Source organism: Zea mays, chromosome 1, assembly GCF_902167145.1.
Source record: "Zea mays cultivar B73 chromosome 1, Zm-B73-REFERENCE-NAM-5.0, whole genome shotgun sequence".
In the NCBI taxonomy this organism is placed as follows: Eukaryota; Viridiplantae; Streptophyta; class Magnoliopsida; order Poales; family Poaceae; genus Zea; species Zea mays.
The window spans coordinates 198,745,546-198,874,246 of NC_050096.1; the positions used below are offsets into that span (position 1 = coordinate 198,745,546).

A 128,701-nucleotide genomic window follows, 5' to 3' on the forward strand; every position below is an offset into this window, starting at 1 on the left:
AATGTGATACAATTACTAGTCTCAGGAGACTAGTAAACACATTTATACATCAGATGATTCCAGATCTGCTTAAACGAGACAAACCTATAAAGGTGGCGATCAACTTTAAGAGTTGGTCCACAACTCGAGACATATCATCAGAGTGGGGCTGAAGCAGCCTGATATACGTAGTGAAGCAAATCAGCGGTCCAACAGCCACAAGCAAGGTTGGGAACAGTCGTAACTCTTACCCGATCTCCTTTTTCTGAAAAACAACAAATAAGCAAGGGTGAGTACAAACGTACTCAGCAGCCCACCTTCACCCGCGGAATGGGAAAATCAGATATAATGCATGGAATATGTGGAGCTCAGGATATTTTGCAGAAACAGCAATATTTTATGCAAGGTTGTTTTGTAAAACATTTTGTATTTTGCAAAGCGCATCCTCTCCCAAAGGAGCAGGAAGTTTTTCAATATTAGAACAAAATCCCCTGGACTAAACCATCCAGGTATCTCAGCAGTTTCTCACTGGTTTTCATTTTCAAAAATAGTTACTGGACTTCCCGTCCACCATAGCTCACGGCTCAACCGCCGAACCTTTTAAAAACCACTTTTCTCAAAATCATCTCTTTTTTTGGAAAACAAAACACTAATTGTCATACCACACCAGACTCGTCCATACCAGTGGACACGGACTATTCGAATAGGTTTGAACTATACACAGAGGGGTACACTTTACCCACTAGTCCAGTTTCTGCGATCTCACCGTCGTGAGACCCGAATGCCGAATCTCTTTCTTTCCTCGCACGTCCTTACCTTAACGGTTATATTGGAAGGAGTCAGGCCACCACCATGTCCAAACTGGACAAAACATTCCCCCTCCTTATCCTCCTGGTGCTCCCCAGCCTTCATAACCCTGGGGTTTGAACCATACGAGTTCAGATTGAGTGACTGCCCATACAGTCTCGAGTGGCTGTACTAGTCATGAGTACATGTAGTGAAGGATGATAAATTGGTCCTTATATGAGGGGACAATCCTTCTGCTCACGCCTAAACCAGCTGAGCCATCACCTTAGGCCCTCCCCTAAACCAGGGAGTCCCTGATCATCCCTACTCAAAGGTGATAAGGGTGAAAACCCTTCATCATACACATTTTGAAAAGCATTTTCTTTTGAAAACTCACACCTTTTCTCAAATCATTTGTAACAAATATATCAAGGATTGATTGCGGCAAGCGGCTGGGTGGCCATAATAACTTGTCTCAAAATCATATCATGCATAAAATAACAGGCTGAGGGTTGTGGTTGAAAAATCATAGGTAATTTATGCATCAAAGGGGTCCAGTGAGCTTGTCGTGCTTATCCGACGAAGGGGGAATGGGAGCTCGCGGAACTGGCTTCTAGCTCCACTGTCTGGCGTAGACTTGCAGATCTGGCCTCCACGAGATGGCACGAACGCTCCGATAACTATGCAACATGAACAAGCAAACATACAAACCAGCAAGTATACCAACAAATATTTAGTATAGTGGTCAGAATAGCAATATATGCACTACCGGAATTCGGCTCTTTGCCGAGTGCCGGCGGCTTTGCCGAGTGCTTTTTATCGGGCACTCGGCAAAGAAGGCTTTGCCGAGTGCCGCGCTCGGTAAATTTAGGCTCTCGGCAAAGATACCCTTTACTGAGTGCTGAACACTCGGCACAGGACGCACTCGGCAACGACACGTTTGCCGAGGGTCAAACACTCGGCAAAGGTGGCTCTCGGCAAAGCGCCGTCAGCGGCCGTCCCCCAGCTGACGGCCGTCAGTCTTTGCCGAGAGCCAACTGCTGGCACTCGGCAAAGAGGATTCTTTGCCGAGTGCCACATAGTAGGCACTCGGCAAAGCGTGCTTTGCCGAGTGTCTGCTCTAGACACTCGGCAAAGTATATTTTTATTTTTTTTATTTTGTCTCTCAAAATTTTTGTGGTATGTTCCTACACTATGTAGACCTACATGTATCATTTGTGGATAATTTTAACAGAGTTTTCAATCGTTAGTAGATTTAGTTCGTTTATTTGAATTTCTTCAGAAAATTTAGATTTGAACTGCAGGTCACTCGAAACTTGAAAAACCGTGCATGCAAAAATGATATTCATGTTACTTAGCATAAGTTACGACCGATTCCAGGAGCGGACCGGAAACTTCGAGCAACATGCTCACTAAACATGGCTGTGAACTTGCCATCCACATGTTTAAAAATTGTATAAAACACAAACAAAGTCAGAAAATCCTGAAACTTGTCCACGTGTCATGATATCATATGTACAGGCTGCGATAAAAATTTTAGAATGTTTGGAGAAAGTTGTGGGACACTATGTGTAGAAACCTAAGAGAACTACATTGAAACTCTATGATTTCATGTGTAGTTCTCTTAGGTTTCTACACATAGTGTCCCACAACTTTCTCCAAACATTCTAAAATTTTTATCGCAGCCTGTACATATGATATCATGACACGTGGACAAGTTTCAGGATTTTCTGACTTTGTTTGTGTTTTATACAATTTTTAAACATGTGGATGGCAAGTGCACGGCCATGTTTAGTGAGCATGTTGCTCGAAGTTTCCGGTCCGCTCCTAGAATCGGTCGTAACTTATGCTAAGTAACATGAATATCATTTTTGCATGCACGGTTTTCCAAGTTTCGAGTGACCTGCAGTTCAAATCTAAATTTTCCGAAGAAATTCAAATAAACGAACTAAACCTAATAGTTATAAAAAACACTTTTATAATTATACCAAAATGGTACTTGTAGGTCTACATAGTGTAGGAACACACCACAAAAAGTTTGGTTGCCAAAAATAAAAAAAATCTGTGTCATGTGGTGTTGAGATACTACGAGTGGTGGAGCGGAGGTGCTTACTAGGAGGGTGGACTGGAGGCGAAGCGACACTATGTGTGTAGCCGGCAGAGCGGAGTAACTGAGTGGGTGGGGTGTTTGCCTTGGCTGAGGGTGTTGAGTGTGTGTGGAGAGGGAGAGGGTAGCTGGGTGTATTTATAGCTGGGTGTATGTGGTGTAGCATAGTGAAGTTCACTGTTGGTGAGAATAGTGACGAATGAATCGTCTGACTTAGTATGAACAGGAGAGTTATAGGCAGAATATGGGACAAGAGTATTTTGGGAGTTTTCTGGAATATGAACCATGCTTAAGGGATGACATGGTCGGATAGGGAATAGTTTGATAAGAATTTAGAAACAAGAATTATTAGAATCAGAGTTTGGGAGCCTGGTTCGAAGGAATCTCAAAGTTAAGCGTGCTCAACTTGGAGAAACCTGGGATGGGTGACCAGATGGGAAGTTCCCTACTGGAAGGAAAATCACAGTCACCGGAGTTCGTATGACTAGAATATGGGTCTGGCTGGTCTTAGGTGGACTGGACAGCATGATGGATGAGTAGTTGAAATTTGGGGTGATCGGATGATCGATGAATAGTGACGTCGAAAAAGCTACCATAGATATCATCGATGAATAGCAACGGTGATGAATAGTGTTGGTGAACAGTAACGATGGTGAATAGTACCAATGAATGGTAATGATGATGAATAGTAACGATGAATAGTGATGGTGAATAGTTCGTATGAACGAACGATGAACGATGAATAGGAACTATGAACGAACGGACGAATGATCGGACGAACGAACGATCGGAATTTCGGCAGCATAACGGCAGGACAAAGATTATCTGGAAGAACGATGAATAGGGACTATGAACAAACGATGAACGATGAATAGGAACTATGAACGAACGATGAATGATGAATAGGAACTATGAACGAACGATGAACGATCGAATGATCGAACGAATGATCGGAATTTCGGCAGCATAACGGCAGGACAAAGATTATCGAGAAGAACGATGAATAGGCACTATGAACGAACGATGAACGATGAATAGGAACTATGAACGAACGGATGAACGATCGAATGATCGAACGAATGAACAATCGGAATTTTGGCAGCATAACGGCAGGACAAAGATTATTTGGACGAACCAACAGACGAGCGGACGAACAAACCATGAACGATCGGACGAACGATCGAACGATCGGACGAACGAACAAACAAACTAAGAACAGGGGGACGAACGATCGAAGAACGACCGAACGATCCTTGTGCTAGTGTGTGCTTGTGTGGGAAGTGGAGTGGGCGTGTGTGTGGGGGGAAGAGTTGCCATGAAATGGCTTGGGGTGGGATGAGAGGAGGCCCTTGCCCCTCTATTTATAGCCATGGTGGGGGGATTAGGGGGAGGGATGAGAGGATTAGTGGGAGGATGAGAGGATTAGTGGGAGATTAGCATGGATTTGTCTTATATGAGTGTAATTAGCTTGTAGAGATCACCGTATGACACAAGAGGCATACGTATACGTATGAGCATGAGGAAAGTTATGAAGAAAATATTTGTAGGGACTTGAAAAATGATTCTGAAGGTATTTCTCAGGAGGAAAATACTTGGATATATATCGATGGAATATTTGGGCAATATTTCTGGAAAGAATTTGAGGGCGATCACTGGGGAAATATCTAGGCAGTATTTCTGGAAAGAACTTGAAGGGGATCACTGGTGAGATATTTGTAGGATATTTTGAGGAGGATTTTGGAGATAATATAGACCACTATATTTTATTTGTTGATATCAACTTGCAAACAAACATTTTGAAATGAAATTTGAAATTCATTTTGAATTTGGAGCGAGTTTGAGAAAATTTCAAGATTTGAATTTTTGGGATGCTACAGCCAGCAATGGCCCAATGGTTATCGCATTGTGATAGTTGTACTATACTCTATTATGACTGTTAGGGTAGCAAGGATAACTTTCAAACGTCTAGTACATGTGGTAAGCTTTGGAGTTATTGGACTAACATGTTGGTACGACGACCCCATTTTCTGCAAAGTAAAAGACCAATCGTTAGTTACCTATTAGGACCTTATAATAGGTCTTGTTTGTCCTTGGGGTAGTAAGCTTGGCATCTTAACCTGATAAATACCCAAGTGAGTCTAGGAAACCATCTCTAACTCATCTCTAGTGATATTGATTCATCTAAAGTGACATTAGGAGTGATCTCTGTTGATTTGCATTGAGTTGTTGCATCTAGTTTTACTAGTGATCATATTGAGATGCGAGACTATTGTTATTCTTGGTGGTTGCCGCCACCTATACTACTTGGAGGTAGTGAAAGATCATTGAGTGTGACTATTAAAGATTGTCGCTAACTTCATTATTGTGAGGGGTGCTTGCATTCATTCCCCATGGACATTCATGAAAAGAAACTATATTGAAATTATAGCTTGTTGGAGTGCTTCTTTATTGTGGTTCTTAAAGTGGCCTCATTGTGGGCTTGACATGTGATGCCAATTACTACATGAACCACCTAGTTTGGACTCGCCACAATGACAACATTGGTTATTGGCAAACAACTGAACCTTAGGGATATATCTTATGTCATTTATTGCCATGTGTGGTTTGCACTCCTAACTATTACGATGAATACTTATATACAGTTGTTGTACATTTATTGCTCAACTATCTTTGAGTAGATTATGCTTGATAATTGTTATTTGATATCTCTTGCTAATAGCTCACTTCATTCAATATATATTAAAGACTAAGCTATTAGAATTATTAGGTGGTTTGCATATAGTAAACTAGAGATGAAGCAAGTATACAAAAACGCGCCATATTTTATGCTAATCAACTTGGCTCTTGTAATATTTGTCAATTTGTAGAATCCTTTTTATAGGTTATTAACTCCCTCTAGCCATCTAGATCCTAACACTAGTTGTAGGACATTTGGAAATGCTCCTATGCGGCGGAGTTCAGACCCAAATCAAGGCAGATCTATAGGGCAACACCTTCAAATCAATGAGCAAGAGGCCTTCTGGTGGGACGATGATGAGGACTCATTGTCCTCTTATGATGTGTTCTCGAAGAGGTGGAGATCTCCACTTTGATTGATGATGTAGTCAAAACTCCCAAGCATGAGACCCTGGCTAGGGACAAAGGCACTATCAACAAAGGTGGTCTTGGTGGAGATGTGTATGTCACCTTCGAGGGTGATGCTTTGGCTCTAGTGGCAAGGTTGGTGGCTCCATTCATTGATGAGTAGCAATCACACAACACGCTCCCCTACCTGGCGTGTAAGCTATCATGGGTTTGTAACCATGATAGACATTATGTTATTCCTTGAGAGGTCAATGTATGGATGTCTGGTGGCTTAAGAAATCAAAACAAACTTAAGGAAATGAGAGATTTATCCTGGTTTAGGCCTCTAAGCTCTATGTCTGGTAGTTTGGTGTTCTTCATGTTAGGAATGTTCGAATGAGAGTTCTTATAATCGAGAAATAGAGTAAGAGGTGAGGGGAGTAGCGCTATGTTGATTTAGGGTTCTTTGTGAGATAATCTAATCTACAAGTCTTTGTATGATCATCACAAGCTTAGGCGATTCGATTGATCGATCCCTTCTATATGAGTCTATGTCTCCCCTTATACTCTGAGGAGGGCATACAATACAAATTGGGTGGTTATCTACCTAGGGTTTCTCACCTTGGGCTCCAATCTTTGTCATCTTGATGCCATCCCACTCCTTTATCTTGTAGCTGGGGCTAGCAAAAAGTCAACCACTTCTTGATGCCTCTGCTGTAACCTGATGCTACCCACCAGGTGTTGTATGCCACAGTGGCACTTTTCTGGGTGAGCTTTATTATGGATTCCTTACCATGTTAGGCTTCCTTAAGATGGGTCTGTTAGGCTCACGAGTCCCAAGCCTAACTACTTTGCCTTGTTAACAAATAGCGGGAATCCTTGTGTCTTGGTTGATCCCTCGAGTCCCGAGCGATAACGACTTTGCCTTGCTAGGCTCACGCTTCTTCCATTTAAGATCCCCTTACGTGAGATCCATCTACAAGCCACCAAGACATCCATTTTCTGCCAGAGGGTGCCACAAACATACCCAATGGGTATAGCCTGAGCTTCCAACTATCTCAAATGGGGGTGTAGCTGGACTATTGCGTCATTAACCCGAGAACTTAGTATATCCTTATGTTAGGCTCTCGTCAACGCATGCATTTAACTCTTTTACATTTAATTGTTATCTTTAGCCCTAATAAAAGATAGCTATAACATCTAATAAGTCTAAGTTTATGAAAATATTTCTAAAGAATCTAGACATATTTTTTTATGATGAAAAGAGTATTAGAGCATCTCCAAGAGTTTCCTATTCATCCCCTAACCTTAAACTTAAGGTTTATTTATGGTCGACATCTTATATTTATTGGTATCCTAAACTATTTTCTTTCCCTCTCAATTTTGAGATGCCATACCGTCCATCTTATATATTATTTGTGATAGAGTAACTGTTAGAGAGAAGAAAAATATTTAGAGAGGAATTTTTGGTTGAACGTTTCCTTGTTCGCTTCAAATTAAAATCAGCTATTTAGACTGTTACAACTGTAATTTATAGAGACAAAATATTGTATAAGCAGTAGAAGATGGTATGAATTAAATGCAATCGAACAAGATGATTTGAAGGAATTATATAAGAATTATTTGAGATGCGCTTTTGTTGTAGGCAGCTGCCCAGTAGGGTAACATAATTATTATCGCGCGTGAGAAAACGATATCATCGGTCGAAGCTTTAGGCTTGGCCGCTTGGGTTATCCGTTAGAATAAGCTTTTTTTGGGGGGCTGGGAGGATGAGAATAAGCTGTTGGTCATATCTCCATTAACTGTAGTCTCCACTTTCCATCTGTGCCTACAGTAGCCGGCCACCATGGACCAATGGGGTAGCGAAACGCGTCCTGACGTAAGCAATCGTCATCTCGACGGGGGAGTGGTCACTGACAGCCGGCCCGGGAGGGATATTATAGCCTTTACCTGTTGGTCGAGCAGTGAGGCGGGGAGCCAAGCCATGGTATACCCACCCTCTCAAGCGCACCAGTAGGTGCTGTGCCATCAGATCCTCCAGGGGCCACAACTTCCATCGCCTCTCTCTATCTCTCTCTATCTCTCTTCTCACCGAGAATTTGTTCCGATCCTCTTATGGTTACGACCCGCCTGCCGTCCGCTGCCACACAGCAGCGGAGTTAGTGACTACGCAATCGGTCGAGCTCGTCGTGAGGCTCTTCCGCTCTTGGTCGGTGGTGCTGTTTCGCGTCCTGGGAAAAATGGATGCGGAGGCGGCGAGAAGGAAGCAGGTGGCGCCTCCGCAGGAGAAGAGGAAGCGCGGCCGGCTGGAGCTGCGGCGGATCCAGGACCGGACGAGCCGGCAGGTGCGCTTCTCCAAGCGCCGGAGCGGGCTGTTCAAGAAGGCCCACGAGCTCTCCGTGCTGTGCGACGCCGAGGTCGCGATGGTCGTCTTCTCCCCCGCCGGCCGCCTCTATCACTACGCCTCCCTAGGCACCAGGTGAAGCTACTCTCCATCGTATGCATGGTTGAGCTGGTGCTTTCTGCTGCTTTTGCTTCTTCTTCTTCCTCGCATTAAATTTTAGATTTATTGCGTTGACGACCGCCCTACTCCTACTGGAGTAGCTTTTGACTCGATCGATATGGATAAACTGGATTTTCGTCGAGAGCCGTGCGGGAGCAGTAGTTTACTACTTGCTGTGGCTGCCACTGCAAGAACACACCGCAGCCGCAGCAGCTGCACCGAGGCGAGCAGTTTTAGACCGTCAACAAGCACGTGCTCATTTGGTGGATCCATATATAGACTAGTATATATGAACAAGTACGAGATTAAGGTTTTATACATCTATTTAGAGGCATATATATAGATATAAATATTAACTAGCAAAAGTGTCCCATGCATTGTAACAGACTCTAAATAGTATAGAAACAGGACTTCATATCGATGTAAATAAATTATTCTAACTCGTATGAATACGGATCATGAGTCCGGTATATGAGACATGAAAGGCGTGACCCAATTGAAATCGGACTTTGCATTTATCAATGCTTAGCGTGGGTTATCCTAACTTTGGGTATATTCACCATAATCCATGTGTATCGAAGTAGATTATGGTGTAAATTATTTTAATTTACTAATTTACACTACAGGGCTTAGTCCTCTGTTCATTTCTCTACTACTGCAATTAGAGTTTGATAGAAAATGTGTTTTACACCCTGTGTACGTGGCTGGCTTAGGGCGTAAGGTTCGGCATGCAGTGACTGTGTCTCGTTCTGTTAAGGACGTGGTCACGGTGACCGAGTATTCAGGCGTCACTAGTGCACGCTCCCCGCGATCTTATCACGATCTGTTGTACTCTGATGTAAACTTGATTGAGCTATAAATAGAACACGATCCCATCGAGGATCTGTGCACCTTTTCATCAAACTTTTCATGGTACCAGAGCCACGATCTAGACACCGAGAAAATCGCCATGTCCACCACGTCCACCGTCGATGGCGTCGCCGCCGCGTTCAGCTCGATGCCGACGCCGGCGTTCAGCCAGATGGTGAGTATGAAGCTCAACCATGAGAACTACCTTCTCTGGGTGGCACAAGTCCTCCCATATCTGCGGAGCCAAGGCTTGAGCGGCCACATCGATGGATCGCTCCCGGCGCCAAGGCAGACTGTCGCCGTCGACCCTGCAGAAGGCTCCGGCGGACGGACGATCGCCATCAACCCCGAGTTCACGAGCTGGTACCACCAGGATCAGCTCGTCCTGAGCGTCATCAACTCATCCCTTTCCGAGGAGGTCCTGGCCACAGTGGTTGATGCCACTACTGCCCGCGGCGCATGGAGCACTCTGGAGAGGATGTACGCGTCAAGTTCTCGCGCCCGGATCATGCAGATCCGAATGCAGCTCGCCACCATACAGAAGGGCGATCTCACTGCCGCAGAATACTTCAGAAAGGTAAAAAGGCTTGCTGACACTCTGGCCGCTGTTGGCAAGCGGCTTGAAGATGAAGAGTTCATCTCATACCTCCTTCGTGGGCTTCCCGCCGACTACGACTCCCTCGTCACCAGCATCACTACAAGGCCGGACACCTACACCATCAGCGACGTCTACGCTCACCTTCTCAGCTTTGAGACCAGGCAAGAATACCATACTGTTGTTGGTCAGATATCCTCTGTTAACAATGCCAACAGGGTACCAAGCCGTGGTGGAGGAGCATTTGGCCGGAATGGCCGTGGAGGGCGTGGGCGCGTTGGACGCAGCCAGCCTGCGCGAGGCAACAACAGACCACCAGCAAGGCCACCGAGCAACAACAGCAGTTCCAGTGGCACTTGCCAGATCTGTGGAAAAGGGAACCACAATGCACTTCAGTGCTGGCATCGATTTGATCAAGCCTATCAGGCAGAAAGCACTGTCAAGCAGGCTGCAGCAGCAACACATGAGTATGCAGTTGATCCTAACTGGTACATGGACAGTGGGGCAACTGACCACATTACAAGTGATTTAGAGAGGCTTACCACCAGGGAGCGCTACACTGGAGGAGACAAGATTCAAGTGGCAAATGGAGCAGGTTTGTCTATATCTCACATTGGTCATTCTTCAGTTCCTGGTTTAAGTAGGCCTCTGTATCTGGATCATGTCTTATATGCTCCCAAAATAAATAAACATCTAATCTCTGTCAGGAAATTAGCTATTGATAACAATGCTTATGTTGAACTTCACCCTAATTTTTTCCTTGTCAAGGATCAAGCCACGAAGCATCTTCTTCTCAGAGGCAAATGTAGGAATGGCTTATACACTCTACCAAATAATTGTCAAGCCTTGCTAGCAGCCAAGACTTCTCCTGATCTATGGCATCAAAGACTTGGACATCCTGCCCTTCCAGTTACTCTTAGAATTTTGCAGAACAATAATATTGCTGTAAACACAGAGGTTTTACCTTCCTTGATATGTAATGCATGTCAACTAGGAAAATCCCATCAGCTTCCTTTTAGCAGTTCTTCACATGTCTCCACTGTACCTCTTGAGCTTGTTCATACTGATGTTTGGGGCCCTGCACTTTCATCAGTAAATAATTCAAAGTACTATGTTTCTTTCATTGATGACTTTAGCAGATATGTGTGGATTTATTTTCTGAAAAATAAAGCTGATGTTGAGAAAGTGTTTATGCAATTTCAACAACATGCTGAGAGAATGCTAAACACTAAAATAAGGGCTGTCCAATCTGATTGGGGGGGAGAGTATCAAAGGTTGCACAGATATTTCCAAGCCACTGGCATAAGCCACAGAATTTCTTGCCCTCATACACATCAACAAAATGGTCTAGCTGAAAGAAAACATAGACACTTGGTAGAAACAGGTTTAGCTCTCCTTGCTCAGGCTCATCTTCCTCTCAGATTCTGGGATGAAGCCTTCAATACTGCCTGCTACCTAATAAATAGAATGCCTAGCAAAACCATTAACCATGACACTCCCATTCATAAACTGTTTGGCACAAATCCTGATTACACTCAGCTCAGAGTTTTTGGTTGTGCTTGTTGGCCCAACCTACGTCCCTATAACACCAAAAAACTCAACTTCAGAACAAAACAATGCACTTTCATTGGTTATAGCTCTGCTCACAAGGGTTATAAGTGTTTTGATCAGTCTACAGGGAGAGTCTACATCTCTAGAGATGTGGTGTTTGATGAGCAGATCTTCCCCTTTGCTAGAAAATCATCAGAATCCACAAAATATCCCCAAACATCACACCATCCTATCATGCTACCTGTTCTGTCCAAAAACATTCAGTACACTGAAAACTCTCTTATGCAGGGCCTGTTTGGACCAGTAGCTGATAATGCTAATGTTGGGGTTAGGCACTCTGTTCCTAATGCTACTAATGATGTTTCCCATGATAGCAATCCTTTGGCAGGTGGCATTCTTAATCAATCTGAAGAAGAGGGGCAAGAATCAGAGTCTGAAGCACATTCAGGCTCACTGCAGCAAGAAACTCCAGAACCTGAGCAGATTCAGGGTGAAGTTGAGAGAAATCAACAAGAGCAAGAGGTTCAGCATCACATGAGAACAAGATTAAAAGACAACATTGTCAAAACCAAGAAACTCACTGATGGTACAGTCAGGTATGCTCAGCAAGGCAGAGGATTTGTGGTCACTGAAGAAAATCCGACAACAACTGCATTGATTGCCTCAGTCCAGAATTCAGTCAGTGAACCATATGATCTGCAGCAAGCACTAAAGGATCCAGGCTGGAAGCAAGCTATGGATGAAGAATATTCAGCATTGCAAAGAAATCAGACATGGGAACTGGTTCCTCCAAGAGCAGGAGTCAATCTGATTGACAGCAAATGGGTGTTTAAGGTTAAAAGAAAAGCTGATAGTTCAGTGGAAAGATTGAAGGCCAGATTAGTGGCAAAAGGCTTCAAACAGAGGTATGGCATTGACTACTTTGACACTTTTTGTCCAGTTGTTAAGCCGACCACCATCAGAATTATTCTATCATTAGCTGTCAGCCAGGGATGGAGTATGAGACAGATTGACATCCAAAATGCTTTTCTCCATGGACTCCTTGAAGAAGAAGTCTATATGAGGCAACCCCCAGGGTATATTGATCCAAACAAGCCAAATTATATCTGCAAGTTGAAGAAGGCACTTTATGGGTTGAAACAGGCCCCAAGAGCCTGGCACTCAAGGCTAACCAGGAAGCTACAAGAATTGGGTTTTCAGGCTTCAGTAGCAGATGCTTCACTATTTGTGTTCAAGCAGAATGGATTGTCAATTTATATGCTTATATATGTGGATGACATAATCATAGTCAGCTCAAATGATTCAGCCACAGATAAGCTCATCAAGAATCTAGCAGATGATTTTGCTGTGAAGGATCTAGGAAATCTTGAGTACTTCCTAGGAATTGAAGTGAAGAAAACAAGAGAAGGAATTCTGTTGTCTCAAAAAGGTTATGCACTTGATCTCCTGAAGAAGGCAAATATGGAGAAATGCAAAGCAATTTCAACCCCAATGTCTGCAACTGACAAGCTGTCCAAGAATCAAGGAACAACACTGAATGAGAAAGAGCATTTCAGATATAGGAGTACAGTTGGTGGACTCCAATACCTGACACTCACTCGACCTGACTTATCATTTGCAGTCAACAAGGTGAGTCAATACCTACAAAGTCCAACTGATGTGCATTGGACAGCTGTCAAAAGAATACTTCGATTTGTGAAAGGAACAATAGACTATGGACTACAAATTCAGAAGACACCTTCAGTCATGTTGTCAAGCTTCTCTGATGCAGACTGGGCTGGCTGCCCAGATGACAGGAAATCAACTAGTGGTTTTGCCATCTTCTTGGGTGATAATCTAGTGGCATGGAGCTCAAGGAAGCAAGCCACTGTGTCCAGGTCGAGCACCGAGGCTGAGTACAAGGCAATAGCCAATGCAACAGCCGAGCTGATTTGGATCCAAGCACTACTGAAGGAGTTGGGAATTTATTTGCATAGGCCACCAAGGATGTGGTGTGATAACGTTGGAGCAACCTACCTGACTGCAAATCCCACCTTCAATGGCAGAACAAAACATGTCGAAGTTGATTTTCACTTTGTCAGAGAACAAGTTGCTAGGAAGGCAATGGAGGTCAGGATCATTTCCTCTAAAGATCAGTTAGCAGATGTCATGACTAAACCTCTGTCAAAGGCACCATTTGTCAAGAATTGCAGCAATCTCAACATAGGTACTCTGTTGTGATTGAGGGGGACTGATAGAAAATGTGTTTTACACCCTGTGTACGTGGCTGGCTTAGGGCGTAAGGTTCGGCATGCAGTGACTGTGTCTCGTTCTGTTAAGGACGTGGTCACGGTGACCGAGTATTCAGGCGTCACTAGTGCACGCTCCCCGCGATCTTATCACGATCTGTTGTACTCTGATGTAAACTTGATTGAGCTATAAATAGAACACGATCCCATCGAGGATCTGTGCACCTTTTCATCAAACTTTTCAGAGTTTAGATTTTTACTTGCTCAATTTATCTTGGATATCCTCACTCTAACACTTCAGTGCTCGTCTTTAAAAATGTGTCCCTATACTTTCATTTTATTCTGGTCCGTCCCTAATCTAGATGGATAAGTGGTGGTGGATGAGAAAAAATTAAAGTAATGCAATTTTTCGTTTTTGCAAGTACAAGATAGGAATATTTATGTATGATACTAAATAAATAACATTAACTTTTTAGTAATTAAATATTAATAATATTTTTCATAAAGTTACACTACTACACCTGATCTTTTTAGAGATGGCTGTAGATGGTTTATAGAGGCGTTTGCTTCAGCTATCTTTACTTACACGTCCCTAGAAATTAACTAATTTTAGAGTTGGACCATCTCCAAAAATTAGTTTTTAAATGCAACCTAGCAAAAAAATACTTTTTTTTACCTGGGACAGCCTACCGGCAACTGATCTCAATATCCAATGTACATGCATACCTGTTTTTCCTATTTGAGTTAATAAAACTAATTAACATCCTGTTTTCCTTACACTCTTTCTTGCAGCATTGAGAAAACATTTTGTCGTTACTGGGACCTTGCCAACACAGACATTGATCTCAATATCGAGGCGCGAGACTCGAGGGACAACTATAATACACAGGTTAAGCATATAAATAGTTGATACTATATCAATTTACTCTCGTATACATAAAGCCCATAGTTGTATAAGTTCTCTTTTTTTCACTCACGTGAGCAATTCTCTGGAACGGTTAATTTAATTGACTATATATAGTTCCTTCTACGGCACCGTCGTATGCATGGAAGGATAAGAAATCGCAACCAAGTGGTATATAATGGATTAGAATATTTATGATGATAAGGTACTAGATAAAATTACAGTGGTATTCAGAAAATTATTCTACATATATAACATAAAATCTCTTGGTGTCATGGCGGAGATAGGACCCATGAGGCATAATTTGTTCCAAAAAGATATTAGTATATTATTTTCTAGACCTAGGGGTTATCTTCCAAGCTAATATACAGTTGCAAGTTAAAAGTATCTTCTTTTTTCGCAAATATACATGTGTAATTTTAAGGCTTAACTACTACATACTCATGATTTTACAAACACCTAATACTTTTTAGGGCTGATTCATATAGTCCATCACTACAGAAACCAGGTGTCGATGCACCCTATCCACATGTTGAAGCAACCGCCTTAACTATCGACGAACAAGGTTCATAGCACCCTTTGTTTCCCCTTTATTAATCCATTGAGTCCAAGTAATAGAAAAACCCTTACTATGCAACACCTTTTCTAGAAATGTCTAGCTAACCTTATCATAAGCCTTCTCAAATCTAGTTTAAGTATAATTGGATCTTAACTCATGAAGGACATCCTGCACTATGACAATCGCCTCTAGAACGTTCCTCTTAGAAATACAAGCTATTTGGAAAGGGCTTATCACTTTTCCAACTACAACAATTAGTCTCATTGTCAATGTCTTGTAATGATTTTATAGATGACATTGAGGAGATATATTGGTTTGAATTGTTTGATAGTTTTTTATGGTATAACCTTGGGAATCGGGATGATTACCCCATAGTTTAGTCTCCGTAATTCCAATTGCCCTTCATGAAGTTTATCTAACATCTCTTTAATATCCTATGTGATTAAAGGCCAAAAAGTCTTAAGGTCTATTTGTATGTAGATATTGAAGATGTTATAATTGAATTAGATCTAATATCAAATATGCCTAGTATCGGAAATGGGTTGAAATATAAATATGTTGTTTGGATGTGAACTGGATTTGTAAATCTAGCCAAAACAGAGGGTCTAGGCTCTGAATTGTGAGAGGCAACTTCTAGTTATAGTCCAGTACTTAGGATTTGAGCTTTAATTCCAACTCTGGATTCATTAGACAACCAAACAACAAAATTCAAGAATCTTGGTTCCAATTCTCAATTCTAGACTTCAATATCTACAACCAAATGGGATGTTAAAGAATTCTATAATGAAACCATTAGATTTAGGAGAAGTGTTATTTTTCATTTATTTCATAGTAATACCTCATTCCTCTAGAGTAAAAGGTATGTTAAGGAATTCATTCTCGCTGAAGCCAATTTAATGGCTAATTGGCCAAAGGTCAGGGTTAAGATGAATATTTGTGACATTTGCTTTTCCAAACAGTTGCTTGTAATAGTTTGCGTTGTATTCCTTTAAGCCTTGGAGCTCTACCACAAGTTAATCTTCAACTTCTTACATTACAATATGCATCTTCATATTCCTCCCATTGGCACATTTATGGAAATAACTAGTGTTTGAATCCCCTTCAAGCGGCCACTTTTCCCTACCTCTTCTTTGCCACTGTATTTTCTCGTATGTCAAAATCTATTGTCAATCCTTCTTTAAATTATATATCTCCTCTCATTCGTTTTAAAAAATATCTCTAATGTTACTCCATTCATCTAGGATAACAATCATTTTCAGAGTTTTCTAATTGAACTGCCACCTAAGATGTACCTTGAGAATCTCCATCGCTAGGGCATCTGGGTGGGTCCATAGTATCGTAGCACAAGGTGTGAAGTCTGGTGGTGGACCCACTGAACCCAAGAGGCTCTTGCACTGCACTCGCGTGGAGCCTGTGAGGCCTGCCTCTGAAGGTGAACTAAAAGTACTCATGGTTAGGTTCTATTCATAGTGAAACATAAAACTCTCTGACCAAGCCTCAACATAGAGACCAGACCATCTCAAAAGGTCTACTAGCTTGAAAGGGTAAATGAGGTGGGGACAGATCTACTCTTCTCTAGTAGCCACTATGTCCTCTAGCGGATAGACCATGTGTGGACTGAGGGTGCTCTTGTTGCATGTAATTATTGTATGAAAGTCCTCATGCAACACTTTATATAATCCATATGAAGCGTAGGGAACCACTCTACAAGGAACCACAACTCTAGCAGCACAAACCTCAACTCATGTACCCTTGGGGCGCTAGCAGTCCTCAAAATCCAAATCAACAACTAGAAGGTGGTTTGGACTACTGTCCTTGGGTGATGTGGTGGTATACATCTTCCTCATCTTGGTGCCTTAGTTCATGGTGTAAGAGGTACTTTAGCTCGAGAGGACCGATGGATAGTGGTCGACTATGCCTACTCAGCATGCACCGTCTAAGACTACTCCTATGTGACATCGATCAAACAAATGGATCCACTCCTACCTTCTATCTTAGATACCTCATTTGCCTATGCTACCTCAAGGGCCCTATAGGCCTCTCTATCACTGAGCTTTCTCTTATGGGATCTCTCCATCTAAATTGCCTTGCAATTCTCTTAGGTAGAGGACGAGGTGACTGTTAGTCATGGTTGTTGTCTCCTGGGCCACCACCAACATTCTTGGTGAGAGCCATACTGAATATCTCAAGAAAACTAACTCAACTTTTCTGATAGCTGACTCAAAATCCCAATGTCACTTACAATTGCCTCTCAACATTGTGAGGCTGGGCCTTAACTTTTACTAAAGGTTTGGCCTTGAGTTCAGTGACTTGCTGCTCTCAAACACTATCACTGACTAGCACACTACACAATAGAGTTGAACGAGAGTAAATAAGCATTATATTCTAGAGATAAGAGGTCCTAAAATAAGCAAGCACTTTAGATGGGAAATGGAATGAGAGTTAAGCTACCTATAGGAACCCAAAAGGACAACTATCGTAGCCTAAAATTTTCTAAAAGCAATTTGGAGTCAAGCCAAGAGAGAATAGTGAAGAATTAGAAGAGAACTCCATTGAGACATTCTATCCAACATGTGGTGTGCATAGACAGTACTAGAGAAGGTGGTTATTGGAGGCCCTCGTAAGGATGCCACACCAAAGCCAAGCTCCTAATCAGGTAACTCCGTGGATAGCCTTTAAGTCTCCCTCACGATCAACTAGGGCTCCAAGATGACCCCTCTCGAACTGCTCCTTGTCATCTTCACTATCGAGCTTCTAGTCAAACCATCACAGCCTTGTTCCCTCTGATACATGGTGGCGGACACACTACAAACACGGTTGGTGTGGTCTTGTAAGACTACAATCCCTCCGAGTACAATAATGGTGAGCACAAGCACCAAGTGGTAAGAGGTATATAAACATTAGTAAACACTAGGCCTAAACCTAGAGCAAGCGCATGAACAGTGGTCTAACTATCCTGAGCACTTCACAATGCACCTACATTAATCGCCATGTGTATCATTAAGCTCTTTGCAAGGGGACAGTATTAGAATGGAGCACCAACTCCTTTTATATGTTTCTAAGCTCACACCCTCCTCAAATAGCAGATTGGGGTGGTATTTAATTGCCCCAAGCCCAAAAACAATCGCTACCAAAAGTTGTTGCAATCTACATATGCATCAGACATATCAGTGATAGCACTAGACACCAGACCATACCTCTAACAATTCGACCGTTGAAAAATGACCATTAGATGCTTTTCTAGGGTGGCACTAGATATGTGTGGTGTTTGAATGGGGGTCACTATAATGTCTTACATGTATTCAACATGGCTTCTAATGGCTTGATAGAGTTGTTGATCATTCAAACCATCACTTTATCTAAGTTATAGTCCACATTGCATCCATTTGTACTATACTTGTATACTAGTAAACTACATTAGTCCAAATGGTTGTGTTGTTCATCACACACCAAAGTCCAAACGTAATAGCCCATAGGGTCCATTTTTCTTACAATCTCCTCCTTTTTTTGTGCTTGATGACAACATGACCAAATTAATTAAATATTATATAAAAAATAAAAATGCATTATCTATTTGCTAGGATGCAATATAAGAGAAAGATCATATGATACTAAAGAATATCATTTGGAAGGAACTTTGAATACTTTACTTGCCCTTGACCTTGTATAGATGTCACCCTATACGATATTATGGATTTTAGCCTCTCCCTAACTCCACAATCCACTTCCTCTCTTTCTTGTACCATATCCCAAAATAAAACCCCCCATTCAATACCACTTGAAAAGTTGAAATTTTTTATTTTGTGATTTTGGTATTTATTATGGATTGAATTAATTTTTCAAATTCTCTCCGTTTGGAAACAAACACCGAAAAGAAAGACATTGGTAGCATAGGGGAGGGTCAATTTTTGTGGTCCTTTATATGTTTCATGAAATTGATCATGAATCATGACTCTCATATTACATAGATAAGCTCACTCTAAGTGTATGCATGCATATGGTGAATGGAATAGTATATGCATAACTGGAATTTTAAGAACAAAGGGAGTTTAATCTATATAATGCATAGAGAAAGTATGTAGAATATGTCAATTGAAAGACAACATAATGACATTAGTTTAAGGATACAACATGTAAAAATACAATTGGACTTGATACCAATTTGTATGATATGTCATACCACAAAGGATATGAAATACCACATGAAAGTGATCATCCATGCTTCACTTTGGGGACTCCATTTTCTTTTAAATGAGACTATCATACATGATAAACTAGAAAAGATGTTAGTCTCAAAGATTTCTTATAGATTACCCTCCTCCCTAAAAATGTGCATACAAATATGGAATACTTATAGGAAACACACACTTAGATTTTTAAGGTCAAAACACCACTTGAAAGGTAATGTCACATGAATGTGAACATCAGTTGTGGTGATATTATGATAATGCATCTACAATTGGGACTTTGGCACATATCAGATAAATCTATTATAAATAAGCATGTAGGTTTGCTCCAAGAGTTAGAGTGAAACAAAGCAATCTTACCACATATGATTTCATCTAGTGTATGCATAACAAGGTATTAAACATGCAAATGCAAATCTAGACATAAAAGAAACTAGATGTTGATTAAAATTGCAAGAATTTAATTATTATTACCCATAACATGGGAAGGGGAATTTGGGCTCATGGTATTTAGTAGTCCACTTGGCAAGGACATGATTCAATATGATTCATCCCATGATATGGATCCTTCCTTTACCAACTCTTCAAATTCCTCGAATTCCATTGTACTTCTCATTTCCCTTTTGAGATACAGACCTTCTTGGTGCTTTTCATGATTGAAATAATTTACTTTGGTATTTGAACCCATTGGTCCCCCCCTGTGTTGGCTTCCTTGTTCATCTTGATGTCAGCACCTTGTCATTTTTCTTCTTTTAACAAATATGGTGTAGTGACTTTCTTATGAACCTTGTTGGTGTAGGTGTTTAAGAGCTTGCTTGCTTGCTTGTTTTTCTTTTCTCTCCTATTATTCACCTCGCACTATAGGACTTTGTGGCCTTCCTTGTGGTACATTAAATAAGCCACGGTTTCTCTCTCATTAAGCTTCATCACTCCATTGATGGTGTTATCTTGATGAGGTTGGGTTAGCTTTGTCTTGCAGTTTACCTTGGTCAAGTCCTTAGTGAGGCAAGCCACTTCTTGCTTGAGTAGCTCATTTTCCCTTGCAATCTTCTTTAATCATGTTTCTACAAACGCATTCTTATCACAAACTTGTTTGTAAGGGGGTGAGTTTGTATCAATCAAATCAATGCAAAAAGTAGAGGTGTCCTTTTATAAATTTAGTTGTTTCAATTTTAGGTACTTCAGGGGTGCTACATGATAGCTTCTAGCTTGTTAGTTAGCTCATCATTATGTTTGCTAGGTATTTCCATTTTATTAAGCAAACTTCCATAAGCTTCTTAAGAGCTAGCTAACTTTGCTTTTAGGTTATCATTTTTCTTAATTAGTTGTTCATTGGTATGTGGGCTTGCACTAGCTTCTAGTTGATCAATTTTATTAGTTAGCTCAACTTTAAGATTTGCAAATGTTTTATATTGTTCAAGCAAATTTTGATAAACCTTTTATGAGCTAACTAACTTTGATTATATCACTTTAAATTGATGTTTTTGCTTTGTGCAAACTTCTCTAAATAATTTGATGGCATATGTAAGTTCTTGATTAGAGGTGAGTTTTCATCAACACTATTCTTACTCTCATTATAGGATGAGTCATTAGTGTAACATCGTGCCATAAGGCACTTATGAAAAGAACATGACGATGAATGCTTGTGGTTGTGTCTCTTGTATTGGGAATCATCTTCACTAGATGATTCATCCCAAGTCTTAACTGTTGTATGAGCCTTAGCCTTGCACCTCTTTTCTTGTCCTTGGATGTGGGCTTGTTTTGACAATCCTCTTCAAAGTGCCCCTTCTTGTCACATTTATAGCGTCCTTTTGTTCTTTGTTCTTTTCTATCAATGTTGAATAGAATGTCTTCAACTTGGATGGGCACACCCATGAGGTTCAACTTATGGATCAACCTCATAGCCTTCCTAACTATTTTGGTTGTACCTTCATCAACTTCTGATGATAAGGTGTATGCTTGATCTTCATCATCACAAGCATCATCTTTATCTTCACTTGAGGAGCTTGAGGTTTCAACTTGCATGTTGCCCTTCATTTTCTTGCGCTCTTCGCATATGAGAGTTATGCCTTTGCTTTATGAAGTGGATTCTTCTTGACCCATCTTTCGTGGCATTTCAAATACCACAATCTTGTCAATGACAAGTCCTAGAGTCATTTCACTCAAGTTCTCCATGTTGCGAAGGATAGTGGTGATGCTTGCATAATTGTTATAAGATAGCACAAAGATTATCTTCCTCATAGTGTTCGCATAACCTAACTTCATTAAGATAATAGAGTTAAGCTCATTTTTTATTAGATTTAAATGAGAATATATGGCTTTAGCAAGCTTATTTTCTTTCATTTGAAATGAATCATAACTCTATTTAGATAGATAATATTTTTGCTCACGGACATATCTTGTGTTATCATGGAGCTCATGTAACTTTAACCAAATTTCATTAGCTTTTGTAATATAAAGACTTGGTTAAATATTTCCATGCTAGAAGATCAAACAAGCAATTCTTAGCCTAGCATTAAGATGATGTTTTTCATCACTCACTGTTGGTTTATAGGATTCTTTAAGGGTTTCATCCCATCACAATTGACTTGCCAAACACCTAGATCAACTGTTTATATGTAGCAATAAATTCTAGCACTATAATATTGGAAGTTACTGATGTCAAAGTGTGGAGGCATAGAGGAATATGTTCCAACCACTATAAATAGTGTCGACTCAACACGGTGAAACCAAATGTTCAAATTGAGCAAATCAGCTCTCATACTAATTGAAGGGACTATGACACCTAAGAGGGGAGGGTGAATTAGGCAATTAAAAATTCTACTTCTTAACCTAAGGCCTCTATTTTTCACCTAATCAAAACCTATGAAATAGAGTAACCTATCTAGATGTGAAACTGAAAGTTCCCTTTGCTCAAGAACACAGATCTGGATGTCGCCTAGAGGGGGTGAATGGCGAATAAAAATTAACACTAAAAACTTAGAACTTCTTACACTACTCAAAGTCTGGATCTCAGCTGAATGAAGTTGACTCGAGTAGATCACGACTGAATGAAGTTGACTCGAATAGATCACATCAGAATATCAGTCTTTGTCTAAAAAATGATCATGTACTTCAAGAACAACTTATACCAAAGATAAATAAAGATGTGCAAATCAACTCAAGCAATACAAAGAACAAAACAGAGAAAGCAGAGACAAGAGGCACATGGATTTATCTCGTGGTTCGGTCAAGCCTGAAATTCTTGCCTACATCCACGTTGGAGTTAGCCACCTGGCTTGGAGTCTATTTCAACTCCTTCCTCTGTTTGCTCAGATCTATCACCAAGTGACAAACAGAGTCTTCCACTATATCTGGTCAATGTTGTAGTACAGCAGAGTCGCGACTATCACAACTTGATAGTTCGACGGTGGATGAACGCAATGCCGATGTCTTTCTCAAGAGCACAACCGCTTGCTCTATCTCGCAGCAGCACCTTCCCTCTCTCTTTTAGCTCATAAATGTGCCAACACCTGATCTAGAGAGAAATACACAAAGAGAGGGAGATAGAAATGTTCCACAATGAGTCTATACTTGCTTGTTGCAGAATGCTTCTCCTTAGGGTCGTGGGGGTCCTTTTATAGCCCCCATGGCCCTTGTAGTCGTTGCTTATCAAATGGAGAAGGGGATTTGCGTTGGGGGCACTGGACTAGATCCATGCGCCCCTAGTCTGGGATCTGATTGATTGCCTTCCCCTTCTGGTGGTCGCCAGACTGATCTAGTGCACCACCGGACCGGGCCACGTCACCTAGTCGTTGGGCTGAGCCAGCACGCCCACGAACTAACTGTTGGCCGAGGTCCGGTGCATAATTGGATCGACATTGTTCACGGTCTGGTGTTTTTAGCCAAAAATCCTGAGGTCGTACAGTTCCTGATGGAGGTCTGATGCACCCAGACAACAGCTCTCTAAGTCCTTTTTCTTCGAATCTTTCTTTGATTGACTTGAACATTCTTGGGCACCTTCCTAGTACTTAGACAAACATAATTAGAGAGTAATCCAATTGACTAGGTCTCGAGAACTTATCTCTTTCTCATCTCTTTCCTAGATTTTCTATTTCACCTCAAACAGGGCCCGGATGGCACCTTCTTTACAAATTGAGTTAGAGAGCAAACCAAAGTGCCACATGCATATTAAAAGGTGTGTGCAACATAGTTAAGCACTCAAACCTTGCATACTTAACCTTTTTCATTGGTTTGCCCTTTTTGACTTGTTTGAGGTCCGTGTTGGACTCCAAAGCATCAAGTTGCCAAAACTTGATCTCTAAAGCTATCCATGAGCTTCAACATCCTATAATGGTCACATAGAATATTTCCAAACACAAGAATGACCGAAACTAAAGGTTAGAGTGAACTTAGCTCTTTGGGTCACTACTAACTTTAATACTCCTCTTTCTAGTGATCATGTCCATCTCCTTGAGCTATGATCTTGAGCCTTATGACTTGAACCATAAACATTAGGAATTACATCAATGGTTACAAGTCACGTCCTTATGTAGTGATCCTCAATGCACCATGACCTTCTTTAGCTGATCAACCTTGACTTCTACAGAGCCTCTTCTTCACCTTGGCTTTAGGTACCTCAGTCACCTTTACCTTCTCTGTTGCTCTAGTACCTCGAAGACCTAATGCCTCCATCCTTGGTTCAATCCAGTTGACTCCAAGTCATGTACATTGATTTTCACATAATCAATGTCTATCTTTCACTTAGCTTGTGATGTCCATTATCCATAGTCATCTCAGCCTTTGGACCATCACACTTGATCTCCTATGTTGAACCCTATGAGCTTTGCACTAATCACCTGATCAACACTAAGCAACGCATGTCAGTCCTTTAATTGGGTTGTCATCCAAACCACCAAAACCCACAAGGGAGCTACAATTTTGCTTGGTGTGTTGCTATCTCTACTACAAAATAGGTATTTAACCTAAGTTCCAACACTATCACTAGCTTATCAAGGTAAACTAGGGAAGTAAGCACACAACCTAGTTGACCAATAAATAATGTATGGAAGCTTAATCGAGATAGAGATGTAAATTCTCGTCGATGACTCTAGTATTTTACCGTGGTACCAAGAAGCTCATGCTTCTCCTAGTCCTCGTTGGATCCCCTTGCAAGGATGCCCACGCAAGGGCCAATCTCTTGGTCAGGTAACTCTGTGTATAGCCCCGAGGCTTTCCCCACATGAAATTGGGTCTCTAAGATGGCCTCTCCTATAGTGTTCCCCGGTGTCTTCACTATCGATCTTCTAGCCGAACTGTCATGGGCCTTGTTCTTTCGTTACACGGTCGCGGCCACACCACAAATGTGGTTCATGTGGTCTCACGAAACTACAAGCCCCTCTGAGTACAACAATGGTGAGCACAAGCGTCAAGTGATAAGAGGTATGTAAAGCTTAGTAAACACTAGGCCTAAATCTAGAGCAAGCGCATGACAAGTGGTCTAACTAGCCTAGCACTTTGCAAAGCACCTACACTAATCACCATGTATATCACTAAGCATTATGCAAGTGTAGGGCACTAGAATGGAGCGCCAACTCCTTTGGTATGTTTCTCAGCTTGTACACCCTTTAGATAGCAGGTTGGGTGGTGTTTGCCCAAGTACAAAAATAGTTGTTATTAAAAGTTATTGCAATCTGCATATGCACTAGACATATCGGTGATACCATCGAACATCACACCAAACTTCTGATAGTTTGACAGTTGAAAATGATCATTACGATGTTTTTTGGTGAGCATAGGATACTTGCACCAAATAGGAGCACCGAACATGTCTGGTGCTTTAGTGGGGGTTCATTGTAATGTTTTGTGCAGATTAGATTGGGCACCAGATAGGAGCACCAAACATATCAATGTTGTTTTTTCAGCATGACCCATTTTTGTATTTTGGGCATAACGTTTATCTCCGAACTCCGAGTTTGATGATCATAGACTTTTTGGAAAGCTAATGAAAATATATGCAACTTAGAGTCGAAGTCATGTCAATTTGAGCAGATACAAAATTGTGACACACTTTCAATTTAGCCATCTCCTTGTCTCAACTTTGGTGAGTTCACTTTTGTTTGTGTCTTTGCATCTTAACCTCTACTTCTTGGTATCTTAGACAATTGACATGTCTTGTAGGTATTCATCATGGCTTATAATGCCTTAATTTAGGTGTTGATCATTCAAACCATCACTTTGTCTAAGTCCAGGTCTACCTTGCATCCATTTGAACTATACCTTGTATACTAGCAAACAACATTAATCAAAATGATCATGTTGTTCATCAAAAACCAAAATCAAAACATAATGGCCCATAGGGTCGTCCAATTTCTTTACAATTGGGCCTAGATGCAATTAAATACAATAAACTACCAATCATAGAAAGATAAAGAATTTGATCAAATGGTTTACCTTTCTCATCTAGTTTGGGATGTCCATTTGATGGCATTAAAATCTTGATTGGCTTACAATCATCCATCTTGAATCTCATGAGAAAATCTTTAGTGCAATTCCCTTATGAGATGAAGTTACCCTCTTTCATTTGTTTGACTTGAAATCTAAGGAAGAAGGTAAGGTCACCAATTATCAACATCTCAAACTCCTTTGATATCAATTCACCAAATTCTTTTAATGTCCTTCATGTGTCGAGCCAAAGATTATATTATCAATATAAACTTGACAAATAAAGATATCATTGTGTTTTTCTTAGTGAATCTGTCAATCACCTCGATCTTGAAGCCCTTCTCAATGGGGAAGTCCCAAAGACATTTATTCCAAGCCCTTAGAGCTTATTTTAGCTCATATAACGCCTTATGCAACCTATATACATGATTAGGAAAACTAAGGTCTTAAAACCTAAGAGGTTGATCAATATATAAGAGTTCATTTATGAAGCCATTTTAAAATACACTTTTTATGTATATTTTAAATAATTTAATGTCATTGTTGGGTGCATATGCAAATAGGATATGTATGACTTTAAGTCGTACAATTGATGCAAGGGTCTCTCCAAAATCCAAAACTTCTACATGAGAGACTGATCTTTCCTTGTTCTTCTTGCTTGTTATAGAACACCCACTTTGTTCCAATTACTCTTTCATCTTGTGATCGCTCTTCAATTGTCCATACTTTGTTTTAGGTGAAGTTATTTAATTCTGAATTCAATTGCATTCACTCAATTTGGATCCTTTTTTATGAAACTAGAGGGGATAGGGTCCCCTACTAGATAAATGTATTACTTTAAAAATCTAAAAATGGAGTAGAGACAAATGAGGAATAAAACTAGAGGAGGAGGAAAAGAAAATAAAGTTACAAGAAATTATGACACCACTGCTCAATATCTGGGAAATATTTTTTCTGTCCTATGGATCAACACGTCAAATTCTTGCTTGAAAAAAGAATTGCAGATAGAAAAAGATGGTACAATTCTCTTGAATAGCTAGTTATGTCTCTGTATCCAATGTTCCATGACATTAATATGATGATTTCCATAGTGAAGGGAACCATCCAATCTGTATCCTTGAGAGCTTCATTTATACAAGTAGGAACAATGCAAGAGACAAAGGAGTGATGTTCAACAAAATATGCATTTTTGGGTTAAGTAATAACACCACTTGATGGACTCCCTATGATAAGATCTTGTGGATGAGCTTGTAGTAGAAGTGAATTCCTTCTATCAACCACTTAGGGAGGAGGTCATGGAGCATTAACATATTGCGCTTGTGCCACCATTTGTTCTTGAAGGACATATGTATCTTCATTTGGGTATCTCTTATTCTTCTCTTCTTCTCATTGTCATATGGCTACTTGATTAAGATGGCATGTCAATCACTTGCACTTCATCTTTATCCTCTTAAGCTTGATTGCTCCAACCGACATGTTTTCATAGTATCCCTCAATGGTTCATCATCTATATCATCAAGATTTTCATGTGCTCCTTTAGAGTTGTTAGTCTTATGAATTTTTACATCATATGTTTCTTCTAACAAGCCAATGACAAGGTTGAATACTTGATATGATTTCGATTTTAGTGAGTATCCAAGTAAGAAACCAATATTGCATCTCCTTTGGAACTTCCCTAGATGTTGATATTTCTTGTAGATGTAGTGCTTGCATCCGAACAATTAAAAGGAGATATCTGGCTTCTTTATGTTGAGTAACTATCATAGGGGGTTCTTCAAGTAATCGGTATGGAAATAAATAACTTGAAGCAGAAAACCTCTCAGGTGTGTGTTATACTTATCAAATGTAGTTCTAGTAAGAGTGATAAATGTCCTACCTTTTCCTATCAACAACACTATCGGTACCCTGAAACTAGGGTACCCTCTCCTATTGTATCAAAACGCAGTACCCACACGGTTATCTCTAATCGTGCGCAAGGAACTGAGTAGCTCAACCCCAATCACGACTCGCCCGAGGCCAACCTGAGGCGGAAGACACAGTCATGACTCGCCTGAGGGCAACCTTGGGCGGGAGACGCAGTCGTGACTCGCCTGAGGCCAACCTTGGGCAGGAAACGCAGTCACGACTCACCTGAGGCCAGCCTCGGGTGAGAGACGCATTTTTGATTCGCTCGAGGGTGTCTCGTGCGACGCTCTAGGAGCTACCTGCCTCGGCCAACCACTCTGATTACAGAAAGGTGTATGTCCCCGCCTTATGGGTAGGTCTGGTGCTACCACGTATCCAGGGAGGCGGTAAGCTCAGGGACTTCACCAACGAATCTGGACCCCCATGGGTGGGTCCTGGACCCCCATGTACGCAATCTAGACCCCTTGGAAGGTCCAGGACCTCCGTGTATACAAACCGGACTCCCGATGAGGGACCCCTCCCCCCGTATGGAGTCTAGGTCGCCAACAAGGGCTCCTGATGCTCTGGGGCAGAACATGGCACATGCCCTACTCTAGACCCAGGTAGGGGTCCGGTGACGCCTCGTGGTCGCTAGGCGCTTAGTGCAAACCTTCCCATGGAAGCAAGGTCTCAACCCGCATTAAATGCAAGGCGGCAAAGGCGTGCTCTGACCAAGCGCACGACATTGGTAGGCTTGTGATAGGTCTCTGTAATCGTCTGCGCGTTACCGATGCGCACTGTAGCATGGCCGCGCAGCGCACATGAAATGCTCGCTCAGAGCTCCGCGTGTTACCGAGGCCGTTGTGACATGTGCGTGGAAGACACCATCATGAAGCGTCGTTCGGTCGGGTAATGTGTCTGTTATAGTGATCGGCCGGATGTGACTAGGACTAGGCATAAAACCCGGGCCCGAAGCCCGTTACCCAAAATACCCGAACTCGTACCCGTTTAGCCCGAGACCGTTACCCGAACAGCTCCAACGGGTAACAAAACTGGATACCCGAAGTAAGTTTGGGCCTAATCGGGTATTCATCCACGGTACCCGAAGTACCCATTCTACCCGAAATTAGGCAGCACGCTAGCCCAAGCCCAACAGCGGCACAACACAGCCCACGAGCCACGCCCAGTTGATATCACTGATGGCCTGATGTGGCAACTCACAACCCTAGCTCCCAGCCTCCCACGCGCTTCAAGTCTTCCCAGTTCCCGCTTCAGTTCCCAGGCGGCCGGCGGCGTCCTCCCAGAGTCCTAGACGGCCAGACCCAGTCCATGCCCCCACCTCCTAGGCCAATCCTCCCAACCCCAGGCACCGCGCAGCTACTTTAGGAAGCGGAGCTCAAGGTCCGAGGCGGCAGGAAGCGGAGCTACTTTAGTTACCGCGGCACCGCGCAGCGTGCAATCGCACACTCGCGCCCCAGTAGCCGTGAGCCGGCCTGTCCGGTAGTCTTCCACACCTCGTTCAACAGTGCACATGTGGTAGAGATGTAGCATCTTTATTTCAAAAGAAATGCATTTGATTACGAGTCAATTAATCTCAAATTTAACTAAATATATGCCAAATCATGTGTCTGTTGTTATGCGTGTGAAGGAATGACTACTTGTCTCTGTCTTCTTGTGTGCGTGTGTGAAGGAATGACTACTTTGTCTCTATCTTCTTGTGCGCGTTGTGGTAGTTATACTACCATGTGAATGTGGAAAAACCCGAAGTCGCAGCCCTCTGATACTATCGAACTATGAATACATGGCATTTTGTCTTGATTTTGTAATAATAGCTGATAAGTCTTGGTTTATGACTTTGTTTGCTGTCCACCTGTCATATACTCTTGTGTATAATTTATAATAACGGGTACTCGAATTTTACCCAAACCCAAACCCGAATTTGCGGGTACCCAAAATTACGGGTACCCGAAATTTTGGGTACGAGTACGGGTTCTACTGTTGGAAACCCGAAATATAAAAAACCCAAAAAGCCTGACCCAAAATTTTGGGGGAACCCGAACGCCCAGTCCTAGATGTGACAACACAGGCGACTTTGTACGCTCCTACGCACATCGGCGTACCAGTCTATGCTGCAACCCTTACCAAAGCCTTCGCCCATACATTGACAAGATAGGGAGAAGGGGAGGCTGGTCAAGGAATCCGCACGATGACCAAGAGAAGATCTTTGTCCGCTGACAACACCGCACAACGACCAAGAGAAGATCTCTATTCGCCGACGACATCAGTTGTTCCATGCAGTATGTTTTTATTACTATATTCCTAGGCCCACCTGTCAGGGCTTAGCTTCCTTGTATGTGCCCCGCTTGGGCTATAAAAGGGAGGGTACATAACTTTACAAGGGACTAGGAGGTAGAGGCACACAGACTCCCTCAAAGACCCTCGGACACACGCAGACTCCCATTCCTGAGGCAATACAACTCACAATGGATGTAGGGTATTACACTTTGGTGGCTCGAACCACTCTAACCCTTGTGTTTCCGAGCTCTTCCAGCTAATCAGGCAAATCCCTAGGCTCCCCATAGTTCACAAGATTAGGCGGGTGCATTCCGCCACCTAGCTATAGTTTTCTCTCCGATAAACGCTATTTTGTTGAGGGGTGTATGTTGTGAAATCCTCATGCTTGATCCCAATCTCATCACAATATTATAGAATGTTTGTGTTGTAAAACTTGTTACCATTGCCACTTCTTATCTTCTTGCAATCAAGTTTATTTTGTGCTTTCATGGCAAATCTCTTGAATATTGATGCAACTTCGAACTTCTCTTGAATGAAGAACACCCAAGTATATCTTGAATAATCATCTACAATCACAACACAATAGATGTTGTTGCCCGAACTAGCATATGATGTTGGACCAAACAAGTCCATGTGTAAAAGCTCTAGTGGACTTGATGTTGAGATGAATGCTTTTGTAGGATGTGTATTTGCAACTTGCTTGCTAGCTTGATATGCACTACAAATCTTGTCATTATCATAAACTCATAAACAACATATCTAAAACATCTAACTATTTATTTCTTCAATAGTCTCTTTAGTGTCTCCATTCCAACATGAGCTAGCCTTCTATACCATGACCACTCAAGTGAAGTTTTGGTAAATAAGCACGTATTTAAGTTTGCATCTTCTGAAGTGAAGTCAACTAATATAGGTTGTTGTATCTAAATTCGTTAAATATGACTTAATTATCATCCTTTTTAGATACAACAACCTCAATCTCCATGAATAGGCATTGATAGCCAAGATCGCACAACTGACCAAAGGATAATAAGTTGAAATTAAGTGATGCAACCAAGAGTACATTAGATACCGAGTGATCATTTGAGATTACCACTTTGGCCAACCCTTTTACTTTGCTCTTTGAATTATGTCCAAAGGTTATCTTCTATTGATCATCCATTTCATCATTTAGTGAGGTGAACATCTGAGGGTCATCAATCGCTATCGATACCCTGTAACTGGGGTACCACCTTCTACTGTGTCAAGTCCCAATACCTGCATGGTTACCCAAAACCACATGCTAAGGAACTGAGCAACTGGGCCCAAGAGACTGGACCCATCTGACAGAGCCATTGGCCTTGGGACCTGCTCCCCGCTCGAGGACGGGTCCACTGCCGCCACGTGTCTCAGGGGTGAAAATGCTCATAAGCTACTACCAGCTACCATGAGTCCGAACCCCTCAGGTGGGACCCGAACCACAACGTATGCCATCTAGACCCCCATAGGTGGGTCTCAGATCTCCACGTGTAACATTCGGACCCCCGCAGGTGGGTCCTAGACCTCCACATATGCCATCTAGACCCCCTACAAGGGAGTCCCAAGACTTCAAGCCTGCATGCGCTCTTGGTCCCCGCTCCCGGCTCATGTAGAGGTCCGGTGTCACCACATTGTCTATTGGTGTGTGGCACAAGACTTTGGTTGGAAGCCTGCTCGCCTAACCACATTTAATGCAGGTGGTTGAGGAATGTGCCACTAGCGCAGGGCACGGTCCAACTTTTGATAGGTTGTGTAGGCTCGAAAGACTGCATATTAATTGCGTGTTACCGAGGTGGGCGGTTGTGCCTCAGCGCCGCGCGCATGGGCGGCGCCCATCGTGAACAACCGCTGGCTTGGGCAAAGCGCCCTCTGTAGATTGATCAGAGGCGACAGCCCGGTACTATCATCATAACTCCTACGCACATCAGCATAGCCGACTCTACTCCATAGCTAACTCGCACCGGCAAAGGCACGCCCGATCAAAAGATCCACACGAAGACCGTGGGACAAGATCTCCAACTGCCACAACATTTAATGCTCCATGTTGTACATTATTTAATACTAGATCGATGGGGCCACCTATCGGGAACTTGGGACCCAACACCCCTATATGTGGCCCCTTGGACTATAAAGGGAGGGCACATGCGATATGAAGGGGACAATGACTTATTCACCCTCAGCAATACAACTCACAAGTGGACATAGGGTACTTCGCTCTAGCGGCCTGAACCACTCTAAACTCGTGTGTGTTCTTGTGTTTATGCACCATCTCTGTCCAACCCTAGGCAACCCCTTTGTTCTTAGGATTAAGTGAGTGCTCTCTGCCATCCAGCTGGAGTTTACCTCCGGCACTTGGAGCGTCAGTTAGGGGTGGTTGAAGGTGTATGTGTTTGAGGGCATCTTCGAAAGACGTGGGACGACATCTTCAAGACCAAATACCCATAGTGGGTAATTGCCATGAACTCTCTACAAGGGCATCAACTTGGGCATCTGTGCCTGAGGGCGTCTTCGAAAGACAGTTGCTGAGACTTACCGCCCAGCTTGTCGAACTACATGAAGGGGGTCAGACTAGCACCTCGAAACTAGCGGTCTCGACGGCGATCCATCTGTGGAGCCCACCAAGGATTGTGTGTGCAACTGAGGATCCCAGAGACCTCTTAGCACCTCATCCAATTGCTCAGGGGAGTCCCAATGCATGGATCTCTGAGATCCGGGACTACCTAAAAGACAAAATCCTTCATGAAGATCATGTATCCGTTGAGCGCATAGTGTGATTAGCTAAGCGATACATGGTGGTGGAGGGAGATCTCTACCGATGTAGCGCCAATGGCATCCTCATGTGGTGCATTACCCAGGAAGAGGGTCGTGAGTTGCTCACGGAGATCCATGGAGGTGAGTGCAGAAGTCATTCCTCATCTTGCACGCTAGTCGATAGGGCCTTTCAGCATGGCTTCTACTAGACAACCACCCTCCAAGATGCAGCTGAGCAGGTAAAGTATTGCAGAGCATGCTAGTTCCGTGCAAAGCAAATACACACATCAGTTGAGCTCTGAAAATGATTCCACCCTCTTGGTTGTTCAATGTATGGGGGTGGATATCATGGGACCGTTCCCAAGGCCCATTAGAGGGTATCGATTCCTCTACATCGCCATGGACAAATTTGCAAAGTGACCGAAAGTTACCCCTGTGGTAAACATCACCTAAGGGTCAGTTGTTGCCTTCCTCAAGTCAATTGTCTGTAGATTTGGTGTCCTAAGTTGTATCATCGTGGATAATGGGACCCAGTTCAAAAGCCAGCTCTTTCAAGGATATTGTGAAGACATTGGCACCCATTTTTTCTTTGCATCTATGGCACATCCCAGAAGCAATGATCAAGTTGAGAGGGCAAATATGGAGATGAAGCATGGTCCAAAGTGGGTTAACGAGATTCTGTGCGTGTTGTGGGGTAAAGAACCACACCCAGTCGTGCAACTGAGGAGACCCCATTCTTCTTGGTCTATAGGGCGAAAGCATGCTGTCCCCCAGAAATCCTCATGGGCTCACCATAGGTCCAAGCTAACGCTCAGGCACTACCACCAGCGGTTTGTGCATAGAAGGGAGCTCTGGGTTGGGGACCTAGTCTTGAGGTGAAACATGAACCGTGAAGTGCTCGCAAACTCTCCCCTAGCTAGGAGGGACCCTTCAAGGTGACAGAGGTGTGCCGACCCGGATGCGTCTGCCTCGTCATGGAGAAAGGAGTGTTACTGCCCAATCCATGGAACATAGAGCACCTCCTTAATTTTATCCGTAAGGGCAAGACGGGGAATGGGTTTCTTCCTTCGTAATTAGGTAGCACCTATGTGTGGTCCAGCCTAGTGCGGTCCGGCCTCATAAACCCGATCTCTGGCACTCATCACACATCTCATATGTATCAAGTTATAAAGGAAAGATTTACCCCCAGTGCTGCCTTTGCGATAATTTTCTTTCCCATTTCGACTTGCAAGCATTATTTCTTATAACCCCCATGTGATTCCCTATTGTTTTTGCTATGTTGAGATATGGATTGAGTTAGCGGGCTTATAACTTAGTTTGGTGCCCCTTTACTTCTGAAAGGGGTCCGGGTCGCTAGGGACCAGGTCCGGAGGAAATGCACTTGTTCTCTGGGGTGGTCCGAAGCCATGTAGCCGCTTAGCCTGGTCATGTACCCTAAGTTGGTACACTTCACCATTCCAGAACAGGTGCCCTAGTACCTACAACTGGGTCCCTATGGAGGAGACCTCATTCTAACTTAAAGTTTGGCTTCCTAAGCTCTGCTCGTCAAGTCCAGTTGCATGTCTCGAATGATCGAGTGCAGCAGAGTGTGCGTCCCATGGGTGCGCTACTAAACGTCAACCTTGAGCCGTATGCAAGACTAAACCCTGATTTGGTGGTAGCTAGCCTCAAACACTCGAGGCTACCTCCCTAAGGGCCAAAGTACTAGGGGCGGTGGAAGGAAATGAGAAAGTCCTCCCAGATGTCAAGTGGCAAAACTTATGATGTTGCATACACTTGAACCAGAGCAAACAAATAATAAGCAACTAAGTCTCAATAGCATTTTTGACTTGTTCTTAAGTACATTACATTCATAAAAATAAAAACTACTGATGCTGCTATGATGGCCCGATAGGTCCCTTGCCTCCTTGCAAGTCCAGCTCTTTGGCATCCACAGGGTCGCGCCGGAAGCGAGCAGCAACGATCTCGATGACCGCTTGGACGCTCTCCTAGGTTGTGTCCTCTGCTTCTACTACCAAATCCTCGACAACTGGTGCCAAGGAGATAGAGTGGTCGTGGATCTAGAAGCAGGTAAGAGTGTGGTCCACCACCGCCATGTAGAGCTCACAGCCCATAGTTTCAAGGCGAGCACCGAGGGCTTGGTCCAGATGACAGAGTTGCTCAGCGACAGAATCCAGCACAGGGAGGGCGTCGGTAATCGAGGCAGGCAGTCTCGCCACTTGGATGGGACTCATCCCAAGTGGCGCCAGAGTTGTGCTCGCTTTGCCAACCAAGTCAGCGATCCGCTGGATCTGAGAGCACCTAGAGGGGGGGTGAATAGGTGATCCTGTGAAACTTGAAAACTTAAGCCACAAAAACTTGGTTAATCGTTAGCACAATGATTGCCAAGTGGCTAGAGAGGAGTCAAAACACAATAACCACAAGAAATCAATCACAGAGATGGCACGGTAGTTATCCCGTGGTTCGGCCAAGTACAAAACTTGCCTACTCCACGTTGTGGCGTCCCAACGGACGAGAGTTGCACTCAACTCCTCTGAAGTGATCCTAGGATCAACTTGAATACCACGGTGTTTTGCTTTTTCTTTTTTCTCAATCCCGTTTGCGAGGAATCTCCACAACTTGGAGTCTCTCGCCCTTACACTTGAAGTTCACAAAGAAGTACGGAGTAAGGGAGGGAAGCAACACACACAAATCCACAGCAAAATACGCACACACACGGCCAAGAATCGAGCTCAAATGACTATCTCAAAGTTCTCACTAGAACGGAGCTCGAATCACTGAGAATGACAAACGAATGCGCAAAGACTGAGTGTGGATGATCAAGAATGCTCTTAGGTTGCTTGATGTTCTCCTCCATGCGCCTAGGGGTCCCTTTTATAGCCCCAAGGCAGCTAGGAGCCGTTGAGAGCAAATCTGGAAGGCCATTCTTGCCTTCTGTCATCGGGCGCACCGGACAGTCCGGTGCACACCGGACACTGTCCGGTGCCCGATTTCCTTCCTAAAATGGTGCATCCGACCGTTGCAGATCTGGGAACCGTTGGCGCACCGGACATGTCCGGTGCACACCGGACAGTCCGGTGCCCCCTTCCGACCGTTGGCCCGGCCACGTGTCGCGCGCAGATTCCGCGGCCGACCGTTGGCCCGGCCGACCGTTGGCTCACCGGACAGTCCGGTGAATTTTAGCCGTACGCCGTCGGCGAATTCCCGAGAGCGGCCACTTCACGCCGAGTCAGCCTGGCGCACCGGACACTGTCCGGTGCACCACCGGACAGTCCGGTGTGCCAGACTGAGCTGAGTCTTGGCTGTACACAGCCAAGCCTTTTTCACCTCTTTTTTTTCTTCTTCTTTCTGTTTCTAACACTTAGACAAGTATATTAGTACACAAAACCAATGTACTAAGGCTTAGAAACATACCTTTACTCTTGATTTGCACTTTGTCCATCCATGAGCATAAATTCACATTTAAGCACTTGTGTTGGCACTCAATCACCAAAATACTTAGAAATGGCCCAAGGGCACATTTCCCTTTCAATCTCCCCCTTTTTGGTGATTTATGCCAACACAACATAAAGCAACTAGAACAAGTGCAATATCACTTCAAATAAAACTCAAATTTTTTTTGATTCAATTTTGGCATATATGGATCATCCTTTGCCACCACTTGGTTTGTTTTTGCAAATCAACCTCAAATTTCTATCTCTAAGTCAAACACATATGTTAAGGCATAAAGAGAGTCATTCCAAGAGTATTTGATTCAAGATTTCAAAAACTCCCCCTTTTTTCATAATCAACATTTCTCCCCACAAGAAGCCAACTTTTGACAAGAGAGACAATAAAAGAGTTTTGACAAAACAAAAAACTCTATTCTACTATTTTCAAAATCTCTCAAGTGGTAGCTGATCCATTTATCGCTTTGGCCTTTATTTTCTCCCCCTTTGGCATCAAGCACCAAAACGAGATCAATCTTGGCCCTTTAACCCCATTGCCTCACCAAAATCTTCAATAAGAATACAAAGGCAATAAGAGTACATGAGATGAACTTGGAATAAGTTACCCTCTCATCGGAGTGCAGTGGAAGTCTTTCATGGTCCAAGTCCACCTGTTCCCTTTCAATCCTTCTTTGAGACTAAAGCATCAAACTCAAGCACATGGTTAGTCTCAAAGGGTCAAGTTGTAACACATCTCCCCCTAAACATGTGCATCACTTTGCAACGGACTTGTGAGGTCCAGGGAGTGTTTGTACAACTTGAGCACAATAACTGAGCAACAAAATGCATAAGGAACATGATCAAAGGCATAAACACATGTATGCTATAAATCAATCCAAGTTCCGCGAATCTAAGATATTGAGCTCACTACGCAACCTGCAAAAGGTCTTCTCATCTAGAGGCTTTGTAAAGATATCGGCTAGCTGGTTCTCGGTGCTAACATGAAACACTTTGATATCTCCCTTTTGCTGGTGGTCTCTCAAAAAGTGATGCCGGATGTCAATGTGTTTTGTGCGGCTGTGTTCAACAGGATTTTCCGCCATGCGGATGGCACTCTCATTATCACATAGGAGTGGGACTTTGCTCAGATTGTAGCCAAAGTCCCGGAGGGTTTGCCTCATCCAAAGTAGTTGCGCGCAACACTGTCCTGCGGCAACATACTCAGCCTCAGCGGTGGACAGGGCAACGGAAGTTTGTTTCTTAGAGTTCCACGACACCAGGGACCTTCCTAAGAATTGGCACGTCCCCGATGTACTCTTCCTATCGACCTTACATCCAGCATAGTCAGAATCTGAGTATCCAATTAAGTCAAAGTTAGACCCCTTAGGATACCAGATCCCGAAGCAAGGCGTAGCGACTAAATATCTAAGAATTCGCTTCACCGCCACTAAGTGACACTCCTTAGGATCGGATTGAAATCTAGCACACATGCATACGCTAAGCATAATATCCGGTCTACTAGCACATAAATAAAGCAAAGAACCTATCATGGACCGGTATGCTTTTTGATCAACGGACTTACCTCCTTTGTTGAGGTCGGTGTGTCCGTCGGTTCCCATCGGAGTCTTTGCGGGCTTGGCGTCCTTCATCCCAAACCGCTTTAGCAAGTCTTGCGTGTACTTCGTTTGGGAGATGAAGGTGCCGTCCTTGAGTTGCTTCACTTGGAACCCAAGGAAGTAGTTCAACTCGCCCATCATTGACATCTCGAATTTCTGCGTCATTACCCTGCTAAACTCTTCACAAGACTTTTGATTAGTAGAACCAAATATTATGTCATCGACATAAATTTGGCACACAAAAAGATCACCATCGCAAGTCTTAGTGAAAAGAGTTGGATCGGCTTTCCCAACCTTGAAAGCATTAGCAATTAAAAAGTCTCTAAGGCATTCATACCATGCTCTTGGGGCTTGCTTAAGTCCATAGAGCGCCTTAGAGAGCTTACACACGTGGTCGGGGTACCGTTCATCCTCGAAGCCAGGGGGTTGCTCCACGTACACCTCCTCCTTGATCGGCCCATTGAGGAAAGCGCTCTTCACATCCATTTGGTACAACCTGAAAGAATGGTGAGCGGCATATGCTAGCAAGATACGAATTGATTCTAGCCTAGCCACAGGAGCAAACGTCTCCTCAAAGTCCAAACCTGCGACTTGGGCATAACCTTTTGCCACAAGTCGAGCCTTGTTCCTCGTCACCACCCCATGCTCGTCCTGTTTGTTGCGGAACACCCACTTGGTTCCCACAACATTTTGCTTGGGACGAGGCACCAGTGTCCAAACTTCATTACGCTTGAAGTTGTTGAGCTCCTCCTGCATGGCCAACACCCAGTCCGGATCTAGCAAGGCCTCTTCTACCCTGAAAGGCTCAATAGAAGAGACAAAGGAGTAATGCTCACAAAAATTAACTAATCGAGATCGAGTAGTTACTCCCTTGCTAATATCACCCAGAATTTGGTCGACGGGATGATCCCTTTGAATCATGGCTCGAACTTGGGTTGGAGGTGCCGGTTGCGCTTCTTCCTCCATTACTTGATCATCTTGTGCTCCCCCTTGATCAAGCGACTCCACTTGAGGTACCTGTTCGTCATCTTGGGTTGGGGGATGCACCATAGTTAAGGAAGAAGGTTGATCTTGCTCCAATTGTTCCTGTGGTCGCACATCGCCAATCGCCATGGTGCGTATTGCGGCCGTTGGAATGTCTTCTTCATCTACATCATCAAGATCAACAACTTGCTCTCTTGGAGAGCCATTAGTCTCATCAAATACAACGTCGCTAGAGACTTCAACCAAACCCGATGATTTGTTGAAGACTCTATACGCCTTTGTATTTGAGTCATATCCTAACAAAAACCCTTCTACAGCTTTGGGAGCAAACTTAGAATTTCTACCTTTCTTCACTAGAATGTAGCATTTGCTCCCAAATACACGAAAGTAAGATACATTGGGTTTGTTACCGGTTAGAAGCTCATATGAAGTCTTCTTGAGGAGGCGATGAAGGTAGACCCTGTTGATGGCGTGGCAAGCCGTGTTCACGGCTTCCGACCAAAAGCACTCGGGGGTCTTGAATTCTCCTAGCATTGTCCTCGCCATATCAATGAGCGTCCTGTTCTTCCTCTCTACCACACCATTTTGTTGTGGTGTGTAGGGAGCGGAGAACTCGTGCTTGATCCCTTCCTCATCAAGGAACTCCTCTACTTGAAGATTCTTGAACTCGGACCCGTTGTCGCTCCTTATCTTCTTCACCTTGAACTCAAACTCATTTTGAGCTCTCCTGAGGAAGCGCTTGAGGGTCCCTTGGGTTTCAGACTTATCCTGTAAAAAGAACACCCAAGTGAAGCGGGAAAAGTCATCAACAATAACTAGACCATACTTACTTCCTCCTATGCTCAGATAGGCGACGGGTCTGAAGAGGTCCATATGCAGCAGCTCCAGAGGTCTTGAAGTGGTCATCACATTCTTGCTGTGATGTGCTCCTCCTACTTGTTTACCTGCTTGACAAGCTGCACAAGGTCTATCTTTTTCGAATTGCACGTTAGTCAAACCTATCACGTGTTCTCCCTTTAGAAGCTTGTGAAGGTTCTTCATCCCCACATGTGCTAAGCGGCGATGCCACAGCCAGCCCATGCTAGTCTTAGCGATTAAGCATGCATCTAGACTGGCCTCCTCTTTTGCAAAATCAACTAAATAAAGTTTACCGTCTAGTACACCCTTAAATGCTAGTGAACCATCACTTCTTCTAAAGACAGACACATCTACATTTGTAAATAGACAATTATATCCCATATTACATAATTGACTGACAGATAGTAAATTATATCCAAGAGACTCAACTAAAAACACATTAGAGATAGAGTGCTCATTGGATATCGCAATCTTGCCTAAACCTTTCACCTTGCCTTGGTTCCCATCACCGAATATGATTGAATCTTGGGAATCCTTATTCTTGACGTAGGAGGTGAACATCTTCTTTTCCCCCGTCATATGGTTTGTGCATCCGCTGTCGATAATCCAGCTTGAGCCCCCGGATGCATAAACCTGCAAGACAAATTTAGGCTTGGGTCTTAGGTACCCAACTCTTGTTGGGTCCTACAAGGTTAGTCACAATTTCCTTAGGGACCCAAATGCAAGCTTTATCACCCTTGCATTTTGCCCCTAATTTCCTAGCAACTATCTTCCTATCCTTTCTACAAATAGCAAAGGAAGCACTTAAAGCATGATAAATTGTAGAGGGACCATTCATAACTTTTCTAGGAACATGAACAATATTCTTCCTAGGCACATGATGAATATTTTTCCTAGGCATATCTCTATCATGCATAACATGAGAACTAGAAGCAGTCATAGCATAAGAGTCATAAGCATGTGAATCAAACACATCATAACCTCTAAAAGCATTTCTAGAATATCTCCTATCATGGTACATGAAAGCATGGTTCTTTTTAACATTACTAGCCATAGGAGCCTTCCCTTTCTCCTTGGTGGAGATGGGAGTCTTATGGCTTGTTAAGTTCTTGGCTTCCCTCTTGAAGCCAAGTCCATCCTTAATTGAGGGGTGTCTACCAATAGTGTAGGCATCCCTTGCAAATTTTAGTTTTTCAAACACTCTTGCTAGTCTTAAGTTGGGCATTAAGACTAGCTAATTCATCATTCAATTTTGAAATAGAAACTAAGTGTTCACTACAAGCATTAAAATCAACATCCTTACACCTAGTGCAAATTTCAACATGTTCAACACAAGAGTTGGATTTATTTGCTTCTACTAGTTTAGCATTTAAATCATTGTTAACACCTTTTAAAGTAGAGATAGTTTCATGACAAGTAGATAGTTCACAAGAAATCATTTCATTTCTTTTAACTTCTAGAGCAAGAGAGTTTTGTGCACTAACAAATTTATCATGCTCTTCATACAAAAGATCTTCTTGTTTCTCTAAGAGTCTATCCTTTTCATTCAAGGCATCAATCAATTCATTAATCTTATCTATTTTAGTTCTATCCAAACCCTTGAACAAGCTAGAGTAATCTATTTCTTCATCACTAGACTCCTCATCACTAGAAGAATCATAAGTACTAGAGTTACGAGTGATTACCTTATTTTCCCTTGCCATAAGGCAAGTGTGATGCTCGTTGGGGAAGAGAGCCGATTTGTTGAAGGCGGTGGCGGCGAGTCCTTCGTCGTCGGAGTCGGACGAAGAGCAATCCGAATCCCACTCCTTTCCAAGGTGTGCTTCGCCTTTGGCCTTCTTGTAAACTTTCTTGTTTTCTTTCTTCCCATTCTTTCCTTGCTCCTGGTCGCTCTCATTATCAGGACAGTTAGCAATAAAATGACCAACCTTACCACATTTGAAGCATGATCGTTTCCCTTTTGTCTTGGTCTTGTTTGGCTGCCCCTTGCGACCCTTTAGCGCTGTCTTGAAGCGCTTGATGATGAGGGCCATCTCTTCATCATTGAGCCCGGCCGCCTCAACTTGCGCCACCTTGCTAGGTAGTGTCTCCTTGCTCCTTGTTGCCTTGAGAGCAATGGGTTGAGGCTCGTGGATTGGACCGTTCAACGCGTCGTCAACGTATCTCGCCTCCTTGATCATCATCCGCCCGCTTACGAATTTTCCGAGTACCTCCTCGGGCGTCATCGTCGTGTACCTGGGATTCTCACGAATATTGTTTACTAGATGAGGATCAAGAACGGTAAAGGACCTTAGCATTAGGCGGACGACGTCGTGGTTCGTCCATCGCGTGCTTCCGTAGCTCCTTATTTTGTTGATAAGGGTCTTGAGCCGGTTGTAAGTTTGGGTTGGCTCCTCTCCCCTTATCATTGCGAATCGTCCAAGCTCGCCCTCCACCAACTCCATTTTAGTGAGCATGGTGATGTCGTTCCCCTCGTGAGAGATCTTGAGGGTGTCCCATATCTGCTTGGCATTGTCCAAGCCGCTCACCTTATTGTACTCTTCCCTGCACAAAGATGCTAAGAGAACAGTAGTAGCTTGTGCATTTCTATGGATTTGTTCATTTATAAGCATAGGGCTATCCGAGCTATCAAATTTCATTCCATTCTCTACAATCTCCCATATGCTTGGATGGAGAGAGAATAAGTGACTACGCATTTTGTGACTCCAAAATCCGTAGTCCTCCCCATCAAAGTGTGGAGGTTTGCCAAGAGGAATAGAAAGCAAATGCGAATTCGAACTATGTGGAATACGAGAATAATCAAATGAAAAGTTCGAATTGACCGTCTTCCTGTAGTCGTTGTCGTCGTCCTTTTGGGAAGAAGCAGACTCATCGCTATCGTCGTAGTAGACGATCTCCTTGATGCGCCTTGTCTTCTTCTTCTTCCCATCTTTGCGTCTGTGGCCCGAGCCCGAGTCGTTGGACTTGTCATCCTTTGGCTCGTTGACGAAGGTCTCCTTCTCCTTGTCGTTGATCACGATTCCCTTCCCCTTAGGATCCATCTCTTCGGGCGGTTAGTCCCTTTCTTGAAGAGAACGGCTCTGATACCAATTGAGAGCACCTAGAGGGGGGGTGAATAGGTGATCCTGTGAAACTTGAAAACTTAAGCCACAAAAACTTGGTTAATCGTTAGCACAATGATTGCCAAGTGGCTAGAGAGGAGTCAAAACACAATAACCACAAGAAATCAATCACAGAGATGGCACGGTAGTTATCCCGTGGTTCGGCCAAGTACAAAACTTGCCTACTCCACGTTGTGGCGTCCCAACGGACGAGAGTTGCACTCAACTCCTCTCAAGTGATCCTAGGATCAACTTGAATACCACGGTGTTTTGCTTTTTCTTTTTTCTCAATCTCGTTTGCGAGGAATCTCCACAACTTGGAGTCTCTCGCCCTTACACTTGAAGTTCACAAAGAAGTACGGAGTAAGGGAGGGAAGCAACACACACAAATCCACAGCAAAATACGCACACACACGGCCAAGAATCGAGCTCAAATGACTATCTCAAAGTTCTCACTAGAACGGAGCTCGAATCACTGAGAATGACAAACGAATGCGCAAAGACTGAGTGTGGATGATCAAGAATGCTCTTAGGTTGCTTGATGTTCTCCTCCATGCGCCTAGGGGTCCCTTTTATAGCCCCAAGGCAGCTAGGAGCCGTTGAGAGCAAATCTGGAAGGCCATTCTTGCCTTCTGTCATCGGGCGCACCGGACAGTCCGGTGCACACCGGACACTGTCCGGTGCCCGATTTCCTTCCTAAAATGGCGCAGCCGACCGTTGCAGATCTGGGAACCGTTGGCGCACCGGACATGTCCGGTGCACACCGCACAGTCCGGTGCCCCCTTCCGACCGTTGGCCCGGCCACGTGTCGCGCGCAGATTCCGCGGCCGACCGTTGGCCCGGCCGACCGTTGGCTCACCGGACAGTCCGGTGCACACCGGACAGTCCGGTGAATTTTAGCCGTACGCCGTCGGCGAATTCCCGAGAGCGGCCACTTCACGCCGAGTCAGCCTGGCGCACCGGACACTGTCCGGTGCACCACCGGACAGTCCGGTGTACCACCGGACAGTCCGGTGTGCCAGACTGAGTTGAGTCTTGGCTGTACACAGCCAAGCCTTTTTCACCTCTTTTCTTTTCTTCTTCTTTCTGTTTCTAACACTTAGACAAGTATATTAGTACACAAAACCAATGTACTAAGGCTTAGAAACATACCTTTACTCTTGATTTGCACTTTGTCCATCCATGAGCATAAATTCACATTTAAGCACTTGTGTTGGCACTCAATCACCAAAATACTTAGAAATGGCCCAAGGGCACATTTCCCTTTCAGGATCCCGTGCGCTGCTCCACGTAGAGATCTTCAAGAGCATTTTGCGTAGCCTCCAGCTCCTGGGTGTCCAGCGCCGCCTGTGCCGCTTCTAGCTGGCAGACCCTCTCCATGAGGTCAACCTCCTTCTTCACTAGCCACTCCTCGCGCTGAGCGAATGAATCATTGTGCTGATTGAGGGCATTTTCTAGGAGGGTGACGTTGTTATCTCGCATGGTGAGGGATAGCTTCTCCTCCTTGATCTCTTTCTCAAAGATGGCAACCATGTTGGCGTTGTCCTTTACATCCTGGTGCCATTTGCGCAAAGTCTCAATGGTCTCCTCCTGCTGGACGCACTGGTCTTCAAGCTCCTTGCCTCTAGTTTCAAGCACGGACTGCAGCCCTGCCAGGTTGGCCTCCTTTTGGGAGACGGCCTCCTCACACTGATTCAACCCCTCCTCGCACTGGTCGAGGGTGGCGCGCTGGTCAACATGGGCATCGGTGGCCTAACGACACTCTGCCTCCTTTTAGGCCACTGCCTTCTCCTTCTGGGCCACCGCCACCTCATGGTCAAATACCTTCCAACGGTCCTTCTTGTAGGCCTCACGGTCGTTTTGAAGCTAGGACCGTTCATAGTAGCTCGGGAGGATTCGACCTCAGTGTGTTCCATCAGCCAGATGTGCCAATCACCAAGGCGTTAGTGCTCTACTTCAAGTGCCTCCCACTCCCGCTGGAACGTTGCCTCTGTCTTGTCAAGTGCCCAGCGAGCGTGGGCCAGCACGCGGGGGAGGGGATCGCTTCTTGCTTGGAGGTTGGCAGGAGCCACGGAGGTTGGCAGGAGCCACCTCCCAAAGACAACCTCTAGCTCCTCTGGTGCGAGCTGGAGGCCAAAGCTGGACGCGCCTGCATGTTGCACTGTATCCTTTGCAATGGGGCCCTTGGGGGACTCACCTTGAAGGCCTTAGTTGTGTCTACAACGCTCGCCATTGTCGTGGCCTCCACCGCCAAATCCCCCGCTGGTACCTCAGTGGTCGGGGGCATCGTGCCGATCTTGATAGGGGTCGATACCCTGGCAACATCCTCGGTGGTGGCCTACTGCTAGGGGATGGGTACTTCAGCAGGCCTCTACTGCTGGACGCCAGACCCATTGACTGGGTTGGCATTCGTCGAGGCAGGGGCGACAGAAGAGGTGGCGGGGTGAGGAGCCCTGACAGACAACAATGGAGTTAGAACTCATCAACAAGATATTTTGTCATGAGAAAGCCAATTAAAAAGAAAGAAGGTGTGCTTACTCGGATTCTTGGACCTTTTAGCGCGCCCAGGTGGCAGTGACGGAGGCGGTGAGCCGGCAGGCACCCGCACGCTATGGGCCTGAGAGCTACCCTATGCCTCCACCATCGTTGTCCTTTCGCCCTTCGATGTAGGCTTTGTTACAAAGGACCCATCGTCGTGGCACAACTTGTGTCGCCTTTCTTCCTCAGTTCTCTTGGAGTCGCTGGGGGTGGAGCTGCTACTCTCAGACTGCTTGCCCATGCCCAAGGGACTAGAGGCCACGTCGTTAGGCTGGGACACCCTTCTGATACGCCTGGGATCCGGATCCCATGATTGGGGTTGCCTCCTATCTGTCGGATCGCTAGAACACATTCGTTGAGGGCCAGAAGGGTCGCCGTGATTGCCGTCCTTAGGTTCTGGTTGTCGCAGAGTGCAGCGATGTTCAGGGGTAGGATCAGGTGTTTGGTAATGACGGCCTCACGAGTCATCCCGTGCACCATGAACTCCAGGGCCTCCAAGGTTAGATCTGCGTCGGCCCCGCACTGGATCCTACAACAGTCGTTTAGGCTAGTGAACCAGTAGGTCATACACAACCTCTGCTGCAGAGGAACAATCTGTCTCTTCAAGAAGTTGCCAAGCACGTGCATCGATGTAAGGCCTCATGCGGTTAGAATCTTGATACTATCCAGCATGAGGGCCGAACCCTAGTAGCAGTGATGGTTTGGCCCTCCAGTGCTTGTGGTTGAGGGTGGGTCCACCGGTGGGGAGGCTGAGGCGCTCATTAGCCTCGGTGCTGGCGATCACCTAGTCATTGCGCCAATCTTCCCACTTCCCATCGGCGAGGGCAGGGATGTAGAATGTCGACGGGTCTAACCTCATCTGGAAGTAGTAGGCGTCGATTGCATCCTTGCTCTTACCAGATCCGGTCGTCATGAAGAAGTGGCAGAAAGGGAGGTGCAGGGGCGCACGCCCACAAACATCTCGCACGGGTGAACAAAAATCGCCACCTAGAGGATGGAATGGGGCGTGAGGTGTTGAAGCTGAACCCCAAACTCCTCCCACAGCAGCAAGAAGAAATCAGAAATTAGCAATGCGAGCCCCGTGAAGACATAGAAGGTGAACAATACAAACTCGTCGAGACGCATGTTGCCAATGGGAAGAGAGCCCGCTCAAATCCCCCAGGCAAGCCTCGATGTGGTCCGTCCAAGCAAATGGCGCCACATCTAGATCTCCCTAGGTCTGTAAGTGGCGAAGACGGTCAAGCTAACCTTTGCGGTGGTTGCAGCGTGTGCGAGGAGCAATATTGCACGAAGACGAAGGGGCGCAGGAGCATGGGAGAGGGGGCGAATGCGAAAAGGTACCTACTATCTGCGATGGAAGGCCTAATTAACGTTGGCTCACCCACACGCCACCGAAGCGTCGGGCAGAACACCAAGAGGCGCAGACACTAAGTGCTAACGACCCAGACCATGACATGGGGGGCCAGGCACACCAATCATATGTAGTGGGTGGCAGGTAAAGATGTGAAAAGCGAGATCTGAACCGTCAAACGCGTGAAACGGGGGCAAAACGCACCTCTTTGGGAACCACCACTATGGTAAAAGCCCTTTTTTACCCCTACCACAGTGGTGTCGAACGTTATGCGCATAGCCGGGCATACCACCTGCGTGGGGGCCATAGGCCAGTAAGCCACAGAGACGTGTGTGACAGCAGGTGAATTGATAGATGGGACGACATAGGACAAGGTTCCCGAAAAACACACCACTGTGCGCCAGTCGCAACCAGGTTGCTTAGGACGACGTCGCAGTTGTGGCCCCACCTACGGGTTTGTAACCTCTCCCGAGGTGGGCCCAGGGGCCATTGTCGGTGCCCCATAACTAGGGTACCCCCTTCTACTGTGTCAAGGCCCAATACTCGTGTGGTTACCTATAACCAGGTGCTAAGGAACTGAGCAGTTGGGCTCAAGGGATCGGGCCAGTCTAACGGGGCCATTGACCTCGGGACCCGCTCTCCGCTCGACGATGGGTCCGATGCCACCACGTGTCCCAGGGGTGAAAATGCTCATGGATTACTACCATGAGTCCAGACCCCACGAGTGGGACCCGGAGCACCACGTATGCCATCCGGACCCCCATAGGTGTGTCCCGGACCTCCACGTGTACCATCCGGAGCCCCGCATGTGGGTCTCGAACCTCCATGTATGCCATCTAGACCCCTAGCAAGGGAAGCCCAAGACTTCAAGCCAGCATGCGCTCTTGGTGCCCACTCCTCGCTCGGTTAGTGGTCCAGTGCCACCACGTGGCCTATGGGTGCGTGGCACAAGCCTTCGACTGGAAGCTTGCTCGTTTGTCTACATTTAATGTGGGTGGTTGAGACATGTGCCGTTAGCGTAGGCCATGGACCAACTTTTGATAGGTCGTGTAGGCTCGAATAACTGCACAGTAAACCACATGTTACCGAGGTGGGCGGTTGTGTCTCAGCACTACGCCATGGGCAACGCCCATCATGAACAACCGGTGGCTTGGGCAGAGCGCCCTTTGCAGCAATGATCAGAGGCAACAGCCCGGTACTATCATCATAACTCCTACACATGTCAGCATAGTCGACTCTACTCTGTAGCTAACTCACGCTGTCAAAGGCACGCCCGATTAGAAGATCCGCGCGAAGGCCAAGGGAGAAGATCTCCATCTGCCACAACATTTAATGCTCCATGTTGTACATTATTTAATACTAGATCGCTGGGGCCACCTGTCAGGACCTAGCACCCTTGTACGTGCCCCCCTTGGACTATAAAAGGGAGGGCACATGCGATATGAAGGGGACAAGGACTCATTCACCCTCAGCAATACAACTCATAAGTGGATGTAGGGTATTACCCTTCGGCGTCCTGAACCACTCTAAACTCGTGTGTGTTCTTGCACCATCTCAGGCTAACCCTAGGCAACCCCTTTGTTCTTAGGATTAGGCGGGTGCTCTCTACCACCTGGCTAGAATTTACCTCTGTCTCCCATAGGTCTTGTAGTTCACTTACATTCAAGAAGGATCAAACTTGGTGTTTAGACACCCAAACTTTATTGGGGTTTACTACTTTCTCAACCAATGATTTTTGAAACCCAAATATTCTTAGGTCTATTCTTGTTTAGTGGACCTAAGAATGTGAATGTATATGAGTGTAGTCTCATAAGCAATAACAGATTGTCATGATTAACCTTGAGATACGTGTAGTCTTCTTTTAAGGAGCTAAGTCTAGAATTGAGCTCCCTATTAATTTCATCAAGCTTATCATAGTTTTCTTTTTTATTTCTAAGGAAAACCTTAAGCTCTTTAGAATTGGATGAGATAGCTTTGTTTTCATCTTTTAATTCATCGCTACCTTTTTCTGCTATGTCATATTTAGCAATTAAAGAGTTCTTATCATTTTCTTAAAAAATAGATCTTGTCTTTCTAATGACTTAAGTATATTATTCGAGCAAGTAAACTAGTTCACCATATGAAAGCGAAGAAAACTCATCATCACTATCTCTATCACTATTGTCATCATCATTTTGTATCTTGTGTTCACCTTCGGCCATGAGGCATATGTGTAGAGGATGGTGACGATAATGATGATGCGGAAGAGAACCCTAAGCAATGTGCAACCACCTTCTTGTATTCATAATCATTATTAAATGATTATGAGTCTTTTGTGAAGTCTATGTCGATGAGCTAATCACCAACAATGTAAGTTATTCCACTTTTTTTATTGTAGAATTGACATATGTTACCATCTCTCTTGTTGAAAGCAATTTTGTTCTTCTTGTCATCTTCACTTGCATCATCTTTCTTGCTCTTGAACTTGTTATTATTAGCCTTGGTGCATTATTGAGCATGATATCCTAGCTCACCGCATTTGTAGCAATCCATCTCGTAGATGGGCCTTTTCTTGCTACATGTGAAGAACTTCTTTCTTAGTCAAACTTTATGCCTTCATGTTTGAGATTCTTGAGCATCTTGGTGGTCTTCTTCATCTTTAGTGCTAGCTTCACATCATCAATGTCATTGTTGCTTGAGCTTTTTCTTCTTCTTGCACTTTAGCTTTGCCCTTATTCTCATGATTTGTTTTGAGAGCCAAATCCTTATTCCTGTTTGAAGAAGAGCCATCTTGATCATCGATGTGCATGTACATCTCATGAGAATTGATCTTCCCCAATATTTGTGTCGATATAGTGGTGGAAAGATCATTTGATAAAGCACGATGACGATGTGGTTGTGCCTATTGATTGGGAACACACTTAGAATTTTCCTCATGACATCCGGTTGTGTGAGTTATGTGAGTCATGATCCATTCACTTCATCTAAAATAACATTAACTATGATTACATATCATTGACATTTTTCATGGTTGAGCATTTCAAAAGAGTTTAATTTATTCATCACTAAGTGGTAATGCTCCTTATGCTTGCTCTTGGTCCCTTCATGTAGTGCACAAATGTCGAACCAAAGATCATGAGTGTCCTTGTGATTACATACTATATTAAATATGTCCTTGCAAAGACCTATAAAAAGTGTTCTCTTGGCCCTTGCATGCCATTTTTCATAATGGATTTCATCTCCTATTAGGTTGGTGGGATCCTTTTGTTTGAATCCCTTGAGTAGCAACTCTAAAAACCCCTATATCAATATCCTCAAGGTAAGTGCCTCTTATGTGACCAGGAAGAAGAAACCATGGACCATCTCTTTGTCCCTTGTGTGTTTACAAGAGAGTTTTGGTTTCATCTTCTAAGACCTTTTGGCTTGGAATGACCAGCTCCACAGCCAGGGATGCCTTCATTCATGAATTGGTGGGAGCAGATCTCAGGAGTCACAGTTGGTTTACTTGGAAAAGGCCTCAACTCTTTAATTTCCTTGGGAGCTTGGACAATTTGGAAGGTTCAAAACAAATGTGTATTCGATGGATGGACTCCAAGTTTGGCCTTATCTCTTAGGTTAGCAGGGGAGGAGAGATTGTTTTGGGAAGTGGCAGGGGCTAAAGGGCTTTCTTACCTTGCTGCTCTCCTTCCCTAGATATATCATCTTTTGAGTGGTTGTGTGTGTGTCTGATGGATTGTTTCAGTTTTCTGTGTTTTTGGCCTCCGTGGGAGACCTTTGTATTTGGGCTTCTCAAGCCTTTTTACCTACCTTCTTAATATAATGAGACGCGGTTCTCCTACGTTTTCGATAAAAAAAATGTTTCCATATGATCTTCCCAATATGGAAAGTTGTCGCCCTCAAAAATGGGATGAGGTACATCCCCACTAGACATTGTAACTAAAAGAGGTTAAGATAAACTAATGAGCATGAGTTTCTTATACTAATTGAAAGGATCATGATTCCCAACTTCAAGGAGTCTTTATGAATTGGGTTTTTTCTAAAATTTATAAATTTCTTGCATATATTAACTCCTAACAGCAAACCCAACTTCACCTAAGTGCCTAATATGTAACAAAGGTTTCACACCCTAATTAGCAACTCTATACTATCATGGCAATTCAAAAAATGTAAGTTCTTGAAGTAAATTGCTCAAATGTAAATGTGTATAGTAAAGCAAGGGTTAAAGGACTCCTTGATGTTTTTTGAGATATCAAAAACTTAGCACTCCCCCAAATAATCCTCATTGGAGCACCCACGCAAGGGTGTCGCTCCCTATTGGTCCATACAAGGACCAAGTGCTCTTTATGAGCTAGTTCTTCACTGCTCTAATATGGTAAATTGCTCACAACTGTGTACAAGTCCCTAGTCAGGCCACCCATAAGCTTTCTAGGTGTTAACTGCAACCCCGATCAAGTAATAACCACAACTATTAGTTGAATTTACCAAGCTCAATGAGATCAATGGATGCACACTAATCACTCCCTTATGCACTAATGAGTATGTTAACCAAGCGAAATCAAACCCTCAAGTCCCTCACTAGAAAGTGGCTCTTTTCGCACTCTATATGGGTTGCTTCGGCCATTAAATTAGGCAAGAGCTAGTGAATGGGCTAGTCAGTGGGGTATTTATAGTCCCCAACCAGCTAGTTCCAACTAGCTCTTACAATAAATGTGGGCAAAATCCATGATTGTTGGACAATATGATGCTCGCTCGTTAGACTATATTGCATGATCCAACAAGACACAATGATAACTATTGTATTACTGTGTCAAAACTAGTTTGAATTGCTATCACGAGTATATGGTCTGATGCTCATCGTCGGACCAATCTAGGGATCGTGAATACTCCTCTGATCACTGAATAGAGGCTATCAGACCCAACTCATTGGTCTAGAGGGGCCACTATTCATAGGGTCTGATGACCCTGTAGAAGAAACCCCAACTCAAATAGGTGTGTCGTATGGTCCAACGCATGCTGCCAGACCAGTTTGATGTGCCTTAGAACTTTTTGGTCTTTTTTTACAAACAGTTGGGTCGAACTCAACTCATTGGTTCCAATGACCATAAACATAGGGTCTAATGTCTCGAAAAGCCCTTAAGCTTGTCTGAATTCAAAACTCCTTGATGATGGGTTTTGGTACATACTTATTTTGGACCTCTCATAAGCCACCTATATATAAAGACAACTAGTGTGCACCACACCAAAATTATTTTTAGTTTTCTATGTCAATCTACTAGTTCATACACCTTTATAGTACTATTAAAAGAAAAACAAAGTCCTAAATTGTTCTAGGTGTCTTTCAACTCCAAACGACACTTAGAACTAGTCCATCCATAATCTTGTATTCCATCCTTTTAAAACCAAAATGAAATAAACAATCAGGGGCATGAAAACCTTAGATTCCCCAAACCAATCTCCATTATTATGACCTAAATTCAATTTGTCTCTACAAAACACATATTAGTTATAATAATCTTATGTTGTCATTAATCATCAAGACCACTAAGAGCCTAGATGCTTTCAAGTGTGCTTCACTCGAAGCCTTAGGTCTTGAGTCTGATTCCTAGGCAAACATGAAATATTTCCTTGGTGATGTAAAAATTTTGACCTTGCTTTCTTGGAGACTCAACTTCTAGTGAAATTGTTTGTGAGACTGACCCCACGGTATTCAAAATTTCTTATTCTATCTATCATTGATGGTCCTTCCTAAAGGGTTGCCCTCTAGAACTGATTTTTCATTGTTTCCTTTAGGGCTTGTTCGGTTGTACCCCAATCCATATGGATTGAGGGGGTTTCAATCCCTAGTAAGTCAAAATTTCTTGAAATCCGTATCAATCCCCTTCAATCCATATGGATTGAAAATAACCGAACAAGCCCTTAGGCGTTTTGGTTCTTTTTTTCTGGAATACGCAGGAGAGCTGCGCATCTTTTGTATGTGGGATGTCGATGAAAGACAATTTTTAAAAGCTAGAAAAGATGTATTTGTGGATTGGTTTTGGAAGAACAAAATATATCATGCATGTAATAATGTCTACAATAGATAGAATTTTGCTAAAGCAAGCAAAAGACAATGAAAACATGCTTTCGAATTTCAATATAAATACAACTTTTATTTATTAGGGCATGTTTGGGACTGCTTCGCTTCATCAATTCAACTCAACTACAAAAACTCTACCATGGAGCTAGATCAGGGAAACAAGGTTTTTGACTTTGAGGCTAGCTATGGGCCTAGCAATGATGGGTTTTGATAGGGATGGTTTATAGTGCCCTTGTCACATACAAGATAAACATTGCAATCACTTAAGACACAAAAATAATATGGCAGTCTATAGTGCCTCCCATTTTCTTCCTTTGTCTTTTTTAGTTGTGGATCTATGAGTTGCATGTCATCTAGAACTTCATGTGACATTTCTTTTCAATTTCAAAACCTATCTTATTATGAAAACATAGGGAAAATAAAAAATACACTAAGACCCATCTATGGTGGATCGACATGAAAGGTTCGGAGTAGAAAGAAGTAAATGCTCAATTGAACCAATGATAACAATTGAGTGAAAAAATTGTTCTTCTAATTGGACCATCGATTGAGCATAGATTCAATAGATCGAGTTGAACAATGACATTTTTGGAGCAAAGAAAAGTCACTATAGCTATGGAGTGTTGGTCCAACACCATACCATGATTATCAAGCTCCATGTGCACAAGGATGTAAATGTTGATGTAGATAAATAAACATGCTTTAGTGTGGAGTGGAACCATTGGGCTATGTTGGCCACAAGTGGTCCACCTATTTTGCATATTGGTGGGTGAAATCTTATCGGTAGACCGGTGGCAAGTGCTTAGATGATGAATGGAAGTAGGCGCCTGGGAGGCCTAGATTATAAGGTGGTGGATGCTTGGACTGCTTTATAATCTAGGGCAAAGTAGGATGATATATAGTAAAAATAATACATCATTTCCTTGGGGAGTGAGAGACTAAAAGGTGTGGCTCGGGAGACTAGGAGGTCTAATGAGAAAGAGTAATGTTCACTAAAGAATAAAAATTAGTACTTGAGAGGGATGGGTTGTGAATTAATGATATTCGTGACTAATTACCCCCTAGCTCAAATGGGAGCTTGATGAAATGAATTTGTGAAGCACACTTTGAGGACCCCCACCAAATCAATGGATTGGCATTTAGATTTGCATATTTCATGTATCCATAGTTTGGTGTGGTTGAGGTGTATATGGTTCATTCCACTTCGTGTTGCTAAATTTGATGTTGGGGCACTCCAAAAACAACCCATTCAATAAGATAGTTTTTAGGTTGGTTGTTTCATATCTTAGATTTGATGAGAAATAAAAAATATTTAAAATAGAACAAGGCCTAAGGCTAAAATTGGTTGAACTCTTGCTCCACATCCTAGGTTGCCATCCTTGAAGGACATGATACGGTTGGTAAAGTAGTTTGTTCACCTTGAAAGCTCAAGATTCATTTTGTTGTTAGTCGCACTAGTTGTGCCATCCAAAGCATAACAATATCAATGTGACGTTAATGCAATTACCAATCAGTGAGAGAAACTTCAAATCCTTCATATAAGCACTAGTAATGGAATAGGCTCTCGAGTTTTGTTCACCTCCTTTAATGGTTTGCAAAGGAAGTATATGGGTTATGCATCATGGTGGAGTTGACATTGATGTAAATTTATTACTCAATGTTGTGGAAGGTAGTATTTACCCGAGGAAACAAAGGCCATAGGATAACACATGATATATGGATGTCTTAAACATCATAGCTAGTTGTGTTGGTGTTTAGGCAATGACTTCTTTCATGATTCTTTGCTCTTGCTTCCAATAGACCAAAGGACCCAGCTTTTCATCTTAATACAATGATATGTAGCTCTCATGTGTGTTCGAGAAAAAAAAATCCCTACTTCTAGCTTCTAGGTCTTATATGATGATATGTCTAAGGTGATTTGAAGATTATATGAGCAAGAGTTAGTTAGAGAAGTAAATCGAGAGTTGCAGATTCAAAAATAAAGTTTACCTTGAGTGAGAGAGCTAGATGAAGATAAAGGATTCATGTCACATCCCAAGAATTCATATTTTGGGATGTGACTAGAAAGTACTAGTTCAATAAATGGTCTTAATTTTTTTTATTTTTTCTAGATTTGTTTAAATTGTTGACAATTTAGAGAGTGCAAAATATGACTTCATAAAATGTTTACAACTAAAACATTTTTGCAAATCATGTTAATTACATAGTGTTTCTGGATGCAAAATAATTTTCTAACTACACCTAGGTCTGATCCAAACTATATCTTTTGGAATTCAAAGGCAAATCTTTTAAAACCTAATCAATCTCTAAAAACTCTTGAAACCCATGACTGAGTCTCGATAAACTATAACCCTGATCAAATATCCTAGTCTTCTGATATCCTGAAACCTACAACCAAATCTTTGCTAAAACCCTAGTAAATACTATTCAACCCATTACATATCATTTTCTCCCATTACTTATCTTTTTCCAAGATCTAAACCATTCATATATGGGTCAAACTTATCTATGTATTCCTTTTTCTTTGAATCAAATCCATCTCAATTTTGGCTAAGCTCCCAACAACCTACTTTGTTTTATTTGGGCTTAAATTCATCCTCAATTCTAGCCGAGCTAGAGCTACAACACACTACAAAATTCATCCTAAGTGATAGCCCTAACTTCCTCTCCTCTATCTCTAATGAGCTCTAAGGACCGCTCTATCCTTAATTTGGGACATGGTTGAAAGATCGAAATAGGCAACCAGAGGGCTGAATGGGAGCCAATAAAAAAATCTTTGCATAATGCAATCTTAGCTTGGTTTCCAAATCTTCACCCAATCTTCCAAAACCCTAAAACTTACAAACAAGATGCTCTTGGACCAACAAGTGACTACATATTCTCAATGATGACCGACAAACACAACAGACCACTTGAACCATCCAAAAACAAGTGCATGAGTGAAACTTGCAAAAAATTGAAAATTGAGCTCTTTACTCTAATGGTAATGAAGAAAGAGCCTAAACCAAAAACACCACAATCAAATAGTGGTTTGGTGCTTCGGAAAAGTTTCTAGGGTACATATTGAGATGTCCAATAAGCACGAGGCCCGTGAGCCCGGCACGAAGCCCGTTGTTTGGGCCCGGTCTGAGCCCGGCACGGCCCGGTTCTATGCGGGCCCGGGCCGGCCCGGCACGAATAAGCGAGCCAGGCTCGGACAAGAAACTAGGCACGGTGGGCTAGCCCGGCACGGCCCGTTTACCTCTAAGCCCGTTAAGCCCGCTTTTTTTTACACTAAAACGTACTTACCGGCCCGCATATCCCGTTTTTCGGCCCGTTTTTTTTGTGCTAAACGGGCCGACCCGGCCTGTTTAGGCCCGCTGCGGGCCGGGCTCGGACAGGAAATTGAGCCCGCGTGCCTAGACGACCCGGCCCAGTTTTCTAACCATGCCTGGCGGGCCGGGCCCAAAACGGGCCGGGCTTCACCGGGCCCGGGCCGGGCCGGGCGGCCCATTTGGACATCTCTAGGTACATAACAACCCAAAGAAACAAATAGATCGCAAGACAGACACTCGAAACTCTAAAAGCACTCAAAACAGTGAGATGTCTAAGAGAGCATGATAGTGCTTCACACACAGCCTTCACTATTGCACACTAGTAGCACTTCTCCAGAAGTGGTAGTGTCGCTTTGCCTGCTGCCAGCAACTCAAACTAAAGCTCCGAAAGGTAAAAATGGCCCAAACTAAGTCTAGATGAGTTTAAATTTTGCACACACCTTCAAAATGAAAAGTGTCCACAGAACTTGAGATCCAAAAGATTAAAGCTTCAACCATAGATCTAAAATTACACTCTCAAACCAGAGTTTCTCAAAATTGATTAAGAGGTTAGGTTTTCGTGATCGATTTAAATCTATCCAAACCGCTTGGTGGGAATGATCCTTGGAAGTCCTTACATGTTTATATACAATGCAAAAGTCCCCAATTACTTAGATTCAAAAATCCAACAAAAGGTAAAAGAGAGGAGTCCGGGAAGGGAAAATCCTAAGCGAAAATCCATTTTCATATTCCTTTTAGTTCCTGAAAATCCAAACCAAAAACATCAAGAACCAAAAGGAGCATGAAAATGGATTTCACTTAACCATAAACCACCCTAGTTAGGGCCATGCTTCTTAGATCTCAAACAACATAGATGAATATTTATCTACCAGCCAACCCAATTGGAGCTTAATGTGGTTAAGGAAATTTTTAGAGTCTTGGAGTGGTGTCGAGGCTAGTCACAAATCTGAACAAATGTAGCTTGACACCCATACAATGTGAGGTTGATGACCTTGAATATGCCCATAGCAATCTGCCTTGCATTGTTTTTCCCTTCCCATGCATGTATCTGGGGATTCCTCTCTCTATTAAGGAGCTTCCTAGAAGTGTTTTTCTTGACCTCATAGACAAGGTGGCTAGTAAACTCCTAGGGTGGAAGGTTGCATGTTTGCATTAGGCTCGTAGAGCAACTTTGGTGAAGGTTGTCCTTACTGCTATCCCCATTTAGCAACTCATAGCTCTTCAATGTCCAAAATGGGTAATTAAAGAAATAGATAAAATTCAGAGAGGATTTTTGTGGATAGGAAGGACATATATCAAAGGGGGCCATTGTATTGTTAGATGGACAAGAGTTTGTCGACCTATGTCTCTTCGAAGGTTGGGTATTCATAATTTGGAGGTGCTTGGGTGGTCTCTAAATTGGAGATGGTTATGGCTCAAAAAACATAGTCAAATAGGCCATGGGTAGAATTTGAGATTAAAACACATCAGTATGTTGTTGCGCTCTTCTCAGTTTCGATTCAATCCATTGTTGTGAATGGGGCAAACACTCTTTTTTTGCCGTGAGTTTTTTGCTCTTCGGCTCCTGCGAAAAGAATTCCGAACGGGTTTGGGGTCCTTGCTGGAAAGTAATCCCTTGTCATTTCTGAACGGGTTCAGGCCTTTACCGAAAAGCTATCCCTTATTGATCGTCTAGTTCCTTAGGTCGGGGCATTTTTCGAAGGACGACCTGGTCGGTTTTGGCTCCCTTTCGAATTTCTAGGAATCCTGCATCAGTCAAACAGACAACAAAGAAAATAGAGGTATTAGTGCGGCCTTGCTCAGGCATAAACATTACACTTACTAGAAGGACAAAGATTCGTTTATCAAGAGGGGAGGTTAGTAGTTTTTTAGGTGCTGCTCTGCCTATTACTCCCCCCCTCCCTTCCTGGCACCTGAGCTCTCGGTTGAGATCGGGGGCAAGTAGGTTTGGGGAGCGTTGGAGTCTTGTTATGGGTAGAACCGTTGTAGTTGCTCGATGTTCCATACGTTGGTGATTGTCCTTCCCTTCTCGTCCTTCAAATTGTAGGTGCCCGGCCAAAGTAGCTCACCAACCACGAACGGTCCCTCTGTAACACCCGGATTTTAGGGGTCCAAAACCCGGGGTTAACATAAACACCAGGTATGCTGGGACCAAGTCTCAAACATATGATGTATAGTGGCACAGGATCGAATGTCACAACTTTATATATAACAGGAGTTCTATACAAAATAAATAATTACATTATAAGGAGACAACGGTCCAGCAACCCAAAGTTGACTGGGAGACGACGACCTAGACCTCTCACGAACTCATCACAGCATCCTCCATGAGCATCATCCTGCAGTACCTGGTCTTGACCTGTGGTGTATGTGAGACAGCAAGAGTGAGCTCACATACGTTCATCGCTCAACAAGTTGTGGGGAATAATGTGTATGAACCCGCCAAAGGTGGGAGCTCACGTGAAGTGTAAGGCTTACCAAAGAAGATGGTTAGAGCTGAGCATTGCTTTTAAAGTTGGTCAAAATTTTATTAGCAGTTACTAAGTATAAGTAAATACCAACCCAATTAAATAGTAGAACAAAAGTAACCACATCACCTGCAATGCAATGCATATGACAAATTGAGTTTAGTTCCATAACTTAATCATGTGAGTGTCCGAGCCGCTCATGACCGTGAGCACGGCTAGTATACCAGTTTTACACTCTGCAGAGGTTGCGCATCTTTACCCACAAGTCGTGTATCCCATGTCGCCAGGGTTTGCAAGGCCCTAAGACACTTCCGAGGTGAATGGCTAGGGATCCACTACGAGGCCTTTACAAAGTTCCACTAGCTTCCGAAAACCCGCTACAGTTTATAGGAAGATCCAGTACAGGAATCCCTTGCAGGACCGCCATCGCAGCAAAATCCTCCCGAGGGCACTTCCCGCACTGACCTCTCCCCTACTGCCCTTGCCCCTTTCGGGTAAGGTAGTCTTCCACTAGCTTTCCTAATTAATCAGCCAAGGGCGTCCCATTAAACCCCTGTGGTAGCACTGTTTTCCCGGGTGGTTCTCCATGTTCCAATTAACATAATGATCTCAACATGAACAATAAATAACAACTGATAACAAAAATGTAACCATGGATAGTGTATCTCCATACCCAAAACCACATATAGCACTAGCAAGTACTACCCAGAAAGTTCAGTGGTAAACAAGGTATAAAGATAGACAAACTAGGGTAACCTATTGGGTCCCATCAAAATTAACCTATGCAGATCATTATGATTAATTAGAACATGAGTAGGTAAAAAGAAGTGATCAAGGGCACAACTTGCCTGGGCCTTGAGAATCCAGGTACCAGGATGATCCTCAGGTGATACGTATCCTCACTGCTAGTCGTAGCAATTCAAACAAACATTGTATAGCAAGAATTAACATTACACCAAACATGTAAATAAAATACACAGTAATAAACTAGACACTAAAATGAGATCATAGGAACTGGAATCATTAATTTTGGAGTTATAGATTTTAAGTTATGGATTTTCTAATGTTTTATGTGTTTAATACAAGATTAAGTATTAGATAAATTTAAATGAGCCGTTCATGCCAAAACAGAGGCACAAAATGATGAAGAATATTATTACAAAATTTTAGAAACTGGAATGGTTCAATTTGGAGCTAAAATGAATTTTCTATGAATTATCTAAGTTCTAGCAATTATTTTCATATTAAAAATCCATTTTCTATTTTATTTATTCAATTTAAACGAGTTCTGGACTGGGCCTCAATAACAGAAAACCGCAGGGGGTTCAGCGCAAGAAACCCGAGACACGGGGAACAGTGCCCGAGGGACGGCGGGTTTATTCCGTGAAAGCCGAAGGGCTCTTTAGCAAAAGATCCCGGCCGAAGGGGTATCAAGAATCCAGGGCCGTCCGATCTTGAATCAAGGGACCAGATTAGATCTTCCCCCCGACCGAACCGGTACGAGCCGTGAGTCGCACGATTAAAGATCAATGGCCCACGAATGCCCACGATCCAAACTACCCCGAACCACACGATTGAAGACCGACTGCTCGGATTTAAACTGACGAAGGGGGTACGCCCCGATCTAATCGGGACCGTCCACGCGCCAACCAACGATCCGAGGATCGCCCCCAACCTCCCGACGGCAGCCGAGCAGAGATGCCCCGGCCACAGCGGAGCCCTCGCCGGCGCCATCAAATTCCACCGCCCCGGCCACCCATTGTGGCTATTATCGCGAGAAAATGAAATTAAGGGCTATGTGATCACATAGGGGGCGTCTCACCGAGGATGATCAAGCCGAGGAGGCCGACCACGGCGCGCGGCGGGTCCGAAGCGGTGGTGCAGCGACGGCGAGAAATTCTGGTGCCGCCGGTGTCTTATCTTCTGAAGTTCTGTTGCGGCCACCTTCAACACATCCGAAAGGGCCCCTGGGTTCCTTAATCCGAGCACGGTCGTCGGTACGCTCGGATTCGCCCGCGGCGGATCGCTCTCACAAATGGCGGCGTCGGCCCTCTTCTGCTTGAGCTCACGGGTGGATGAGGGAAGGGGTCGCGGAGCTTCGGCTTTATACCCAAGGAGCAACCCGCGGCCGTTGCACGGACGCCGAGATTACCGGCGAGCTTCGGAGTCCGCGCGCGTTCGTTGCGGCGAGCCGTTGAGGGCGAGCCCGACATGTGGACCCCGCGGACCAGAGAGGGGGAGAGAGGAGCGAGCGCGGGTGAGAGTGACTGGGCAGGGGGCCCCACTCGTCAGCGGTGACAGGAGCGCGGCAAGGGGTGAGAGGATGACGCGCGGGCCCGGTTTGTCGGCGCCAGGTTGTGGAATGGGCCGCGCGTGGGAGGTTTAAGTGGGCCGAATACAAGGTAGCAGGCCCAGTTAGGTTAGAATTCCTTTTCTTTTTATTTTCTGTTTTCTTTTCTCCATTTTCAAAATCCAATTTGAGTTCAAGTTTAAATTCAAACTTTTGTGAATAACTTGTCCTCAGTTTGAAAGGTATAATTTAATAATATAAGTATGAAGGATGTTTATCCTGATTTTTATTTTATTTTATGTAGTATTTTTCTTAGTTCTTCCCTTCCTCTTTTATTTTCTATTTTCTATTCCAAATTCAAATTTATACTTCTATTTTAGTTTTCAGATTTTTTTTTTCAAATGTATCAATTGAAATCCAAGGGTGAATATAAACCATACTATTTTATTATTACTAGTTTAAGTTTTATTCTCCTTGTTTATTTATTTCATGAGATGTATAAATGGTTTCCTTTAAAAGAAAAATTCTCCTTCTCCTCTTTTTCTTATTTCCCAATGATACTTTGTTCAGATTTCTTCTACCAATTCCAAATTCAGAATTTGGGTGTTACAAATCCTACCCCCCTTAAAAATAATCTCGTCCTCGAGATTTATAAGGAACATGATACAACAAATTTAGCTTGTAGTCTAGATTTTAGTTTCTAGCTAGTTCAAAAATCAAGAGTTCCCTTCTTTTTTTTTATTAGTTAGTTATTTAGGAGAGCATAGGTATATATGGTTATAGATACTTTATTATGCAGGATAAACGATATCTTTTAAAGCCTATATAGGTTTGGGCAAGAAAGAGTGGGGTAAAGAAAGACTCCATCCAGGATTGTGGATCTTGACTCATCTTCTTCCTTGTCGAGGTTGAGCTGTTCTTTTCAGACCTTGGTGTCTTCATTCTTGGGGTTGCCACCAGAGTTAGGGACTTTGATTTTGTGGGTGACAAGTAGGTAGAGCAGCTAGTTTAGTGGGTGGCTTAGGAGTTAAATGAGATTGGTCAAAATTTGGTTTGGTTGTTTGCCTCTAGATTGGTTGGATAGGTCATGTAACCTATTATGTAGGTCAAAATCTGATTTGATGTCAGGTGGTGGTTGATAAATTATGCAATCCATTAAGTCCCTATTGATTGGGTAAGTTATGTGACTTGTTATTTAGGTCAAGTTGTTGGGTATGGCCGAGTTGATCTAGGTCATCAATTTTGGCTTAAGTGAGTTTTGGAGTATAGCCTTATCCTTTGTATCAGCATTAAGTAACTTAATCTAGCTTAGATCATCTTGGATTAGATAGAATCTAGATTAGGTTGGTATGACTAGATTAAACTAGTTAAGATTAGCTAGGTCTACCAGGGTAGAATAAATATTATTAGGATATGGTAGAAACTTTTAAGATAGGATTATATGATATAGGTAGGCCATTGTTCAAGGATGAGTTGGTATAAGACATTAATTTAGGTTAAGATATATTTGTAGAGACAGTGTCTAACCTATATCACCAACTTAACTAACTTGTTAATAACTCACTTTAGATTGGGTCATATTTAGATTAGATAGAATCTGGATTAGGTTGGATATAACTAGATTAGACTAGATAATATCTAATTACTTTGGATTAGATCTTGGTTGTTACTAGGGTGGGGTAAATATGCTTATTAGGACAAGATGAATCCATAAGGATAAGATAGAATCTTTTAAGATAAGATAGATCTATGAGTGTAGGATAGAATTTCTTTAAGATGAGATGAATCTATTAAGATAGGGGAGAATCTTTTAAGATAAGATGAATTGGTTAGAATGAGATCTTTTAGGATAAGATAAATCTCTTAAGCTAGATAGGTTCCAATGGGGATAATTTAGGTTGTCTAGTTATTTTATAAATATATTTTTATACATATGTGTATATGCAGATGCAATTGTGGACATTACTCCACAACTCATCACACTCAAACAAAGATCCAAATCAGGCAAGTATCATAAGAACAAACATTCAAGCATATAAATGTTTTTTTTTAAAAAAATAGTTTTGTTTTTGTTCCTAAGAATAGATCTCCTATTCTTAAAGTCACTTTAGGCACAGGATTTCAAAGTGTGAAATCCACATTTGTCTTTAGAAAAGAAAAGATAAGAATAATCAGAGTAAAGCGGAAATAGATGAGTAGAAGATTAAGGAAAGTTTAGAAAAGATCAGAGTAGCAAAGGTAAGTAGACAATGGTCGTCCAGTTCTATCTAGGTTTCGTCCTACAGTCAACATTCCTCTGATACCACTTCTGTAACACCCGGATTTTAGGGGTCCAAAACCCGGGGTTAACATAAACACCAGGTATGCTGGGACCAAGTCTCAAACATATGATGTATAGTGGCACAGGATCGAATGTCACAACTTTATATATAACAGGAGTTCTATACAAAATAAATAATTACATTATAAGGAGACAACGGTCCAGCAACCCAAAGTTGACTGGGAGACGACGACCTAGACCTCTCACGAACTCATCACAGCATCCTCCATGAGCATCATCCTGCAGTACCTGGTCTTGACCTGTGGTGTATGTGAGACAGCAAGAGTGAGCTCACATACGTTCATCGCTCAACAAGTTGTGGGGAATAATGTGTATGAACCCGCCAAAGGTGGGAGCTCACGTGAAGTGTAAGGCTTACCAAAGAAGATGGTTAGAGCTGAGCATTGCTTTTAAAGTTGGTCAAAATTTTATTAGCAGTTACTAAGTATAAGTAAATACCAACCCAATTAAATAGTAGAACAAAAGTAACCACATCACCTGCAATGCAATGCATATGACAAATTGAGTTTAGTTCCATAACTTAATCATGTGAGTGTCCGAGCCGCTCATGACCGTGAGCACGGCTAGTATACCAGTTTTACACTCTGCAGAGGTTGCGCATCTTTACCCACAAGTCGTGTATCCCATGTCGCCAGGGTTTGCAAGGCCCTAAGACACTTCCGAGGTGAATGGCTAGGGATCCACTACGAGGCCTTTACAAAGTTCCACTAGCTTCCGAAAACCCGCTACAGTTTATAGGAAGATCCAGTACAGGAATCCCTTGCAGGACCGCCATCGCAGCAAAATCCTCCCGAGGGCACTTCCCGCACTGACCTCTCCCCTACTGCCCTTGCCCCTTTCGGGTAAGGTAGTCTTCCACTAGCTTTCCTAATTAATCAGCCAAGGGCGTCCCATTAAACCCCTGTGGTAGCACTGTTTTCCCGGGTGGTTCTCCATGTTCCAATTAACATAATGATCTCAACATGAACAATAAATAACAACTGATAACAAAAATGTAACCATGGATAGTGTATCTCCATACCCAAAACCACATATAGCACTAGCAAGTACTACCCAGAAAGTTCAGTGGTAAACAAGGTATAAAGATAGACAAACTAGGGTAACCTATTGGGTCCCATCAAAATTAACCTATGCAGATCATTATGATTAATTAGAACATGAGTAGGTAAAAAGAAGTGATCAAGGGCACAACTTGCCTGGGCCTTGAGAATCCAGGTACCAGGATGATCCTCAGGTGATACGTATCCTCACTGCTAGTCGTAGCAATTCAAACAAACATTGTATAGCAAGAATTAACATTACACCAAACATGTAAATAAAATACACAGTAATAAACTAGACACTAAAATGAGATCATAGGAACTGGAATCATTAATTTTGGAGTTATAGATTTTAAGTTATGGATTTTCTAATGTTTTATGTGTTTAATACAAGATTAAGTATTAGATAAATTTAAATGAGCCGTTCATGCCAAAACAGAGGCACAAAATGATGAAGAATATTATTACAAAATTTTAGAAACTGGAATGGTTCAATTTGGAGCTAAAATGAATTTTCTATGAATTATCTAAGTTCTAGCAATTATTTTCATATTAAAAATCCATTTTCTATTTTATTTATTCAATTTAAACGAGTTCTGGACTGGGCCTCAATAACAGAAAACCGCAGGGGGTTCAGCGCAAGAAACCCGAGACACGGGGAACAGTGCCCGAGGGACGGCGGGTTTATTCCGTGAAAGCCGAAGGGCTCTTTAGCAAAAGATCCCGGCCGAAGGGGTATCAAGAATCCAGGGCCGTCCGATCTTGAATCAAGGGACCAGATTAGATCTTCCCCCCGACCGAACCGGTACGAGCCGTGAGTCGCACGATTAAAGATCAATGGCCCACGAATGCCCACGATCCAAACTACCCCGAACCACACGATTGAAGACCGACTGCTCGGATTTAAACTGACGAAGGGGGTACGCCCCGATCTAATCGGGACCGTCCACGCGCCAACCAACGATCCGAGGATCGCCCCCAACCTCCCGACGGCAGCCGAGCAGAGATGCCCCGGCCACAGCGGAGCCCTCGCCGGCGCCATCAAATTCCACCGCCCCGGCCACCCATTGTGGCTATTATCGCGAGAAAATGAAATTAAGGGCTATGTGATCACATAGGGGGCGTATCACCGAGGATGATCAAGCCGAGGAGGCCGACCACGGCGCGCGGCGGGTCCGAAGCGGTGGTGCAGCGACGGCGAGAAATTCTGGTGCCGCCGGTGTCTTATCTTCTGAAGTTCTGTTGCGGCCACCTTCAACACATCCGAAAGGGCCCCTGGGTTCCTTAATCCGAGCACGGTCGTCGGTACGCTCGGATTCGCCCGCGGCGGATCGCTCTCACAAATGGCGGCGTCGGCCCTCTTCTGCTTGAGCTCACGGGTGGATGAGGGAAGGGGTCGCGGAGCTTCGGCTTTATACCCAAGGAGCAACCCGCGGCCGTTGCACGGACGCCGAGATTACCGGCGAGCTTCGGAGTCCGCGCGCGTTCGTTGCGGCGAGCCGTTGAGGGCGAGCCCGACATGTGGACCCCGCGGACCAGAGAGGGGGAGAGAGGAGCGAGCGCGGGTGAGAGTGACTGGGCAGGGGGCCCCACTCGTCAGCGGTGACAGGAGCGCGGCAAGGGGTGAGAGGATGACGCGCGGGCCCGGTTTGTCGGCGCCAGGTTGTGGAATGGGCCGCGCGTGGGAGGTTTAAGTGGGCCGAATACAAGGTAGCAGGCCCAGTTAGGTTAGAATTCCTTTTCTTTTTATTTTCTGTTTTCTTTTCTCCATTTTCAAAATCCAATTTGAGTTCAAGTTTAAATTCAAACTTTTGTGAATAACTTGTCCTCAGTTTGAAAGGTATAATTTAATAATATAAGTATGAAGGATGTTTATCCTGATTTTTATTTTATTTTATGTAGTATTTTTCTTAGTTCTTCCCTTCCTCTTTTATTTTCTATTTTCTATTCCAAATTCAAATTTATACTTCTATTTTAGTTTTCAGATTTTTTTTTTCAAATGTATCAATTGAAATCCAAGGGTGAATATAAACCATACTATTTTATTATTACTAGTTTAAGTTTTATTCTCCTTGTTTATTTATTTCATGAGATGTATAAATGGTTTCCTTTAAAAGAAAAATTCTCCTTCTCCTCTTTTTCTTATTTCCCAATGATACTTTGTTCAGATTTCTTCTACCAATTCCAAATTCAGAATTTGGGTGTTACACCCTCCCATGGTGGGGACAGATTATGTCGATCTTTGTTGGTTTGGACCTGTCATAAGACCAAGTCTCCTACTTGCATGGTTCTTCTTCGAACGTGGCAGCCATGAGACCTTCCTAGCGCTTGTTGGTACCTCGCCTACCGCAAGAGCGCCACATCACGGGCTTCATCGAGTTGGTCCAGCGCATCCTCTAAGCTTAACTCGTTTTGTTTGGTTGTGTATTGTTTTACCCTCAGGGCGTCGTAGTCGAGATCGGTGGGGAGCATCGCTTCTTCCCCATAGATCATAAAGTAGGGCGTATACCAAGTTGAGCAATTCGGGGTTGTTCTAAAGCTCCAGAGGACCGCTGTTAGTGCCTCCGGCCATCGTTGGGCGAGCTGCTTAAGTAGCGTGAAAATTCGAGGTTTGAGGCCTTGCATGATCATTCTGTTGGCTCGTTTGACCTGCCCGTTTGTGCGGGGCTGAGCCGCGGCAACTCAATCTGCACGGATGTGGTATTCGTCGCAGAACTCTAGGAACTTGTTTCTAGTGAACTGCATACCATTGTCCGTTATGATCGAGTTGGTACCCTAAATGGTGAATGATGTTGGTAACAAATTTTACGGCTTGTTCGGAGGTGGTCTTTGCGAGGGGCCACGCCTTGGTCCACTTAGAGAATTTATCGTTTGCAACCAACATGTGAGTGTAGCCCCTGGATGCTCTTTTGAGAGGTCCAACTAGATCAAGTCCCCAGACAGCAAACGGCCAGGTGACAGGGTTGGTTTGGAGTGTCTGTGTGGGTAAATGGGTTTGTCGCGTGTAGTACTGACACCCTTCGCAGGTTCTCGCCATCTGATATGCATCAAACACCACGGTGGGCCAGTAGAATCCCTGTCAGAAGGCGTTCCCCACGAGGCTCCTTGAGGCAGCATGGTGCCCACAAATACCGCCATGGATGTCTTATAGGAGTTGTTTTCCCTAGTCGATTTGGGTGCACAATTGTCTTATTCCATTGTGCTCCTTCTTGTAGAGGTCTTCCCTGATCACGACAAAGGACTTGGCCCGCCGATGAAGCCTTTGTGCCTCTGCTTCGTCTCGGGCAGCAAACCGTTGGTCAAGAAGTCATGATACAACGTTCTCCAGTCGGCCACGGGGTCGGTCTCCTCACAATGGCAACCGGTTCCAGGGTAAGCGGGTCCATGCCCGCGAGTCGACTGCCCTTCTGGTGGGCTTCGTCATGGGACCGTTGGTTTAAAAAGGTCGGTCGCAAAGATCCCCGGAGGGGCGCTCATTCGTCCCGACCCTATTTTTGCGAGGGTGTTCATTTTTTTTTCAAAAAACGCAGGAGAACTACGCCTCATTATATTAAGAAGAAAAAACAAGGTCTAAGCAGACATTCGTTGTTTCATTGTCTCGCCGAGGGATGTGGTTTAGTTCGAGGCCATCGAATCGTTCCTCCAACCGTTGTACTTCCCGACAGTATGCCGCCATCTTGGGGTCACGGCATTCTGAATCTTTCATCACTTGCCCTACGACGAGCTGGGAATCGCCTTAGACGTCCAGACATCAGACACTCAGCTCCACGGAAATGCGTAGCCCATTTACAAGGGCTTCATACTCGGCTACGTTATTAGAAGCTTGAAAGTGGAGTCGCACGATGTACCGCAGCCGCTCCCCTAATGGCGACGTAAAAACGAGGGCGCCACCGGCTCCCCTTTGTCATTGACCCATCAAAATGCATGATCCAACATTTATCAGTGGTTCGCGACGGCTCTTATTGGGTCTTGATCCACTCTGTGACAAAGTCAGCAAGGACTTGTGATTTGATCGTTGTTCGCGGGGCGTAGGAGATCTCATATCCCATCAAATCAAGAGCCCATTTGGCGATCCTCTCAGAGATGTTCGGATTGCGGGTCACGTCGCCTAGGGGGAACGAAGTCACCACAGTAACAGGATGTGACTCGAAATAAATCCTAAGCTTCCTTTTAGTAATTAGAACGGCATATAGTAACTTTTGTACCTAGGGGTAGCGAGTTTTTGCGCCGGTGAGGACTTCACTTATGAAGTTGACAGGATGCTGAAGCGGGCGCACGCCTTCTTCTTCCTGCCTCTCCACGACAAGCACTAAATTGACTACCTAGGCTATCCCTATGCAAAGAGTAGGAGCGGCTCCTTGTCCTTCGGTGGGACCAGGACGGGAGCTTGGGTCAAGAGGCTTTTGAGACCGTCAAGCGCCTCTTGATGCCCTTGAGGTCCTGTATGGGACCCATGTTTGCAAAGGCAGAAACTTTTTCCGGATTAGCCTCAATTCCTCGCTCGGAAACCAAGATGTCGAGCAGCATGCCTCCGGGGATGCCGAAGACACACTTTTCCGGGTTCAACTTGATATTGTTGACCTTTAGCTTGTCAAATGTCTCTCTCCGGTCATCGACGTAAGCCTCCACAGTCTTTCCGATCAAATCGCCAAAACTTTTGATCATGCATCGCTGGTACGTGGCCCTGTGTTCTTCAGACCAAACGACATCGTCAAGTAGAAGTATGAGCCGAAAGGCGTGATGAAGGAGGTCGCGGGTTGGTCGGACTCCTTCATCATGATCTGGTGATAGCCTGAATAGGCATTGATGAAGCGCAAAGCGTCGCAGCCAGATGTAGAAACGGCCACCTGGCCGATGCGCGAGAGGGGGAACGAATCCTTAGGGCATGCCTTCTTCAGACCGATGTAATCGACACACATCCTCCATTTCCTACAAAACCAAGTTACGTAGAGAATCAGATACTGCCACATAGTGTAAAAATGGATGCTTCAAATAATCTATGAGTTATACGCAAATGGAAATTCATCAGGCACATCAATAAAATCATAATGAAAATCTCATTGAATTGATCAAATCAAGCCAATTCTGAGATATTTCAAATGCCTCTATTTTCATTTTCAATCGTATTAACAATCGTGTGAAATAGAATGTAACAGTACATTCAACTCGAATATTTTGTCGTTCCTGACCTAAAAGATGCATGCATCGTTAGCCCCGATGATGATTCCAGTCGGTAGGGCTAAGTTGTATGAGCGGTCAAGAGGGAAAGCGAATTAATCTTATGTTTTGATGGTGATTTAAGACAATAGGGTAAACAAGTTGTGCTACTATAACGATAACTACCTCATTCGTTTTATACCATAAAATCCCTCCCTTCTGACAAAGCCCTGGGGCCTGATGGATATACAGGTAGATTTTATAAAAAAACTTGGCCTGTCATTAAAGGTGATTTCATGGCAACTTTGGAACAAGTATGGTAAGGGGATGCTTCTAAGTTATACCTTCTCAACTCAGGCCAATAAGTCTAATACATAGTTTTGCAAGAGTTGTCACTAAGATCTTGGCCAATAGACTTGCACCAAAGCTCTCTGAATTGGTTTCTATAAACCAAAGTGCCTTTGTGAAGGGTAGAAGTATACACGATAACTTTGTCATGGTGCAGCAAACTGCCAAGGCCATCTATATGCAAAAAAGTATCTTGAATCCTCCTAAAATTGGATATTGGCAAGGCCTTCGACTCTGTTTCATGGCCTTTTCTGTTTGAAATCTTCAGTCAGCTGGGCTTTGGTCCTTTGTGGTGTAATATCATTTTCAAGCTGTTGTTTTCTTCCTCTACTAGGGTTCTGGTCAATGGGGAACCAGGTGAATCATTCACCACAAAAGAGGCCTAAGACAAGGAGACCCTTTATCTCCAATGCTTTTTATCCTTGTAATGGATGTTCTCAACTCCCTCGTGTTGCATGCACATGATCTGGGTTTGCTGCAACCTCTCCTAAGGCATGGAAGGCGGCAACGCATCTCGCTGTACGCTGATGATGCGGTGCTGTTTTTACAGCCCAGTAGAGAGGAGCTCATCGTGTTTAAGGAGATTCTGGGGATTTTTGGGGAGGCTTTAGTACTACTACTGTACTAGTAACTAATGTTAACAAATGTAACGCCTATTCATTATAATGATCAACTTATTGGGATTACACAGGAGATGTTTCCCTGCCGTCTAGTGGATTTTCCTTGCAAGTATCTGGGACTCCCTCTATCTGTTCAAAACTTCATAAGAATGTTTTTCTCGAGCTTATAGATAAGGTGGCTGATAAATTGCCTAGGTGGAAATCTGCATTGCTTACTCCTGCAGGGAGATTGACTTTGGTCAATCCGTTCTCACTACCATTCTAATATATCATCTCATCACCCTACAGTGCCCAAAATGGGTATTCAAGGCCATCGACAAGATTCGTAGAAGTTTTCTGTGGAAAGGTAGAAAAGAGATAAAGGGTGGTCATTGTGTTGTTGGCTAGACTAGGGTGTACAGACCTCCAAGTGTTGAGGGGTTAGGCATTCATAACCTAGAGATTCTTGGTTGGGCACTGAACATGAGGTGGCTTTGGCTAAAAAAACTGGACAGAGTTTGATATAAGAATACACCCCAATGCTGAAGCCCTTTTCTATGCTTCAGTGCTTTCCATTGTGGGTGATGGTGCTAAAACCCTTTTTTGGTCTGATAGATGGTTGCAGGGGCAATCAATTGAGGCTATCGCCCCCTCCTTGGTAAGCCAAATTCCAAGGAAAATCAAAAAAAGAAGAACAGTCCAGGAAGCCCTAATGGAAAATAGATGGGTTCAGGGCATCTCTGGAAGTCTGCCGAAAGTGGTTATTAGGGATTTCTTGCTGATTTGGGATTTAATTCAAGGTGCACAGCTACAGCCTGGGGTTTCTGATGTTCACCGCTGATTACCATGTGTTTCCGGCTTATACTCTTCAAAGTCAGCATATAATAGATTTCTAGTTGGCACAACAGCTTTTGAACCGGCTGATAGAATCTGGAAGAGTTGGGCCCTGCGAGATGCAAGTTCTTCATCTGGCTTGCATCTCTAAATCGATGTTGGACGACTGACAGATTAGCTCGTAGAGGGTTGGCATACCATGACAAATGCCTCCTTTCTGATCAGCAGGAAGAGACAGCTCAACATATTCTGGTTTCCTGTGTGTTCTCCAGGGACATATGGTGGTGGGTATTGTGTAAAGTGGGTCTGCCACAGTTGGCACTTGGGCATGAGGATATGATATTCCAAGACTGGTGGAGTAGAACAGAAAGTCTTGTGCCAAAAATTCAGAGAAAAGGTTTTAATACGATGGTAATCTTAGTGGCATGGTGGCTTTGGAAACATCGAAACGCATGTGTCTTTGATGGAATAGCCCCAAGCAATGGCACCATTCTTCAGCACATTCATGAGGATGCAACTTTGTGGGGAATGGCTGGAGCTAGAGCTCTTAGAAGCCTTTGGCCTTAGCTTGTGGCTCGTGCCTCCTCTCTAAATGCTAGGTTGTTGTTATCGTGTTTTGGGCCATAGATGAGTCTCTTTATGTTTTTTGTTTTCATCCTGCATGAGGAGTGTCCTTGTATTTTGGTTTGTTCCCAGGTCTTCACTTTCTTCTTAATATACTAATACGCAGCTCTCCTGCGTGTTCGCGAAAAAAAATGCTATAACCAAAGAAAAAGTAGATCTAATCTACTAGACATATTTTCTATATGCAAACCATCCAGACTAAAAATTGTGCATGATCTAGCTCTGATACCACTGATGAAAAACATGTACACTACGTACTAGCATATCTACCACGTTCAATCAAGATAGCATGTGAGTAGAGAATTATAGATTGTTACTACTAGACATGCAGCGCAGCGTAAGAAGAACACATCGATGTAGTATAAGTAGTTGAACGTCCTCATGTACCTGTTACTATCCTTAGGATTAACCTCTAATCATCAGTCCCTAAGGACTATTATATATATATATATATGCAGTGGGCCTGAGCCTAATGGGCCTTAACACCCCTCCTCAAACTCAAGGTGGAAATGGAGGATCTGAAGCTTTGAGTTTGATCAAGTGAAACTGATGTTGTGCTCTTGTTTGTACGCTTGTTTGTACTTTGGTGAAGAAATCTGCCAATTGAGATTCTGAGGGCACATATTGAAGATCAATAGTCTTCTGCTGACAATGAGATAGAGTAAATGATGCATCGATACCAATGTGTTTAGTAAGTTCATGCTTCACTGGATCATGAGAAATTTGTATAGCACTCATGTTATCACATAACAGAGGTGTAGGAGTGTCACAAGAGACACCAAGATCACTCAAAAGCCAGCACAGCCAAATAATTTCAGCAGTTGTAGTAGCAAGAGCCCGAAGTTTGGCTTCAGCACTAGAACGAGATATGGCCGCTTGCTTCTTGGATTTCCAGGCAATAGGGGAGGATTCAAGAAGAATACAGTAACATGTAGTAGAACAGCGGTCAACAGGATCACTTGCCTAAGTGGTATCTGAATATGCATGGAGCTGAAGTGGGCTATCAGAAGCATAGAGTAAACATTTGAATCTTGTCCCTCGTAAGTATCTAAGCACACGAAGCAAATGACCATAATGAACTGAGGTTGGTGTGGATACAAATTGGCTCAAAATATGAACAGCATGAGCAATATCAGGTCTGGTGATGGTGAGATAAACAAGGCTACCCACAATATGACGATATCGAGTTGGTTCTGCTAGTGGTGTTCCATCCGTCGGACGAAGCTGTAAATGAATATCCATTGGTGTCGCAACTTTGCGTACATCAGTAAGTCCAAAGCGATCAAGGAGATCTTTTATATATTTGGACTGAGATAGATAAAAGCCTTTTGGAGTCTGCTGAACTTCAATGCCCAAGAAATAACTAAGAGGCCCCAAATCAGACATCTAAAATTCCTTACTAAGATGCTTCTTGACATGAGAAATATGTTCTGAGTTGTCACCTGTAATCAGCATATCATCCACATATAATAGAAGTAAAGTGTGACCTTTTGGAGAGACATGAACAAACAATGCAGGATCATGTTCACTAGAAGAAAAACCTGCAGCTGTGATGACAGAGATGAATCTCTCAAACCAAGCACGAGGAGCTTGTTTCAGACCATACAATGCGCGACAAAGACGACAAACGTGTCCTGAGGGAGTATCAACCCCCGGAGGAGGATGCATATAAACTTCTTCACGTAGATCACCATTGAGAAACACATTCTTGACATCCATATGGGAGATAGTCCAAGAAGATGAGGCTGCAACTGCAATCAAGGTTCGAACAGTAGTCATATGTGCAATTGGTGCAAAAGTCTCATCATAATCAAGTCCTTGAGTCTGTTGGAAACCACGAGCCACAAGATGAGCTTTATACCTCTCAATGGAACCATCCGATTTTGTCTTAACTTTGAAGACCCATTTACAAGTGATAGGAACAACATGCGAGGGTAGAGGAACTATATCCCATGTACTAATGCATTCAAGAGCAGCCAATTCATCAATCATAGCAAGCTACCACTCAAGAATCCCAGAAACCTTCTGATAAGTAGTGGTTTGGAAGACGATATCCCTAATTAAAAACACCATTAGACTCATTATTGTTAGTACAAGAATCGGGTACAGGATCAATATCAGGACCAACCGTAGGAATAGAGCAGGAACGACGAATGTAGGTTTGGGTGATAGGTGGTTTGGAAGAGTAAGAGGAAGATGGCGTGGATATAGAAGGTGGTGTTATGGGGATGAGAACATCCGGTGTGGATGTGGAAGATGATGGTTCAGATGGAAAATCAGGAATGGAAGGAAGACACATGAAAGAAGTGGATTCTATGGGATAATATGAGTGAGTGGACTTGTTGTGAAAGAAGGGACGATTTTCATTGAAACTCGCATCTCTAGAAATTCGAATACGACGAGTAGATAGATCATAACAACGGTAGCCTTTGTGTTCAGGACTGTATCCAAGAAAGACACACTCGACAGATTGAGCAGTCAATTTAGTCCGTTCACGTGGTGGTAACAGGACATAACATAGACATCCGAACACACGAAGATGATCATATCGTGGAGATGTCCCAAAAAGAACTTTACCTGGTGTTTTGCCAGAAAGTTTAGATGATGGTTGTCTATTAATGAGATACACGGCAGTGGAAACAGCTTCACTCCAAAAGTGTGAAGGAACAAAAGAAGATATCAAAAGAGTACGAGCACTCCCAATAATATGACGGTGTTTGCGTTCAGCAACACCATTTTGGGCATGATCACCAGGGCAAGAAAGTTGAGGCAGAGTACCCTCTAAGGTCAATATCTGGCGAAAATTATTAGATAAAAATTCACCGCCAGAATCAAGGCGAAAAATTTTAATAGTAGCATAAAACTTGGTGTGAATCATGCGAGCGAAGGACTTGTAAATAGAAGGCAATTCCGAGCGGCATTTCATGAAGTAAATCCAAGTATAACGAGAATGATCATCAATAAAAATGACATAATATTTATGACCACCTTTGGAAACAAAAGGAGCTGGACCCCAAACATCAGAGTGAATAAGATCAAAAGGTTTAGCAGAATGGGAATCACTAGTAAAATATGGAAGTTGTACTTGTTTTCCAAGATGATAACCTTTACAATGAAAACTAGACTCAACATGTGTAGGACCTAAACATTCTGACTATATTAGAGTAGACAGGCGAGGCCCACATAAGTGACCAAGACGATGATGCCACTGGGCAAACGACGTCGTGGGACCCAAAGCGGCAAGCACTGTAGAGGCATGGTGGGAAGGAAGACGCAATGTGTCCAAGATGTAGAGGCGAGGCGAAGATTTATGGCGACGGCCAGTCCTAATCACATCCCCTATGTGTCAATCCTGTAGAAAACAAGATGAGTCATCAAATCCAACAAAGCAATTGTGATCTGTAATTTGGCCAACTAATAGTAGATCCATGGATAATTCAGGTACAAAGAAAATATTTGGGATAGTAAAATTAGAATTGGAAAGAGAACCCTTGTGGGTGACATGACATAATGTACCATCAGCAGTCTGAACAAAATTATCCTCGGTGATAGGTGTAGTAGATGCCAGCCGTGACTGATCAGATGTCACATGAAATGAAGCTCTAGAGTCAAGAACCCAAGAGCATGATAAAGCACCAGCAGATGAAGTAGCAGCAACAGCAACTGAGCCTCTAGAAGATGGTCCTGTACCACGACCACGAGTAGCACGACGGACACGAAAATCAGCCAACTTCTCTAGAAACTTAGCAAAGCAGTTCTCAGACCGATGAGTGGTCTTTTTACAATGATCACAAGGCTGAAAAGAGGTGTTCCTGGACTTCTAAGCAGCAGCCAATACACTGTGAGAACTGACACCAGTAATAGAAGACACGGACTTAAGATGAGTCTCTTCAGCAAGTAATTCAGACAGCGCCTGAGCCATGGTGAGAATATCAGAACTGTGAAGTAACCTTGCACGAAGAGAATCAAATTCAGGTCGAACGCCCATAACAAACTTGTAGATAAAGAACTTCTCAATGAACTTATGGGCTGGGCAAGACACAGCTGTACAAGCAGGCACCATAAAGGTCAATGCACTCATAAGACGATCAAAAGTTGAATAGTATTCATCAATGGACATATCATGTTGCTCAATGACATGAGTCCGCTACATAAGAGTGTGTAAAAGAGCACCACTGTCCTGAACAAACCGATCCTTCAGATGAGACCAGATAGCCTTAGCAGTGGTGAATTTGAACAGACTCATAATCATAGTTGGTTTAGTACTATTGACCATTGCAGCCATTACCTTGCCATCATTGATTTGCCAAGTCTTGATTGCAGCGGCATTGCTTCTATCAGCTGCTAAAACTAGTGAATCGTCACTCAAATGGAATAGTAAACTGTGACCTCTTAATGTAGTCTGAACACAAAAAACCCACTCTGGGTAATTCTGCCCATCAAGTACAATATTGACAACAATAGCATTGGACGCCGTATTGAAGAGCAAGAAAAGGCTGAAGTATAACGGATCTGAGAAAGACTGGCTTGATGGTACCAAAATTCTCGGTGGTTGCAGCTGATGAACAGTTGATACTCCGCTGCAGCCAAGAAGAAAACAGATCCACGCCGGCGAACAGGGTGGCTAGGTGCAGACTACGACGTGAGCAGACGGCGCGGATGGCGAGACGGCGTAGGAGAAGGCCGTGATGGCCGACGACGGTGGAGAAGAAGGCCAGCAGCGGATGACTAGGCGCAGACCGCGACGGTGGCTAGGAGAACGCTGCAATGGCTGACAGCAGCGAAGATCTGGACGGTGGCGGAGATCTGGCGGATGTAGGCAGACGCGCGCGGACGGCTTTGGTGGCGCACAGCGGTGGCCGACAGGCTGGACGGCGCAAGCGGGTGTCGACGGAGAAGAGGGCCGCGACGGCGGCGGACGTGACAGAAGCAACACCGGCGGCGGGCGGCGGACGAGGCAGACGATGCATAGACGGTGCGCAGACGACGGCGGCCATGGCAGACTGCGCGCAGACGGCGGCGGTCGATAGGAGAGGGTAGGGAGGGTCGCGACGGCAGCCGGATAGGGAGGGCCGTGACAACGGCTAAAAAACCCTAATCGAAACCTCCTCTGTTACCATGTTACTAACCTTAGGATTAACCTCTAATCATCAGTCCCTAAGGACTATTATATATATAGGCAGTGGGTCTGGGCCTAATGGGCCTTAACAGTACCAACAGTAGCAAAACGTTTGCTTGTGCTTCTCAAATTTGTTGCTAATTAACACTACAATAAGAGCAGTAGCGCCTCAATGGTATCCATACGTACAGAGATGAAACTACATGACGCTGGTAGAGGCTAATATAATCTCTCAGACATGTCATCCCCTTCGTATATATAGACCATTGCTAATAGGATTTTACCATAAAAGGTTCATTAGCATTCTCATAGATCGTGATTGTCTCTTGGGCATATATTCAATAAAGTCGTCGTCGTCGTCATCAGAGTAGTAGTCAATATCATTATTATTATCATTCTCATGCTCCTTGTTAGGAATTTCATCTCCATCCCCTCCTTAGATCCTCCTCTTCTCCACCCTCTTTCTGTTGCTCCACCTTAACGCTAATTTCTTCCACCTTAGGGCTTGCTCGGTTATGAGTGAATTGGAGGAGATTAAATCCTTGCTAGTCAAAATGGAATAGTAATGGATTTAATCCCTCTCGATCCTCTTCGATTCCCATACAACCAAACAAGGCCTTAGGATCATCATGATTTAAGTCCCATTGGACTCATCCTCCTCCTAGGGCTCAAACTCCTCTTGTGGTTCAACGAGGGGCTCATCCTCTACAAGGCGATAGTATGGCCAATTATAAACATTGCCATCCTTTGCCACCAAGGGATATTCTCATCCTCTTCCTTACCATAGGAAGCCCCTTATAATCTAGCTCATAGGAGAGTAATGACAATGACAACAAGGACCACACATAAGGTAGCTCTAGTGTAGACTGGTGCGAGAACAACAACAAGCAAGAGTCCTCTAGAATTTGAAGTGTTTATTTGTGTCTCTATGACCTTAGACATTCTACATGAGTCATTGTGAGCACCATATATGATAGAATTTACCCTTTCAAGATTAGCCCATGGATCTATACCGCAAATGGTTCTCTTTATGACCATTTCTAAAGTGGACACTCATCACAGAACGATCATTGGTAAATCAAGACAAAGGACAGATCGAATCCCCTTTTTTGGTGTCTTATGACACCAATGGATTTAGGAAATCTCCATTCAAATATATGCTTATTACTGCTCATATGATTAGAAGACACCACATCACAATCACCAATGGTTCTTTTGTCTAGAATTTACCCTTTCAAGATTAGCCCATGGATCTATACCGCAAATGGTTCTCTTTATGACCATTTCTAAAGTGGGCACTCATCACAGAACGGTCATTGGCAAATCCATCTCTGACGCAACAAATGACTCTACCTTCAAGACACTATTTGTAGTTAGTTTGTTTGTCATCTCTTTATCCCAATCAGCTACTATAAACCAAATGTAAAACAAAAGTAAAGAAATGTCCACATCCAAGTCCTTCATGAAAATTCATATCTCAAGTGCCTGCAAGTTTCGACAAAGCTAGCCTGGATAACATCCTGTATCTTGATGGTTGATATTTTTTTTCTTGGACATAAATTTTAGCGAAGTTCTGTCAGTAAGATTCAGTGGACACTGTTTTCAGAAAATGTTCAGAGTTTATTCAGTTTCAGTGTTTCAGTTCGTTTGTCAGTCTGTATCGGGTCTGTCAGTCGTTTTGAGTCCGTTTGTTTAAACCTGAGTTAGTTAGCAGTTGAGCACACGATTAGGCAGTTTAGAAGTGTGCTTGGTCGCAGTCTTGGATGATCCAAATGCCACGCTTGGCAATGGGATGGCGTAGCACTCGGGAGCGTGGGCGCGGACATCCGTCATGGGCGAGACTTTCTCTCGCTGTTTCAGTTAGTCTGCATAAATATATTCAGAGTCTAGAAAATCACCACGGCGATTTGATCCACACAAAAACCGTCTCCGGAATAGCAAGTGTGTGCATTGTTGTGTACAATCCAGTTAGGGTTTCTGTCTCCAGCAATTGAGCAGCTTCGCGGTGAGCTCGAACAAGTTCTGGGGGGGGGGGGGGGGGGTCACAAGGATGGCAAAAGCTTTGCCACATAGGAGAAAAGAAAATAAGAGTTACCATGGCCATATGATGCTGAAAATTTACCTATCATGTATTGGTTTAGTCCCTAGTCCCTACCCTTTGCAAAGAATACCATCAACCAATAGATGCAGACTAGTACTCTAGTGCCAACCTCGTATGTTAATTCATTTTCTGTTCTGCCTTATGGAATCATTTGTAAAATTGTATTCGCAAATTGCTAGTATCAGGACTTGGAATCTGAACATTATATAGTAAATTCATATGTTAAATATATAGGTTTTTAATTAAGGACTAGTGTACTTTGTGTGATCTCTCACAGTATACTATTCTTGCTTTCCCTCCAGTTTCCTGAGAATGGCCAGCCAGCTGAAGGCTCGTTATCTGACCTGCTAATTATGATGGATCAATGGTAATGAAACATGTGAACTTTACGAAACAACCATTGGTTCTCATCGAAAATGATCTATGCTGTCTTAATTTCTACCTAATTATCCAAGTAACTAAAATTCAGGTCTATGGAAGAAAATCTGAATGGGCTGAGCATGGCTGAGATAGCAGGCTTGGAGGAAGCATTGACAGTCGCTCTGGCAGTTATCAGGGTGATATTGTGACTCTAGATACATAGTTCTTTTGATCTCATACCAGCCTAGGGGAACTATATGAATTTGCAGCATTAGCCTACATTCTAGAGAAATGTTCATACTTGACACATGAGATTTCTGAGAGCATTTTAATTCTTTTGCAGAACAAGCTGGCGATGAAGGTGACTGGGTGCGCTGGGCCTAAACCTGAAGCACACACGCTCTTTCAGCGGCGGTAAGAAGGAAGTAACAAAACTGTATTATACTAGCATCTAGCTCTGGTTCTACAAATATTGGTAATTCTCCAGTACTGCAGTACATGAACATATAAGGCCATATATTCAAAGAGGTGATGGTTTCTTACTGTCATGTACCGCGTGTTTAATTCATACTGGTGACTGGAAAGAGGAGGAGGCAGCTCTCTAAAGTCACAACTCTGAACGTATGGCTTTTAATTGTCTAGCAGACCAGCAGTGCCTAAGCTTGGTCGTGGCTTTCTTGATCACAAAGAGAAAGCTCTCTGAGGAATAAGGAGGGGGGGCCTCGTAGACAGGCGTTGTGTAACTGGTTCTGATGGCACTACAGTATATAATTTCTCTCAAACATTTCCACCACTCTACTGTATGCACAGGGTGTCATTATTCCTCAGCTTCTGTATGAAAAGGTTTGGTTTTACCCATATAGTATGATAATAACACTGTGAACAGAGGCTGTCTAGTATTGGTAGAAGATGCATGAACATATAGCTCCGGTGCAACTGCACTAGGGTCTACATGACGCTGAACGGTGGGTGGACTGTGTCTAGCGGTTCACTCATATGGTCACCTAAAGTACTGTTTTGTACTATTTTGCACTGTAAATTGCACTATTCACAAAGTAGAGTTTGAATATGGATATGGGTATGGGTAAGTTGCTGAAGATGGTCTTGGAGTTGTTTGTTTGAGATTATAATCTACTCAGATTATATAATCTAACTTTTAAACTAAGTATTAGTTTAAAATAAATTAGATTATATAATATGGACATATTATAATCCAAACAAACAGGTTCTTAGGCTAACAGTTCAGTTCCCACACAGTTGGATTGGTAGCAACAGAATATGATGATGCCACCTTGAGTGATTACGAACACAAGGTTGATGAGATGTACTCTTGTAATTCGGATTTGTGACGAGTGATTGTCAACGAAGTAGCATCTCGGGTGGACCAGGGCATAAGTATGTGAGTGCAATATGTCTGTTCGCTTGTGATACATAGATGTGGAGTCTGAAGATAATGGTCGATGACGAAGGTGAAGGTCATGCAGTTTCGTGTCGATGGACCGAGAGTGGTAAAAGACGGAAGATTGAACAACGTTTATCATCAACTTCAATATTCTTGTCAGAAGCTGGGAGGTTACAACTTGGTCGATTCAATGTTCTCCTCGTTACCTACTTTCTTCATATGCACCCTCAAACTTTCAAGTTCGATGATCAAACAAATTGACAAATATATGAAGCATTGTCTATGGAGAGGTGCTGACATAAACGCAAAAAGGCCACCACAGGCAGCCTGGCAAATTGCGTGCAAACCGAAAAAACATGGAGGTCTAGGAGTCATCAACCTTAGGACACAAAATGAAGCATTGCTAATGAAAAATCTAGACAAATTCTTCTATAGACAGAATTTACATTGGGTGAACTTAATCTAGAACAATCATTACAGATCCGAGGCAGTCCCTTCAACCAAAAAAGTGGTCCTCCTGGTAGAATGACATACTCAAGTTGCTCAAAACATATAAAGGTATTTCTAGATGCTCTATTCAGTTATGGCATGACAGGTGGAGTGCAGCAATCCCTGCCTTATCGTTCCCCAAACTATTCCCGTATGCAAACGGCAAGAAAATTACCCTATTGCAGGCCAAGGCACAAGCACAACCTCAAAACATGTCCCAACTGTCAATGTCAACTAAGGCCTACCAACAGTTTCAGCACCTTGAATTGGCCCTCTTGATAAATGGACATACACCTGGGGAGGCAGAGGCTACTCCTCACAAAAGGCCTACACACATGATGGGGAATGTGCCAGTCTAGCCTACCTTTATGTTGATGTGGAACTCCAAATGCCAACCTAAATAGAAATTCTTCTTCTGGTCAATACAAGGGCAATGCTCAAGAGAAATGGAACTGGAGTCATACACACGTGAGAATTGCATTCTGCAAAAAGAACAAACAGTGTCCCATCTTTTCTTGAAGTGCAGCTTCGCACGTAGATGCTGGCATATAATTGAACTTGTCTCGCCATATACCTCCAATATACATACAGCATTTGCCCGCATGAGATGGCAGCTGGCACAGCCTGGGTGTTGTTATTAAGTCCTGTTTCCTAAGCATTCTCCTAGTTACTTGTGCTAGTTAATTATAGTCATTAAAGACCTTGAGCAGCTCAACAGGTGTGTGCGGCTGCCAAGGCTCCTATCAGATTAGCTAAGCTCTAATGAGATGTTATGTAATCAATGTGACTCATCTTTCTATATAATCAAGCAATGATAGCTGAGGTTAGTACTCCCGGCAAAACACTCTGTCTACCTCTAACATTTGGTACCAGAGCTTAGGTTAGACACCTGAGAGCCTCAAGGCCGACTCCTCTCTTCTCTACTCATGTCGACCTCTGCTGAGCGCGCTGCCAGGCTCAAGGCCAAGGGAACCAGCGAAGGAGAACTGGGCGACTTCTCCAGCCGGGCTGCACGCCTGAAGGCTGCAGAGGAAGCAGTGGCGCTGGCAGTCCAGGCAGCAAAGCAGGCAGCGGCTGCAGCAGAGGCGGCGGCAAGGACGGCGCAGGAGCTGCGGGCTGAAATCGCCGCCGAGAAGGGAGAAGATGAGGAGGTCGAGGAAGAGGAAGAGGAGATGGAGAAGAATCGGAGGCCGTGGACTCCTCCGCGAGATCGGAGGCGTTCGCAGTCACCACTGCGGGACCGGAGGCGCTGCCGCGGCGGTGGTCGCTACGAGTCGCCGCAAGGAAGGGTGGTGTACCGCGACTCCGGCAGCGGCACGGCGTGGCCGATGCTGGACAAGACGAATTACTACGAGTGGAGCCAAACTATGAAGCTGAGGATGCAGGCGCGCGATCTCTGGGACGCCATTGAAGGCGGTCCTGTCCAGTTCCGCGATGACAGACGTGCACTGGAGGTGATCGTCGGGGCTGTACCCAAGGAGATGGGTCTCCCACTGCTCGACAAGGCTACGGCGAAGGAGGCATGGGACGCCATCGCTGCGACCCGCATCGGCGTGGACAGGTCCGTCGAGCAACGCTGTAGCGCCTACGCCGTGATTGGGAGAACATCGGCGTCAATCCTGGTGAGCAAGTGGATGACTTTGCTGTGCGGTTGTCAACTCTGCACCAGCAGCTTGTCATCCATGGTGATAGGGACATCACTGAGGAGCGCGTGGTGGAGAAATTCCTGCGCACGGTGCCAGCCAAGTACTCACAGATCGTCGTCGCCATTGAGCAGTTCCTTGATTTTGAGGCACTGACTCTTGAGGAGGTGACTGGAAGGCTTAAGGCGGTGGACAATCGCGAAGAACAAGTACTGACCGAGCCGGTGGCCATCAATGGCAAGCTGTTGTACACTGAGGAGCAGTGGAAAGCGCGATGCAGAAAGGAGAAGAAGGGAGACGATGCAGGTGGCTCTGGTTCCAGGAACCAGCGTGGTGGCGGTGGACGCAGCCGCAGTGGTGGACGAGGACGAGGCAGAGGAGGTGGTGAAAGGGAAATGTGCCCTTGGGCCATTTCTAAGTATTTTGGTGATTGAGTGTCAACACAAGTGCTTAAATGTGAATCAATGCCCATGGATGAACAAAGTGCAAATCTAGAGAAAAGGTATGTTTCTAAGTCTTAGTACATTGGTTTTTGTGTACTAATATACTTGTCTAAGTATCAGAAACAGGAAGAAGAAGAAAAGAGGAGAGTTGGCTGTGTACAGCCAAGAGGCTGTTTCGGTCTGGGGCACCGGACTGTCCGGTGGTGCACCGGACAGTGTCCGGTGCGCCAGGTTGCCTCGAGCGAAGTGGCCGCTCTCGAGATTTCGCCGACGGCGTACGGCTAAAATTCACCGGACTGTCCGGTGTGCACCGGACTGTCCGGTGAGCCAACGGTCGGCCAGGCCAACGGTCGGCCGCGCGATCTGCGCAGGACACGTGGCCGAGCCAACGGTCGGAAGGGGGCACCGGACTGTCCGGTGTGCACCGGACATGTCCGGTGCGCCAACGGCTCCCGCATCTGCAACGGTCGACTGCGCTGTTTAAGGAAGGAAATCGGGCACCGGACAGTGTCCGTTGTGCACCGGACTGTCCGGTGCACCCGACGACAGAAGGCAAGATTGGCCTTCTGGATTTGCTCTCAACGGCTCCTAGCTGCCTTGGGGCTATAAAAGGGACCCCTAGGCGCATGGAGGAGAACACAAAAAGTATTCCTACAACATTTCTAAGCACCAAGACATCGATCTCACGCATTCGTTTCATTGTGATAGCATATAGAGCTCTTGTGGAGTTGTGAACTCTTTGAGTAGTGTTGCGAGCTCTTGTTGCGACTTGTGTGCGTGTTGTTGCTCTGATCTTTTGAAGTCTTGTGTGTGTTGCTCATTCCCCCCTTTGCTCTGTGTTCTTTGTGAACTTCAATTGTAAGGGCGAGAGGCTCCAAGTTGTGGAGATTCCTCGCAAACGGGATTGAAAAAAAAGCAAACAAAACACCGTGGTATTCAAGTGGGTCTTTGGACCGCTTGAGAGGGGTTGATTGCAACCCTCGTCCGTTGGGACGCCACAACGTGGAGTAGGCAAGCGTTGGTCTTGGCCGAACCACGGGATAAACCACTGTGTCATATCTGTGTTTGATCTCTTGTGGTATTGTGTTTTGTTGAGACTCCTCTCTAGCCACTTGGCAATTATTGTGCTAACCCTTAACAAGTTTTTGTGGCTATAAGTTTAAGTTTCGCAGGATCACCTATTCACCCCCCCCCCTCTAGGTGCTCTCAATTGGTATCAGAGCCGTTCTCTTCAAGGAAGGGACTAACCGCCTGAAGAGATGGATCCTAAGGGGAAGGGAATCGTGATCAACGACAAGGAAAAGGAGTCCTTCGTCAACGAGCCAAAAGATGACAAATCCAACGACTCTGGCTCAGGCCACAGACGTAAAGATGGGAAGAAGAAAAAGACAAGACGTATCAAGGAGATCGTCTACTACGACAGCGACGAGTCTACTTCTTCCCACAAGGACGACGACTACGACAAACAAAAGACGGTTAACTCAAACTTCTCTTTTGATTATTCGCGCATTCCGCACAGCTCAAATGCTCATTTGCTCCCCATTCCACTTGGCAAGCCTCCTCACTTTGATGGAGAGGACTACGGATTTTGGAGTCACAAAATGCGTACACACCTATTTTCTCTCCATCCAAGCATTTGGGAGATTGTGGAAAGTGGAATGAAATTTGATAGCTCGGATAGTCCTTCATTTATTAATGAACAGATCCATAAAAATGCACAAGCTACTACTGTGTTGCTAGCCTCTTTGTGCAGGGACGAGTATCACAAGGTGAGCGGCTTGGACAATGCCAAGCAGATTTGGGACACCCTCAAGATTTCTCATGAGGGGAATGATGTCACCTTACTCACCAAGATGGAGTTGGTGGAGGGCGAGCTCGGACGATTCGCGATGATAAGGGGCGAGGAGCCGACGCAAACATACAACCGGCTCAAGATCCTTATCAACAAAATAAGGAGCTACGGAAGCACGCGATGGACGGACCACGACGTCGTCCGCCTAATGCTAAGGTCATTTACCGTTCTTGATCCTCATCTCGTGAACAATATTCGTGAGAATCCCAGGTACACGAAGATGACGCCCGAGGAGGTACTCGGAAAATTCGTAAGCGGGCGGATGATGATCAAGGAGGCAAGATACGTGGACGACGCCTTGAATGGACCAATCAACGAGCCTCAACCCCTTGCTCTCAAGGCAACAAGAAGCAAGGAGGCGCTACCTAGCAGGGTGGCACAAATTGAGGCAGCCGGACTTAATGATGAAGAGATGGCCCTCATCATCAAAAGATTCAAGACGGCGCTTAAAGGTCGCAAGGGACAGCCAAGCAAGACCAAAGCCAAGGGGAAGCGTTCGTGCTTCAAATGCGGTAAGCTTGGTCATTTTATTGCTAACTGTCCCGACAATGATAGTGATCAGGACCAAGGGAACAAGAGGGAGAAGAAGAAGAATTATAAGAAGGCAAAGGGCGAAGCACATCTAGGCAAGGAGTGGGATTCGGATTGCTCCTCCTCCGACTCCGACAATGAAGGACTCGCCGCCACTGCCTTCAACAAGTCATCCCTCTTCCCCAACGAGCGTCACACTTGCCTCATGGCAAGAGAGAAGAAGGTAATCACTCGTAATGATGTCACTTATGATTCTTCTAGTGACGATGAGTCTAGTGATGATGAAATAGATTACTATAGTTTGTTCAAGGGATTGGATAGAAATAAAATTGATAAAATCAATGAATTGATTGATGCCTTGAATGAAAAGGATAGGCTTTTAGAAAAGCAAGATGATTTGTTGTATGATGAGCATGATAAGTTTGTAGAGGCACAAAAATCCTATGCTTTAGAAGTTAAAAGAAATGAAGTACTTTCTAGTGAATTATCTTCTTGTCATGAAAACATTGCTACTTTAAAGAGTGTTAATAATGACTTAAATGCTAAACTAGAAGTAGCTAGTAAATCAACATCTTGTGTAGAACATGTTGTGATTTGCACTAGGTGTAAAGGTTTTGACATTGATGCGTGTAGTGAACACCTAGCTTCAATTTCTAAATTGAATGATGAAGTGTCTAGTCTTAATGCCCAACTTAAGACTAGCAAAAGCGAATTTGATAAATTGAAATTTGCAAGGGATGCCTATACAATTGGTAGACATCCCTCAATTAAGGATGGACTTGGCTACAAAAGGGAAGCCAAGAACTTGACAAGCCATAAGGCTCCCATCTTCATCAAGGAGAAAGGGAAGGCCCCTATGGCTACTAGTACTAAAAAGAACCATGCCTTTTTGTATCATGATAGGAAAAATTCTAGAAATGCTTTTAGAAGTTATGATGCTTTTGATTCACATGCTTATGATTCTTATGCTATGACTGCTTCTAGTTCTCATGTCGTGCATGATAGAAAGGTTGGTAGAAGAAATGTTATTCACAATATGCCTAGGAGAAATGTTGTTAATGCTCATAGGAAATTAAATGGACCTTCTACAATTTATCATGCCCTAAATGCTTCCTTTGCTATTTGTAGAAAGGATAGGAAAATAGTTGCTAGGAAGTTAGGGGCAAAATGCAAGGGAGACAAAACTTGCATTTGGGTCCCTAAGGAAATTTGCACTAACCTTGTAGGACCCAACAAGAGTTGGGTACCTAAGTCCCAAGCCTAAATTTGCCTTGCAGGTTTATGCATCCGGGGGTTCAAGCTGGATTATCGACAGCGGATGCACAAACCATATGACGGGGGAGAAGAAGATGTTCACTTCCTACGTCAAGAATAAGGATTCCCAAGATTCAATTATATTCGGTGATGGGAATCAAGGCAAGGTAAAAGGGTTAGGTAAAATTGCAATTTCTAATGAGCATTCTATCTCTAATGTATTTTTAGTGGAGAGTCTTGGATATAATTTGCTATCTGTTAGTCAATTATGTCATATGGGATATAACTGTTTATTTACAAATGTAGATGTGTCTGTCTTTAGAAGAAGTGATGGTTCACTAGCTTTTAAGGGTGTATTAGACGGCAAACTTTATTTAGTTGATTTTGCAAAAGAAGAGGCCGGTCTAGATGCATGCTTAATAGCTAAGACTAGCATGGGCTGGCTGTGGCATCGCCGCTTAGCACATGTGGGGATGAAGAACCTTCACAAGCTTCTAAAGGGAGAACATGTGATAGGTTTAACTAACGTGCAATTCGAAAAAGATAGACCTTGTGCAGCTTGTCAGGCAGGTAAACAGGTGGGAGGAGCGCATCACAGCAAGAATGTGATGACCACATCAAGACCCCTCGAGCTGCTACATATGGACCTCTTCGGACCCGTCGCCTATCTAAGCATAGGAGGAAGTAAGTATGGTTTAGTTATTGTTGATGACTTTTCCCGCTTCACTTGGGTGTTCTTTTTGCAGGATAAGTCTGAAACCCAAGGAACCCTCAAGCGCTTCCTCAGGAGAGCTCAAAATGAGTTTGAGCTCAAGGTGAAGAAGATAAGGAGCGACAACGGGTCCGAGTTCAAGAACCTTCAAGTGGAGGAGTTCCTTGAGGAGGAAGGGATCAAGCACGAGTTCTCCGCTCCCTACACACCCCAGCAAAATGGTGTGGTAGAGAGGAAGAACAGGACGCTAATCGATATGGCAAGGACGATGCTTGGAGAGTTCAAGACCCCCGAGTGTTTCTGGTCAGAAGCCGTGAACACGGCTTGCCACGCCATCAACAGGGTCTACCTTCATCGCCTCCTCAAGAAGACTTCGTATGAGCTACTAACCGGTAACAAACCCAATGTATCTTACTTTCGTGTATTTGGGAGCAAGTGCTACATTCTAGTGAAGAAGGGTAGAAATTCTAAGTTTGCTCCCAAAGCTGTAGAAGGGTTTTTGTTAGGTTATGACTCAAATACAAAGGCGTATAGAGTCTTCAACAAATCATCGGGTTTGGTTGAAGTCTCTAGCGACGTTGTATTTGATGAGACTAATGGCTCTCCAAGAGAGCAAGTTGTTGATTGTGATGATGTAGATGAAGAAGATGTTCCGACGACCGCTATACGAACCATGGCGATTGGAGAAGTGCGGCCACAGGAACAAGATGAACGAGATCAACCTTCTTCCTCAACTATGGTGCATCCCCCAACCGAAGATGACGAACAGGTACCTCAAGTGGAGGCGCTTGATCAAGGGGGAGCACAAGATGATCAAGTGATGGAGGAAGAAGCGCAACCGGCACCTCCAACCCAAGTTCGAGCGATGATTCAAAGGGATCATCCCGTCGACCAAATTCTGGGTGATATTAGCAAGGGAGTAACTACTCGATCTCGATTAGTTAATTTTTGTGAGCATTACTCCTTTGTCTCTTCTATTGAGCCTTTCAGGGTAGAGGAGGCCTTGCTAGATCCGGATTGGGTATTGGCCATGCAGGAGGAACTCAACAACTTCAAGCGCAATGAAGTTTGGACACTGGTGCCTCGTCCCAAGCAAAATGTTGTGGGAACCAAGTGGGTGTTCCGCAACAAACAGGACGAGCACGGGGTGGTGACAAGGAACAAGGCTCGACTTGTGGCAAAAGGTTATGCCCAAGTCGCAGGTTTGGATTTCGAGGAGACTTTTGCTCCTGTGGCTAGGCTAGAATCAATTCGTATCTTGCTAGCATATGCCGCTCACCATTCTTTCAGGTTGTACCAAATGGATGTGAAGAGCGCTTTCCTCAATGGGCCGATCAAGGAGGAGGTGTACGTGGAGCAACCCCCTGGCTTCGAGGATGAACGGTACCCCGACCACGTGTGTAAGCTCTCTAAGGCGCTCTATGGACTTAAGCAAGCCCCAAGAGCATGGTATGAATGCCTTAGAGACTTTCTAATTGTTAATGCTTTCAAGGTTGGGAAAGCCGATCCAACTCTTTTTACAAAGACATGTGATGGTGACTTGTTTGTGTGCCAAATTTATGTCGATGACATAATATTTGGTTCTACTAACCAAAAGTCTTGTGAAGAGTTTAGCAGGGTGATGACGCAGAAATTCGAGATGTCGATGATGGGCGAGTTGAACTACTTCCTTGGGTTCCAAGTGAAGCAACTCAAGGACGGCACCTTCATCTCCCAAACAAAGTACATGCAAGATCTGCTAAAGCGGTTTGGGATGAAGGACGCCAAGCCCGCAAAGACTCCGATGGGGACTGACGGACACACCGACCTCAACAAAGGAGGTAAGTCCGTTGATCAAAAAGCATACCGGTCAATAATAGGTTCTTTGCTTTACTTATGTGCTAGTAGACCGGATATTATGCTTAGCGTATGCATGTGTGCTAGATTTCAATCCGATCCTAAGGAGTGTCACTTAGTGGCGGTGAAGCGAATTCTTAGATATTTGGTTGCTACACCTTGCTTCGGGCTCTGGTATCCAAAGGGGTCTACCTTTGACTTAGTTGGATACTCAGACTCCGACTATGCTGGATGTAAGGTCGATAGGAAGAGTACATCGGGGACGTGCCAATTCTTAGGAAGGTCCCTGGTGTCATGGAACTCTAAGAAACAAACCTCCGTTGCCCTATCCACCGCTGAGGCCGAGTACGTTGCCGCAGGTCAGTGTTGCGCGCAACTGCTTTGGATGAGGCAAACCCTCCGGGACTTTGGCTACAATCTGAGCAAAGTCCCACTCCTATGTGATAATGAGAGTGCTATCCGCATGGCGGAGAATCCTGTTGAGCATAGCCGCACAAAGCACATAGACATCCGGCATCACTTTTTGAGAGACCACCAGCAAAAGGGAGATATCGAAGTGTTTTATGTTAGCACCGAGAACCAGCTAGCCGATATCTTCACTAAGCCTCTAGATGAGAAGACCTTTTGCAGGTTGCGTAGTGAGCTAAATGTCTTAGATTCGCGGAACCTGGATTGAATTGTAGCATACATGTATCTATGCTTTTGGTCATGTTCCTTTTTGCATTTTGTTGCTTATTATGGTGCTCAAGTTGTACAAACACTCCCTGGACCTCACAAGTCCGTTGCAAAGTGATGCACATGTTTAGGGGGAGATGTGTTACAACTTGACCCTTTGAGACTAACCATGTGCTTGAGTTGATGATTTAGTCTCGAAGGAGGATTGAAAGGGAAAAAGGTGGACTTGGACCATGAAAGACTTCCACTGCACTCCGATAAGAGGGTAACTTATTCCAAGTTCATCTTTAGACTCTTATTGCTTGTTTGCTCTTACTTGAAGATTTTGGTGAGGCAAGGGGGAGAAAATAAAGGCCAAGATTGATCCCGATTTGGTGCTTGATGCCAAAGGGGGAGAAAATAAAGGCCAAAGCGATAAATGGATCAGCTACCACTTGAGAGATTTTGAAAACCACTTGAGAGATTTTGAAAATAGTAGAATAGAGTTTTTGTTATTGTCAAACTCTTTTATTGTCTCTCTTGTCAAAAGTTGGCTTCTTGTTGGGAGAAGTGTTGATTATGGGAAATAGGGGGAGTTTTTGGAATCTTTGATCAATCTCTTTTGGAATGACTCTCTTTATGCTTCAACATGTGTGCGTTTGACTTAGAGATAGAGATTTGAGTTTGATTTGCAAAAACAAACCAAGTGGTGGCAAAGGATGATCCATATATGCCAAAATTGAATCAAAATCAATTTGAGTTTTATTTGAAGTGATTTTTGCACTTGTTCTAGTTGCTTTATGTTGTGTTGGCATAAATCACCAAAAAGGGGGAGATTGAAAGGGAAATGTGCCCTTGGGCCATTTCTAAGTATTTTGGTGATTGAGTGTCAACACAAGTGCTTAAATGTGAATCAATGCCCATGGATGAACAAAGTGCAAATCTAGAGCAAAGGTATGTTTCTAAGTCTTAGTATATTGGTTTTTGTGTACTAATATACTTGTCTAAGTATCAGAAACAGGAAGAAGAAGAAAAGAGGAGAGTTGGTTGTGTACAGCCAAGAGGCTGTTTCGGTCTAGGGCACCGGACTGTCCGGTGGTGCACCGGACAGTGTTCGGTGCGCCAGGTTGCCTCGAGCGAAGTGGCCGCTCTCGAGATTTCGCCGACGGCGTACGGCTAAAATTCACCGGACTGTCCGGTGTGCACCGGACTGTCCGGTGAGCCAACGGTCGGCCAGGCCAACGGTCGGTCGCGCGATCTGCGCAGGACACGTGGCCGAGCCAACGGTCGGAAGGGGGCACCGGACTGTCCGGTGTGCACCGGACATGTCCGGTGCGCCAACGGCTCCCGCATCTGCAACGGTCGACTGCGCTGTTTAAGGAAGGAAATCGGGCACCGGACAGTGTCCGGTGTGCACCGGACTGTCCGGTGCACCCGACGACAGAAGGCAAGATTGGCCTTCTGGATTTGCTCTCAACGGCTCCTAGCTGCCTTGGGGCTATAAAAGGGACCCCTAGGCGCATGGAGGAGAACACAAAAAGTATTCCTACAACATTTCTAAGCACCAAGACATCGATCTCACGCATTCGTTTCATTGTGATAGCATATAGAGCTCTTGTGGAGTTGTGAACTCTTTGAGTAGTGTTGCGAGCTCTTGTTGCGACTTGTGTGCGTGTTGTTGCTCTGATCTTTTGAAGTCTTGTGTGCGTTGCTCATTCCCCCCTTTGCTCTGTGTTCTTTGTGAACTTCAATTGTAAGGGCGAGAGGCTCCAAGTTGTGGAGATTCCTCGCAAACGGGATTGAAAAAAAAGCAAACAAAACACCGTGGTATTCAAGTGGGTATTTGGACCGCTTGAGAGGGGTTGATTGCAACCCTCGTCCGTTGGGACGCCACAACGTGGAGTAGGCAAGCGTTGGTCTTGGCCGAACCACGGGATAAACCACTGTGTCATATCTGTGTTTGATCTCTTGTGGTATTGTGTTTTGTTGAGACTCCTCTCTAGCCACTTGGCAATTATTGTGCTAACCCTTAACAAGTTTTTGTGGCTATAAGTTTAAGTTTCGCAGGATCACCTATTCACCCCCCCCCTCTAGGTGCTCTCAGGTGGACGTGGTGGCGGACGAGGAGACGGCAATGTTGCTGGTCGTGTCGGCCCCAACACCTGCCTCAACTGCAACCAGGAAGGCCACTGGGCACGTGAGTGTCCGCAACCGCGCCGTGAGGATGCAGAGCGCGGCAGTGGCGGTGGAAACCGTGCTGGCCGCGGCGGTGGCAACCGTGGTGGAGGTCGCGGCAGCGGAAATCAGGCTAGACAGCGTGGCGGGAACCAAGGAAGGCATGAGGCGCACGTCTAGTACGCCGAATGTGAAGAAGATGGTGCTCTGTTTCTAGCACATGGCTTTATCAGCCTGGAACAAAGCACGCCGGCGCACAGCTACACGGCGCAGCACGTCGAGCTCTCTGAGCCACGTGTCTGTGCCTATCTTGGCGTGGATAAAGAAGAAATGGACAGCGGTTGGTACCTAGACTCTGGCGCAACACATCACATGACCGGGCGTCAAGAACTCTTTGCTGATCTGAACACTGGCGTTCGAGGAACGATCCGGTTCGGGGATGCATCGAAGGTGGAAATCAAGGGAGTTGGATCCATCATTTTTCAAGCCAAGACTGGTGAGCAGAGAGTTCTTCACGGCGTTTACTACATTCCAGCGCTGAAGAACTCCATACTAAGTCTGGGACAGCTTGATGAAGGAGGGTCCAAGGTTGTGATTAACCATGGCGTGCTCCGCATTTGGGACAATCATCACCGATTGCTGGCCAAGGTACATCGAGGGAAGAACAGGTTGTACATTTTGTACCTCGAGGCTGCACAACCTATCTGTCTCGCGGCGCGCAAGGATGTTGAGGCATGGCAGTGGCACGAACGTTTCGACCATCTGAACTTCGATGCACTCCGGCGACTCAGCAAGGAGGAGATGGCGCGTGGGATGTCGGTGGTCGATCATGTGGAGCAGGTATGTGACACTTGTGTCACCACGAAGCAGAGGCGGCGCTCTTTTTCGGCCGCAGCAGCATATCGTGCCCAAAATCAACTCGAATTGGTGCACGGTGATCTGTGCGGCCCAGTCACGCCAGCGACACCGGCGGGCAACCGCTACATCCTGCTGCTCGTCGATGATGCCACCCGTTTTATGTGGGCTGTGTTGCTACCATCTAAGGACGCAGCGGCCGAAGCAATCAAGAAGATCAAGGCAGCAGCAGAGGTGGAAAGCGGGCGCAAGTTGAAGGTCCTGCGCACCGACAATGGCGGGGAATTCACCATCGCGGAGTTCGCCGCATACTGCGCTGATGAAGGTATTAAAAGGCATTTCAGTGCTCCTTATTCACCGCAATAGAATGGTGTGGTTGAGCGCAGGAATCAAACTGTGGTGGCCATGGCACGAGCTCTGCTCAAGCAACGTCGGATGCCTTCTCAGTTTTGGGGGGAGGCTGTGATGACGGCTGTGCACATTCTGAATCAATCTCCAACAAAGGCACTGAAGAATGTCACTCCGTATGAGGCATGGCATGGCCGGGCACCAACAGTTGGCCATCTCAAGGTATTTGGCTGCGTGGCTTATACCCGGCGGCTTACTCAGCTCCAGAAACTTGATGATCGTGGTGAGGCTGGAGTGTTCATTGGCTATGCAGAAGGGGCCAAGGCATATCTTGTATTTGATCCAGTGTCCCAGCGCGTGCGAGTTAGCCGTGATGTGGTATTTGATGAAGGACGTGGCTGGGACTGGGCATCAGCGGCAGCAGGTACTTCAGAGGCAGCAGGCAGCGATTTTGTTGTTGAGTTTTCTGAAGCAGAGAGTTCAGTGTTACCCTCACCACCTCTTCAGTCACATCCTACATCACCTAGTCTCCCTTTGGTGAGTGCAGGAGAGTCTGCAGCAGAAGCAGAGGAACCGCAGTGGAGACAGAGGTGTCTGTGTCGCCTAGAACACCTACACCAGCTCCAGCAAGCCCGCAGATAGAGCATGTGACTCCTCTAGAGAATGATAGTGAAAGGGTGGATGCTTATCATGATGGTGAAGAGCTTCGTTATAGGAAGATCCATGATATTATTGGTAATCAGCCAACCCCTTTGCCGGCACAGAGGTTGTTTGCAGAACTGAACCTCACTCATGTCGGTGAGCCCACAAGCTATGAAGAGGCCAAAGATGACCCAGATTGGCAGGCAGCAATGAAGGAAGAGCTGAGCTCAGTTGAGCGGAATGGGACTTGGGAACTTGTTACTCCTAGTTATAGGTGTACATTCGGGCCGCCCGGCCCGGTCCGGCCCAAGCCCGAAAAGGTCCGTATTGTTTGAATTTCGGGTCGGCCCGACCCGTTTGAATTTCGGGCCGTGTCGGGCCGGCCCACGGCCCGGCCCGTAATTGCTTAAACGTGTCGGGCTCATTTCGGGCGGCCCAAAATTATAAAAAACCCAAAATTCAATTTTTGGCCTGAAATTCACATTAGGGCCCGAAATTCAATTTTTGGCCCAAAATTCACATTAGAGCCCTAAATTCAAAAAATAATAAAACAAATAAAAAGATAAGACAAATAAATTTGAACAAAATCAAACTTAATATTTGTATTAAAGTTACCACAACTATGCAATGACTACTTCGTTTATAAATCATTTTGTTAGAAGGAAAAAGAGTATAATCAGCTCTATACAAAGTTCGTAAGTTCAGTTTATTGTCTAATGTTTATAACAAAAGTAAAATTACATCACACACTTTAATTCAAAGCTACAAAAAAACATCAAACTAGCATTATCTTTATCTTTGTGTTCTTTATCAAGTATATGAAAGTGTGGAATGAAGTGTGGTTTTAATAAATATATGGGCCTTTTCGTGCCTCTATATGGGCCATTTCGTGCTTGCCTTAAACGGGTCGTGCTCGTGCCCGCCCATGGGCCGTGATCTCGGCCCAAACCTGGCCCGATATAACGGGTCGTGCCGGCCCGGCACTAAATTATTTCGGGTCGTGCCGTGCCTGGGCCGTGCTTTTTTTCCGTGCTTCGGGCCGGTCCATCAGGCCCGGCCCAAATGTACACCTATACTCCTAGTCCAGGTCATCGCCCAATTTCATTGAAGTGGGTGTTTAAATTGAAGAAGGATGAACATGGTGCTGTGATCAGGCACAAGGCAAGACTTGTGGCCCGTGGCTTTGTTCAGAAGGAAGGGATTGACTATGAAGATGCCTTTGCACCAGTTGCAAGAATGGAATCAGTACGTGTTTTACTTGCTCTAGCAGCACAAGAAGGTTGGGCAGTACATCACATGGATGTGAAGTCTGCATTTCTGAATGGAGAACTCAAGGAAGAGGTTTATGTTACTCAGCCACCAGGCTTTGAAGTATCAGGAGAAGAGAAGAAAGTGTACAGGTTACACAAGGCATTGTATGGCCTAAGACAGGCTCCTCGGGCTTGGAATGCCAAACTTGATTTGACTCTCAAGCAGATGGGTTTTGAGCAGAATGTATATGAGGCTGCCATGTATAGGAAAGGCTCAGGTGATTCTTTGCTGGTAATTGGAGTCTATGTTGATGATTTGATCATCACTGGAGTCAATCAGCAGAAGATTGAAGTTTTCAAGGCAAAAATGAAGCAGACATTCGAAATGAGTGATTTGGGTCTGTTGTCTTTCTATCTTGGGGTTGAGGTAAGACAATCAGAGGGAAGCATTACTCTGAAACAGACTCATTATGCTAAGAAAATACTTGAGCTCGGTGGTATGGCAGACTGTAATCCAGCCACCACCCCCATGGAAGAAAGGTTGAAACTGAGCAAGGAAAGTACAGCAAAGGAGGTAAATCCAACTCAGTATAGAAGAGTAGTTGGTAGCCTGAGATATCTAGTGCACACAAGGCCAGATTTGGCTTTTGCTGTAGGGTATGTTAGCAGATTTCTGGAGAAGCCAACAGTTGAACATCTTCAGGTTGTAAAAAGAATCTTGAGATATGTGGCTGGTACTCTAGATCATGGGCTATGCTATACTAGAATGACAGGCAAGGCAAGATTTGTGGGTTATAGTGACTCAGACTTGGCTGGAGATATTGATACAAGTAAAAGCACTATTGGATGTTTGTTTTTCCTTGGAAACAGTCTGGTTAGCTGGCAATCTATCAAGCAGAGAGTTGTTGCCTTGTCAAGCTGTGAGGCTGAATATGTGGCAATGACAACAGCTGCAACCCAAGCCTTGTGGTTGTCAAGGCTGTTTGCAGAATTATTGGGAAGAGAAGTTGAGGTGGTGGAACTTAGAGTAGACAATAAATCTGCTCTAGCTTTGGCAAAGAATCATGTTTTCCATGACAGGAGCAAACATATTAGAATCAAGCATCACTTCATCAGGGACTGTGTGGAAGAAGGTAGCATCAAAACAGAATTTATTCCCACTGCAGATCAGCTTGCTGATATACTGACCAAAGCCTTGGGCAAGACCAAGTTGGAAGATATGAGAAGCAGAATTGGGATCAAGGAGATCAAGATCAGTTGAAACAGGCCTTAGGGGGAGAAATGTTGTTATTAAGTCCTGTTTCCTAAGCATGTCCTGTTTCCTAAGCATTCTCCTAGTTACTTGTGCTAGTTAAGTATAGTCATTAAAGACCTTGAGCAGCTCAACAGGTGTGTGCGGCTGCCAAGGCTCCTATCAGATTAGCTAAGCTCTAATGAGCTGTTATGTAATCAATGTGACTCATCTTTCTATATAATCAAGCAATGATAGTTGAGGTTAGTACTCCCGGCAAAACACTATGTCTACCTCTAACACTGGGAACATGGAAATCATTATTACAATAGTTTTGTGCATCTAGAAAAGCAGGAACGGGTGGATCATTAAAGACATACCCCCACAACATAAAGTTGTAAATACCTGTTCAAAAAAGAAATGCTCCTCATCTGCTATAGATCAAAACTCACAGTAGCTACCTCCATCAGGCTTTGGCTATGAACATTGTAAAACCCCTCCACCCCTGACTCTGTGCCAAAAGCTTCTAGACCTCATATAAACTTGTACATATTACCCTCTTTTAATGAAACACTGTAGGACCCCCCTACAGTGAGTTACTCAAAAAACAAACGCATGGTCTTAAATGAATGACTAGAGAAGATGGGTGACCAGGTGGGATGGCTGACACCTAGGGACATTGGCAGGCATGAGGACATGGCGGAGCTAATCATGTTGCCAACATGGTTGAGGACCAGCAGGACACGTATCTAGGACGTGGGACACGTATGGAGTATGCTACCTATGAAGATTTGGTAGTGGAGCCTCAAGACCATCTAGCGACGATTTCGCGAGTTTGGCCTTAAAAACATGCTAACTCAATTTTTTTTACTAATAACCTGTTTGGATGTCGATATTGGAGCACGGAATTGAGAATTGAAATTAGCTTTCCTAAATTATGTCGTTTGGTTGCACACAGAATTAAGATTTGAAATCAGAGACCCAATTCCCTCAAATTGGACTATAACTAGAAACTCACTCTGCCAATATCGAACGTCACCCCTCTGTATTGCGTGGAATTAGACCGCACAATTCCAAACTCTAATTCAACGACATCCAAACAATAGAATTGTAATTACATCTCATTTCAATATCATATCTGATTTGGCATTGAACCCAATTTAATTTCATATCCTCCAATATCGACATCCAAACAAAGCATAAGGCTATCTCTAGCAGAGCCCTTAAATGGATTTGCGCGCTCGCAAGCTACTACAGATCATTCCAGCAGAATGCGGATGAGTACGCGGAAAATTAGCCTAACCAACGGGTTATCTCTCCTTGTCCCTATACGCGTCCATAACACTCATGTGAATGTATACGCATCTGTTACACTCATGTGAATGAAAGGGTTGCTAGAGATAGTCTAAGTAACTTAAATATAGAGTACACACAATTACACTCTAAACCCTAAACCATAAATATAGAGTATGTACGCTTGCATTCATCCTATACGCGTCGGTTACACTCTTGTTCGTTGCGGCTTGTTGCGACTTTAATATGGCTAAGGTTATGGCTTCTACCATATTTTGTCTTTATGGATTGCATCTACATCAGTTTGAATATTTAAGATCCCTTTCTCTACCAAATATGCTTTTTAAAACCCCTATCAACCAAAGCTAAGCTCTAAATTCACCGTATAAACACAAAATAAGGACATTACGTCGCCTTTAGCCAGTCAATTTTGGGGCAACTACCTACTTGCTTCGGTGGACGATGTGCCTCAACAAGGCCGGTGGATCTCGTTGGGACGATGGAAAGCGCCTATCAGAGAAAGAAGAAAGAGAGGGAGAGCGAGGAAGCCGCATGCGAATCCTCCGTGTCAACTGTCACGTCGTCAATGGTGCGACAACACTTGTAATCTCACAAATAAACGTTTTGCTGGGAATGACGTGTCGGCATCGTTTGACCAATACTAGCCAATAGCGCGCGCCAGCGCGCGCATTGAAATTATAGTGTGCCATAAGAAGATAATAGTGATTATTATGTAATATGGTTATTATAGGAAGATAATAGTGATCATTACGTAATATGGTCATCATAGAATGTATCAACGTACGTACAAACAACATGTCTTCAACAACGTTAAGTCTACGATGCATAGACAAAATATATTTGGATACTGTTTTCCAAATAAAGCATAAACATTTGTGTTAGACAAAAGTTTGTGCGCATAATGACTAAGATTAGGAACACCAGCCTCATCATTTTCTTTCCTTGGACAATAGATCTTACAGGAAAAAAAAGCTTGGTCAATTCATGTAAAATGAATGTTTTTGTGTTGGAGAAAAAAATGAAGGTCACGAACAACAGTCATATATTTTTTAAAAAAATAGCGAAGATCAGAATATATATATACCATGTTTTTCCTGTTAGAGATTGCTGAACCGGTGTATGGTGAGATGACTAATGAAGTAGGTGCTCTTCGAGTTGCTAGTATAACTATTTGCTTGATTCATTAGTGCATCATTTTTTGTTTAACGTAGAGTAACAATAATTAGCTGATGTTTAACGTAGAGTAACTATTCCGCGTTGGTCGCTCTCGAGAGCGTCGTCTCTTCCACTCCTGACACCGGCAAGGAAGAGTGTGGAGAGTTCTTTCACTTTTTTAAATCGAAGGCGGTGGTACAGCTTACAGATGTGGCCAAGTTTTTTTCTTTTTTTATTGTAGCCTTGGCTTTTGGATGTGCGGTCACACACAGAAGCATGGGCACTGTGCTTTAGAACGGGAGTAGAGGCTAGATTGACACAGGACACGTGGACGGCTTTGATTTTTTAAATGAACGGCGGTGATATTTGGAACGACGTGGATATATTGATTGGCCTCGAAGCCGCAGCGGCTTAATAAGAAGAAACAAGGAGATTGACATAGACAAACAAATTAATTTTAGAAATACAATTACTTTGATACTCCCTCCATCCAAATATATAGTTTTTTCTAATACTCTTTTTTTTCCATCCGGGTTGGAACGAATGATAATCATCGGGATATTTGCTTTGGATTAAAGACGACTATTTAGACTACTACATCTGTAATACATATAGACAAAAACATCATAGAAACAGACAAAGCCGATACGAATTAAAACTAAGCGAACAGGCTAAGCTGTCCTTATTCATCAATGTCTGTTTATAGCAATTTTACAATGCAGTCTAGTTTATTTTTATAGCCATAGCAATTGATGTAGCGCTGAAAAGAAGACCAGCCGAACAGCCATACAAACTACATTTATGAATTAATTAATTAATATATATTTAGTCAAAACAAATTATATTTTGAGGTGATGGAGGGAGTATTATTTTTCCCCATTCTTTGTTGTCACTTGTTTCTTGTTTGAAATTATGGATTACGCCCCCAAAAAATATAGTTCCTAAATTTGTCAGGAATTTTTTTTGGGGGAAGTTACAAATTTTGAGAACTCAATTTTGTTGTCAGTTGGAAAAGCAGAAAATGTCACTTCATTTCTAGAAAATTATGAACATTAAATTCAACTAGTTGCAGGCAGAGAAAGAAAAAGGTTTGTCGCTCGCGGATCTCAATTGTCACTGGTACTTCGAAATTATGGTACACACTGAATTCAATTTTATTAGTCATAGACACAAGAGTATTCGATTCAACCTCGTTAACCAGACATACAAAATCGAGGGGGGGTTTACCACATCTTGCCCGAAGACTTCCCCTCTGCAGAAGAACCGAAAATTTCCAACAGCTCCAGGTACAAGCACCAGAAACTCGAATGCCTGCTGTTGTAACAAAATGCGTATCAAGTAGCTACGACCGTTTCAATTCACATTCCACAAAGAAATGGTGCAACCAGTACATGATTCAAAACAACTGAAATAATCCAAGTCTAGCAATTTCTTGTAATACAGTGAAGCAGCCAACAAAGAAGATACAAAAGAGACCAGAGTAGCGGCAACATTAAGTATTCATCGTTTCAACATGAAACCCTTAATCAATTCCTTCATCACAAGAGTATCGGGTGTCTTTAGCCATAGTTCAGGCGGAACATGTCATTCTGCACGAAGAAGGACCCAGCGGCCGGCAGCAAATGGAATGCCTACAGAGACAAGAGTATCACATCATGGGAACGCAGAATACTTGTGCTGGAGTAGGAACATAAAGAATCAAAGTGAGGCAAGATGTGCGCTCTGTGCGTAAAAAACAATGCACTACAAGCAATTTACATTTCTACAAACCATGAATTGGATAAGGAGGGGTTGCTATCGAAATTCAATCATTACACAAACTATTACAAGCCTTTGACCAACAGCTTCTTTACCAGTACAGATTTTGTTAATACAAAATTGATGTTATTAGATTCATAATACTAAAAAATAATTACTCATGACTCTGAGTATCATTTTGTATCACATAAATGACATGCTAACAGAGTAATTGACGGTCAAAGAATGGTCAAAGAATTGTCCTAACGAAATGAAAATTATAGTTTCGAACAGGACAAATACTAATCTAGTGTTTAAAACCCCAAGCTGCACACCAGAACCTTACTAGCATCTATAACGTTAGCCATGCGAGAAGTAGGGTAAGTTGATAGTTCTGTCTATGGCCTCCAACATAGGAGTTTATGATCAAAGATACAGAAGTATCAAACCAAATCTTTATATAGTTCAATTTAAGATAAACTGTACACAAAAGACATCATGCACATGTTATACACGCAAACATTAATAAATTAACAGATCTTCCATTAAGAGATACAATCATACAACTGTGGCATTAACCTTCTAAGTACTCGTAAGTTTGAAACTTAACTTGCAAAATGAATAATATGGAAAAAATATACAAAATAATATAGAAGGCATGCAAATATTAAACTTTCTAAAACATACATGGGCAAATGTTTAAAAGTTTCATGCTGGAAATGAAGTTTATTTGTTTCCGCAGAGGCAATGAATTCATTTCTAACTGCTTCAGGAGACAATGGCAGAACACGGTACACAGATGTTTAAGAAAGACCTCCGGACCGCAGATACAAACACTAGTACTTCAAATTCACTGCATGCTAAAGGATTTCTGGAGTGGGAGTTCAAGACTCCAAGGAAAAAAGGCAAAAAAATTGATCAGCTAGTCTACGAATCATAAAAAAGGAAATATGCATGTCTAACCCTAGCTCAGCAGAACTGCAGCACTGCAAAAATAATTGCAAGAACCAGTGACTCTGCCATGGAATGGAACTTAAAGCCACAGAGACGAACAGAAATTTTACACTTGAATCGCCACCACCCGACCACCCCAGCAAAGTGGCGGGCAGCCAGGCTCCTCCACGAGCTGTCAAAGGCAAATTTTATTCCTGTTGGATAAAAACGCTGCATTTTTCCTATATAAATTTCTTGCATAATAAGAATCGCCTGGGCTGCCAAAAGTTTTTGGCTCTGCCACTGGTAGCACGAACAATTTCTTTAAGGGCTAGTTTGGGAGCCACAAAATCGGAGGGGATTGGAGGGGCTATAATCTTCTTGTTATTCAAATTTAAATAAGAAGTGGATTCTAGCCCCTCCAATCCTCTCCGGTTTTGTGGCTCCCAAACTAGCCCTTAGAGTTGAAAGGCCAACAGAACGTATAGACAACAACACACCAGCATGTCCCATAAATCAAAACAAAACTGAAAAATGGGTAGAATAAGGACTAGTATAAACAATTATGTATAGATCTAAACGAAACAAGGTGGCTAGTGAAAAACAAATCTCTGAAACGAATATCGACTGGCACAGTTAACAACTTCATCACAAGGGCAATGGACCAGACATTTGTACTAACAGATAATCATAAGACCAATCAATATAGTAAGAACAAATGATTGGCACCATTCAATCAAAATAACAAACAAAGCGAGGGCCTTCTACGGACTACCACGAGATTAGGGCCAGAATCACAAGAGTGACAGCGGATCGCATCAGGTGACGAGTCATCACGGACCACGCACGATGAAATAAGGCTTACTCCTACAAGCGGGAAGAAAGCGGATCGAGGCCAAGCGGGGGTGCATACCTGGGAGAACTTGATGGGGTGCTCCTCGGGGCCGGTGCGTATGGAACCGGAGACGAAGACGAGCATGCCTCCCTGGGGACCCGATGGCTGGCAGTCTACGGTGACGATCTGATGCTCGCAGGCCTGGAAAGGGAGAGATCCGAGCTTGCCGGCAATGGCGGAGGGGCCCTGGAACTTCTGGCCCTCGAAGGTGAGCATGGAGGTCTCCTGGTACAGCCCAACCAGCGCCGCGCGGTTGGTGTCGAACGTTCGGTAGTAATGCTCCACGAAGGCCTTCGCTACCGCGTCAGGGTCCATCGCCATCACCTCGCCGCCGCCGGTCAAGCACGCTCCTAGGGTTTCGAGGAGCTCGGCGAAAGAGATAGAGCGTTGCGGTATGAGCAAGAGGAGACCTGGATGGAGAGGAGCACAGGGAAATTTGGCCCTGGGTAGTGGGGCCGCGGGTCCGGGTTGGCGTGAAAAGAACGCGACAAATGGGTGGTTGGGCCTGGGCTACAAATGGGCCTGGTACCCATGCGACGAGCAGGAGGTGCTTTTTAGACTGTTCACCTTCAAGAAACTAGACTTAACAAGTTAAATTTTAGCTAATTAATAACAAAATAAACTTCCAACAGACTAGATATTAAACTCATCAAGCTATGTGGCTCTCTAAATTGGCTCTCTCACTAACCAAATTTAGCTAGTCACTCCGGCTAGCCAAACTAACTTTTATGTTAAAGAGTCTATTGGAATAAAATGATATATATATAAAGGTTGATTTTTATAAAAAAGTAAATAAAGAGTCAAAAATAAAGAGTTTTTTGAAGATGCTCTTACAACGGTTCCTCTCGACTCACTTTATATTCATACCCGTTTGAGCAATTTTAATAGATCTCTAAATCCTAAATTTAAGAAATAAATAGTAAAATATTTCTCTACTAATTCTCAAATACACGATCATAACAGTTATATATATATAGGGTAGGTATAACGGGAGCTCTGGGCTTCCAATAGTTAAAGGAAGCCCAGGCCGACCACCCCTGCAAACTGGTTTAACCAGCGCGCCCAAACAGGCTGTCGGGTGCGCCACCTGCCCCACGTCTGTTAGCGAAAAAAAAGGAATGCATGCATAAGTCAAACACGATCCAATGCATGCGCATAAATTTAGGAAAGATATGTGCGGCAGTTTCTGTTTTTAAAATCCTTTATTTCCTCCATAAATTTAGGATCGCTGCAACAGCCATGCAGCTAGACGCATAAAGACCATTTTATGATATATACTGAGACTAAATATGCTACACTGTGTTAATAATTATGCAATTCGATATATTGCGTAAAAATCTGTTACCAGCTGCATGCACACGAATTTATGATAAAAATAATGTGCAATGAAAGGAAATGAATTACACGCATAGAAACAAAAAATTGTATTTAATGTTTTATTTCCTTCATAAATATAAGATCCCTCCAACAGTCATGCAGCTAAAACACATTAAATCTAGTTTATGATATATACTGATACAAATTATACTACATGGTGTAGGTATTTATGTAATTCGTTACACTGCGTAAAAAATATGGCATGTTGTTCACTGGTGGACGCACCTCCGGGTTGGAGCGTAATAACCTTAAGTTTTGAGCATAACATCCCTCAATTATAAGCGTATATACCGAGCCAATGTGAGAGGTTGATAGCTCTAGTAGGTTGTTATTACGATCCTATTTTTATGGCAGATCCGAAAAACATGGCAGTCGCATGCATGCGGTTATACAGATCCTAAAATTATGGCAAAATGCATGCATGAGTCAATCACGTTCCTTTGCATGCGCGTAAATTTAGGAAAGATATGTGTGGCGGTTTCTATTTTAAATGCTTTATTTCCTCCATAAATTTAGGATCGCTGAAACAGACATGCAACTAAAACTCGTAATGACCATTTTATGCTATATACTGATACTAAATATGCTACACTGTGTAGATAATTATGCAATTCGGTATACTGCGTAAAAATCTGCTACAGGCTGCATGCACACGAATTTATGATGGAAAGAATATGCAATGAAAGGAAATGAATTGCATGCATAGAAACAAAAAAATCACATTTAATGTTTTATTTCCTTCATAAATATAGGATCCCTCCAACAGCCATGCAACTAAACGCATTAGAACTAGTTTATGATGTATACTGAAACAAATTATACTACACGATGTAGGTATTTATGCAATTCCTTACACTGCGTAAAAAATCTGGCATGTTGTTCACTGGTGGACGCATCTCCGGGTGGAGCGTTGTCGGGGACCATAATTAGGGGTACCCTCAAGACGCCTAATTCTCAGCTGGTAACCCCCATCAGCATAAAGCTGCAAAGGCCTGATGGGTACGATTGAGTCAGGGATCAAGTCCACACGAGTGACTCGATCACGCTTCGTCCGAGCCTAGAGATGGCAACGGGTACAAACCCGCTGGGTTTTGCCATCCCAAACCCGTACCCGTGAAAAATATCTATGCCCATTAAAAAACCCGTACCCATGACGGGTTTGAGATTTTGCCCAAACCCGTACCCATCGGGTTAGCGGGTACCCATGGGTTACCCGTGGGTTTCATCTCCAATATACTTGTTCTTCTCATAATCAATAAGTATCGTAATGATTAATGAGATCATGATCCAAATTTTATGTAATGAACAATGAGTTCATGATTTGGTATAAAAATTATTAGTAGAGAGAATGAAATACAAATAATAACTTGTATAATTAAGTGACCTTGCACTAAGTTATCCATCCATCACATATATAACACTTGTAAAAACTATAATAGCAAGCAAGCAACACTCTCACCGACTACTGATACATTCACCAGTTGATAAAAATTAGGAAGTAAATAAGAAATAACAAGTTTGTTGTTCATTTATAAAATAAAATGACAATATGCACTAGGTTTGGTCGGGTTTAAAGAACCCACGGGTTCACGGGTTTGGGTACTATAGGAACAAACCCGTACCCATAAACCCGCCGGGTATAGATTTATGTCCATTAACAAACCCATGGGTATGAAAATTGACCCAAACCCGTACCCTAATGGGGTAAAAACCCATCGGGTTTCGGGTTTCGGGTACCCATTGCCATCTCTATCCGAGCCTAGCCTCGGCCAAGGGCAGCCGACCTCGAGAGACTTCCGTCTCGCCCGAGGCCCCCCTTTTAACGGCGGACACACCTCCGGCTCGCCCGAGGCCTTGGCTTCGCTTAGAAGCAACCCTGACTAAATCGCCGCACCGACTGACCAAGTTGCAGGAGCATTTAACGCAAAGGTGGCCTGACACCTCTATCCTGACGCGCGCCCCGGCAGAGCCGAAGTGACTGCCGTCACTCCGCCGCTCCACTGACCGGTCTGACAGAAGGACAGCGCCGCCTGCGCCACTCCGACTGCAGTGCCACTCGACAGAGTGAGTCTGACAGGCAGTCAGACCTCGCCAGAGGCGCCATAGGAAACTCCGCTCCGCCCGACCCCAGGGCTCGGACTCGGGCTAAGACCCGGAAGACGGCGAACTCCGCTCCGCCCGACCCCAGGGCTCGGACTCGGGCTAAGACCCGGAAGACGGCGAACTCCGCTCCGCCCGACCCCAGGGCTCGGACTCGGGCTAAGACCCGGAAGACGGCGAACTCCGCTCCACCCGACCCCAGGGCTCGGACTCGGGCTAAGACCCGGAAGACGGCGAACTCCGCTCCGCCCGACCCCAGGGCTCGGACTCGGGCTAAGACCCGGAAGACGGCGAACTCTGCTCCGCCCGACCCCAGGGCTCGGACTCGGGCTAAGACCCGGAAGATGGTGAACTCCGCTCCGCCCGACCCCAGGGCTCGGACTCAGGCTAAGACCCGGAAGACGGCGAACTCCGCTCCGCCCGACCCCAGGGCTCGGACTCGGGCTCGGCCCCGGAAGACGACGAACTCCGCCTCGCCCGACCCCAGGGCTCGGACTCCGCCCTGGCCTCTGCCGAACGACTTCCGCCTCGCCCGACCCAGGGGCTCGGGCTCGGGCTCGGCCTCGGCAACGGAAGACAGATTCGACCCCAGCTTCGGAGGAGCCCCCACGTCGCCCGACCTAGGGCACGGGCCCGCCACGTCAACAGGAAGCGCCATCATCATCCTACCCCGAGCCGACTCGGGTCACGGAGAACAAGACCGGCGTCCCATCTGGCTAGCTCCGCCAGATGGACAATGATGGCGCTCCACAAGCTCTGTGACGACGGCGGCTCTCAGCTCCCTTACGGAAGCAAGGCGACGTCAGCAAGGACTCGACCGCTCCTACAGCTGTCCCTCCGCCAGGCTCCATTGCTCCTCCGACAGCCACGACATCACGCCAGCAAGGTGCCAAGACCTCTCCGGCTGCCACATTGGCATGTACCTAGGGCGCTAGCTCTCTCTCCGCTAGACACGTAGCACTCTGCTACACCCCCCATTATACACCTGGATCCTCTCCTTATGGCTATAAAAGGAAGGACCAGGGCCTTCTTAGAGAAGGTTGGCCGCGCGGGACCGAGGACGGGACAGGCGCTCTCTTGGGGCCGCTCGCTTCCCTCACCCGCGTGGACGCTTGTAACCCCCCTACTGCAAGCGCACCCGACCTGGGCGCGGGACGAACACGAAGGCCGCGGGACTTCCACCTCTCTCACGCCCGTCTCCGGCCACCTCGCCTCTCCCCCCTTCGCGCTCGCCCACGCGCTCGACCCATCTGGGCTAGGGCACGCAGCACACTCACTCGTCGGCTTAGGGACCCCCCTGTCTCGAAACGCCGACAGTTGGCGCGCCAGGTAGGGGCACGCTGCGTGCTGACGAACAGCTTCCCGTCAAGCTCCAGATGGGCAGTCTCCAGCAACCTCTCCGGCCCGGTACGGTGCTCCGTTTCGGGAGTCTTGAGTTCATGTCCTTCGATGGCAGCTACGACATGATACTCCTTCCACCGCCGCGCGACAACGACAATGGCGGCCGACAACCCGCCCGCCGGCGGCGGAATCGACGACATCTTCCCCGCGTGGTGGAAGAACAACATTCAAGCTCGCTCCGTCCTCTCCCCCGCCAACGGAGGAGGAGGCGGGGCCATCAAGGCCAAGCGGGAGGCCGCGCTTCGTCGGCCGTCGAGCGAATCGACGCCCCTGACGCCCCGACGGAAGGCACGCCGGGCGTCGACCTCGTGTTCGAAACGAAGGCAAGCGTCGTCCCCCCGCGACACGCTGATCCCGAGCAAGAAGACGACGCCGGCGCGCTCGCGGAAAGCCTGCAGGACGTCGCCCTCGTACCTGGGACGACGGTGCAACCAGTCCCCGATGTGACTACGTCGCTCCTCGTCGACCAAAAGGTACCGACTAACTCCCATCTTACGTCATTTCGACTCGGCCTCAACCCGCCAAGCGACCTCGCTTTGGCGGGCGCTCTCATCGAGGCGAGTGCAACCCCACTGGGGTTTCGTATGCGGTCGCCTTGGGACCGGTTGACGGACGTCTCAACCTACGGGCCCTCTGGGTCCGAGGAAGATGACGATCCCAGCATCTGTTGGGATTTCTCCGGACTTGGCAACCCCAGTGCCATGCGGGACTTCATGACCGCATGTGACTACTGCCTCTCCGACTGTTCCGACGGAAGCCGCAGCCTTGACGACGAGGGCTGCGGCCCAAGCCGCGAATGTTTCCACATCGAGCTAGGGGATCCCTCCGAAGGCAACCATCTCGGCATGCCGGAGGACGGTGATCTTCCTAGGCCGGTGCCTCGCGCCGACATCCCGCGGGAGCTAGCTGTGGTCCCCGCTCCGGCGGGGGGTTACGACCCACAACTCGAGCAAGTCCGCGAGGCGCAGGCCAGGCTCAACGAGGGAACAGGAGCGCTTGAGCCGATCCGTCGGGACGTCGGGCAGGTATGGGCGGGCCAACCCCCGGCCGGAGAAATACGTCACCTGCCCCAAGGTCTCCAGCACCGCGTCGCCAACGATGTCAGGGTCAGGCCGCCGCCCGCATCCAGCGGGGTTGGCCAGAACCTGGCAGCCGCAGCGATGCTCCTCCGCGCGATGCCGGAGCCATCAACCACCGAGGGTCGGCGAATCCAGGGAGAGCTCAACAATCTCCTGGAAGGCGCTGCGGCCCGACGGGCCGAGAGCACTGCCTCCCGAAGGCAGGGATACCCCTCGGAACCTCATGCCGCGACTTCCCGATTCATGCGGGAAGCCTCGGTCTACACCGGGCGCACGCGCAACACCGCGCCTGCGGCCCCGGGCCACCTCGGCAACGAGCACCATCGACGCGACCGTCGGGCCCACCTCGACGAAAGGGTGCGCCGAGGCTACCACCCCAGGCGTGGGGGGCGCTACGACAGCGGGGAGGATCGGAGTCCCTCGCCCGAACCACCCGGTCCGCAGGCCTTCAGTCGGGCCATCCGACGGGCACCGTTCCCGACCCGGTTCCGACCCCCGACTACCATCACGAAGTACTCGGGGGAAACGAGGCCGGAACTGTGGCTCACAGACTACCGCCTGGCCTGCCAACTAGGTGGAACGGGCGACAACAACCTTATCATCCGAAACCTCCCCCCGTTCCTCTCCGACACTGCTCGCGCCTGGTTGGAACACCTGCCTCCGGGGCAGATCTCCAACTGGGACGACTTGGTCCAAGCCTTCGCCGGCAATTTCCAGGGCACGTACGTGCGCCCCGGGAATTCCTGGGACCTTCGAAGCTGCCAGCAACAGCCGGGGGAGTCGCTCCGGGACTACATCCGGCGATTCTCGAAGCAGCGCACCGAGCTGCCCAACATCACCGACTCGGATGTCATCGGCGCGTTCCTCGCTGGCACCACTTGCCGCGACCTGGTGAGCAAGCTGGGTCGCAAGACCCCCACCAGGGCGAGCGAGCTGATGGACATCGCCACCAAGTTCGCCTCTGGCCAGGAGGCGGTCGAGGCTATCTTCCGAAAGGACAAGCAGCCCCAGGGCCGCCCATCGGAAGAGGCTCCCGAGGCGTCTACTCCGCGCGGCGCCAAGAAGAAGGGCAAGAAGAAGTCGCAATCGAAACGCGACGCCGCCGACGCGGACCTTGTCGCCGCCGCCGAGTGTAAGAACCCTCGGAAGCCCCCCGGAGGTGCAAACCTCTTCGACAAGATGCTCAAGGAGTCGTGCCCCTACCATCAGGGGCCCGTCAAGCACACTCTCGAGGAGTGCGTCATGCTTCGGCGCCACTTCCACAGGGTCGGGCCACCCGCGGAGGGTGGCAGGGCCCACGACGACGACAAGAAAGAAGATCACCAAGCAGGAGAGTACCCCGAGGTCCGCGACTGCTTCATGATCTACGGAGGGCATGCGGCGAATGCCTCGGCTCGGCATCGCAAGCAAGAGCGTCGGGAGGTCTGCTCGGTGAAGGTGGCGGCGCCAGTCTACCTAGACTGGTCCGACAAGCCCATCACCTTCGACCAGGCCGACCACCCCGACCACGTGCCGAGCCCGGGGAAATACCCGCTCGTCGTCGACCCCGTCGTCGGCAACGTCAGGCTCACCAAGGTCCTGATGGATGGGGGCAGCTGCCTCAACATCATCTACGCCGAGACCCTCAAGCTCCTGCGCGTCGATCTATCCTCCGTCCGAGCAGGCGCTGCGCCCTTCCACGGGATCATCCCTGGGAAGCGCGTCCAACCCCTCGGACGACTCGACCTCCCCGTCTGCTTCGGAACGCCCTCCAACTTCCGAAGGGAGACCTTGACGTTCGAGGTGGTCGGGTTCCGAGGAACCTACCACGCGGTACTGGGAAGGCCATGCTACGCGAAGTTCATGGTCGTCCCCAACTACACCTACCTGGAGCTCAAGATGCCGGGCCCCAACGGGTCATCACCGTCGGCCCCACGTACAAACACGCGTTCGAATGCGACGTGGAGTGCGTGGAGTACGCCGAGGCCCTCGCCGAGTCCGAGGCCCTCATCGCCGACCTGGAGAACCTCTCCAAAGAGGTGCCAGATGTGAAGCGTCATGCCGGCAACTTTGAGCCAGCGGAGACGGTTAAGGCCGTCCCACTCGACCCCAGTGGCGACACCTCCAAGCAGATCCGGATCGGTTCCGGGCTCGACCCCAAATAGGAAGCAGTGCTCGTCGACTTTCTCCGCGCAAACGCCGACGTCTTTGCGTGGAGTCCCTCGGACATGCCCGGCATACCGAGGGATGTCGCCGAGCACTCGCTGGATATTCGGGCCGGCGCCCGACCCGTCAGGCAGCCTCTACGCCGATTCGACGAGGAGAAGCGCAGAGTGATTGGCGAAGAGATCCACAAGCTAATGGCAGCAGGGTTCATCAAAGAGGTATTCCATCCCGAATGGCTTGCCAACCCTGTGCTTGTGAGGAAGAAAGGGGGGAAATGGCGGATGTGCGTAGACTACACTGGTCTCAACAAAGCATGTCCGAAGGTTCCCTACCCTCTGCCTCGCATCGATCAAATCGTGGATTCCACTGCTGGGTGCGAAACCCTGTCCTTCCTCGATGCCTACTCAGGGTATCACCAAATCCGGATGAAAGAGTCCGACCAGCTCGCGACTTCTTTCATCACACCGTTCGGCATGTACTGCTACGTCACCATGCCGTTCGGTTTGAGGAATGCGGGCGCGACGTACCAGCGGTGCATGAACCATGTGTTCGGCTAACACATCGGACGCACAGTCGAGGCCTACGTCGATGACATCGTAGTCAAGACAAGGAAGGCTTCCGACCTCCTCTCTGACCTTGAAGTGACATTCCGATGTCTCAAGGCGAAAGGAGTCAAGCTCAATCCTGAGAAGTGTGTCTTCGGGGTGCCCCGGGGCATGCTCCTGGGGTTCATCGTCTCCGAGCGAGGCATCGAAGCCAACCCGGAGAAGATCGCAGCCATCACCAGCATGGGACCCATCAAGGACTTAAAAGGCGTACAGAGGGTCATGGGACGCCTCGCGGCCCTGAGCCGCTTCATCTCACGCCTCGGCGAAAGAGGTCTGCCTCTGTACTGCCTCTTAAGGAAGGCCGAGTGTTTCGCTTGGACCCCTGAGGCCGAGGAAGCCCTCGGGAACTTGAAGGCGCTCCTTACAAAGGCGCCTGTCTTGGTGCCCCCAGCTGATGGAGAAGCCCTCTTGGTCTACGTCGCCGCTACCACTCAGGTGGTTAGCGCCTCGATTGTGGTCGAGAGGCAAGAGGAAGGGCATGCATTGCCCGTTCAGAGGCCAGTCTACTTCGTCAGCGAGGTACTGTCCGAGACCAAGATCCGCTACCCGCAAGTTCAGAAGCTGCTGTATGTTGTGATCCTGACGAGGCGGAAGTTACGACACTACTTCGAGTCTCATCCGGTAACTGTGGTGTCATCCTTCCCCCTGGGGGAGATCATCCAGTGCCGAGAGGCCTCCGGCAGGATCGCAAAGTGGGTGGTGGAAATCATGGGCGAAACAATCTCGTTCGCCCCTCGGAAGGCCATCAAGTCCCAGGTGTTGGCGGACTTCGTGGCCGAATGGGTCGACACCCAGCAGCCGACGGCTCCGATCCAACCGGAGCTCTGGACCATGTTTTTCGACGGGTCGCTGATGAAGACGGGAGCCAGCGCGGGCCTGCTCTTCATCTCGCCCCTCGGGAAGCATCTACGATACGTGCTACGCCTCCATTTCCCGGCGTCCAACAATGTGGCTGAGTACGAGGCTCTGGTCAACGGGTTGCGGATCGCCATCGAGCTAGGGGTCAGACGCCTCGACGCCCGCGGTGACTCGCAGCTCGTCATCGACCAAGTCATGAAGAACTCTCACTTCCGCGACCCGAAGATGGAGGCCTACTGCGATGAGGTTCGACGCCTGGAAGACAAGTTCTACGGGCTCGAGCTCAACCACATCGCTCGGCGCTACAACGAGACTGCGGACGAGCTGGCTAAAATAGCCTCGGGGCGAACAACGGTTCCCCCGGACGTCTTCTCCCGGGATCTGCATCAACCCTCCGTCAAGATCGACGACGCTCCCGAGCCCGAGGCACCCTCGGCACAGCCCAAGGCACCCTCGGCACAGCCCGAGGCGCCCTCGGCACGGCCCGAGGCACCCTCGGCTCAGCCCGAGGTACCCTCGGCCCCCGAGGGCGAGGCACTGGACGTCGAGGAGGAGCAGAGCGGGGCCACGCCTGATCGAGATTGGCAGGCCCCGTACCTGCAATATCTCCGCCGAGGAGAGCTACCCCCCGACCAAGCCGAGGCTCGGCGGGTAGCGCGACGCGCCAAGTCGTTCGTCTTGCTGGGCGATGAAGAGGAGCTCTACCATCGCAGCCCCTCGGGCATCCTCCAGCGATGCATCTCCATCACCGAAGGTCAGGAACTCCTGCAAGAAATACACTCGGGGGCTTGCGGCCATCACGCAGCACCCCGAGCCCTTGTCGGGAATGCTTTCCGGCAAGGCTTCTACTGGCCAACGGCGGTGGCTGACGCCACTAGAATTGTCCGCACCTGCGAAGGGTGCCAATTCTATGCGAAGCAGACCCACCTGCCCGCTCAGGCTCTGCAGACCATTCCCATCACCTGGCCCTTTGTTGTATGGGGTCTAGACCTCGTCGGTCCCTTGCAGAAGGTGCCCGGGGGCTACACGCACCTGCTGGTCGCCATCGACAAATTCTCCAAGTGGATCGAGGTCCGACCCCTGAACAGCATCAGGTCCGAGCAGGCGGTGGCGTTCTTCACCAACATCATCCATCGCTTCGGGGTCCCAAACTCCATCATCACCGACAACGGTACCCAGTTCACCGGCAAAAAATTCTTGGATTTTTGCAAGGATCACCACATCCGGGTGGACTGGGCCGCCGTGGCTCATCCCATGTCGAATGGGCAAGTAGAGCGTGCCAACGGCATGATTCTACAAGGGCTCAAGCCTCGGATCTACAACAGCCTCAACAAGTTCGGCAAGCGATGGATGAAGGAACTCCCCTCGGTGGTCTGGAGCCTAAGGACGACGCCGAGTCGTGCCACGGGTTTCACGCCGTTCTTCCTGGTCTACGGGGCCGAGGCCATCTTGCCCACCGACCTGGAATACGGCTCCCCGAGGACGAGGGCCTACAACGATCAAAGCAACCAAGCTAGCCGAGAAGAATCGCTGGACCAGCTGGAAGAGGCTCGGGACAGGGCCTTACTACACTCGGCGCGGTACCAGCAGTCCCTGCGACGCTACCACGCCCGAGGGGTCCGGTCCCGAGACCTCCAGGTGGGCGATCTGGTGCTTCGACTGCGGCAAGACGCCCGAGGGAGGCACAAGCTCACGCCCCCCTGGCAGGGGCCATTCGTCATCGCCAAAGTTCTGAAGCCAGGAACATACAAGCTGGCCAACAATCAAGGCGAGATCTACGGCAACGCTTGGAACATCAAACAGCTACGTTGCTTCTACCCTTAAGATGTTTTCAAGTTATTCACATACCTCGCACCAACGCAAAGTTTAGTCGTCAAGGAAGGGTCGGCCTCGCCTCGGCAAAGCCCGACCCTCCCTCGAGGGCTAAAAGGGGGGAGACCCCCTCTGCGTCGAATTTTTCCTCGAAAAAAGGATCTCTTTTTAGCAGAATTTCTTTCGTGCTTCTTGACTACTTCGGAAAGCGGATCCTGGAAACGACGGAGTACACGTAAGCAGCCAAGGCTGACCGAGCCAAGGGACTCCTACGCCTCCGGGATAAGGATACCTCACTCATCACCTTCTGCGATAAGTAACTCGCGTTCGGATAAAGCGACTCCGTGGACCGAACAAGTCTTCACGTTCGGAAGCTCTTCTACCAAAGCGGTCCTTCAAGCTTTCTCGACTAAGTCGGGGACAGGGCCTCACGGATGGGTGAAAGTACGCGTAAGCGGCAAGGCCGACCGAGCCGAGGGACTCCTACGCCTCCGGGATACGGATACCTCACTCATCACCTTCCGCGAGAAGCAACTCTCGCTCACGCAGACATCCCTGTTACCGACGGAAAGTCCAGATGCTCGAAATAAGAGGAAAGAAGACGCGGCTTTACAGCACGGCGAGGGTGTGTTTTCTGGCCTCGGCGGCCACAGAAGGCACACGCTACAAGACAATCTGATCCTGCAGGCTCGGGTCTTCACGCTGAAGGGGGCCGTAGCACCCTCGGCATCGGCGACGTCTTCAGCAAGGTCCGACCCAGCCTCGGACGGCGGCGCGGTCAGGGACTTCTCCGGGAATCCGGCCCGAGCAGGCGGCTCGGCCGGTTACCCCTGGGGCCTCGGCCAACCGACTTCCAAGGGCGCCAGCCCGACCCGAGGCCTCGGCTGATCGACTCCGGCGCCGGCTCCGCTGACGGACAACCCGGCCAGGCTCCGGCCAACCAGGTTCCCATTTCCGAGCCAACTCCGCCTCTGTCCGTACTGATATCGCTACCCCTGGCCTCGGCTCATCGAAGAGCGGCCAAGGGGTCCCTTTAACTAAGCTAGAAGAGCCTCAGACAACAAGGCCGATCGAGCCGAGGGATTCCTACGCCTCCGGGATACGGATACGTCACTCGTCACCTTGACACGGGACGACTCCTGCTTGGTGAAGCGGTTCAGATAATCAACAGGCGAGACTTAGTGCTCGAAAATGAGGAAAAAACATGGCTCCGTGCCAAAATTACATACATGTTCAGGCCTCGACAGCCGCAATGAACAAAACCACTGGCATTCGAAGTGCCATTACAAACGGAACTCCGGTTCCCCCTCCGCAGGTACGAACAACCCCACTCCGAGGGGGAAGGCCTGCGGAGCAACGGAAGGCCGACGAACGGCGCGCCGTCACCTGCTCCAGCAGCAGCGACGACGACGACTTCTGCTCCGGGGGGTCGAACAGCGGCAGCACTGACCTCAGGGCGGATGCTGCTGCCGGGAGGCCCCCGCCCACGCCAAAACTCGTGAGGCAAGGACGGGCAGAAGGCCGTAGAGTTGGAGGTCAGTCCGTGGCCGGCCCTGGCTATCTCGCCGGCAGCAGAACCTCTTCAAGCTGCCGTGGCGGATGCCGGCGCCGCGAGCGGCTCCGAAGCCACTCGCGCCCGAAAGCCAGGCACGCTGCAGCTGCCAGCGCCACGGACGACGGCCGCCCTTCCCTCCGATCACTGAGTGAAGGAGCGAGCCGCCGCCCGCACAGAGGCCGACCCCAACTCGGCACTCTCCCCTCCCCAGCCTTGGTGATGAAAATCCTTGAGGCTGAGGGAGGGGCAGAGGCCGCAGCCCGGCTCGCTTTCCCCCACCATCAAGCCGGAGGTCGCCATCTCGGGCGACCGCCGGTGGAGGGGTGCGGCCGGGCTGCGTGATGAAAATCCTAGAAGCCGAACGATGGCTGAGAGGTACCAACTCCCATGGAGTTGCGTTCCTCCAACGAGGAGGCGGAAAGGCGGCGGATACCCCCCATCCGGGGGCTTGGAAGATGGGAAGACACGACGCATAAGGGAGGAAGAAGACATGGTTGCCTTCTGAAAGGAGTCTCCCTCCTTTTAAAGGCAACTCTCCCTACGTGCGCCCCCAGACGCCACGGGCTGAGTCTTCTCCAACATGCTCCAAGGCCCTCCCCTGCGACTCGGGGGCTGGGTCCCACATGTCATGCAAACCGGCTCAGAGCAGAAGAAGCCAAACCGCCGCGCGTGGTGCGCACAACCGCCCAGCGGTTACAAGCGACCCCCCACTTTTGCCCAGACCAACGGGTGGAAGGGGCGGGCAGCCATGCAGGCGGCATGCAACCGCGCCAGGTGGACGCGTTTCTCCGACTTCTGACACGCCAGCTTGGAGGCCCAGGCCCACGCGTCGCGCAACCAGCGCGCCAGTGCTGCATGCAAGCAACCGCGCCACCACTTGTGCCACTGTCGCGCCTCTTCGGTTGCGGAGCCTATGCCGCGACTCGAGGCGACCAGCGCACGACCCAGCGGCGCCAGCCTGGCGCGACGGTCAATGCGGCCGAAAGTGGGCCGGCAGTAATGACGGTGGCAGGCGGGCGGGAGCAGCAGTCACGTCGTCAGCCAGGCTCACGTCCCGTCCGGGGACAGCAAGAGAGCCTCCTCCCACGTCGTGATGACGGTGCACCCGTGACCCGTTCCTCGAACGGCTCGCGCACGCGCAACGGCCGCCCCGCCGACCACTCGCCCCGTCGCATTAACTCCGCGGTGGGACAGGCGGCGCCTCTGGCAGGAGAAGCGGACGACGCTTCGCCTTCGCCGTAATAACCGCGTCAAAAAAGGTACGCCACGTCGTTCGATTTCGTATCCTTCTCCTTTTTCCTCTTTCTCTATCTCTTGCAACAGGGACCGGGAAAGGGGGATACCCCAAAAAGGATCCTTCTCCGTGAAGGAACCGGGCTCCGAGCCCCCCCCTACTGATCAGAGGTTCGAAGACTGGCCCTCCGAGGGGTTCAACAGTCGCCTCAGATCGCGTAGGCCCGACACCCACTACTGGTCAGGGGTTCGAAGGCCAGCCCCCCGAAGGGCTCCATGGCCGCCTCAGGCTACTCGGGCTCCGTGCCCATTACTGATCAGAGGTTCGAAGGCTGGCCCCCGAAGGGTTCACAGTCGCCTCAGACACCGAGCGAGGGATGACCAGGGGTACGTTCGATACATAACCGAGGCTCGGGCTGCGCTCCCGAGGTACCCTAGGACATTTCCGAGACCAGCGGGAACGATCTTGTAACGGAATCCCATCGGAGGGAGGCATCGAGCCCTCGGACCCCGTCGCCAGGGGACCGGGTCCGGCAAATCACCCGCAGGTACTTTTGGGCGTGCCTCTAGGCCCCTAGCCGACCCCCAACGAACGGGGCACGGACGTCCACTCGGATTACCCGCTTGCAGCTCACCGGAGACACCATGTTCGGTGCCCATCGAGGGTAGCATGGCGCACTCCCCCCCCCTCCTCCTTGCGGAAAGGCGACATAGGGGCGTATGTAAAAAGTCGAGTCTGTCCCTGATCGTCCTCTCGCCCTGTGCGGAGGCTCGGGGGCTGCTCTCGCAAACCCGGCTCCGGCCGAACCGTTGACAGCGTCAACATACCAGCCCGAGAGCTTGGGCCCCGACCGTGCACCCGGGCTACGACCAGTTCGCATGAGGGAACAACCAGACCAGCCGAAGCATTACGCAAGGCATTAAGACCTCGAAGGAGTGTAACCACTCCTCCGAGGCCTCGGGGGCTACACCCGGCGGGTGCGCTCGCGCGCACCCACCGGAACAGAATGCAACCGAGAAAGGCTGGTCCCCTTGCAAAAAAGTGCGACGAAAGCCTCCAAGCGAGTGCTAACACTCCCTTCGAGGCTCGGGGGCTACTGTCGGGGACCATAATTAGGGGTACCCTCAAGACGCCTAATTCTCAGCTGGTAACCCCCATCAGCATAAAGCTGCAAAGGCCTGATGGGTACGATTGAGTCAGGGATCAAGTCCACACGAGTGACTCGATCATGCTTCGTCCGAGCCTAGCCTCGGCCAAGGGCAGCCGACCTCGAGAGACTTCCGTCTTGCCCGAGGCCCCCCTTTTAACGGCGGACACACCTCCGGCTCGCCCGAGGCCTTGGCTTCGCTTAGAAGCAACCCTGACTAAATCGCCGCACCGACTGACCAAGTTGCAGGAGCATTTAACGCAAAGGTGGCCTGACACCTCTATCCTGACGCGCGCCCCGGCAGAGCCGAAGTGACCGCCGTCACTCCGTCGCTCCACTGACCGGTCTGACAGAAGGACAGCGCCGCCTGCGCCACTCCGACTGCAGTGCCACTCGACAGAGTGAGTCTGACAGGCAGTCAGACCTCGCCAGAGGCGCCATAGGAAACTCCGCTCCGCCCGACCCCAGGGCTCGGACTCGGGCTAAGACCCGGAAGACGGCGAACTCCGCTCCGCCCGACCCCAGGGCTCGGACTCGGGCTAAGACCCGGAAGACGGCGAACTCCGCTCCGCCCGACCCCAGGGCTCGGACTCGGGCTAAGACCCGGAAGACGGCGAACTCCGCTCCGCCCGACCCCAGGGCTCGGACTCGGGCTAAGACCCGGAAGACGGCGAACTCCGCTCCGCCCGACCCCAGGGCTTGGACTCGGGCTAAGACCCGGAAGACGGCGAACTCCGCTCCGCCCGACCCCAGGGCTCGGACTTGGGCTAAGACCCGGAAGACGGTGAAGTCCGCTCCGCCCGACCCCAGGGCTCGGACTCGGGCTAAGACCCGGAAGACGACGAACTCCGCTCCGCCCGACCCCAGGGCTCGGACTCGGGCTCGGCCCCGGAAGACGACGAACTCCGCCTCGCCCGACCCCAGGGCTCGGACTCCGCCCTGGCCTCTGCCGAACGACTTCCGCCTCGCCCGACCCAGGGGCTCGGGCTCGGCCTCGGCAACGGAAGACAGATTCGACCCCAGCTTCGGAGGAGCCCCCACGTCGCCCGACCTAGGGCACGGGCCCGCCACGTCAACAGGAAGCGCCATCATCATCCTACCCCGAGCCGACTCGGGTCACGGAGAACAAGACCGACGTCCCATCTGGCTAGCTCCGCTAGATGGACAATGATGGCGCTCCACAAGCTCTGTGACGACGACGACTCTCAGCTCCCTTACGGAAGCAAGGCGACGTCAGCAAGGACTCGACCGCTCCTATAGCTGTCCCTCCGCCAAGCTCCGTTGCTCCTCCGACAGCCACGACATCACGCCAGCAAGGTGCCAAGACCTCTCCGGCTGCCACATTGGCATGTACCTAGGGCGCTAGCTCTCTCTCCGCTAGACACGTAGCACTCTGCTACACCCCCCATTGTACACCTGGATCCTCTCCTTATGGCTATAAAAGGAAGGACCAGGGCCTTCTTAGAGAAGGTTGGCCGCGCGGGACCGAGGACGGGACAGGCGCTCTCTTGGGGCCGCTCGCTTCCCTCACCCGCGTGGACGCTTGTAACCCCCCTACTGCAAGCGCACCCGACCTGGGCGCGGGACGAACACGAAGGCCGCGGGACTTCCACCTCTCTCACGCCCGTCTCCGGCCACCTCGCCTCTCCCCCCTTCGCGCTCGCCCACGCGCTCGACCCATCTGGGCTGGGGCACGCAGCACACTCACTCGTCGGCTTAGGGACCCCCCTGTCTCGAAACGCCGACAAGCGTAAAAACCTTAAGTTTTGAGCATAAAATCCCTCAATTATAAGCGTAAATACCGAGTCAATTAGAGGTTGATAGCTTTAGTAGGTTGTTATTACGATCCTATTTTTATGATAGATCCGAAAAACATAGCAGCCGCATGCATGCGGTTTCTATTTTTATACAGATCCAAAAATTATGGCAAAAACATGGGAGTTTCCATTGCATGCGCGCAAATTAAGAATAGCATAAATCAAGGAATTGCCTTTCAAATGTGCATGCAGTAAACTGATATACGAACTTTGTGTTAAAGCATAAAAACATACAGTTTTTAGCGTAAATAATACATGTGGTAGGCATAAAACACAATAAACGAAAAGAAAAATGCGCCGAATCAGAGGATGTCACGCGCGATCATCGCTGCACGCATCTCGCCCCTTCCGTGACGTCGCTCGCTCGAACATCGCGCCTCATGCGTCGCTGTCGCTACTCGCACGTCGACGGGCGTCGCTTGCTCGCCGGCCTTGGAAGTGCCGCCTCCTCGGGGCTTCGGGGACGCCGCCGCTTGCCTGCACAAGGGCCTCGCTGCGGATCGAGGAACCTCCGCCACCACGCGTCGAGGTAATGGAGTTGCGGCCACCGGCCTGGGAATCGCCGCCACCGCACAAGGGCGTTGCCGCCGCTCGCCCTTGGGATCGGGGGCCGCCACCGCATAAGGGCGCTGCCGCCGCCGCTCGCCCTCTGGATCGGGGGCCGCCACCGTCGGCCTGGGAACCGCCGCCACCGCCGGCCTGGCAACCGTCGCTAATGAATCGAGATTGGGCGTAAAAACTGATCCCTAGCACTACGGATTTTCTTTTATAGACGTCTGGACCTGGTCCGGCTCGACCGGATTGCACTGTCTGGTCTGGGCTTCCAATAACTAAAGGAAGCCCAGGGCTCCTAATATACAATATATATATATATATATATCAGGTTGTATTGTGCTTAGACATTAGGCGCGGCATCTAGCATGACGGGCTAGACTCATATAGATAATAGATTGGTTTTTTAAAGTATTTACATTATATCTCTACTCCTATTAAGAACGTAAGGAGGGCGTCCACAGCCCCTCGTGCCCCCGCCGCCTCCTCCCCCGCGCGACCCCTCCCGATCCGCTGCACCCGCGAATCCATCCCATACCTCCCATCCCTGCCCCCCGCGGGTCCCGCGCCGCCATCGTCTACCTCCGAGGATCCCGCGCGCGCCTAGCCGCCATGCCGCTCCCGATCCCTTGCACCCGCCATCCCCTACCTCCCGCCCCTGCACCCCGCGGGTCCCGCGCGTGCCCAGCCGTGAATCAGCCGCTGCGCCTCCCGCAGAACCCGCCTCCACCCGCGAATCCAGCGCCGCGCCTGAGGAACAACCGCAGAGAAACCCCCGTGCGTCGTGCCCTCGCGAACCCCACCCCAGCCGCAAACGCCACAGACACCTGTACGCACGCGCGCGATTCGCCCCAATCTACAACAAGAAGGGCGGCGGGCTGGAGAAGGCGCCGGCGGCGACCACAAGCCTGTGTTCGCCACGGTGGCGGTGAGCTCCCCGCCGGAGCAGAAGCCGTTCGTGGCGGCGGGCGGGCTACCCCCGGCGTTCCCGGAGCTGGCGGCGTACTACGACCGGCCGTCGGACTCGATGCCGCGGCTGCACGCGGACTACTCCAGCTGCTCGGAGCAGGTGCTGTCCCCGAAGCAGCTGGCGTGCGACCGGGAGGTGCAGAGCCAGCCCAAGATCAGCAAATGGGAGCGGACCTTCGCCTCCGATCCCGTGAACCCCGCAGGCTCCATGCTCGACCCCGTCAGCGTACTCCCCAGTACATGAGGATGTCCTGCAGCAGCGGGTCGCCCTCCACGCCCCGCAGCCTATGCCCGTGCACCCCCGCCCTACCCGTCGCACCCCCCATACCCGTGTCCCCCAGCTCCGCCTCGCGCCGAACTTCGCCGGCTCCCGTCCCCTCGCCTGCCACGAGAGGCCCCAAAATAGATCTCTTCTTCCGACAATGGGAAGAGCGAGGGCGACGTGGTGGTCTCGACTTCCTGTGCAGGGAGGGATCTCTGGGAGTGGGCATCCCTGGTGTCGCCCTTCTTCGCCCGTTGTTGACAACGGACACGCTGGAGCGACAGAGCTGCGGTATCAGGACGTGGAGGTGGACACGAGGCGGTGCGAGCGCCGGCATTGCGAGCCTGCGAGGCACTGGTGCCACGTGCGCGCTGCGGGAGAAGGAGGCGGAGCTAGAGGCGGCCCGAGCCCGACTGCATGTTGTGGAGCTAGAGGAGTGGCTGTAGCTGGCAGCCTCCAATACGCAAGCGTGGTGCGGCCTAGCGCGAAGCAACGAGGCCACCGCACGCGCCATGCTCGACACCCTGCTGTAGTATGATAAAATTGTTGTGAAATAGTTTGGAGCATGATATCCATGATTTAGATGATAGTGCTGATGAAGGAGCAATTATCTCCACTGAGAAAACATCAAGCTTCAATACTCCAGCCAACATTTCGAATGCAAAGCTCTATCCACAGTTTTGCATCTACTTCAATTTAGGAATTTGTTTTTTTCTGTACGTGTTTCAAGTTGTAGCTCTGGTGGTCAGTAGGTAAGCTGATTTGGAGTAACTTGTTATACTGTCGTATAAGGTATAACTCCAGCATCCGGATGGAGCTAGAGCAGTCGTCGCCAGCCAGGACACATGGAGGTATGTCTTTCTTCTGCTATGTTCTGCTCCCTGAATTGAATCGAATTGAGCTCTAGGGTTTCTAATGGAAAGATGTTGAGCCATGAAAATACGTTGTTCAGGCTGTCTATTTTTTCATTATTGTTGAGCCATGTAAATAGCTCTAACAAATTCATTGTTGTCTGTTCTTGATGATTGAATTTGCCTGTCTTAGAAAAATTCAATCATTCTTTGCAGGTATGATTACTCTGGTTATGGGCAGTCATCAGGCAATGTATTTATCTGTACTTTCTGAAACTAATGCTCTTACCCTATCACCTTCAGTCGTGGGGCGCCTCACAACATTATCCTTTCTTGTTATCAAAGAGGCATTGAAACTGATTTATGGTCCAGTGGATTTGATTCAGGGGATTTTTAGCAGTTAACCCTTTTTAGGAATCACAGTGCTGACACAACCTTTCTCTAGAAATCCATCTTCAACCAAGTGAAGCTAATACCTTCGCTAACATAGAGGCTACATACAAGTGCCTTGTGGATGTTTATGGAACCAGGGAAGAAGACATTGTTCTGTATGGCCAGTCTGTTGGTAGCGGACCAACCCTTAATCTAGCTGTTTGTTTCAATCGCGTAAGAGATGTGGTTCTGCACAGTCCAATGCTATATGGATTGCGTGTCATGTATTCTGTGAATAAAACATATTGGTTTGACATATACAATGTTTGCCTCTCTGACGCAAGTATTAGCATAAATAGTTAGCATCTCGTATATGCTAACACTTGTTTGATCCGCAAAACATCGACAAAATCACTCATGTTAAGTGCCCAGTTTTCAGCTTTCACGGTGGTAACGCTTGTGTACGCCGGAGTTGCTGTCTCAGGGTTCCTGATGTTCGGCGAGTCCACCATGTCACAGTTCACTCTCAACTTGCCACAGCAGTACATCCCATCCAAGATTGCCATTTGTTTGACGGTGCGAGGGAAAACCACACTTTACCGTTCTACCATCGCGTTCAGAATGAAGACGACGAGATGCTAATTGCATTGCTTGTTTTGTTTTTGTTTTGTTTTTTGCATTTTTTTCTTTCTGGTTCTAGGTTGTGAATCCTTACACAAAGTATGCACTGACGATGACGTCGGTCGCATTGTCGATAGAGGAAGCCCTACCAAAGAAGATGCAGAGTTACCTGGTCGGAATGCTCGTTAGGACATTCCTCGTCCTCTCAACCGTTGCGGTGGCTCTGTTTTTCCCTTACTTTGGTGAGTAGTAGTAGTCTTTCTCGGTTTAACTGAATGATCCTCCCCCCCATTTTCAAATTTTAAGATGTTTTCAAATTTCTCAGCCCTGGTGATGGCGCTGCTTGGATCCGTGTTCACAATGCTCGTGGTAGGTTCTGGAGAACATTTCACCTACACTTCTGCGGTGGATTTCTCTACTTTGGCCAGTTGAAACAAGTTGATAAAAAATGTGCTTGATGATGATTTATACAGGCCTTGATACTCCCATGCGCATGCTAGCTCTCCATCAAGAAGGGCGCAGTGCCCTTGTGGGAGGTAACCACCAACTAGAAACGCGCGCACCAACAAATACAGGATTGGAACCTGAGTATCTATGGTCATTTTCTTTGCAGATCATCCTGGGCGTGTCGCTGTCGAGGGACCTGATGGCGGTGGCGGGCGACGCGCTCAAGACGAACATAAGGACGCTGGGCCCGCTGGTGCTGCCGTTGTCGGAGTAGCTGCTGTTCATGGCGACACTGGTCGCCAAGAAGCTGCTCACAATGAAGAAGGTGAAGCCGTACATCCCGGACTTCAAACTGGCGTTCAAGCACTTCTGCATCCACGCCAGCGGCCGCGCCGTGCTGGACGAGCTGGAGAGCAACCTGGCGCTCACGGACTGGCACATGGAGCCGTCGCGGATGACGCTTCACCGGTTCGGGAACACGTCCAGCAGCTCGCTCTGGTACAAGCTGGCCTACAACGAGGCCGAGGGGAGCATCCGGCGCTGCCACTGGGTGTGGCAGATCGCGTTCGAGTCAGGGTTCAAGTGCAACAGCGCCGTGTGGAGGGCGCTCCGGTCGGTGAACCCGGCAGAGGAGACGAACCCATGGATGGACGAGATCGACAGGTTTCCCGTGGATGTTCCCAAGGTCTCTAAGGTTTCAAGCGACTGAAATGCATTGCTTGCGTGAATGATGGAGCTTGCAATTGTTTGATAGAAGATCTGGTTGGAATTTTTCATAGTTCATTACTATATAGTTGTAGGAGATAGGAAAGGCGATCGACTTCTCTAAGCTTGAATTATACATCTGTTCATGTTGTTTCTGTATGGCACTCGCTCCTGGCCTATCTATATAGTTGACTGCTCGGTGTTCTGACAGTTCTACTATCTCACTATATGTCGATGGCTCGGCTGATGTTGATCACTGTTCTTCCACAAATGAACCATCTGAACGATTTGTTGGCCCTTCAGCAATTAGGGAATATATATGTGATTAAATTAGCAATTTAGAAACTCATTTGATGCAAGGAAAAGTAAGCACTTGAGATCAGAAATTTTCCTCCCAAGTCAACAAGTACCCTCTGTTCTACCTCACCTATCTTGATAAGCAAAGGCCAGAACTGAGTAAATTAGCAACTAATTTGACCTTGCCCTATAGCTCTCAGCTAATGCAACTTGCTATCTGTCGAATATGATATATGCACACATTATTTCTGCTAGATGGTGAGTCATATGCTTCTCTTCCTCGGATCTGATCTATTTTTTCTGCTACGTCCACTATCTTCTGTTCGGAGTGGATTCTTGCCTTTTCTTTTTCATAGCAGTACTTGTTTTTCCCCCTTTTGGTTTGCAGTCTGCTCACACACCAGCTTGTTGTGTTTGTCTCTGGGTGTTCTCTAATGCTCAGCAGCTCATCGTTTCGTCTCTGAATATCCTAAAACCGCATGATTAGGCAAGGTGTTAACTTAAAACTGAACTAGAAATTAATGTAGTGACACCGTGTGCACCAGCTCGTACTTGGCCCGCCGCCGGTCGGACCACCGGTTCGAGAGCAGCACCACGGCGCCGCCCATTCGGAACAGGCAGTTGGACACTAGCTTGGAGGAGATTTTTGCCAATGGCGCACAACCGGGCCTACGAGCAGCAGAAAAGAGAGGGAGAAGGAGAGAGCGGGCGGCTGGCAGAAAAGCTCACGGCGAGCTGACGGACGACCACTAAGTCGGACGGAGGAGGCTTATTGGTTATCTGCAGCGGCTAATCAAGTTTTTGAGTCCATTTCGTCGACTCCACGTCCGGTGTATTTCCATATCGTCGAATCCCTCGGAAACGCCTCCGTTTCGACGAAGTCGAACGCGCGGTGTTTTATGATGGCAAAAATCTCCTCAGTCACACAACAGCAAGCAGGTCACTACGTGGAAGCAATACAAACATGAATAAATCTCGGCTGAACTCAATCTTGAACGACAATTTGTTGACTTGGTCCATTCCTCCTACCAACCAGGAGAAGCGCCCGCGGATCTGCTTCAGCGTCATCACAGGCTACTCTCTCACCATCCTTTGCATGCATCAAGGTGACGCGTGGTGATATAAATCATGGGATCCTAGAATATCGTGTATGTTATTATTGGTAGTTTGAATAATTATTAGTGAACCAGGGTCACTGACATTAAATTTCTTGTTAAATCTTATATAATGAACTATCTTTTTATGGAATCAATGTGCTTTATTGAGATGTTATTAATATTCACTACATATTTATCATTGTTTATTTTTATGACAAAGCACAAGATGTTTTTGCACTAACAAAATTATAGAATAACAATTAGCGTTTTTGCATAGCAATATATTTTATCATATTGATTCCGTGTTGAGTGTTACTGCATTCATTATCATAGGCTCAAGTAACATGTTTCTCTTTGGTTTTGGTGCCACACAATAAAACAGACTTGTTGCCATTTTTATTTCGGAAGGTGTATGATGTTTCAAAAGAAAAGTAAAAATTGTAGGGCTTCAAAATTGTACAATTTTTTAGCGTATAAGAAACAAAGATTTAGTTTTTTTTGCACCTCTCGTTATCCTAATAATTTTCGCTCAAATGCTCCTAATGTCCGACTACGTAGTTCTCCTTGCTCATTTTGGTTATACTGAAAGCAACATGTAAATAGAGCTTCCAAACTTTCATGTGATATGCAAGTATGAATAATTGAAAGATTAACGTGTGCCTGATTGGATGCCGTCGCATCGCACGGGCATCGTACTAGTTAAAGTATAAAATATGAAATATTAAGTATGTATTCTATTTAAGTGTCAATATAAAACACGAAAAATATCTATATCATTTAACATTACATATTTTGTTACGTGTTGTCAATCGTTTGTGTTGCGTATGTGAACGACAATACAAGTAGAATTATTTTTTTGATGCAAATAGTTTTATTCTGAATCGTATTTGGTTTACGCTCTATTGTACATGAAAGTTCTCTTTATACGGGAACAGGATCTTAATATCGTCCAGAGGGGGTGAATAGGCGAATAAAAATTTAACCAAAAACTTAGAAATTATATATACTCGGAAATTGAATTGCAGCGGAATCAAAGTATCTATCTTAAGATAGCATGCACTTCAAAAAATAATTTATATCAAAGATAAGATAGAAGTGTAAAGGGTAAAGCAATCAAAGAGAGAATGGGAACAACACATCTAAAGCACACTAGACATAGGTTTTTTTTACTCTCTATCTCCTAACTAACTTTGTAGACCAAAAAATTATGGGTGTGTTTGTGTTTAGTTACATGTCTAAGGTGCCAAAAATTGCCATACATTTTCTACCACGCTTGTCTAAGGTTAGGGGATTTGTTTGGTGCGTGGCCTAAGCCCCCACGACGCACCATATTTTTGCGGCCGCAGGTGTGGCGGCCGATTCGGCCGCCGCGGCTTAGGCGCGCCGTGGCGCCGGACGCGCCGCACCAAACTGGCTCTAGACGTTCAAATTCTACGTCATACCTTAGGCATGCCTAAATAAATCTTGTAATACTTTACGAGTCATTGACGAGCGAGGCCTACAAAGGAGAGAAATAACCAAATGTATGTCTAACTCGGTTAAGCCTGCTTAACCTTAGGTGTGTCAAACTGTGGCAAGTGAGGTAGCAAACTAAACATGCCCTCTATTCCTCTGTACATTTTAAGAGAACTGGATGGTTAGAGCAGTTCCAATAGTTATATATAATTCTAATAACTAGATTTAGCAAGCCCTCAAATAATGTAGGAAGAAAAAACTCATCTCCTCCAACAATTCTCTATATATTTCTTTCTAAATATGTTAAAACTTGACATTTCACCGGTTTTGACTAGGACCACTCATTTTTTTGTTTTCATCTCTCTTCCGCGACTCGATCTCAAAATTGTAACCTCGTCGGTCGATTGATTCAACATGGGTGAGATGTGTTGGCCTTTTCATTTGTTGACACAATTATTTATTCGTTTATTCCCGACATGTTCAGGTGTTGTATTATCAATTGTTTAATCTCTAGCTTAATAGTTGATGCAATTGTTCATCTCTAGTGACCAACACATGAGCTCTGTTAATTTATCTTTACCACAGTATAGGAAAAGCATCGAAATAAAACAATTGCACTAGTTTTTATGATTAGGGAGTTGGTAAATGATTGCCAATTGTAGGGATAAAATGAGGTTAGATGAGAAGTGACTAAATTTTAAAGTTTGTTTAGAGAATTGTTGGAGAGAAGTTTTTGGATTAACTATCTAAGTTATTGATTTAGAAAGTATTTTAGAGAACTACTTGAGTTACTCTGTGAACAACGCTTCACTCTATATTTCTCCCATTATATATCACTCACGTAGTCACGTGCCACGTTACCAACCTCTCTCCTTCTATATCTCTACCCTCTATAATGGTTCACGCTCCATATAATTGGTTGGCCGCAACGTTTTGTCCTGGATCACTGCATGCATTGACTTTACCTGAGCGCTTGTTTGGTTGCATGCACGTCGAAGGTGTAGGCTGCACGAGCCAATGCAAAACAAGCCATTTGAAAGCTAATTGTCTGTATCCGCTTGTACCGCCAAAACGCCCGTATCCGACCAGCCAGGCTCGGGCGAGCGTGCAGCCGCGGACACAGGAAACCAATCAGACGATATATATCAACCCTCTATACCCTACTTTAAATATAAAATATCATTTTACAAACTTATTCATCATCTATTATCAATTTTTTCTCAACTAAAAACACAGTCGTACACCCCATATATAGAGGAAAACCGTCTCTCCTCCTATCACTGTAGCGCAGAGAGGAGGTAGTAGAGTGAACCGATGAGCATCTAATGTGAGTATTGTTCACTCTACCGATGGCGTGGAGTGGTGGTAGCGAGAACCATTG

The 128,701-nt window shown here is 46.2% G+C and overlaps 3 protein-coding genes and 1 pseudogene across 4 annotated transcripts; 3 read left to right on the forward strand and 1 right to left on the reverse strand.

Moving 5' to 3' along the window:
• Positions 1-7,919: 7,919 nt before the first annotated feature.
• Positions 7,920-80,188, forward strand: LOC115072894 (uncharacterized). 2 transcript variants are annotated; one of them, NM_001371082.1, is made up of 5 exons: positions 7,964-8,414; positions 14,454-14,550; positions 79,151-79,215; positions 79,318-79,405; positions 79,552-80,188. In NM_001371082.1, the coding sequence occupies exons 1-5, from the start codon at positions 8,176-8,178 to the stop codon at positions 79,624-79,626; spliced, it is 564 nt and encodes a 187-aa protein (NP_001358011.1). In that variant the 5' UTR covers positions 7,964-8,175; the 3' UTR covers positions 79,627-80,188. The 2 variants fall into 2 exon arrangements, with proteins under 2 accessions (XP_035816648.1, NP_001358011.1); XM_035960755.1 differs by lacking the exons at positions 14,454-14,550; positions 79,151-79,215; positions 79,318-79,405; positions 79,552-80,188 and adding an exon at positions 11,808-13,916 and having other exon boundaries at positions 7,920-8,414.
• A 20,218-nt stretch (positions 80,189-100,406) lies between these two features.
• On the reverse strand, positions 100,407-102,952 carry LOC100192679 (uncharacterized). Its single transcript, NM_001137886.3, has 2 exons — positions 102,578-102,952; positions 100,407-100,625 (listed from the first exon to the last, which is right to left on the reverse strand). Exons 1-2 carry the CDS (start codon positions 102,878-102,880, stop codon positions 100,554-100,556), a joined length of 375 nt encoding a protein of 124 aa, NP_001131358.1. The 5' UTR covers positions 102,881-102,952; the 3' UTR covers positions 100,407-100,553.
• A 19,334-nt stretch (positions 102,953-122,286) lies between these two features.
• Positions 122,287-123,751, forward strand: LOC103645172 (amino acid transporter AVT1C). The gene is made up of 4 exons (XM_020543158.1): positions 122,287-122,326; positions 123,183-123,274; positions 123,399-123,561; positions 123,645-123,751. Exons 1-4 carry the CDS (start codon positions 122,287-122,289, stop codon positions 123,749-123,751), a joined length of 402 nt encoding a protein of 133 aa, XP_020398747.1.
• Positions 123,752-123,944: 193 nt separating this feature from the next.
• LOC109939265 (3-ketoacyl-CoA synthase 11-like) lies at positions 123,945-124,618 on the forward strand (annotated as a pseudogene).
• Positions 124,619-128,701: the final 4,083 nt, after the last annotated feature.

Coding starts and splice junctions, on each gene's coding strand:
- LOC115072894 (XM_035960755.1), top strand. CDS start 8,176: ATGGATGCGGAGGCGGCGAGAAGGAAGCAGGTGGCGCCTCCGCAGGAG. Junction 8,415..11,807: donor TACGCCTCCCTAGGCACCAG/GTGAAGCTACTC, acceptor TTCCCATGATAG/CAATCCTTTGGCAGGTGGCA.
- LOC100192679 (NM_001137886.3), bottom strand. CDS start 102,880: ATGGCGATGGACCCTGACGCGGTAGCGAAGGCCTTCGTGGAGCATTAC. Junction 100,626..102,577: donor ACCCCATCAAGTTCTCCCAG/GTATGCACCCCC, acceptor TTGTCTCTGTAG/GCATTCCATTTGCTGCCGGC.
- LOC103645172 (XM_020543158.1), top strand. CDS start 122,287: ATGGAGCTAGAGCAGTCGTCGCCAGCCAGGACACATGGAG. Junction 123,275..123,398: donor AGATTGCCATTTGTTTGACG/GTGCGAGGGAAA, acceptor TTCTGGTTCTAG/GTTGTGAATCCTTACACAAA. Junction 123,562..123,644: donor TCTGTTTTTCCCTTACTTTG/GTGAGTAGTAGT, acceptor CAAATTTCTCAG/CCCTGGTGATGGCGCTGCTT.